Consider the following 144179-nt stretch of genomic DNA (forward strand, 5'->3'; position numbering starts at 1 on the left):
ATACACTTTTCTCTATCTATACATTTACCTATCTATGCATTTCTCTATCTGTCTGCCTATACACTTCTCCATCTCTACATTTCTCTAACTCTCTACCTTTACATTTTTCCATCTATACATATTCTATCTATTCCTTTTACTATCTATACATTTATCTAGACATTTCTCTAACTACACATTTCCCTATCTATGCATTTCTTTATCTCTCTGCCTATATATTTCTCTAGCTCTATATTTCTGTAACTCTCTACCTATACATGTTTCTATCTATTCAATTCCCTATCTGTTTATCTATCTAATTATCTTTGTATTCATTTTTCTACCTATACATTTATATATACATTTCTCTATCTATACATATTCCTTTATATGCATTTGTCTGTCTCTCCTCCATATACGTTTCTCTTTCTCTACATTTCTCTAACTCACTACCTATACATATATCTGTCTATACATTTCTCTATCTGTCTGCACATTACTCTATCTCTACATTTCTCTAACTCTATACATTTTTCTGGCTATACATTCTCTATCTATTTATTCATTTTCCTACCTACAGTATACATTGATCTAGACATGTCACTAACGATACATTTTACTAACTATGCAATCTCTATCTGTCTAGACATTACTCTAGATCTACATTTCTCTAACTCTTTACATATATATTTCCTGATCTAAGAACCCATCTTTCTATTTATACATTTTTCTACCTAAACATTTATCTATACATGTATCTATCTCTACATTTCTCTAACTCTCTAACTATACATTTTTCTATTTATGCATTTCTCTATCTCTCTGCCTATACATTACTTTAGCTCTACATTTCACTAACTCTAACTATACATTTTTCCATCTATACATTCTCTGTCTATTAATTTTCCTACCTATACAGTACATTTATCTAGACATTTCACTAACTATACATTTTCCTATCTATGCATTTCTCTATCTCTCTGCCTATACCTTATTCTATCTCTACATTTCTCTAACTCTCTACCTATACATTTTCCTATCTATCTATCTATCTATCTTCTTTCTGTCTATCTATTCATTTTTCCACCTATGCATTTATCTATACATTTCTCTAGCTATACATTTTCCTATCTATGTATTTCTCTATCTCAAAGCCTATACATTACTCTAGCTCTACATTTCTCTAACTCTCTACCTACACTTTTTTCTTTATTTCTGTACATTTCTATATAAAGCCATTTGTCTATCGATCTATCTGTACATTTTGCTATCTATACATTCCCCTATCTCTCTAACTATACATTTCTCTATCTCTCTGCCTATACAATACTCTATCTCTACATTTCTATTGCCTTACCTATACATTTTACTTTATATCTGTACATTTCTATCTAAACACATTTGTCTATCTTTCTATCTATACATTTCTCTATCTATTTTCCTATCTATGCATTTCTCTATCTCTCTGCCTATACATCACTTTAGCTCTATATTTCTGTAACTCTCTACCTATACAGTTTTCTATTTATACATTTCTGTATCTCTCTGCCTTTACATTACTCTATCTCTACATTTCTCTAACTTTAACTATACATTTTTCTATCTATACATTCTCTATTCATTTTCTAATGTATACATTTATCTAGACATTTATCTAACTATGCATTTCCCTTTCTATATATTTCTCTATCTCTTTGCCTGTACATTACTCTAGCTCTACATTTCTCTAACTCTCTACATACACTTTTCTCTATCTATACATTTACCTATCTATGCATTTCTCTATCTGTCTGCCTATACATTACTCCAGCTCTACATTTCTCCAACTCTCTACCTTTACATTTTTCTATCTATACATATTCTATCTATTCCTTTTACTATCTATACATTTATCTAGACATTTCTCTAATTATACATTTTCCTATCTATGCATTTCTTTATCTCTCTGCCTATACATTTCTCTAGCTCTAGATTTCTGTAACTCTCTACCTATACATGTTTCTATCTATACAATTCCCAATCTGTTTATCTATCTAATTATCTTTGTATTCATTTTTCTACCTATACATTTATATATACATTTCTCTATCTATACATATTTCTTTATATGCATTTCTCTGTCTCTCCTCCGTATACGTTTCTCTTCCTCTACATTTCTCTAACTCACTACCTATACATATATCTGTCTATACATTTCTCTATCTGCCTGCACATTACTCTATCTCTACATTTCTCTAACTCTATACATTTTACTGGCTATACATTCTCTATCTATTTATTAATTTTCCTACCTACAGTATACATTGATCTAGACATGTCACTAACTATACATTTTCCTAACTATGCAATCTCTATCTGTCTATACATTACTCTAGCTCTACATTTCTCTAACTCTTTACATATATATTTCCTGATCTAAGAACCCATCTTTCTATTTATACATTTTTCTTCCTAAACATTTATCTATACATGTATCTATCTCTACATTTCTCTAACTCTCTAACTATACATTTTTCTATTTATGCATTTCTCTATCTCTCTGCCTATACATTACTTTAGCTCTACATTTCACTAACTCTAACTATACATTTTTCCATCTATACATTCTCTGTCTATTAATTTTCCTACCTATACAGTACATTTATCTAGACATTTCACTAACTATACATTTTCCTATCTATGCATTTCTCTATCTCTCTGCCTATACCTTATTCTATCTCTACATTTCTCTAACTCTCTACCTATACATTTTGCTATCTATCTATCTATCTATCTATCTATCAATCTATCTATCTATCTATCTATCTATCTTCTTTCTGTCTATCTATTCATTTTTCCACCTATGCATTTATCTATACATTTCTCTAGCTATACATTTTCCTATCTATGTATTTCTCTATCTCAAAGCCTATACATTACTCTAGCTCTACATTTCTCTAACTCTCTACCTACACTTTTTTCTTTATTTCTGTACATTTCTATATAAAGCCATTTGTCTATCGATCTATCTGTACATTTTGCTATCTATACATTCCCCTATCTCTCTAACTATACATTTCTCTATCTCTCTGCCTATACATTACTCTATCTCTACATTTCTATTGCCTTACCTATACATTTTACTTTATATCTGTACATTTCTATCTAAACACATTTGTCTATCTTTCTATCTATACATTTCTCTATCTATTTTCCTATCTATGCATTTCTCTATCTCTCTGCCTATACATCACTTTAGCTCTATATTTCTGTAACTCTCTACCTATACAGTTTTCTATTTATACATTTCTGTATCTCTCTGCCTTTACATTACTCTATCTCTACATTTCTCTAACTTTAACTATACATTTTTCTATCTATACATTCTCTATTCATTTTCTAATGTATACATTTATCTAGACATTTATCTAACTATGCATTTCCCTTTCTATATATTTCTCTATCTCTTTGCCTGTACATTACTCTAGCTCTACATTTCTCTAACTCTCTACATACACTTTTCTCTATCTATACATTTACCTATCTATGCATTTCTCTATCTGTCTGCCTATACATTACTCCAGCTCTACATTTCTCCAACTCTCTACCTTTACATTTTTCTATCTATACATATTCTATCTATTCCTTTTACTATCTATACATTTATCTAGACATTTCTCTAATTATACATTTTCCTATCTATGCATTTCTTTATCTCTCTGCCTATACATTTCTCTAGCTCTAGATTTCTGTAACTCTCTACCTATACATGTTTCTATCTATACAATTCCCAATCTGTTTATCTATCTAATTATCTTTGTATTCATTTTTCTACCTATACATTTATATATACATTTCTCTATCTATACATATTCCTTTATATGCATTTCTCTGTCTCTCCTCCGTATACGTTTCTCTTCCTCTACATTTCTCTAACTCACTACCTATACATATATCTGTCTATACATTTCTCTATTTGCCTGCACATTACTCTATCTCTACATTTCTCTAACTCTATACATTTTACTGGCTATACATTCTCTATCTATTTATTAATTTTTCTACCTACAGTATACATTGATCTAGACATGTCACTAACTATACATTTTCCTAACTATGCAATCTCTATCTGTCTATACATTACTCTAGCTCTACATTTCTCTAACTCTTTACATATATATTTCCTGATCTAAGAACCCATCTTTCTATTTATACATTTTTCTACCTAAACATTTATCTATACATGTATCTATCTCTACATTTCTCTAACTCTCTAACTATACATTTTTCTATTTATGCATTTCTCTATCTCTCTGCCTATACATTACTTTAGCTCTACATTTTTCTAACTATACATGTTTCCATCTATACATTCTCTGTCTATTAATTCTCCTACCTATACAGTACATTTATCTAGACATTTCACTAACTATACATTTTCCTATCTATGCATTTCTCTATCTCTCTGCCTATACATTATTCTATCTCTACATTTCTTAACTCTCTACCTATACATTTCCCTATTCATCTATCTATCTATCTATCTATCTTCTTTCTGTCTATCTATTCATTTTTCCACCTATGCATTTATCTATACATTTCTCTAGCTATACATTTTCCTATCTATGCATTTCTCTATCTCTCTGTCTATACATTATTCTATTTCTACATTTCTCTAACTCTACCTATACATTTTTCTATCTATACATTTCCCTGTCTATCTATCTAGCTATCGTTTAATTTATTTATCTATCTATCTATTCATTTTTCTACCTATACATTTATATAAACATTTGTCTATCTATACATTTTCCTTTATATGCATTTCTCTATCTCTCTGCCTATACATTTCTCTAGCTCTACATTTCTCTAACTCTCTACCTATACATTTCTCTATCTCTCTGCCTATCCATTACTAAAGCTCTACATTTCTCTAACTCCTTTCCTACATCTTTTTCTATCTATACATACTCTATCTATTAATTTTCCTACCTATACATTTATCTAGACATTTAGCTAACTATACATTTTCCTATATATGCATTTCTTTATCACTCTGCCTATACATTTCTCTAGCTCTACATTTCTGAACTCTCCTATACATGTTTCTATCTATACATTTCCCTTTCTATCTGTTTATCTATCTAATTATCTATATATGTATTCATTTTTCTACCTATACATTTATATATACATTTCTCTATTTATACATATTCCTTTATATGCATTTCTCTGTCTCTCCTCCGTATTCGTTTCTCTTTCTCTACATTTCTCTAACCCACTACCTATACATATATCTGTCTATACATTTCTCTATTTGCCTGCACATTTCTCTATCTCTACATTTCTCTAACTCTGTACATTTTTCTGGCTATACATTCTCTATCTATTTATTCATTTTCCTACCTACAGTATACATTGATCTAGACATGTCACTAACTATACATTTTCCTAACTATGCAATCTCTATCTGTCTATACATTACTCTTGCTCTACATTTCTCTAACTCTTTACATATATATTTCCTGATCTAAGAACCCATCTTTCTATTTATACATTTTTCTACCTAAACATTTATCTATACATGTATCTATCTCTACATTTCTCTAACTATACATTTTTCTATTTATGCATTTCTCTAACTCTGTGCCTATACATTACTTTAGCTCTACATTTCTCTAACTCTAACTATACATTTTTCCATCTATACATTCTCTGTCTATTAATTGTCCTACCTATACAGTACATTTATCTAGACATTTCACTAACAATACATTTTCCTATCTATGCATTTCTCTATCTCTCTGCCTATACATTATTCTATCTCTACATTTCTCTAACTCTCTACCTATACATTTTACTATTCATCTATCTATCTATCTATCTATCTATCTATCTATCTATCTTCTTTCTGTCTATCTATTCATTTTTCCACCTATGCATTTATCTATACATTTCTCTAGCTATACATTTTCCTATCTATGCATTTCTCTATCTCTCTGCCTATACATTATTCTATCTCTACATTTCTCTAACTCTCTACCTATACATTTTCCTAACTATCTTTCTTCTTTCTGTCTATCTATTCATTTTTCCACCTATGCATTTATCTATACATTTCTCTAGCTATACATTTTCCTATCTATGTATTTCTCTATCTCAAAGCCTATACATTACTTTAGCTCTACATTTCTCTAACTCTCTACCTACACTTTTTTCTTTATTTCTGTACATTTCTATATGAAGCCATTTGTCTATCGATCTATCTGTACATTTCGCTATCTATACATTCCCCTATCTCTCTAACTATACATTTCTCTATCTCTCTGCCTATACATTACTCTATCTCTACATGTCTCTTGCCTTACCTATGCATTTTACTTAATATCTGTACATTTCTATCTAAACACATTTGTCTATCTTTCTATCTATACATTTCTCTATCTATTTTCCTATCTATGCATTTCTCTATCTCTCTGCCTATACATCACTTTAGCTCTAAATTTCTGTAACTCTCTACCTATACAGTTTTCTATCTATAAATTTCTGTATCTCTCTGCCTTTACATTACTCTATCTCTACATTTCTCTAACTTTAACTATACATTTTTCTATCTATACATTCTCTATTCATTTTCTAACGTATACATTTATCTAGACATTTCTCTTACTATGCATTTCCCTTTCTATATATTTCTCTATCTCTTTGCCTGTACATTACTCTAGCTCTACATTTCTCTAACTCTCTACATACACTTTTCTCTATCTATACATTTACCTATCTATGCATTTCTCTATCTGTCTGCCTATACACTTCTCCATCTCTACATTTCTCTAACTCTCTACCTTTACATTTTTCCATCTATACATATTCTATCTATTCCTTTTACTATCTATACATTTATCTAGACATTTCTCTAACTACACATTTCCCTATCTATGCATTTCTTTATCTCTCTGCCTATATATTTCTCTAGCTCTATATTTCTGTAACTCTCTACCTATACATGTTTCTATCTATTCAATTCCCTATCTGTTTATCTATCTAATTATCTTTGTATTCATTTTTCTACCTATACATTTATATATACATTTCTCTATCTATACATATTCCTTTATATGCATTTCTCTGTCTCTCCTCCGTATACGTTTCTCTTCCTCTACATTTCTCTAACTCACTACCTATACATATATCTGTCTATACATTTCTGTATCTGCCTGCACATTACTCTATCTCTACATTTCTCTAACTCTATACATTTTTCTGGCTATACATTCTCTATCTATTTATTAATTTTCCTACCTACAGTATACATTGATCTAGACATGTCACTAACTATACATTTTCCTAACTATGCAATCTCTATCTGTCTATACATTACTCTAGCGCTACAATTCTCTAACTCTTTACATATATATTTCCTGATCTAAGAACCCATCTTTCTATTTATACATTTTTCTACCTAAACATTTATCTATACATGTATCTATCTCTACATTTCTCTAACTCTCTAACTATACATTTTTCTATTTATGCATTTCTCTATCTCTCTGCCTATACATTACTTTAGCTCTACATTTCACTAACTCTAACTATACATTTTTCCATCTATACATTCTCTGTCTATTAATTTTCCTACCTATACAGTACATTTATCTAGACATTTCACTAACTATACATTTTCCTATCTATGCATTTCTCTATCTCTCTGCCTATACATTAATCTATCTCTACATTTCTCTTGCCTTACCTATACATTTTACTTTATATCTGTACATTTCTATCTAAACACATTTGTCTATCTTTCTATCTATACATTTCTCTATCTATTTTCCTATCTATGCATTTCTCTATCTCTCTGCCTATACATCACTTTAGCTCTATATTTCTGTAACTCTCTACCTATACAGTTTTCTATTTATACATTTCTGTATCTCTCTGCCTTTACATTACTCTATCTCTACATTTCTCTAACTTTAACTATACATTTTTCTATCTATACATTCTCTATTCATTTTCTAATGTATACATTTATCTAGACATTTCTCTAACTATGCATTTCCATTTCTATATATTTCTCTATCTCTTTGCCTGTACATTACTCTAGCTCTACATTTCTCTAACTCTCTACATACATTTTTCTCTATCTATACATAAACCTATCTATGCATTTCTCTATCTGTCTGCCTATACACTACTCCAGCTCTACATTTCTCTAACTCTCTACCTTTACATTTTTCTATCTATACATATTCTATCTATTCCTTTTACTATCTATACATTTATCTAGACATTTCTCTAATTATACATTTTCCTATCTATGCATTTCTTTATCTCTCTGCCTATACATTTCTCTAGCTCTATATTTCTGTAACTCTCTACCTATACATGTTTCTATCTATACAATTCCCTATCTGTTTATCTATCTAATTATCTTTGTATTCATTTTTCTACCTATACATTTATATATACATTTCTCTATCTATACATATTCCTTTATATGCATTTCTCTGTCTCTCCTCCGTATACGTTTCTCTTCCTCTACATTTCTCTAACTCACTACCTATACATATATCTGTCTATACATTTCTCTATCTGCCTGCACATTACTCTATCTCTACATTTCTCTAACTCTATACATTTTTCTGGCTATACATTCTCTATCTATTTATTAATTTTCCTACCTACAGTATACATTGATCTAGACATGTCACTAACTATACATTTTCCTAACTATGCAATCTCTATCTGTCTATACATTACTCTAGCTCTACATTTCTCTAACTCTTTACATATATATTTCCTGATCTAAGAACCCATCTTTCTATTTATACATTTTTCTACCTAAACATTTATCTATACATGTATCTATCTCTACATTTCTCTAACTCTCTAACTATACATTTTTCTATTTATGCATTTCTCTATCTCTCTGCCTATACATTACTTTAGCTCTACATTTCACTAACTCTAACTATACATTTTTCCATCTATACATTCTCTGTCTATTAATTTTCCTACCTATACAGTACATTTATCTAGACATTTCACTAACTATACATTTTCCTATCTATGCATTTCTCTATCTCTCTGCCTATACCTTATTCTATCTCTACATTTCTCTAACTCTCTACCTATACATTTTCCTATCTATCTATCTATCTTCTTTCTGTCTATCTATTCATTTTTCCACCTATGCATTTATCTATACATTTCTCTAGCTATACATTTTCCCCTCTATGCATTTCTCTATCTCTCTGCCTATACATTATTCTATCTCTACATTTATCTAACTCTCTACCTATAAATTTTCCTATCTATCTATCTATCTATCTATCTTTCTTCTTTCTATCTATCTATTCATTTTTCCACCTATGCATTTATCTATACATTTCTCTAGCTATACATTTTCCTATCTATGTATTTCTCTATCTCAAAGCCTATACATTACTTTAGCTCTACATTTCTCTAACTCTCTACCTACACTTTTTTCTTTATTTCTGTACATTTCTATATAAAGCCATTTGTCTATCGATCTATCTGTACATTTCGCTATCTATACATTCCCCTATCTCTCTAACTATACATTTCTCTATCTCTCTGCCTATACATTACTCTATCTCTACATTTATCTTGCCTTACCTATACATTTTTCTTTATATCTGTACATTTCTATCTAAACACATTTGTCTGTCTTTCTATCTATACATTTCTCTATCTATTTTCCTATCTATGCATTTCTCTATCTCTCTGCCTATACATTACTTTAGCTCTACATTTCACTAACTCTAACTACATTTTTCCATCTATACATTCTCTGTCTATTAATTTTCCTACCTATACAGTACATTTATCTAGACATTTCACTAACTATACATTTTCCTATCTATGCATTTCTCTATCTGTCTGCCTATACACTACTCCAGCTCTACATTTCTCTAACTCTCTACCTTTACATTTTTCTATCTATACATATTCTATCTATTCCTTTTACTATCTATACATTTATCTAGACATTTCTCTAATTATACATTTTCCTATCTATGCATTTCTTTATCTCTCTGCCTATACATTTCTCTAGCTCTATATTTCTGTAACTCTCTACCTATACATGTTTCTATCTATACAATTCCCTATCTGTTTATCTATCTAATTATCTTTGTATTCATTTTTCTACCTATACATTTATATATACATTTCTCTATCTATACATATTCCTTTATATGCATTTCTCTGTCTCTCCTCCGTATACGTTTCTCTTCCTCTACATTTCTCTAACTCACTACCTATACATATATCTGTCTATACATTTCTCTATCTGCCTGCACATTACTCTATCTCTACATTTCTCTAACTCTATACATTTTTCTGGCTATACATTCTCTATCTATTTATTCATTTTCCTACCTACAGTATACATTGATCTAGACATGTCACTAACTATACATTTTCCTAACTATGCAATCTCTATCTGTCTATACATTACTCTAGCTCTACATTTCTCTAACTCTTTACATATATATTTTCTGATCTAAGAACCCATCTTTCTATTTATACATTTTTCTACCTAAACATTTATCTATACATGTATCTATCTCTACATTTCTCTAACTCTCTAACTATACATTTTTCTATTTATGCATTTCTCTATCTCTCTGCCTATACATTACTTTAGCTCCACATTTCACTAACTCTAACTATACATTTTTCCATCTATACATTCTCTGTCTATTAATTCTCCTACCTATACAGTACATTTATCTAGACATTCCACTAACTATACATTTTCCTATCTATGCATTTCTCTATCTCTCTGCCTATACCTTATTCTGTCTCTACATTTCTCTAACTCTCTACCTATACATTTTCCTATCTATCTATCTATCTATCTTCTTTCTGTCTATCTATTCATTTTTCCACCTATGCATTTATCTATACATTTCTCTAGCTATACATTTTCCCCTCTATGCATTTCTCTATCTCTCCGCCTATACATTATTCTATCTCTACATTTCTCTAACTCTCTACCTATAAATTTTCCTATCTATCTATCTATCTATCTATCTATCTATCTATCTTTCTTCTTTCTGTCTATCTATTCATTTTTCCACCTATGCATTTATCTATACATTTTCCTATCTATGTATTTCTCTATCTCAAAGCCTATACATTACTTTAGCTCTACATTTCTCTAACTCTCTACCTACACTATTTTCTTTATTTCTGTACATTTCTATATAAAGCCATTTGTCTATCGATCTATCTGTACATTTCGCTATCTATACATTCCCCTATCTCTCTAACTATACATTTCTCTATCTCTCTGCCTATACATTACTCTATCTCTACATGTCTCTTGCCTTACCTATGCATTTTACTTAATATCTGTACATTTCTATCTAAACACATTTGTCTATCTTTCTATCTATACATTTCTCTATCTATTTTCCTATCTATGCATTTCTCTATCTCTTTGCCTATACATCACTTTAGCTCTAAATTTCTGTAACTCTCTACCTATACAGTTTTCTATCTATACATTTCTGTATCTCTCTGCCTTTACATTACTCTATCTCTACATTTCTCTAACTTTAACTATACATTTTCTATCTATACATTCTCTATTCATTTTCTAACGTATACATTTATCTAGACATTTCTCTAACTATGCATTTCCCTTTCTATATATTTCTCTATCTCTTTGCCTGTACATTACTCTAGCTCTACATTTCTCTAACTTTCTACATACACTTTTCTCTATCTATACATTTACCTATCTATGCATTTCTCTATCTGTCTGCCTATACACTACTCCAGCTCTACATTTCTCTAACTCTCTACCTTTACATTTTTCTATCTATACATATTCTATCTATTCCTTTTACTATCTATACATTTATCTAGACATTTCTCTAACTACACATTTTCCTATCTATGCATTTCTTTATCTCTCTGCCTATACATTTCTCTAGCTCTATATTTCTGTAACTCTCTACCTATACATTTTTCTATCTATACAATTCCCTATCTGTTTATCTATCTAATTATCTTTGTATTCATTTTTCTACCTATACATTTATATATACATTTCTCTATCTATACATATTCCTTTATATGCATTTGTCTGTCTCTCCTCCGTATACGTTTCTCTTTCTCTACATTTCTCTAACTCACTACCTATACATATATCTGTCTATACATTTCTCTATCTGTCTGCACATTACTCTATCTCTACATTTCTCTAACTCTATACATTTTTCTGGCTATACATTCTCTATCTATTTATTCATTTTCCTACCTACAGTATACATTGATCTAGACATTTCACTAACTATACATTTTCCTATCTATGCATTTCTCTATCTCTCTGCCTATACCTTATTCTATCTCTACATTTCTCTAACTCTCTACCTATACATTTTCCTATCTATCTATCTATCTATCTTCTTTCTGTCTATCTATTCATTTTTCCACCTATGCATTTATCTATACATTTCTCTAGCTATACATTTTCCCCTCTATGCATTTCTCTATCTCTCTGCCTATACCTTATTCTATCTCTACATTTCTCTAACTCTCTACCTATACATTTTCCTATCTATCTATCTATCTATCTATCTATCTTCTTTCTGTCTATCTATTCATTTTTCCACCTATGCATTTATCTATACATTTCTCTAGCTATACATTTTCCCCTCTATGCATTTCTCTATCTCTCTGCCTATACATTATTCTATCTCTACATTTATCTAACTCTCTACCTATAAATTTTCCTATCTATCTATCTATCTATCTATCTTTCTTCTTTCTATCTATCTATTCATTTTTCCACCTATGCATTTATCTATACATTTCTCTAGCTATACATTTTCCTATCTATGTATTTCTCTATCTCAAAGCCTATACATTACTTTAGCTCTACATTTCTCTAACTCTCTACCTACACTTTTTTCTTTATTTCTGTACATTTCTATATAAAGCCATTTGTCTATCGATCTATCTGTACATTTCGCTATCTATACATTCCCCTATCTCTCTAACTATACATTTCTCTATCTCTCTGCCTATACATTACTCTATCTCTACATTTATCTTGCCTTACCTATACATTTTTCTTTATATCTGTACATTTCTATCTAAACACATTTGTCTATCTTTCTATCTATACATTTCTCTATCTATTTTCCTATCTATGCATTTCTCTATCTCTCTGCCTATACATTACTTTAGCTCTACATTTCACTAACTCTAACTATACATTTTTCCATCTATACATTCTCTGTCTATTAATTTTCCTACCTATACAGTACATTTATCTAGACATTTCACTAACTATACATTTTCCTATCTATGCATTTCTCTATCTGTCTGCCTATACACTACTCCAGCTCTACATTTCTCTAACTCTCTACCTTTACATTTTTCTATCTATACATATTCTATCTATTCCTTTTACTATCTATACATTTATCTAGACATTTCTCTAATTATACATTTTCCTATCTATGCATTTATTTATCTCTCTGCCTATACATTTCTCTAGCTCTATATTTCTGTAACTCTCTACCTATACATGTTTCTATCTATACAATTCCCTATCTGTTTATCTATCTAATTATCTTTGTATTCATTTTTCTACCTATACATTTATATATACATTTCTCTATCTATACATATTCCTTTATATGCATTTCTCTGTCTCTCCTCCGTATACGTTTCTCTTCCTCTACATTTCTCTAACTCACTACCTATACATATATCTGTCTATACATTTCTCTATCTGCCTGCACATTACTCTATCTCTACATTTCTCTAACTCTATACATTTTTCTGGCTATACATTCTCTGTCTATTTATTCATTTTCCTACCTACAGTATACATTGATCTAGACATGTCACTAACTATACATTTTCCTAACTATGCAATCTCTATCTGTCTATACATTACTCTAGCTCTACATTTCTCTAACTCTTTACATATATATTTCCTGATCTAAGAACCCATCTTTCTATTTATACATTTTTCTACCTAAACATTTATCTATACATGTATCTATCTCTACATTTCTCTAACTCTCTAACTATACATTTTTCTATTTATGCATTTCTCTATCTCTCTGCCTATACATTACTTTAGCTCTACATTTCACTAACTCTAACTATACATTTTTCCATCTATACATTCTCTGTCTATTAATTTTCCTACCTATACAGTACATTTATCTAGACATTCCACTAACTATACATTTTCCTATCTATGCATTTCTCTATCTCTCTGCCTATACCTTATTCTATCTCTACATTTCTCTAACTCTCTACCTATACATTTTCCTATCTATCTATCTATCTATCTATCTATCTTCTTTCTGTCTATCTATTCATTTTTCCACCTATGCATTTATCTATACATTTCTCTAGCTATACATTTTCCCCTCTATGCATTTCTCTATCTCTCCGCCTATACATTATTCTATCTCTACATTTCTCTAACTCTCTACCTATAAATTTTCCTATCTATCTATCTATCTATCTATCTATCTATCTATCTATCTATCTTCTTTCTGTCTATCTATTCATTTTTCCACCTATGCATTTATCTATACATTTCTCTAGCTATACATTTTCCTATCTATGTATTTCTCTATCTCAAAGCCTATACATTACTTTAGCTCTACATTTCTCTAACTCTCTACCTACACTATTTTCTTTATTTCTGTACATTTCTATATAAAGCCATTTGTCTATAGATCTATCTGTACATTTCGCTATCTATACATTCCCCTATCTCTCTAACTATACATTTCTCTATCTCTCTGCCTATACATTACTCTATCTCTACATTTATCTTGCCTTACCTATACATTTTTCTTTATATCTGTACATTTCTATCTAAACACATTTGTCTATCTTTCTATCTATACATTTCTCTATCTATTTTCCTATCTATGCATTTCTCTATCTCTTTGCCTATACATCACTTTAGCTCTAAATTTCTGTAACTCTCTACCTATACAGTTTTCTATCTATACATTTCTGTATCTCTCTGCCTTTACATTACTCTATCTCTACATTTCTCTAACTTTAACTATACATTTTCTATCTATACATTCTCTATTCATTTTCTAACGTATACATTTATCTAGACATTTCTCTAACTATGCATTTCCCTTTCTATATATTTCTCTATCTCTTTGCCTGTACATTACTCTAGCTCTACATTTCTCTAACTTTCTACATACACTTTTCTCTATCTATACATTTACCTATCTATGCATTTCTCTATCTGTCTGCCTATACACTACTCCAGCTCTACATTTCTCTAACTCTCTACCTTTACATTTTTCTATCTATACATATTCTATCTATTCCTTTTACTATCTATACATTTATCTAGACATTTCTCTAACTACACATTTTCCTATCTATGCATTTCTTTATCTCTCTGCCTATACATTTCTCTAGCTCTATATTTCTGTAACTCTCTACCTATACATTTTTCTATCTATACAATTCCCTATCTGTTTATCTATCTAATTATCTTTGTATTCATTTTTCTACCTATACATTTATATATACATTTCTCTATCTATACATATTCCTTTATATGCATTTGTCTGTCTCTCCTCCGTATACGTTTCTCTTTCTCTACATTTCTCTAACTCACTACCTATACATATATCTGTCTATACATTTCTCTATCTGTCTGCACATTACTCTATCTCTACATTTCTCTAACTCTATACATTTTTCTGGCTATACATTCTCTATCTATTTATTCATTTTCCTACCTACAGTATACATTGATCTAGACATTTCACTAACTATACATTTTCCTATCTATGCATTTCTCTATCTCTCTGCCTATACCTTATTCTATCTCTACATTTCTCTAACTCTCTACCTATACATTTTCCTATCTATCTATCTATCTATCTATCTTCTTTCTGTCTATCTATTCATTTTTCCACCTATGCATTTATCTATACATTTCTCTAGCTATACATTTTCCCCTCTATGCATTTCTCTATCTCTCTGCCTATACCTTATTCTATCTCTACATTTCTCTAACTCTCTACCTATACATTTTCCTATCTATCTATCTATCTATCTATCTTCTTTCTGTCTATCTATTCATTTTTCCACCTATGCATTTATCTATACATTTCTCTAGCTATACATTTTCCCCTCTATGCATTTCTCTATCTCTCTGCCTATACATTATTCTATCTCTACATTTATCTAACTCTCTACCTATAAATTTTCCTATCTATCTATCTATCTATCTATCTATCTTTCTTCTTTCTATCTATCTATTCATTTTTCCACCTATGCATTTATCTATACATTTCTCTAGCTATACATTTTCCTATCTATGTATTTCTCTATCTCAAAGCCTATACATTACTTTAGCTCTACATTTCTCTAACTCTCTACCTACACTTTTTTCTTTATTTCTGTACATTTCTATATAAAGCCATTTGTCTATCGATCTATCTGTACATTTCGCTATCTATACATTCCCCTATCTCTCTAACTATACATTTCTCTATCTCTCTGCCTATACATTACTCTATCTCTACATTTATCTTGCCTTACCTATACATTTTTCTTTATATCTGTACATTTCTATCTAAACACATTTGTCTATCTTTCTATCTATACATTTCTCTATCTATTTTCCTATCTATGCATTTCTCTATCTCTCTGCCTATACATTACTTTAGCTCTACATTTCACTAACTCTAACTATACATTTTTCCATCTATACATTCTCTGTCTATTAATTTTCCTACCTATACAGTACATTTATCTAGACATTTCACTAACTATACATTTTCCTATCTATGCATTTCTCTATCTGTCTGCCTATACACTACTCCAGCTCTACATTTCTCTAACTCTCTACCTTTACATTTTTCTATCTATACATATTCTATCTATTCCTTTTACTATCTATACATTTATCTAGACATTTCTCTAATTATACATTTTCCTATCTATGCATTTATTTATCTCTCTGCCTATACATTTCTCTAGCTCTATATTTCTGTAACTCTCTACCTATACATGTTTCTATCTATACAATTCCCTATCTGTTTATCTATCTAATTATCTTTGTATTCATTTTTCTACCTATACATTTATATATACATTTCTCTATCTATACATATTCCTTTATATGCATTTCTCTGTCTCTCCTCCGTATACGTTTCTCTTCCTCTACATTTCTCTAACTCACTACCTATACATATATCTGTCTATACATTTCTCTATCTGCCTGCACATTACTCTATCTCTACATTTCTCTAACTCTATACATTTTTCTGGCTATACATTCTCTGTCTATTTATTCATTTTCCTACCTACAGTATACATTGATCTAGACATGTCACTAACTATACATTTTCCTAACTATGCAATCTCTATCTGTCTATACATTACTCTAGCTCTACATTTCTCTAACTCTTTACATATATATTTCCTGATCTAAGAACCCATCTTTCTATTTATACATTTTTCTACCTAAACATTTATCTATACATGTATCTATCTCTACATTTCTCTAACTCTCTAACTATACATTTTTCTATTTATGCATTTCTCTATCTCTCTGCCTATACATTACTTTAGCTCTACATTTCACTAACTCTAACTATACATTTTTCCATCTATACATTCTCTGTCTATTAATTTTCCTACCTATACAGTACATTTATCTAGACATTCCACTAACTATACATTTTCCTATCTATGCATTTCTCTATCTCTCTGCCTATACCTTATTCTATCTCTACATTTCTCTAACTCTCTACCTATACATTTTCCTATCTATCTATCTATCTATCTATCTATCTATCTATCTATCTATCTATCTATCTTCTTTCTGTCTATCTATTCATTTTTCCACCTATGCATTTATCTATACATTTCTCTAGCTATACATTTTCCCCTCTATGCATTTCTCTATCTCTCCGCCTATACATTATTCTATCTCTACATTTCTCTAACTCTCTACCTATAAATTTTCCTATCTATCTATCTATCTATCTATCTATCTATCTATCTATCTATCTTCTTTCTGTCTATCTATTCATTTTTCCACCTATGCATTTATCTATACATTTCTCTAGCTATACATTTTCCTATCTATGTATTTCTCTATCTCAAAGCCTATACATTACTTTAGCTCTACATTTCTCTAACTCTCTACCTACACTATTTTCTTTATTTCTGTACATTTCTATATAAAGCCATTTGTCTATAGATCTATCTGTACATTTCGCTATCTATACATTCCCCTATCTCTCTAACTATACATTTCTCTATCTCTCTGCCTATACATTACTCTATCTCTACATTTATCTTGCCTTACCTATACATTTTTCTTTATATCTGTACATTTCTATCTAAACACATTTGTCTATCTTTCTATCTATACATTTCTCTATCTATTTTCCTATCTATGCATTTCTCTATCTCTTTGCCTATACATCACTTTAGCTCTAAATTTCTGTAACTCTCTACCTATACAGTTTTCTATCTATACATTTCTGTATCTCTCTGCCTTTACATTACTCTATCTCTACATTTCTCTAACTTTAACTATACATTTTCTATCTATACATTCTCTATTCATTTTCTAACGTATACATTTATCTAGACATTTCTCTAACTATGCATTTCCCTTTCTATATATTTCTCTATCTCTTTGCCTGTACATTACTCTAGCTCTACATTTCTCTAACTTTCTACATACACTTTTCTCTATCTATACATTTACCTATCTATGCATTTCTCTATCTGTCTGCCTATACACTACTCCAGCTCTACATTTCTCTAACTCTCTACCTTTACATTTTTCTATCTATACATATTCTATCTATTCCTTTTACTATCTATACATTTATCTAGACATTTCTCTAACTACACATTTTCCTATCTATGCATTTCTTTATCTCTCTGCCTATACATTTCTCTAGCTCTATATTTCTGTAACTCTCTACCTATACATTTTTCTATCTATACAATTCCCTATCTGTTTATCTATCTAATTATCTTTGTATTCATTTTTCTACCTATACATTTATATATACATTTCTCTATCTATACATATTCCTTTATATGCATTTGTCTGTCTCTCCTCCGTATACGTTTCTCTTTCTCTACATTTCTCTAACTCACTACCTATACATATATCTGTCTATACATTTCTCTATCTGTCTGCACATTACTCTATCTCTACATTTCTCTAACTCTATACATTTTTCTGGCTATACATTCTCTATCTATTTATTCATTTTCCTACCTACAGTATACATTGATCTAGACATTTCACTAACTATACATTTTCCTATCTATGCATTTCTCTATCTCTCTGCCTATACCTTATTCTATCTCTACATTTCTCTAACTCTCTACCTATACATTTTCCTATCTATCTATCTATCTATCTATCTTCTTTCTGTCTATCTATTCATTTTTCCACCTATGCATTTATCTATACATTTCTCTAGCTATACATTTTCCCCTCTATGCATTTCTCTATCTCTCTGCCTATACCTTATTCTATCTCTACATTTCTCTAACTCTCTACCTATACATTTTCCTATCTATCTATCTATCTATCTATCTTCTTTCTGTCTATCTATTCATTTTTCCACCTATGCATTTATCTATACATTTCTCTAGCTATACATTTTCCCCTCTATGCATTTCTCTATCTCTCTGCCTATACATTATTCTATCTCTACATTTATCTAACTCTCTACCTATAAATTTTCCTATCTATCTATCTATCTATCTATCTATCTTTCTTCTTTCTATCTATCTATTCATTTTTCCACCTATGCATTTATCTATACATTTCTCTAGCTATACATTTTCCTATCTATGTATTTCTCTATCTCAAAGCCTATACATTACTTTAGCTCTACATTTCTCTAACTCTCTACCTACACTTTTTTCTTTATTTCTGTACATTTCTATATAAAGCCATTTGTCTATCGATCTATCTGTACATTTCGCTATCTATACATTCCCCTATCTCTCTAACTATACATTTCTCTATCTCTCTGCCTATACATTACTCTATCTCTACATTTATCTTGCCTTACCTATACATTTTTCTTTATATCTGTACATTTCTATCTAAACACATTTGTCTATCTTTCTATCTATACATTTCTCTATCTATTTTCCTATCTATGCATTTCTCTATCTCTCTGCCTATACATTACTTTAGCTCTACATTTCACTAACTCTAACTATACATTTTTCCATCTATACATTCTCTGTCTATTAATTTTCCTACCTATACAGTACATTTATCTAGACATTTCACTAACTATACATTTTCCTATCTATGCATTTCTCTATCTGTCTGCCTATACACTACTCCAGCTCTACATTTCTCTAACTCTCTACCTTTACATTTTTCTATCTATACATATTCTATCTATTCCTTTTACTATCTATACATTTATCTAGACATTTCTCTAATTATACATTTTCCTATCTATGCATTTATTTATCTCTCTGCCTATACATTTCTCTAGCTCTATATTTCTGTAACTCTCTACCTATACATGTTTCTATCTATACAATTCCCTATCTGTTTATCTATCTAATTATCTTTGTATTCATTTTTCTACCTATACATTTATATATACATTTCTCTATCTATACATATTCCTTTATATGCATTTCTCTGTCTCTCCTCCGTATACGTTTCTCTTCCTCTACATTTCTCTAACTCACTACCTATACATATATCTGTCTATACATTTCTCTATCTGCCTGCACATTACTCTATCTCTACATTTCTCTAACTCTATACATTTTTCTGGCTATACATTCTCTGTCTATTTATTCATTTTCCTACCTACAGTATACATTGATCTAGACATGTCACTAACTATACATTTTCCTAACTATGCAATCTCTATCTGTCTATACATTACTCTAGCTCTACATTTCTCTAACTCTTTACATATATATTTCCTGATCTAAGAACCCATCTTTCTATTTATACATTTTTCTACCTAAACATTTATCTATACATGTATCTATCTCTACATTTCTCTAACTCTCTAACTATACATTTTTCTATTTATGCATTTCTCTATCTCTCTGCCTATACATTACTTTAGCTCTACATTTCACTAACTCTAACTATACATTTTTCCATCTATACATTCTCTGTCTATTAATTTTCCTACCTATACAGTACATTTATCTAGACATTCCACTAACTATACATTTTCCTATCTATGCATTTCTCTATCTCTCTGCCTATACCTTATTCTATCTCTACATTTCTCTAACTCTCTACCTATACATTTTCCTATCTATCTATCTATCTATCTATCTATCTTCTTTCTGTCTATCTATTCATTTTTCCACCTATGCATTTATCTATACATTTCTCTAGCTATACATTTTCCCCTCTATGCATTTCTCTATCTCTCTGCCTATACATTATTCTATCTCTACATTTCTCTAACTCTCTACCTATAAATTTTCCTATCTATCTATCTATCTATCTATCTTTCTTCTTTCTGTCTATCTATTCATTTTTCCACCTATGCATTTATCTATACATTTCTCTAGCTATACATTTTCCTATCTATGTATTTCTCTATCTCAAAGCCTATACATTACTTTAGCTCTACATTTCTCTAACTCTCTACCTACACTTTTTTCTTTATTTCTGTACATTTCTATATAAAGCCATTTGTCTATCGATCTATCTGTACATTTCGCTATCTATACATTCCCCTATCTCTCTAACTATACATTTCTCTATCTCTCTGCCTATACATTACTCTATCTCTACATTTATCTTGCCTTACCTATACATTTTTCTTTATATCTGTACATTTCTATCTAAACACATTTGTCTATCTTTCTATCTATACATTTCTCTATCTATTTTCCTATCTATGCATTTCTCTATCTCTTTGCCTATACATCACTTTAGCTCTAAATTTCTGTAACTCTCTACCTATACAGTTTTCTATCTATACATTTCTGTATCTCTCTGCCTTTACATTACTCTATCTCTACATTTCTCTAACTTTAACTATACATTTTCTATCTATACATTCTCTATTCATTTTCTAACGTATACATTTATCTAGACATTTCTCTAACTATGCATTTCCCTTTCTATATATTTCTCTATCTCTTTGCCTGTACATTACTCTAGCTCTACATTTCTCTAACTTTCTACATACACTTTTCTCTATCTATACATTTACCTATCTATGCATTTCTCTATCTGTCTGCCTATACACTACTCCAGCTCTACATTTCTCTAACTCTCTACCTTTACATTTTTCTATCTATACATATTCTATCTATTCCTTTTACTATCTATACATTTATCTAGACATTTCTCTAACTACACATTTTCCTATCTATGCATTTCTTTATCTCTCTGCCTATACATTTCTCTAGCTCTATATTTCTGTAACTCTATACCTATACATTTTTCTATCTATACAATTCCCTATCTGTTTATCTATCTAATTATCTTTGTATTCATTTTTCTACCTATACATTTATATATACATTTCTCTATCTATACATATTCCTTTATATGCATTTGTCTGTCTCTCCTCCATATACGTTTCTCTTTCTCTACATTTCTCTAACTCACTACCTATACATATATCTGTCTATACATTTCTCTATCTGTCTGCACATTACTCTATCTCTACATTTCTCTAACTCTCTACCTACACTTTTTTCTTTATTTCTGTACATTTCTATATAAAGCCATTTGTCTATCGATCTATCTGTACATTTCGCTATCTATACATTCCCCTATCTCTCTAACTATACATTTCTCTATCTCTCTGCCTATACATTACTCTATCTCTACATTTATCTTGCCTTACCTATACATTTTTCTTTATATCTGTACATTTCTATCTAAACACATTTGTCTATCTTTCTATCTATACATTTCTCTATCTATTTTCCTATCTATGCATTTCTCTATCTCTCTGCCTATACATTACTTTAGCTCTACATTTCACTAACTCTAACTATACATTTTTCCATCTATACATTCTCTGTCTATTAATTTTCCTACCTATACAGTACATTTATCTAGACATTTCACTAACTATACATTTTCCTATCTATGCATTTCTCTATCTGTCTGCCTATACACTACTCCAGCTCTACATTTCTCTAACTCTCTACCTTTACATTTTTCTATCTATACATATTCTATCTATTCCTTTTACTATCTATACATTTATCTAGACATTTCTCTAATTATACATTTTCCTATCTATGCATTTCTTTATCTCTCTACCTATACATTTCTCTAGCTCTATATTTCTGTAACTCTCTACCTATACATGTTTCTATCTATACAATTCCCTATCTGTTTATCTATCTAATTATCTTTGTATTCATTTTTCTACCTATACATTTATATATACATTTCTCTATCTATACATATTCCTTTATATGCATTTCTCTGTCTCTCCTCCGTATACGTTTCTCTTCCTCTACATTTCTCTAACTCACTACCTATACATATATCTGTCTATACATTTCTCTATCTGCCTGCACATTACTCTATCTCTACATTTCTCTAACTCTATACATTTTTCTGGCTATACATTCTCTATCTATTTATTCATTTTCCTACCTACAGTATACATTGATCTAGACATGTCACTAACTATACATTTTCCTAACTATGCAATCTCTATCTGTCTATACATTACTCTAGCTCTACATTTCTCTAACTCTTTACATATATATTTTCTGATCTAAGAACCCATCTTTCTATTTATACATTTTTCTACCTAAACATTTATCTATACATGTATCTATCTCTACATTTCTCTAACTCTCTAACTATACATTTTTCTATTTATGCATTTCTCTATCTCTCTGCCTATACATTACTTTAGCTCTACATTTCACTAACTCTAACTATACATTTTTCCATCTATACATTCTCTGTCTATTAATTTTCCTACCTATACAGTACATTTATCTAGACATTCCACTAACTATACATTTTCCTATCTATGCATTTCTCTATCTCTCTGCCTATACCTTATTCTATCTCTACATTTCTCTAACTCTCTACCTATACATTTTCCTATCTATCTATCTATCTTCTTTCTGTCTATCTATTCATTTTTCCACCTATGCATTTATCTATACATTTGGTCTAGCTATACATTTTCCCCTCTATGCATTTCTCTATCTCTCTGCCTATACATTATTCTATCTCTACATTTCTCTAACTCTCTACCTATAAATTTTCCTATCTATCTATCTATCTATCTATCTATCTATCTATCTATCTATCTATCTATCTATCTATCTTTCTTCTTTCTGTCTATCTATTCATTTTTCCACCTATGCATTTATCTATACATTTCTCTAGCTATACATTTTCCTATCTATGTATTTCTCTATCTCAAAGCCTATACATTACTTTAGCTCTACATTTCTCTAACTCTCTACCTACACTTTTTTCTTTATTTCTGTACATTTCTATATAAAGCCATTTGTCTATCGATCTATCTGTACATTTCGCTATCTATACATTCCCCTATCTCTCTAACTATACATTTCTCTATCTCTCTGCCTATACATTACTCTATCTCTACATTTATCTTGCCTTACCTATACATTTTTCTTTATATCTGTACATTTCTATCTAAACACATTTGTCTATCTTTCTATCTATACATTTCTCTATCTATTTTCCTATCTATGCATTTCTCTATCTCTTTGCCTATACATCACTTTAGCTCTAAATTTCTGTAACTCTCTACCTATACAGTTTTCTATCTATACATTTCTGTATCTCTCTGCCTTTACATTACTCTATCTCTACATTTCTCTAACTTTAACTATACATTTTCTATCTATACATTCTCTATTCATTTTCTAACGTATACATTTATCTAGACATTTCTCTAACTATGCATTTCCCTTTCTATATATTTCTCTATCTCTTTGCCTGTACATTACTCTAGCTCTACATTTCTCTAACTTTCTACATACACTTTTCTCTATCTATACATTTACCTATCTATGCATTTCTCTATCTGTCTGCCTATACACTACTCCAGCTCTACATTTCTCTAACTCTCTACCTTTACATTTTTCTATCTATACATATTCTATCTATTCCTTTTACTATCTATACATTTATCTAGACATTTCTCTAACTACACATTTTCCTATCTATGCATTTCTTTATCTCTCTGCCTATACATTTCTCTAGCTCTATATTTCTGTAACTCTCTACCTATACATGTTTCTATCTATACAATTCCCTATCTGTTTATCTATCTAATTATCTTTGTATTCATTTTTCTACCTATACATTTATATATACATTTCTCTATCTATACATATTCCTTTATATGCATTTGTCTGTCTCTCCTCCGTATACGTTTCTCTTTCTCTACATTTCTCTAACTCACTACCTATACATATATCTGTCTATACATTTCTCTATCTGTCTGCACATTACTCTATCTCTACATTTCTCTAACTCTATACATTTTTCTGGCTATACATTCTCTATCTATTTATTCATTTTCCTACCTACAGTATACATTGATCTAGACATGTCACTAACTATACATTTTCCTAACTATGCAATCTCTATCTGTCTATACATTACTCTAGCTCTACATTTCTCTAACTCTTTACATATATATTTCCTGATCTAAGAACCCATCTTTCTATTTATACATTTTTCTACCTAAACATTTATCTATACATGTATCTATCTCTACATTTCTCTAACTCTCTAACTATACATTTTTCTATTTATGCATTTCTCTATCTCTCTGCCTATACATTACTTTAGCTCTACATTTCACTAACTCTAACTATACATTTTTCCATCTATACATTCTCTGTCTATTAATTTTCCTACCTATACAGTACATTTATCTAGACATTTCACTAACTATACATTTTCCTATCTATGCATTTCTCTATCTCTCTGCCTATACCTTATTCTATCTCTACATTTCTCTAACTCTCTACCTATACATTTTCCTATCTATCTATCTATCTATCTATCTATCTATCTATCTATCTTCTTTCTGTCTATCTATTCATTTTTCCACCTATGCATTTATCTATACATTTCTCTAGCTATACATTTTCCCCTCTATGCATTTCTCTATCTCTCTGCCTATACATTATTCTATCTCTACATTTATCTAACTCTCTACCTATAAATTTTCCTATCTATCTATCTATCTATCTATCTATCTTTCTTCTTTCTATCTATCTATTCATTTTTCCACCTATGCATTTATCTATACATTTCTCTAGCTATACATTTTCCTATCTATGTATTTCTCTATCTCAAAGCCTATACATTACTTTAGCTCTACATTTCTCTAACTCTCTGCCTACACTTTTTTCTTTATTTCTGTACATTTCTATATAAAGCCATTTGTCTATCGATCTATCTGTACATTTCGCTATCTATACATTCCCCTATCTCTCTAACTATACATTTCTCTATCTCTCTGCCTATACATTACTCTATCTCTACATTTATCTTGCCTTACCTATACATTTTTCTTTATATCTGTACATTTCTATCTAAACACATTTGTCTATCTTTCTATCTATACATTTCTCTATCTATTTTCCTATCTATGCATTTCTCTATCTCTCTGCCTATACATTACTTTAGCTCTACATTTCACTAACTCTAACTATACATTTTTCCATCTATACATTCTCTGTCTATTAATTTTCCTACCTATACAGTACATTTATCTAGACATTTCACTAACTATACATTTTCCTATCTATGCATTTCTCTATCTGTCTGCCTATACACTACTCCAGCTCTACATTTCTCTAACTCTCTACCTTTACATTTTTCTATCTATACATATTCTATCTATTCCTTTTACTATCTATACATTTATCTAGACATTTCTCTAATTATACATTTTCCTATCTATGCATTTCTTTATCTCTCTGCCTATACATTTCTCTAGCTCTATATTTCTGTAACTCTCTACCTATACATGTTTCTATCTATACAATTCCCTATCTGTTTATCTATCTAATTATCTTTGTATTCATTTTTCTACCTATACATTTATATATACATTTCTCTATCTATACATATTCCTTTATATGCATTTCTCTGTCTCTCCTCCGTATACGTTTCTCTTCCTCTACATTTCTCTAGCTCACTACCTATACATATATCTGTCTATACATTTCTCTATCTGCCTGCACATTACTCTATCTCTACATTTCTCTAACTCTATACATTTTTCTGGCTATACATTCTCTATCTATTTATTCATTTTCCTACCTACAGTATACATTGATCTAGACATGTCACTAACTATACATTTTCCTAACTATGCAATCTCTATCTGTCTATACATTACTCTAGCTCTACATTTCTCTAACTCTTTACATATATATTTTCTGATCTAAGAACCCATCTTTCTATTTATACATTTTTCTACCTAAACATTTATCTATACATGTATCTATCTCTACATTTCTCTAACTCTCTAACTATACATTTTCCTATCTATCTATCTATCTATCTATCTATCTTTCTTCTTTCTGTCTATCTATTCATTTTTCCACCTATGCATTTATCTATACATTTCTCTAGCTATACATTTTCCCCTCTATGCATTTCTCTATCTCTCTGCCTATACCTTATTCTATCTCTACATTTCTCTAACTCTCTACCTTTACATTTTTCTATCTATACATATTCTATCTATTCCTATTACTATCTATACATTTATCTAGACATTTCTCTAACTATACATTTTCCTATCTATACATTTCTTTATCTCTCTGCCTATACATTTCTCTAGCTCTATATTTCTGTAACTCTCTACCTATTATTATTATTATTATTATTATTACATTTTATTTATAAGGCGCCACATGTGTTTCGCAGCGCCGTACAAAGGACAGTACAGGGGACAAAACATTGCATTACAGTAAATAAATAACAGACATAGAGTACAGGTAACAGAGCACCACACATTCTCAAGACATAGTACAGCTAAGATGTAAGTATTGAGGGAGTGATCATCGTACTACTAGAGGCTGGTGGTCATAGATGAAGATGAGCCTATACTAGCAGGATAAAAATGGTCGTTGAGTAGGGGAGAGCTGTGATTGAAATGTGTTGAGACTAGGGCTTAGATAACAAGAGGAAAGAGGGCCCTGCTCTGAAGAGCTAACAATCTATTGGGGAGGGGCGACAGACAGATGACAAGAGGCTCAGGCAAGCGGGAGGTAGCCTGATGGCAGTATGCAAGCAAAGCTGAGATGTTCACGGCATGAGGCAGGGGGTGGAGGCGCGGCTTCAGCTCTGGGTTATGCATTAGAAGGGTATACATGTTTCTATCTATACAATTTCCTATCTGTTTATCTATCTAATTATCTTTGTATTCATTTTTCTACCTATACATTTATATATACATTTATATATCTATACATATTCCTTTATATGCATTTCTCTGTCTCTCCACCGTATACGTTTCTCTTTCTCTACATTTTTCTAACTCACTACCTATACATATATCTGTCTATACATTTCTCTATCTGCCTGCACATCACTCTATCTCTACATTTCTCTAACTCTATACATTTTTCTGGCTATACATTCTCTATCTATTTATTCATTTTCCTACCTACAGTATACATTGATCTAGACATGTCACTAACTATACATTTTCCTAACTATGCAATCTCTATCTGTCTATACATTACTCTAGCTCTACATTTCTCTAACTCTTTACATATATATTTCCTGATCTAAGAACCCATCTTTCTATTTATACATTTTTCTACCTAAACATTTATCTATACATGTATCTATCTCTACATTTCTCTAACTCTCTAACTATACATTTTTCTATTTATGCATTTCTCTATCTCTCTGCCTATACATTACTTTAGCTCTACATTTTTCTAACTATACATGTTTCCATCTATACATTCTCTGTCTATTAATTATCCTACCTATACAGTACATTTATCTAGACATTTCACTAACTATACATTTTCCTATCTATGCATTTCTCTATCTCTCTGCCTATACATTATTCTATCTCTACATTTCTCTAACTCTCTACCTATACATTTCCCTATTCATCTATCTATCTATCTATCTATCTATCTTCTTTCTGTCTATCTATTCATTTTTCCACCTATGCATTTATCTATACATTTCTCTAGCTATACATTTTCCTATCTATGCATTTCTCTATCTCTCTGTCTATACATTATTCTATTTCTACATTTCTCTAACTCTACCTATACATTTTTCTATCTATACATTTCCCTGTCTATCTATCTAGCTATCTTTTAATTTATTTATCTATCTATCTATTCATTTTTCTACCTATACATTTATATAAACATTTGTCTATCTATACATTTTCCTTTATATGCATTTCTCTATCTCTCTGCCTATACATTTCTCTAGCTCTACATTTCTCTAACTCTCTACCTATACATTTCTCTATCTCTCTGCCTATCCATTACTAAAGCTCTACATTTCTCTAACTCCTTTCCTACATCTTTTTCTATCTATACATACTCTATCTATTAATTTTCCTACCTATACATTTATCTAGACATTTCGCTAACTATACATTTTCCTATATATGCATTTCTTTATCACTCTGCCTATACATTTCTCTAGCTCTACATTTCTGAACTCTCCTATACATGTTTCTATCTATACATTTCCCTTTCTATCTGTTTATCTATCTAATTATCTATATATGTATTCATTTTTCTACCTATACATTTATATATACATTTCTCTATTTATACATATTCCTTTATATGCATTTCTCTGTCTCTCCTCCGTATTCGTTTCTCTTTCTCTACATTTCTCTAACCCACTACCTATACATATATCTGTCTATACATTTCTCTATCTGCCTGCACATTTCTCTATCTCTACATTTCTCTAACTCTGTACATTTTTCTGGCTATACATTCTCTATCTATTTATTCATTTTCCTACCTACAGTATACATTGATCTAGACATGTCACTAACTATACATTTTCCTAACTATGCAATCTCTATCTGTCTATACATTACTCTTGCTCTACATTTCTCTAACTCTTTACATATATATTTCCTGATCTAAGAACCCATCTTTCTATTTATACATTTTTCTACCTAAACATTTATCTATACATGTATCTATCTCTACATTTCTCGAACTATACATTTTCTATTTATGCATTTCTCTAACTCTGTGCCTATACATTACTTTAGCTCTACATTTCTCTAACTCTAACTATACATTTTTCCATCTATACATTCTCTGTCTATTAATTGTCCTACCTATACAGTACATTTATCTAGACATTTCACTAACAATACATTTTCCTATCTATGCATTTCTCTATCTCTCTGCCTATACATTATTCTATCTCTACATTTCTCTAACTCTCTACCTATACATTTTACTATTCATCTATCTATCTATCTATCTTCTTTCTGTCTATCTATTCATTTTTCCACCTATGCATTTATCTATACATTTCTCTAGCTATACATTTTCCTATCTATGCATTTCTCTATCTCTCTGCCTATACATTATTCTATCTCTACATTTCTCTAACTCTCTACCTATACATTTTCCTTAACTATCTTTCTTCTTTCTGTCTATCTATTCATTTTTCCACCTATGCATTTATCTATACATTTCTCTAGCTATACATTTTCCTATCTATGTATTTCTCTATCTCAAAGCCTATACATTACTTTAGCTCTACATTTCTCTAACTCTCTACCTACACTTTTTTCTTTATTTCTGTACATTTCTATATGAAGCCATTTGTCTATCGATCTATCTGTACATTTCACTATCTATACATTCCCCTATCTCTCTAACTATACATTTCTCTATCTCTCTGCCTATACATTACTCTATCTCTACATGTCTCTTGCCTTACCTATACATTTTACTTAATATCTGTACATTTCTATCTAAACACATTTGTCTATCTTTCTATCTATACATTTCTCTATCTATTTTCCTATCTATGCATTTCTCTATCTCTCTGCCTATACATCACTTTAGCTCTAAATTTCTGTAACTCTCTACCTATACAGTTTTCTATCTATAAATTTCTGTATCTCTCTGCCTTTACATTACTCTATCTCTACATTTCTCTAACTTTAACTATACATTTTTCTATCTATACATTCTCTATTCATTTTCTAACGTATACATTTATCTAGACATTTCTCTAACTATGCATTTCCCTTTCTATATATTTCTCTATCTCTTTGCCTGTACATTACTCTAGCTCTACATTTCTCTAACTCTCTACATACACTTTTCTCTATCTATACATTTACCTATCTATGCATTTCTCTATCTGTCTGCCTATACACTTCTCCATCTCTACATTGCTCTAACTCTCTACCTTTACATTTTTCCATCTATACATATTCTATCTATTCCTTTTACTATCTATACATTTATCTAGACATTTCTCTAACTACACATTTCCCTATCTATGCATTTCTTTATCTCTCTGCCTATATATTTCTCTAGCTCTATATTTCTGTAACTCTCTACCTATACATGTTTCTATCTATACAATTCCCTATCTGTTTATCTATCTAATTATCTTTGTATTCATTTTTCTACCTATACATTTATATATACATTTCTCTATCTATACATATTCCTTTATATGCATTTCTCTGTCTCTCCTCCATATACGTTTCTCTTCCTCTACATTTCTCTAACTCACTACCTATACATATATCTGTCTATACATTTCTCTATCTGCCTGCACATTACTCTATCTCTACATTTCTCTAACTCTATACATTTTTCTGGCTATACATTCTCTATCTATTTATTAATTTTCCTACCTACAGTATACATTGATCTAGACATGTCACTAACTATACATTTTCCTAACTATGCAATCTCTATCTGTCTATACATTACTCTAGCTCTACATTTCTCTAACTCTTTACATATATATTTCCTGATCTAAGAACCCATCTTTCTATTTATACATTTTTCTACCTAAACATTTATCTATACATGTATCTATCTCTACATCTCTCTGCCTATACCTTATTCTATCTCTACATTTCTCTAACTCTCTACCTATACATTTTCCTATCTATCTGTCTATCTATCTTCTTTCTGTCTATCTATTCATTTTTCCACCTATGCATTTATCTATACATTTCTCTAGCTATACATTTTCCCCTCTATGCATTTCTCTATCTCTCTGCCTATACATTATTCTATCTCTACATTTATCTAACTCTCTACCTATAAATTTTCCTATCTATCTATCTATCTATCTATCTATCTATCTATCTATCTTTCTTCTTTCTATCTATCTATTCATTTTTCCACCTATGCATTTATCTATACATTTCTCTAGCTATACATTTTCCTATCTATGTATTTCTCTATCTCAAAGCCTATACATTACTTTAGCTCTACATTTCTCTAACTCTCTACCTACACTTTTTTCTTTATTTCTGTACATTTCTATATAAACACATTTGTCTATCTTTCTATCTATACATTTCTCTATCTATTTTCCTATCTATGCATTTCTCTATCTCTCTGCCTATACATTACTTTAGCTCTACATTTCACTAACTCTAACTATACATTTTTCCATCTATACATTCTCTGTCTATTAATTTTCCTACCTATACAGTACATTTATCTAGACATTTCACTAACTATACATTTTCCTATCTATGCATTTCTCTATCTCTCTGCCTATACCTTATTCTATCTCTACATTTCTCTAACTCTCTACCTATACATTTTCCTATCTATCTATCTATCTATCTATCTATCTATCTATCTATCTATCTATCTTCTTTCTGTCTATCTATTCATTTTTCCACCTATGCATTTATCTATACATTTCTCTAGCTATACATTTTCCCCTCTATGCATTTCTCTATCTCTCTGCCTATACATTATTCTATCTCTACATTTATCTAACTCTCTACCTATAAATTTTCCTATCTATCTATCTATCTATCTATCTATCTTTCTTCTTTCTATCTATCTATTCATTTTTCCACCTATGCATTTATCTATACATTTCTCTAGCTATACATTTTCCTATCTATGTATTTCTCTATCTCAAAGCCTATACATTACTTTAGCTCTACATTTCTCTAGCTCTCTACCTACACTTTTTTCTTTATTTCTGTACATTTCTATATAAAGCCATTTGTCTATCGATCTATCTGTACATTTCGCTATCTATACATTCCCCTATCTCTCTAACTATACATTTCTCTATCTCTCTGCCTATACATTACTCTATCTCTACATTTATCTTGCCTTACCTATACATTTTTCTTTATATCTGTACATTTCTATCTAAACACATTTGTCTATCTTTCTATCTATACATTTCTCTATCTATTTTCCTATCTATGCATTTCTCTATCTCTCTGCCTATACATTACTTTAGCTCTACATTTCACTAACTCTAACTATACATTTTTCCATCTATACATTCTCTGTCTATTAATTTTCCTACCTATACAGTACATTTATCTAGACATTCCACTAACTATACATTTTCCTATCTATGCATTTCTCTATCTCTCTGCCTATACATTACTTTAGCTCTACATTTCACTAACTCTAACTATACATTTTTCCATCTATACATTCTCTGTCTATTAATTTTCCTACCTATACAGTACATTTATCTAGACATTTCACTAACTATACATTTTCCTATCTATGCATTTCTCTATCTCTCTGCCTATACCTTATTCTATCTCTACATTTCTCTAACTCTCTACCTATACATTTTCCTATCTATCTATCTATCTATCTATCTATCTATCTTCTTTCTGTCTATCTATTCATTTTTCCACCTATGCATTTATCTATACATTTCTCTAGCTATACATTTTCCCCTCTATGCATTTCTCTATCTCTCTGCCTATACATTATTCTATCTCTACATTTATCTAACTCTCTACCTATAAATTTTCCTATCTATCTATCTATCTATCTATCTATCTATCTATCTTTCTTCTTTCTATCTATCTATTCATTTTTCCACCTATGCATTTATCTATACATTTCTCTAGCTATACATTTTCCTATCTATGTATTTCTCTATCTCAAAGCCTATACATTACTTTAGCTCTACATTTCTCTAACTCTCTACCTACACTTTTTTCTTTATTTCTGTACATTTCTATATAAAGCCATTTGTCTATCGATCTATCTGTACATTTCGCTATCTATACATTCCCCTATCTCTCTAACTATACATTTCTCTATCTCTCTGCCTATACATTACTCTATCTCTACATTTATCTTGCCTTACCTATACATTTTTCTTTATATCTGTACATTTCTATCTAAACACATTTGTCTATCTTTCTATCTATACATTTCTCTATCTATTTTCCTATCTATGCATTTCTCTATCTCTCTGCCTATACATTACTTTAGCTCTACATTTCACTAACTCTAACTATACATTTTTCCATCTATACATTCTCTGTCTATTAATTTTCCTACCTATACAGTACATTTATCTAGACATTCCACTAACTATACATTTTCCTATCTATGCATTTCTCTATCTCTCTGCCTATACCTTATTCTATCTCTACATTTCTCTAACTCTCTACCTATACATTTTTCTATCTATCTATCTATCTATCTATCTTCTTTCTGTCTATCTATTCATTTTTCCACCTATGCATTTATCTATACATTTCTCTAGCTATACATTTTCCCCTCTATGCATTTCTCTATCTCTCTGCCTATACATTATTATATCTCTACATTTATCTAACTCTCTACCTATAAATTTTCCTATCTATCTATCTATCTATCTTTCTTCTTTCTGTCTATCTATTCATTTTTCCACCTATGCATTTATCTATACATTTCTCTAGCTATACATTTTCCTATCTATGTATTTCTCTATCTCAAAGCCTATACATTACTTTAGCTCTACATTTCTCTAACTCTCTACCTACACTTTTTTCTTTATTTCTGTACATTTCTATATAAAGCCATTTGTCTATCGATCTATCTGTACATTTCGCTATCTATACATTCCCCTATCTCTCTAACTATACATTTCTCTATCTCTCTGCCTATACATTACTCTATCTCTACATTTATCTTGCCTTACCTATACATTTTTCTTTATATCTGTACATTTCTATCTAAACACATTTGTCTATCTTTCTATCTATACATTTCTCTATCTATTTTCCTATCTATGCATTTCTCTATCTCTTTGCCTATACATCACTTTAGCTCTAAATTTCTGTAACTCTCTACCTATACAGTTTTCTATCTATACATTTCTGTATCTCTCTGCCTTTACATTACTCTATCTCTACATTTCTCTAACTTTAACTATACATTTTCTATCTATACATTCTCTATTCATTTTCTAACGTATACATTTATCTAGACATTTCTCTAACTATGCATTTCCCTTTCTATATATTTCTCTATCTCTTTGCCTGTACATTACTCTAGCTCTACATTTCTCTAACTTTCTACATACACTTTTCTCTATCTATACATTTACCTATCTATGCATTTCTCTATCTGTCTGCCTATACACTACTCCAGCTCTACATTTCTCTAACTCTTTACCTTTACATTTTTCTATCTATACATATTCTATCTATTCCTTTTACTATCTATACATTTATCTAGACATTTCTCTAACTACACATTTTCCTATCTATGCATTTCTTTATCTCTCTGCCTATACATTTCTCTAGCCAGAAAAATGTATAGAGTTAGAGAAATGTAGAGATAGAGTAATGTGCAGGCAGATAGAGAAATGTATAGACAGATATATGTATAGGTAGTGAGTTAGAGAAATGTAGAGAAAGAGAAACGTATACGGAGGAGAGACAGAGAAATGCATATACAGGAATATGCATAGATAGAGAAATGTATATATAAATGTATAGGTAGAAAAATGAATACAAAGATAATTAGATAGATAAACAGATAGGGAATAGAATAGATAGAAACATGTATAGGTAGAGAGTTACAGAAATATAGAATTTCTGTAACTCTCTACCTATACATGTTTCTATCTATTCTATTCCCTATCTGTTTATCTATCTAATTATCTTTGTATTCATTTTTCTACCTATACATTTATATATACATTTCTCTATCTATGCATATTCCTTTATATGCATTTCTCTGTCTCTCCTCCGTATACGTTTCTCTTTCTCTACATTTCTCTAACTCACTACCTATACATATATCTGTCTATACATTTCTCTATCTGCCTGCACATTACTCTATCTCTACATTTCTCTAACTCTATACATTTTTCTGGCTATACATTCTCTATCTATTTATTCATTTTCCTACCTACAGTATACATTGATCTAGACATGTCACTAACTATACATTTTCCTAACTATGCAATCTCTATCTGTCTATTCATTACTCTAGCTCTACATTTCTCTAACTCTTTACATATATATTTCCTGATCTAAGAACCCATCTTTCTATTTATACATTTTTCTACCTAAACATTTATCTATACATGTATCTATCTCTACATTTCTCTAACTCTCTACCTACACTTTTTCCTATCTATCTATCTATCTATCTATCTATCTTCTTTCTGTCTATCTATTCATTTTTCCACCTATGCATTTATCTATACATTTCTCTAGCTATACATTTTCCTATCTATGTATTTCTCTATCTCAAAGCCTATACATTACTCTAGCTCTACATTTCTCTAACTCTCTACCTACACTTTTTCCTATCTATCTATCTATCTATCTATCTTTCTTCTTTCTGTCTATCTATGCATTTTTCCACCTATGCATTTATCTATAAATTTCTCTAGCTATACATTTTCCTATCTATGCATTTCTCTATCTCTCTGCCTATACATTATTCTATCTCTACATTTCTCTAACTCTCTACCTATACATTTTCCTATCTATCTATCTATCTATCTATCTAACTTCTTTCTGTCTATCTATTCATTTTTCCACCTATGCATTTATCGAAACATTTTTCTAGCTATACATTTTCCTATCTATGTATTTCTCTATCTCAAAGCCTATACATTACTCTAGCTCTACATTTCTCTAACTCTCTACCTACACTTTTTTCTTTATTTCTGTACATTTCTATATAAAGCCATTTGTCTATCTATCTATCTATCTATCTGTACATTTCGCTATCTATACATTACCCTATCTCTCTAACTATACATTTCTCTATCTCTCTGCCTATACATTACTCTATCTCTACATTTCTCTTGCCTTACCTATACATTTTACTTTATATCTGTACATTTCTATCTAAACACATTTGTCTATCTTTCTATCTATACATTTCTCTATCTATTTTCCTATCTATGCATTTCTCTATCTCTCTGCCTATACATCACTTTAGCTCTATATTTCTGTAACTCTCTACCTATACAGTTTTCTATTTATACATTTCTGTATCTCTCTGCCTTTACATTACTCTATCTCTACATTTCTCTAACTTTAACTATACATTTTTCTATCTATACATTCTCTATTCATTTTCTAATGTATACATTTATCTAGACATTTCTCTAACTATGCATTTCCCTTTCTATATATTTCTCTATCTCTTTGCCTGTACATTACTCTAGCTCTACATTTCTCTAACTCTCTACATACATTTTTCTCTATCTATACATAAACCTATCTATGCATTTCTCTATCTGTCTGCCTATACACTACTCCAGCTCTACATTTCTCTAACTCTCTACCTTTACATTTTTCTATCTATACATATTCTATCTATTCCTTTTACTATCTATACATTTATCTAGACATTTCTCTAATTATACATTTTGCTATCTATGCATTTCTTTATCTCTCTGCCTATACATTTCTCTAGCTCTATATTTCTGTAACTCTCTACCTATACATTTTTCTATCTATACAATTCCCTATCTGTTTATCTATCTAATTATCTTTGTATTCATTTTTCTACCTATACATTTATATATACATTTCTCTATCTATACATATTCCTTTATATGCATTTCTCTGTCTCTCCTCCGTATACGTTTCTCTTCCTCTACATTTCTCTAACTCACTACCTATACATATATCTGTCTATACATTTCTCTATCTGCCTGCACATTACTCTTATCTCTACATTTCTCTAACTCTATACATTTTTCTGGCTATACATTCTCTATCTATTTATTAATTTTCCTACCTACAGTATACATTGATCTAGACATGTCACTAACTATACATTTTCCTAACTATGCAATCTCTATCTGTCTATACATTACTCTAGCTCTACATTTCTCTAACTCTTTACATATATATTTCCTGATCTAAGAACCCATCTTTCTATTTATACATTTTTCTACCTAAACATTTATCTATACATGTATCTATCTCTACATTTCTCTAACTCTCTAATTATACATTTTTCTATTTATGCATTTCTCTATCTCTCTGCCTATACATTACTTTAGCTCTACATTTCACTAACTCTAACTATACATTTTTCCATCTATACATTCTCTGTCTATTAATTTTCCTACCTATACAGTACATTTATCTAGACATTTCACTAACTATACATTTTCCTATCTATGCATTTCTCTATCTCTCTGCCTATACCTTATTCTATCTCTACATTTCTCTAACTCTCTACCTATACATTTTCCTATCTATCTATCTATCTATCTATCTATCTATCTATCTATCTTCTTTCTGTCTATCTATTCATTTTTCCACCTATGCATTTATCTATACATTTCTCTAGCTATACATTTTCCCCTCTATGCATTTCTCTATCTCTCTGCCTATACATTATTCTATCTCTACATTTCTCTAACTCTCTACCTATAAATTTTCCTATCTATCTATCTATCTTTCTTCTTTCTATCTATCTATTCATTTTTCCACCTATGCATTTATCTATACATTTCTCTAGCTATACATTTTCCTATCTATGTATTTCTCTATCTCAAAGCCTATACATTACTTTAGCTCTACATTTCTCTAACTCTCTACCTACACTTTTTTCTTTATTTCTGTACATTTCTATATAAAGCCATTTGTCTATCGATCTATCTGTACATTTCGCTATCTATACATTCCCCTATCTCTCTAACTATACATTTCTCTATCTCTCTGCCTATACATTACTCTATCTCTACATTTATCTTGCCTTACCTATACATTTTTCTTTATATCTGTACATTTCTATCTAAACACATTTGTCTATCTTTCTATCTATACATTTCTCTATCTATTTTCCTATCTATGCATTTCTCTATCTCTCTGCCTATACATTACTTTAGCTCTACATTTCACTAACTCTAACTATACATTTTTCCATCTATACATTCTCTGTCTATTAATTTTCCTACCTATACAGTACATTTATCTAGACATTTCACTAACTATACATTTTCCTATCTATGCATTTCTCTATCTGTCTGCCTATACACTACTCCAGCTCTACATTTCTCTAACTCTCTACCTTTACATTTTTCTATCTATACATATTCTATCTATTCCTTTTACTATCTATACATTTATCTAGACATTTCTCTAATTATACATTTTCCTATCTATGCATTTATTTATCTCTCTGCCTATACATTTCTCTAGCTCTATATTTCTGTAACTCTCTACCTATACATGTTTCTATCTATACAATTCCCTATCTGATTATCTATCTAATTATCTTTGTATTCATTTTTCTACCTATACATTTATATATACATTTCTCTATCTATACATATTCCTTTATATGCATTTCTCTGTCTCTCCTCCGTATACGTTTCTCTTCCTCTACATTTCTCTAACTCACTACCTATACATATATCTGTCTATACATTTCTCTATCTGCCTGCACATTACTCTATCTCTACATTTCTCTAACTCTATACATTTTTCTGGCTATACATTCTCTGTCTATTTATTCATTTTCCTACCTACAGTATACATTGATCTAGACATGTCACTAACTATACATTTTCCTAACTATGCAATCTCTATCTGTCTATACATTACTCTAGCTCTACATTTCTCTAACTCTTTACATATATATTTCCTGATCTAAGAACCCATCTTTCTATTTATACATTTTTCTACCTAAACATTTATCTATACATGTATCTATCTCTACATTTCTCTAACTCTAACTATACATTTTTCTATTTATGCATTTCTCTATCTCTCTGCCTATACATTACTTTAGCTCTACATTTCACTAACTCTAACTATACATTTTTCCATCTATACATTCTCTGTCTATTAATTTTCCTACCTATACAGTACATTTATCTAGACATTCCACTAACTATACATTTTCCTATCTATGCATTTCTCTATCTCTCTGCCTATACCTTATTCTATCTCTACATTTCTCTAACTCTCTACCTATACATTTTCCTATCTATCTATCTATCTATCTATCTTCTTTCTGTCTATCTATTCATTTTTCCACCTATGCATTTATCTATACATTTCTCTAGCTATACATTTTCCCCTCTATGCATTTCTCTATCTCTCTGCCTATACATTATTCTATCTCTACATTTCTCTAACTCTCTACCTATAAATTTTCCTATCTATCTATCTATCTATCTATCTATCTATCTATCTATCTATCTTTCTTCTTTCTGTCTATCTATTCATTTTTCCACCTATGCATTTATCTATACATTTCTCTAGCTATACATTTTCCTATCTATGTATTTCTCTATCTCAAAGCCTATACATTACTTTAGCTCTACATTTCTCTAACTCTCTACCTACACTTTTTTCTTTATTTCTGTACATTTCTATATAAAGCCATTTGTCTATCGATCTATCTGTACATTTCGCTATCTATACATTCCCCTATCTCTCTAACTATACATTTCTCTATCTCTCTGCCTATACATTACTCTATCTCTACATTTATCTTGCCTTACCTATACATTTTTCTTTATATCTGTACATTTCTATCTAAACACATTTGTCTATCTTTCTATCTATACATTTCTCTATCTATTTTCCTATCTATGCATTTCTCTATCTCTTTGCCTATACATCACTTTAGCTCTAAATTTCTGTAACTCTCTACCTATACAGTTTTCTATCTATACATTTCTGTATCTCTCTGCCTTTACATTACTCTATCTCTACATTTCTCTAACTTTAACTATACATTTTCTATCTATACATTCTCTATTCATTTTCTAACGTATACATTTATCTAGACATTTCTCTAACTATGCATTTCCCTTTCTATATATTTCTCTATCTCTTTGCCTGTACATTACTCTAGCTCTACATTTCTCTAACTTTCTACATACACTTTTCTCTATCTATACATTTACCTATCTATGCATTTCTCTATCTGTCTGCCTATACACTACTCCAGCTCTACATTTCTCTAACTCTCTACCTTTACATTTTTCTATCTATACATATTCTATCTATTCCTTTTACTATCTATACATTTATCTAGACATTTCTCTAACTACACATTTTCCTATCTATGCATTTCTTTATCTCTCTGCCTATACATTTCTCTAGCTCTATATTTCTGTAACTCTATACCTATACATTTTTCTATCTATACAATTCCCTATCTGTTTATCTATCTAATTATCTTTGTATTCATTTTTCTACCTATACATTTATATATACATTTCTCTATCTATACATATTCCTTTATATGCATTTGTCTGTCTCTCCTCCATATACGTTTCTCTTTCTCTACATTTCTCTAACTCACTACCTATACATATATCTGTCTATACATTTCTCTATCTGTCTGCACATTACTCTATCTCTACATTTCTCTAACTCTCTACCTACACTTTTTTCTTTATTTCTGTACATTTCTATATAAAGCCATTTGTCTATCGATCTATCTGTACATTTCGCTATCTATACATTCCCCTATCTCTCTAACTATACATTTCTCTATCTCTCTGCCTATACATTACTCTATCTCTACATTTATCTTGCCTTACCTATACATTTTTCTTTATATCTGTACATTTCTATCTAAACACATTTGTCTATCTTTCTATCTATACATTTCTCTATCTATTTTCCTATCTATGCATTTCTCTATCTCTCTGCCTATACATTACTTTAGCTCTACATTTCACTAACTCTAACTATACATTTTTCCATCTATACATTCTCTGTCTATTAATTTTCCTACCTATACAGTACATTTATCTAGACATTTCACTAACTATACATTTTCCTATCTATGCATTTCTCTATCTGTCTGCCTATACACTACTCCAGCTCTACATTTCTCTAACTCTCTACCTTTACATTTTTCTATCTATACATATTCTATCTATTCCTTTTACTATCTATACATTTATCTAGACATTTCTCTAATTATACATTTTCCTATCTATGCATTTCTTTATCTCTCTACCTATACATTTCTCTAGCTCTATATTTCTGTAACTCTCTACCTATACATGTTTCTATCTATACAATTCCCTATCTGTTTATCTATCTAATTATCTTTGTATTCATTTTTCTACCTATACATTTATATATACATTTCTCTATCTATACATATTCCTTTATATGCATTTCTCTGTCTCTCCTCCGTATACGTTTCTCTTCCTCTACATTTCTCTAACTCACTACCTATACATATATCTGTCTATACATTTCTCTATCTGCCTGCACATTACTCTATCTCTACATTTCTCTAACTCTATACATTTTTCTGGCTATACATTCTCTATCTATTTATTCATTTTCCTACCTACAGTATACATTGATCTAGACATGTCACTAACTATACATTTTCCTAACTATGCAATCTCTATCTGTCTATACATTACTCTAGCTCTACATTTCTCTAACTCTTTACATATATATTTTCTGATCTAAGAACCCATCTTTCTATTTATACATTTTTCTACCTAAACATTTATCTATACATGTATCTATCTCTACATTTCTCTAACTCTCTAACTATACATTTTCCTATCTATCTATCTATCTATCTATCTATCTTTCTTCTTTCTGTCTATCTATTCATTTTTCCACCTATGCATTTATCTATACATTTCTCTAGCTATACATTTTCCCCTCTATGCATTTCTCTATCTCTCTGCCTATACCTTATTCTATCTCTACATTTCTCTAACTCTCTACCTTTACATTTTTCTATCTATACATATTCTATCTATTCCTATTACTATCTATACATTTATCTAGACATTTCTCTAACTATACATTTTCCTATCTATACATTTCTTTATCTCTCTGCCTATACATTTCTCTAGCTCTATATTTCTGTAACTCTCTACCTATTATTATTATTATTATTATTACATTTTATTTATAAGGCGCCACATGTGTTTCGCAGCGCCGTACAAAGGACAGTACAGGGGACAAAACATTGCATTACAGTAAATAAATAACAGACATAGAGTACAGGTAACAGAGCACCACACATTCTCAAGACATAGTACAGCTAAGATGTAAGTATTGAGGGAGTGATCATCGTACTACTAGAGGCTGGTGGTCATAGATGAAGATGAGCCTATACTAGCAGGATAAAAATGGTCGTTGAGTAGGGGAGAGCTGTGATTGAAATGTGTTGAGACTAGGGCTTAGATAACAAGAGGAAAGAGGGCCCTGCTCTGAAGAGCTAACAATCTATTGGGGAGGGGCGACAGACAGATGACAAGAGGTTCAGGCAAGCGGGAGGTAGCCTGATGGCAGTATGCAAGCAAAGCTGAGATGTTCACGGCATGAGGCAGGGGGTGGAGGCGCGGCTTCAGCTCTGGGTTATGCATTAGAAGGGTATACATGTTTCTATCTATACAATTTCCTATCTGTTTATCTATCTAATTATCTTTGTATTCATTTTTCTACCTATACATTTATATATACATTTATATATCTATACATATTCCTTTATATGCATTTCTCTGTCTCTCCACCGTATACGTTTCTCTTTCTCTACATTTTTCTAACTCACTACCTATACATATATCTGTCTATACATTTCTCTATCTGCCTGCACATCACTCTATCTCTACATTTCTCTAACTCTATACATTTTTCTGGCTATACATTCTCTATCTATTTATTCATTTTCCTACCTACAGTATACATTGATCTAGACATGTCACTAACTATACATTTTCCTAACTATGCAATCTCTATCTGTCTATACATTACTCTAGCTCTACATTTCTCTAACTCTTTACATATATATTTCCTGATCTAAGAACCCATCTTTCTATTTATACATTTTTCTACCTAAACATTTATCTATACATGTATTTATCTCTACATTTCTCTAACTCTCTAACTATACATTTTTCTATTTATGCATTTCTCTATCTCTCTGCCTATACATTACTTTAGCTCTACATTTTTCTAACTATACATGTTTCCATCTATACATTCTCTGTCTATTAATTATCCTACCTATACAGTACATTTATCTAGACATTTCACTAACTATACATTTTCCTATCTATGCATTTCTCTATCTCTCTGCCTATACATTATTCTATCTCTACATTTCTCTAACTCTCTACCTATACATTTCCCTATTCATCTATCTATCTATCTATCTATCTTCTTTCTGTCTATCTATTAATTTTTCCACCTATGCATTTATCTATACATTTCTCTAGCTATACATTTTCCTATCTATGCATTTCTCTATCTCTCTGTCTATACATTATTCTATTTCTACATTTCTCTAACTCTACCTATACATTTTTCTATCTATACATTTCCCTGTCTATCTATCTAGCTATCTTTTAATTTATTTATCTATCTATCTATTCATTTTTCTACCTATACATTTATATAAACATTTGTCTATCCATACATTTTCCTTTATATGCATTTCTCTATCTCTCTGCCTATACATTTCTCTAGCTCTACATTTCTCTAACTCTCTACCTATACATTTCTCTATCTCTCTGCCTATCCATTACTAAAGCTCTACATTTCTCTAACTCCTTTCCTACATCTTTTTCTATCTATACATACTCTATCTATTAATTTTCCTACCTATACATTTATCTAGACATTTCGCTAACTATACATTTTCCTATATATGCATTTCTTTATCACTCTGCCTATACATTTCTCTAGCTCTACATTTCTGAACTCTCCTATACATGTTTCTATCTATACATTTCCCTTTCTATCTGTTTATCTATCTAATTATCTATATATGTATTCATTTTTCTACCTATACATTTATATATACATTTCTCTATTTATACATATTCCTTTATATGCATTTCTCTGTCTCTCCTCCGTATTCGTTTCTCTTTCTCTACATTTCTCTAACCCACTACCTATAAATATATCTGTCTATACATTTCTCTATCTGCCTGCACATTTCTCTATCTCTACATTTCTCTAACTCTGTACATTTTTCTGGCTATACATTCTCTATCTATTTATTCATTTTCCTACCTACAGTATACATTGATCTAGACATGTCACTAACTATACATTTTCCTAACTATGCAATCTCTATCTGTCTATACATTACTCTTGCTCTACATTTCTCTAACTCTTTACATATATATTTCCTGATCTAAGAACCCATCTTTCTATTTATACATTTTTCTACCTAAACATTTATCTATACATGTATCTATCTCTACATTTCTCGTACTATACATTTTCTATTTATGCATTTCTCTAACTCTGTGCCTATACATTACTTTAGCTCTACATTTCTCTAACTCTAACTATACATTTTTCCATCTATACATTCTCTGTCTATTAATTGTCCTACCTATACAGTACATTTATCTAGACATTTCACTAACAATACATTTTCCTATCTATACATTTCTCTATCTCTCTGCCTATACATTATTCTATCTCTACATTTCTCTAACTCTCTACCTATACATTTTACTATTCATCTATCTATCTATCTTCTTTCTGTCTATCTATTCATTTTTCCACCTATGCATTTATCTATACATTTCTCTAGCTATACATTTTCCTATCTATGCATTTCTCTATCTCTCTGCCTATACATTATTCTATCTCTACATTTCTCTAACTCTCTACCTATACATTTTCCTAACTATCTTTCTTCTTTCTGTCTATCTATTCATTTTTCCACCTATGCATTTATCTATACATTTCTCTAGCTATACATTTTCCTATCTATGTATTTCTCTATCTCAAAGCATATACATTACTTTAGCTCTACATTTCTCTAACTCTCTACCTACACTTTTTTCTTTATTTCTGTACATTTCTATATGAAGCCATTTGTCTATCGATCTATCTGTACATTTCACTATCTATACATTCCCCTATCTCTCTAACTATACATTTCTCTATCTCTCTGCCTATACATTACTCTATCTCTACATGTCTCTTGCCTTACCTATACATTTTACTTAATATCTGTACATTTCTATCTAAACACATTTGTCTATCTTTCTATCTATACATTTCTCTATCTATTTTCCTATCTATGCATTTCTCTATCTCTCTGCCTATACATCACTTTAGCTCTAAATTTCTGTAACTCTCTACCTATACAGTTTTCTATCTATAAATTTCTGTATCTCTCTGCCTTTACATTACTCTATCTCTACATTTCTCTAACTTTAACTATACATTTTTCTATCTATACATTCTCTATTCATTTTCTAACGTATACATTTATCTAGACATTTCTCTAACTATGCATTTCCCTTTCTATATATTTCTCTATCTCTTTGCCTGTACATTACTCTAGCTCTACATTTCTCTAACTCTCTACATACACTTTTCTCTATCTATACATTTACCTACCTATGCATTTCTCTATCTGTCTGCCTATACACTTCTCCATCTCTACATTTCTCTAACTCTCTACCTTTACATTTTTCCATCTATACATATTCTATCTATTCCTTTTACTATCTATACATTTATCTAGACATTTCTCTAACTACACATTTCCCTATCTATGCATTTCTTTATCTCTCTGCCTATATATTTCTCTAGCTCTATATTTCTGTAACTCTCTACCTATACATGTTTCTATCTATACAATTCCCTATCTGTTTATCTATCTAATTATCTTTGTATTCATTTTTCTACCTATACATTTATATATACATTTCTCTATCTATACATATTCCTTTATATGCATTTCTCTGTCTCTCCTCCGTATACGTTTCTCTTCCTCTACATTTCTCTAACTCACTACCTATACATATATCTGTCTATACATTTCTCTATCTGCCTGCACATTACTCTATCTCTACATTTCTCTAACTCTATACATTTTTCTGGCTATACATTCTCTATCTATTTATTAATTTTCCTACCTACAGTATACATTGATCTAGACATGTCACTAACTATACATTTTCCTAACTATGCAATCTCTATCTGTCTATACATTACTCTAGCTCTACATTTCTCTAACTCTTTACATATATATTTCCTGATCTAAGAACCCATCTTTCTATTTATACATTTTTCTACCTAAACATTTATCTATACATGTATCTATCTCTACATCTCTCTGCCTATACCTTATTCTATCTCTACATTTCTCTAACTCTCTACCTATACATTTTCCTATCTATCTGTCTATCTATCTTCTTTCTGTCTATCTATTCATTTTTCCACCTATGCATTTATCTATACATTTCTCTAGCTATACATTTTCCCCTCTATGCATTTCTCTATCTCTCTGCCTATACATTATTCTATCTCTACATTTATCTAACTCTCTACCTATAAATTTTCCTATCTATCTATCTATCTATCTATCTATCTATCTATCTATCTTTCTTCTTTCTATCTATCTATTCATTTTTCCACCTATGCATTTATCTATACATTTCTCTAGCTATACATTTTCCTATCTATGTATTTCTCTATCTCAAAGCCTATACATTACTTTAGCTCTACATTTCTCTAACTCTCTACCTACACTTTTTTCTTTATTTCTGTACATTTCTATATAAAGCCATTTGTCTATCGATTATCTGTACATTTCGCTATCTATACATTCCCCTATCTCTCTAACTATACATTTCTCTATCTCTCTGCCTATACATTACTCTATCTCTACATTTATCTTGCCTTACCTATACATTTTTCTTTATATCTGTACATTTCTATCTAAACACATTTGTCTATCTTTCTATCTATACATTTCTCTATCTATTTTCCTATCTATGCATTTCTCTATCTCTCTGCCTATACATTACTTTAGCTCTACATTTCACTAACTCTAACTATACATTTTTCCATCTATACATTCTCTGTCTATTAATTTTCCTACCTATACAGTACATTTATCTAGACATTTCACTAACTATACATTTTCCTATCTATGCATTTCTCTATCTCTCTGCCTATACCTTATTCTATCTCTACATTTCTCTAACTCTCTACCTATACATTTTCCTATCTATCTATCTATCTATCTATCTTCTTTCTGTCTATCTATTCATTTTTCCACCTATGCATTTATCTATACATTTCTCTAGCTATACATTTTCCCCTCTATGCATTTCTCTATCTCTCTGCCTATACATTATTCTATCTCTACATTTATCTAACTCTCTACCTATAAATTTTCCTATCTATCTATCTATCTATCTTTCTTCTTTCTATCTATCTATTCATTTTTCCACCTATGCATTTATCTATACATTTCTCTAGCTATACATTTTCCTATCTATGTATTTCTCTATCTCAAAGCCTATACATTACTTTAGCTCTACATTTCTCTAACTCTCTACCTACACTTTTTTCTTTATTTCTGTACATTTCTATATAAAGCCATTTGTCTATCGATCTATCTGTACATTTCGCTATCTATACATTCCCCTATCTCTCTAACTATACATTTCTCTATCTCTCTGCCTATACATTACTCTATCTCTACATTTATCTTGCCTTACCTATACATTTTTCTTTATATCTGTACATTTCTATCTAAACACATTTGTCTATCTTTCTATCTATACATTTCTCTATCTATTTTCCTATCTATGCATTTCTCTATCTCTCTGCCTATACATTACTTTAGCTCTACATTTCACTAACTCTAACTATACATTTTTCCATCTATACATTCTCTGTCTATTAATTTTCCTACCTATACAGTACATTTATCTAGACATTCCACTAACTATACATTTTCCTATCTATGCATTTCTCTATCTCTCTGCCTATACCTTATTCTATCTCTACATTTCTCTAACTCTCTACCTATACATTTTCCTATCTATCTATCTATCTATCTATCTTCTTTCTGTCTATCTATTCATTTTTCCACCTATGCATTTATCTATACATTTCTCTAGCTATACATTTTCCCCTCTATGCATTTCTCTATCTCTCTGCCTATACATTATTCTATCTCTACATTTCTCTAACTCTCTACCTATAAATTTTCCTATCTATCTATCTATCTATCTATCTTTCTTCTTTCTGTCTATCTATTCATTTTTCCACCTATGCATTTATCTATACATTTCTCTAGCTATACATTTTCCTATCTATGTATTTCTCTATCTCAAAGCCTATACATTACTTTAGCTCTACATTTCTCTAACTCTCTACCTACACTTTTTTCTTTATTTCTGTACATTTCTATATAAAGCCATTTGTCTATCGATCTATCTGTACATTTCGCTATCTATACATTCCCCTATCTCTCTAACTATACATTTCTCTATCTCTCTGCCTATACATTACTCTATCTCTACATTTATCTTGCCTTACCTATACATTTTTCTTTATATCTGTACATTTCTATCTAAACACATTTGTCTATCTTTCTATCTATACATTTCTCTATCTATTTTCCTATCTATGCATTTCTCTATCTCTTTGCCTATACATCACTTTAGCTCTAAATTTCTGTAACTCTCTACCTATACAGTTTTCTATCTATACATTTCTGTATCTCTCTGCCTTTACATTACTCTATCTCTACATTTCTCTAACTTTAACTATACATTTTCTATCTATACATTCTCTATTCATTTTCTAACGTATACATTTATCTAGACATTTCTCTAACTATGCATTTCCCTTTCTATATATTTCTCTATCTCTTTGCCTGTACATTACTCTAGCTCTACATTTCTCTAACTTTCTACATACACTTTTCTCTATCTATACATTTACCTATCTATGCATTTCTCTATCTGTCTGCCTATACACTACTCCAGCTCTACATTTCTCTAACTCTTTACCTTTACATTTTTCTATCTATACATATTCTATCTATTCCTTTTACTATCTATACATTTATCTAGACATTTCTCTAACTACACATTTTCCTATCTATGCATTTCTTTATCTCTCTGCCTATACATTTCTCTAGCTCTATATTTCTGTAACTCTCTACCTATACATGTTTCTATCTATTCTATTCCCTATCTGTTTATCTATCTAATTATCTTTGTATTCATTTTTCTACCTATACATTTATATATACATTTCTCTATCTATGCATATTCCTTTATATGCATTTCTCTGTCTCTCCTCCGTATACGTTTCTCTTTCTCTACATTTCTCTAACTCACTACCTATACATATATCTGTCTATACATTTCTCTATCTGCCTGCACATTACTCTATCTCTACATTTCTCTAACTCTATACATTTTTCTGGCTATACATTCTCTATCTATTTATTCATTTTCCTACCTACAGTATACATTGATCTAGACATGTCACTAACTATACATTTTCCTAACTATGCAATCTCTATCTGTCTATTCATTACTCTAGCTCTACATTTCTCTAACTCTTTACATATATATTTCCTGATCTAAGAGCCCATCTTTCTATTTATACATTTTTCTACCTAAACATTTATCTATACATGTATCTATCTCTACATTTCTCTAACTCTCTAACTATACATTTTTCTATTTATGCATTTCTCTATCTCTCTGCCTATACATTATTTTAGCTCTACATTTCACTAACTCTAACTATACATTTTTCCATCTATACATTCTCTGTCTATTAATTTTCCTACCTATAAAGTACATTTATCTAGACATTTCACTAACTATACATTTTCCTATCTATGCATTTCTCTATCTCTCTGCCTATACCTTATTCTATCTCTACATTTCTCTAACTCTCTACCTATACATTTTCCTATCTATCTATCTATCTATCTTCTTTCTGTCTATCTATTCATTTTTCCACCTATGCATTTATCTATACATTTCTCTAGCTATACATTTTCCTATCTATGTATTTCTCTATCTCAAAGCCTATACATTACTCTAGCTCTACATTTCTCTAACTCTCTACCTACACTTTTTCCTATCTATCTATCTATCTATCTTCTTTCTGTCTATCTATTCATTTTTCCACCTATGCATTTATCTATACATTTCTCTAGCTATACATTTTCCTATCTATGTATTTCTCTATCTCAAAGCCTATACATTACTCTAGCTCTACATTTCTCTAACTCTCTACCTACACTTTTTCCTATCTATCTATCTATCTATCTATCTATCTTTCTTCTTTCTGTCTATCTATGCATTTTTCCACCTATGCATTTATCTATAAATTTCTCTAGCTATACATTTTCCTATCTATGCATTTCTCTATCTCTCTGCCTATACATTATTCTATCTCTACATTTCTCTAACTCTCTACCTATACATTTTCCTATCTATCTATCTATCTATCTATCTATCTTCTTTCTGTCTATCTATTCATTTTTCCACCTATGCATTTATCGAAACATTTTTCTAGCTATACATTTTCCTATCTATGTATTTCTCTATCTCAAAGCCTATACATTACTCTAGCTCTACATTTCTCTAACTCTCTACCTACACTTTTTTCTTTATTTCTGTACATTTCTATATAAAGCCATTTGTCTATCTATCTATCTATCTATCTATATATCTGTACATTTCGCTATCTATACATTACCCTATCTCTCTAACTATACATTTCTCTATCTCTCTGCCTATACATTACTCTATCTCTACATTTCTCTTGCCTTACCTATACATTTTACTTTATATCTGTACATTTCTATCTAAACACATTTGTCTATCTTTCTATCTATACATTTCTCTATCTATTTTCCTATCTATGCATTTCTCTATCTCTCTGCCTATACATCACTTTAGCTCTATATTTCTGTAACTCTCTACCTATACAGTTTTCTATTTATACATTTCTGTATCTCTCTGCCTTTACATTACTCTATCTCTACATTTCTCTAACTTTAACTATACATTTTTCTATCTATACATTCTCTATTCATTTTCTAATGTATACATTTATCTAGACATTTCTCTAACTATGCATTTCCCTTTCTATATATTTCTCTATCTCTTTGCCTGTACATTACTCTAGCTCTACATTTCTCTAACTCTCTACATACATTTTTCTCTATCTATACATAAACCTATCTATGCATTTCTCTATCTGTCTGCCTATACACTACTCCAGCTCTACATTTCTCTAACTCTCTACCTTTACATTTTTCTATCTATACATATTCTATCTATTCCTTTTACTATCTATACATTTATCTAGACATTTCTCTAATTATACATTTTCCTATCTATGCATTTCTTTATCTCTCTGCCTATACATTTCTCTAGCTCTATATTTCTGTAACTCTCTACCTATACATTTTTCTATCTATACAATTCCCTATCTGTTTATCTATCTAATTATCTTTGTATTCATTTTTCTACCTATACATTTATATATACATTTCTCTATCTATACATATTCCTTTATATGCATTTCTCTGTCTCTCCTCCGTATACGTTTCTCTTCCTCTACATTTCTCTAACTCACTACCTATACATATATCTGTCTATACATTTCTCTATCTGCCTGCACATTACTCTATCTCTACATTTCTCTAACTCTATACATTTTTCTGGCTATACATTCTCTATCTATTTATTAATTTTCCTACCTACAGTATACATTGATCTAGACATGTCACTAACTATACATTTTCCTAACTATGCAATATCTATCTGTCTATACATTACTCTAGCTCTACATTTCTCTAACTCTTTACATATATATTTCCTGATCTAAGAACCCATCTTTCTATTTATACATTTTTCTACCTAAACATTTATCTATACATGTATCTATCTCTACATTTCTCTAACTCTCTAATTATACATTTTTCTATTTATGCATTTCTCTATCTCTCTGCCTATACATTACTTTAGCTCTACATTTCACTAACTCTAACTATACATTTTTCCATCTATACATTCTCTGTCTATTAATTTTCCTACCTATACAGTACATTTATCTAGACATTTCACTAACTATACATTTTCCTATCTATGCATTTCTCTATCTCTCTGCCTATACATTAATCTAGCTCTACATTTCTCTAACTATACATTTTTCCATCTATACATTCTCTATTCATTTTCTAATGTATACATTTATCTAGACATTTCTCTAACTATGCATTTCCCTTTCTATATATTTCTCTATCTCTTTGCCTGTACATTACTCTAGCTCTACATTTCTCTAACTCTCTACTTACATTTTTCTCTATCTATACATAAACCTATCTATGCATTTCTCTATCTGTCTGCCTATACACTACTCCAGCTCTACATTTCTCTAACTCTCTACCTTTACATTTTTCTATCTATACATATTCTATCTATTCCTTTTACTATCTATACATTTATCTAGACATTTCTCTAATTATACATTTTCCTATCTATGCATTTCTTTATCTCTCTGCCTATACATTTCTCTAGCTCTATATTTCTGTAACTCTCTACCTATACATTTTTCTATCTATACAATTCCCTATCTGTTTATCTATCTAATTATCTTTGTATTCATTTTTCTACCTATACATTTATATATACATTTCTCTATCTATACATATTCCTTTATATGCATTTCTCTGTCTCTCCTCCGTATACGTTTCTCTTCCTCTACATTTCTCTAACTCACTACCTATACATATATCTGTCTATACATTTCTCTATCTGCCTGCACATTACTCTATCTCTACATTTCTCTAACTCTATACATTTTTCTGGCTATACATTCTCTATCTATTTATTAATTTTCCTACCTACAGTATACATTGATCTAGACATGTCACTAACTATACATTTTCCTAACTATGCAATATCTATCTGTCTATACATTACTCTAGCTCTACATTTCTCTAACTCTTTACATATATATTTCCTGATCTAAGAACCCATCTTTCTATTTATACATTTTTCTACCTAAACATTTATCTATACATGTATCTATCTCTACATTTCTCTAACTCTCTAATTATACATTTTTCTATTTATGCATTTCTCTATCTCTCTGCCTATACATTACTTTAGCTCTACATTTCACTAACTCTAACTATACATTTTTCCATCTATACATTCTCTGTCTATTAATTTTCCTACCTATACAGTACATTTATCTAGACATTTCACTAACTATACATTTTCCTATCTATGCATTTCTCTATCTCTCTGCCTATACCTTATTCTATCTCTACATTTCTCTAACTCTCTACCTATACATTTTCCTATCTATCTATCTATCTATCTATCTTCTTTCTGTCTATCTATTCATTTTTCCACCTATGCATTTATCTATACATTTCTCTAGCTATACATTTTCCCCTCTATGCATTTCTCTATCTCTCTGCCTATACATTATTCTATCTCTACATTTCTCTAACTCTCTACCTATAAATTTTCCTATCTATCTATCTATCTATCTATCTTTCTTCTTTCTATCTATCTATTCATTTTTCCACCTATGCATTTATCTATACATTTTTCTAGCTATACATTTTCCTATCTATGTATTTCTCTATCTCAAAGCCTATACATTACTTTAGCTCTACATTTCTCTAACTCTCTACCTACACTTTTTTCTTTATTTCTGTACATTTCTATATAAAGCCATTTGTCTATCGATCTATCTGTACATTTCGCTATCTATACATTCCCCTATCTCTCTAACTATACATTTCTCTATCTCTCTGCCTATACATTACTCTATCTCTACATTTATCTTGCCTTACCTATACATTTTTCTTTATATCTGTACATTTCTATCTAAACACATTTGTCTATCTTTCTATCTATACATTTCTCTATCTATTTTCCTATCTATGCATTTCTCTATCTCTTTGCCTATACATCACTTTAGCTCTAAATTTCTGTAACTCTCTACCTATACAGTTTTCTATCTATACATTTCTGTATCTCTCTGCCTTTACATTACTCTATCTCTACATTTCTCTAACTTTAACTATACATTTTCTATCTATACATTCTCTATTCATTTTCTAACGTATACATTTATCTAGACATTTCTCTAACTATGCATTTCCCTTTCTATATATTTCTCTATCTCTTTGCCTGTACATTACTCTAGCTCTACATTTCTCTAACTTTCTACATACACTTTTCTCTATCTATACATTTACCTATCTATGCATTTCTCTATCTGTCTGCCTATACACTACTCCAGCTCTACATTTCTCTAACTCTCTACCTTTACATTTTTCTATCTATACATATTCTATCTATTCCTTTTACTATCTATACATTTATCTAGACATTTCTCTAACTACACATTTTCCTATCTATGCATTTCTTTATCTCTCTGCCTATACATTTCTCTAGCTCTATATTTCTGTAACTCTCTACCTATACATGTTTCTATCTATACAATTCCCTATCTGTTTATCTATCTAATTATCATTGTATTCATTTTTCTACCTATACATTTATATATACATTTCTCTATCTATACATATTCCTTTATATGCATTTGTCTGTCTCTCCTCCGTATACGTTTCTCTTTCTCTACATTTCTCTAACTCACTACCTATACATATATCTGTCTATACATTTCTCTATCTGTCTGCACATTACTCTATCTCTACATTTCTCTAACTCTATACATTTTTCTGGCTATACATTCTCTATCTATTTATTCATTTTCCTACCTACAGTATACATTGATCTAGACATTTCACTAACTATACATTTTCCTATCTATGCATTTCTCTATCTCTCTGCCTATACCTTATTCTATCTCTACATTTCTCTAACTCTCTACCTATACATTTTCCTATCTATCTATCTATCTATCTATCTTCTTTCTGTCTATCTATTCATTTTTCCACCTATGCATTTATCTATACATTTCTCTAGCTACAGATGTAGCCACCTTTATCTTGAGTGGCCGCGGCGGTTGGCCCGTTCGACCATACGCAGCGTACTGTGGCGTAGCGAGGCGCGCCTAGCCACAGAGAGGCTATCTAATCGCACGGAGACAGACATTTGATGTTTGGCGTTACCTTTACGTGTAATACCTGCGATCAGCCACCAGATGTCGCTTTTTACAATCACCACTGCGCATGCGTGTGGTCTCCCGTAAAATACAATACTGACATACATAATAAGGACTACTTTACTAAGGCGTCTCATTACGCTGCATACAGCAAATACTGTACTCATTACGCTGCATTATTTAATACAGTACTGTACAGTATATACAGTACGACACCGACGCAAATACAGTAGTACAGCATACAGTATATGATCCATCTACAATACTTTATGAATACTGTATGTGAGCGTCCGAGTCCCGCAGACAAAACACTACTGTAAAACCAGTAGTGTACACTGTCGCAAATGGATGTGTGTTACAAGTTCACTATTGCCTCTCAAGATTAGGAATTTTCTACAGTATGTTATCGTCTTAATCCCGTAGCCATTACAGCATAATCAAAACCAACGGATTTATACATTTGTCTGCGGCGAAGTGGTGAAGTGTTTCGCTTCCTATACTCAGAGTCCAGGGTTCGATTCCTTAAGTACTAATGCATGTTACTGTAGTTTTTTTCAGACACTTTATTATTTTTTTTATTCACCCCCACCTCGTGGCAGGCAGCAGTTGTGTATGGAATGAGAAATGGCATAAGCTGTGCAGGCTACGGGGCGATGCTGAAGGAGCGTCACAATCCCCTAGCCAAAATACACAGAGATACTGTAAGCGTATACTGTAAGATACTGTAAGCGTGAGATACTGTATTGAGCTAGGGGATTGTGACGCTCCTTCAGCATTGCCCCCTGAACTGTGAAATGTACAGTATGCCATATTGTATCTCACTCCATATCCGAGCGCTGCCACGTGCTGGGAGTTCACGGTCGGCGGCCATGTTGTCAGGTTGCTAAGCGATCCAGCTCGGTATACCGTAATGTGCATAGACCTCGCTTATCCCAATGTAATTGAGCTAGGGGATTGTGACGCTCCTTCAGCATCGCCCCGTAGCCTGCACAGCTTATGCCATTTCTCATTCCATACCCAACTGCTGCCTGCCACGAGGTGGGGGTTCAGGAGGTGGGGGTTCATGGGTAGTGGTCGTTTTGACAGTGTGCTATGCGATTGAGTCCGGTGTACCGTAATACTGTATGCAATCCTACAGTAGCTTATCCCTCCCCTGTGTATTTTGGCTAGGGGATTGTGACGCTCCTTCAGCATTGCCCCCTGAACTGTGAAATGTATGCCATATTGTATCTCACTACATATCCGAGCGCTGCCACGTGCTGGGAGTTCACGGTCGGCGGCCATTTTGTCAGGTTGCTAAGCGATCCAGCTCGGTATACCGTAATGTGCATAGACCTCGCTTATCCCAATGTAATTGAGCTAGGGGATTGTGACGCTCCTTCAGCATTGCCCCCTGAACTGTGAAATGTATGCCATACTGTATCTCACTACATATCCGAGCGCTGCCACGTGCTGGGGGTTCACGGTCGGTGGCCATTTTTAGTGTGCATAGAACTCGCTTATCCACATAGGCCCCTGTGTTTTTAACTACTATATTGAGATGCACATTTCTAGGCCTACAGTATTTAATATACAGTAAGCAGCATTGTTGTTAGGCAATAATTGAAGAATTTACATACAGTACTGACATGTACTGTATGTAATGCTTGTACATCATGTCAGTCGACCCTTATGCTGTACACTACTGTAAGTCTCACAGGGCCCATGCACTTCCAAGGAGGGTTATTTACTGTACTGTATCTGTTTCATACAGGAAACTAATTGCAGTCCATAACACTAATATTAAGCCCACTCCATTATCCACTCCTCCCCTGTGTATTAAACACCCCCTACCACCCTGGAAGTCATGTACCAGGGCCCCTTCATTCAGCACAATGCCCCCTTCTACAGTTTAGTGTTCTCCTTCCTGCCCCATCTGTGCAGTAAAGGAATAATTAGCAGAAATTATTTCTCCAGGTCCTACTGTACATACTGAGCGAAAGATAGAACCCCCCCTATCCCCCGCGGAGCATCAAAGCTGCCGCTGATAGCTCCCCCCACCCCTTCCGCTGGTGAGTGGGTAGGGGCCCCAGTGCATTGCTGTGTCCAGGGGCCCACACTGCTGTTAAGATGGCTCTAGTAATTGAGCTAGGGGATTGTGACGCTCCTTCAGCATTGCCCCTGGACTGTACCATACTGTATCTCACTCCATATCCAAGCGCTGCCACGTGCTGGGAGTTCACGGTCGGTGGCCATTTTGTCAGGTTGCTAAGCGATCCAGCTCGGTATAACGTAATGTACATAGACCTTGCTTATCCCGGTGTACTACAGGTATGTGCAGTAGTACTGAATGATTGCTATCACTTGTGGTGAAACACCTATCTTATCAAATACAGTAACTACTGTACAGTATAGTTGTTCGCACAGGTGATGGTAATCATACTGTATATTTAAACTGAAGTCCGTAACAGAGCATTCTGTCCCTCCTGCAGAGGTTCTTGTTGGGAGGCACAGGGAAAAAAGGCAAATACTGTACAGTACTGTATTTGCACTTTACTGTTGTGCACTTTATTTGAAAATGTACAGTTGTTTGCTATTTTTAGCATGCTGTGCTTTACATGTTTTCTTATTGTGGTTTTTATATTTTTAGACAAAAGACAAAGAATGCAGACTACCAGATTTTACGGGAGTGCCAAAACCCACCCATCAGTGGCACAGAAACTTGCTGCAGTAGTCCCACAAAAGAAGAAGAAAACTGCCAAGGCGGCTCAGAAAGAAAATGTGGTGAAACCACGAAAAAATGCCAAGGCAAAGAATAATACGTTGGAGATGATATGTGGTGTGGCAAATGATGTAATTGTTCCATCTCCTGCAGATCACAGTGTTCAGCCAATGAATCTGGAAATACCGGTGCTAGAGGACGTGACAAACACGCTGCATCAGGAAGCTTCTTTTTTGGACCATGTAGCCACCCCTGGACAAGAAGACATGACACATTCACCACGAAGAAGGTTGCATTTCACAGATGTGAACACCAAAGTGCAGGACTGCCAGTGTACCTGTCCTGTTTTACTAAAGGAGCTACTCAGTAAGGTGACCAATATGGAGTCAGAAGTTGGTGGACAGGTCAATCAGCTGCAGACCGATGTGGCTGGCCTTAAAGAAGGCATAAAGGAACAGATGGTAGAAGCCATGAAGAAAGTCATTGAACAAACGAGGGAAGAATGGCAAGTTGGAGTTTGCCGCACCATCATTGCAACACACCACCAAGCGGTTCAAGTCAGCGGCCTGGACGACCGAGGCCTGGAGGACCGCAGAGGAGGCCTGGACGACCGCAGAGGAGGCCTGGACGACGTCAGCGGCATGGAGGACCGCAGAGGAGGCCTGGAGGACCGCAGAGGAGGCCTGGAGGACCGCAGAGGAGGCCTGGAGGACCGCAGAGGAGGCCTGGAGGACCGCAGAGGCCTGGACCACAGCAGCGGACTGGACGAAGTCAGCGACTTGGACGACCGCAGAGGAGGCCTGGAGGACCGCAGAAGAGACCTGGAGGACCGCAGAAGAGACCAGGAGGACCGCAGAAGAGACCTGGAGGACCGCAGAGGAGGCCTGGAGGACCGCAGAGGAGGCCTGGAGGACCGCAGAGGGCTGGACGACCGCAGAGGAGGCCTGGAGGACCGCAGAAGAGACCTGGACGACCGCAGCGGACTGGACGAAGTCAGCGGCATGGAGGACCGCAGAGGAGGCCTGGACGACCGCAGCGGACTGGACGAAGTCAGCGGCATGGAGGACCGCAGAGGAGGCCTGGAGGACCGCAGAAGAGACCTGGAGGACCGCAGAGGAGACCTGGAGGACCGCAGAAGAGACCTGGAGGACCGCAGAGGAGGCCTGGAGGACCGCAGAGGAGGCCTGGAGGACCGCAGAGGAGGCCTGGAGGACCGCAGAGGCCTGGACCACAGCAGCGGACTGGACGAAGTCAGCGACTTGGACGACCGCAGAGGAGGCCTGGAGGACCGCAGAAGAGACCTGGAGGACCGCAGAGGAGGCCTGGAGGACCGCAGAGGGCTGGACGACCGCAGAGGCCTGGATTCAAGTGTGCTGTTGCCAGGAACACCAATGATGACCAGCACACCTGCTCACAGGCCACTTCGCAATACATTCGGAGGCTCTCTGAACAATATTGCCCTGGCTGTCATCTCAACTTCCCTGGACGACCATCTGTACAGAGCTTCAAATGGACATATTCAGAAATATGCATATTCTCTGTTCCAGCACCATGTACGGTACGACAAATACTTGACGTGGGCCAATCGTGTGAACTTTGATGGTTCCAAGGGCAAACTTCCGCTGCCCAAAAATCTGGTACATGACATCATGGCTAGGTGTGAACGCCGCGTGAGGATTGGTGATCCAGAAAAGAGGAAGATAAGGGATACCATAAACTCTGTGCTGAGAACGAAGAGGAAAATGACTTGGAAGCTCGACTATGATGAAACCAGATCATTACCTAACTCCTAGCTTCTGCACATCAGCTTCACACAGCTGAAGTTAAAAAATTGTGTCAATGTACCTGTATTACCTGTACATTTTCTGGGGCTGCATGCACTGTGCTGAATCCACTTGGAGCAGCTCGGTTACTCAAAGGGGAGTGCATGAACTTGGCTCACCACATTCCTGGTAATGTAAGGGCCTGTTACAAGTTGCCCCTTTTATTCCTGTTGATTTTTTCGGCGCTGCTGTATCTATCCAGTAGCAGCCGAGTCCATTGTGCTGTGTCCATCTGGGGCCTTGGGCTGCGTTTCCATCCAGGGGCTGCTGTTGTCAGTCCTCTATTCTGGTGTCCGTATGCGACAGTGTTAAAAAGCAAAAGACAAAAACGAAAAATAATTCCAAAAAGCAAAACCTAAAAATAAAGTACAAAAACCATTACCCCGCACCACCACCACAAAAAAATAAATTATAAAAATGTTAAAGTTGATATTGTTACTGTATTTGTGCTGTTACCTTTTGATTAAAGTACCGTACAGTATGTGTGATGTTGGCTTTATTACAATACAGTACAGTATGTGTGATGTTACATGTTCCAAATGACTTTGTCCGTAAATAAAGTGTTTCTTAAAATAAACATGACGTGGTTTCCAATGTTTGTATTCCCAACTTCCTGTACTGTATAAATTAGTACTACTGTATGATGGGAATTCAATTAAGAGTGGTATACTGTATGTAAAACAACTTGGTTAGGCATCTTGCATTTCATATTTTAATAAAAACCACAGGAAACTTCTATTTTTAAAAGTTTATTGAAGAAAAAAAAGGTGTTTTTTTTTTTAAATAAAGTTTGAAAGTTAATTAAAACAAAAAAGTAGTTTGTTCTTCGTTACATTCTAGTGGAGGGTGGGTCGGATGCACAATTTTGGGCACCATAATACAAAATGGATATCGTGGAACTACAAAAGGTTTAGAGGCGGGCGACCAAAGTGATGAAGTGGATTGAGAAGATGGAATACAAGGAAAGGCAGGCTAGGCATGTTTACATTGGAAAAGAGGAGATTAAGAGGGGACATGATTAACCTTTACAAATATACTGTATACAGTAAGGGGACAATACACAGGAACGGTTTTTGATAAGATGGACACAGAGGACACGTGCACAGTAACTCTTGTTGAAGTAGAGGCGATTTCGCACAGAGGCGAAAAGGGGTCTTCACAGTGAGGGAAATACTGTACAGTACATGTTTGGAATTCCCTGCCTGAAAAGTAATAAAAGTGGACTTGGTCAATACTTTTAAGAATGGGCTTGAGAAAATCCTACTGTACTTACTATAATCTGGCTCCTCTTCCCCCGAATCAATGGGAATGAGCTCCTCCTCTGTATCAATTACGAGGCGGTCTGTGTGTAAAAGATGACAAGTATTGTAAAATACAAAAATTACAGTAATACTGTAGGAAACTAGTGTGTCTGTAACAAAAAGTAATTATTACCACTTCCGGAGCTCTCGGATGCAGCAGCAGGTGGTGGTGGTGGTGGTGTTGGTACTGTGGGAAAAAAAATAACAGTACTGTAAGTGAAGCTGTCAATTTGAAACATGTACTGTACAGTATCCAGGACACATGTACAGTAGTGTAACAACGATGACAGTAGCACCAGAATTCTCGTTACACAATACCTGGCAGCGCAGCAGGTGGTGGTGGTGGTGGTGGTACTGTGGGAAAAAAAATAACAGTACTGTAAGTGAAGCTGTCAATTTGAAACATGTACTGTACAGTATCCAGGACACATGTACAGTAGTGTAACGATGACAGTCACACCAGAATTCTCGTTACACAATACCTGGCAGCGCAGCAGGTGGTGGTGGTGGTGGTGGTGGTGGTGGTGGTACAGTGGGAAAAAAAATAACAGTACTGTAAGTGAAGCTGTCAATTTGAAACATGTACTGCACAGTATCCAGGACACATGTACAGTAGTGTAACAACGATGACAGTAGCACCAGAATTCTCGTTACACAATACCTGGCAGCGCAGCAGGTGGTGGTGGTGGTGGTACTGTGGGAAAAAAAATAACAGTACTGTAAGTGAAGCTGTCAATTTGAAACATGTACTGCACAGTATCCAGGACCAAAAAGGGGTCCGGCCAATAAACAATCTGCATCAGAGAAGCAAGATACAGTATGCTTAAAGTATACAGTACTATATACTAGATCGCCAACAAACGTAAATTAACAAACAACTATCACTGGAATTTACCATCCTCATCCCGTAGCGAAGCACGGGTATTCAGCTATCTACAATGTTATTTATACTTTGTGTTTAATATTTACATTTAGTTTTGTAAACAGACATTCTTAACATTAACGGATTGCAGCGAGTTATCTGTGATGGTCAGGACAGGGGGTTGGGACTATAGAAATCACTATGTACTGTACACTACTGTATTTGACAATACTTACCAGCTTGGCGGCGCCTGTCCCGCCTCCTGTGACGTCGTGCTACCAGCCCTGTAAAAATATATATACAGTATAATGGCAGCATACTGTACAGCCAATGAAATTCAACATTGACAGCATCTTTATGACATCACAATAAATGGAATTGTTCATTCTAGTACCCTGCACCTAATCACTCAGGAGGGCATAGTGTACTGTACTGTCTTCAAAACTTAAGGGGCACATTTCTAAATGTGACATACAGTACACTTACAGTATCGCTACAGTACAGTAGGTCCAGGGTATTAGACAGAACACTACCTTTATAGACATTGTAACACACATAAGCATTGCCCTTATAAACATTATGACACACATCAGCATGCAGCCCTCCCACCCTTAACCATCTCAGTACTGTTCATTACTGTACATTACAAATTGATTTCATGACAGATGATGCAGTACTCACCTGAATTCATCTTATTCACGTCATGTCACAGTAGTGCAGTTTATTCACGTCACATTACTGTCCTTGATTCCCGTTGTGTCACACAGTAGAGCACCGTATTCACGTCACAGTACTGTCCTTGATTCACGTTGTGTCACACAGTAGAGCACCTTATTCACGTCACAGTACTGTCCTTGATTCACGTTGTGTCACACAGTAGAGCACCGTATTCACGTCACAGTACTGTCCTTGATTCACGTTGTGTCACACAGTAGAGCACCTTATTCACGTTACTGTACGTCACAGTAGTGCAGTAGTATATCCACATTACGTCACAAAGTAGAGATCTGCCAGTCATGAACCTTATGCAAGAGTAATGCACGTCAGAACACATTAGGCCACTGTAACATCCCTTAGAATAATTTCTGCCAAAGTAACATCCCTTAGAACACTGTACTATCTGAAACACAAATTTCGGCACACTGCAATTAAACCACACAATGCACTGCACGACTGCGTGATATGACAAACTGCACATTTCCCTGCAAAATATGATACAATGTACACTACACAAAAAACTGCAATTACCACATGTGTATACAGTACACTGCACGACAGTGCTGGCCCTAGCCAGGTACAGATACAGCCGCAGTCACGCAAAATATAGGCATGCCGCATATCATTTTAATCAGCAGAAGCTGCTGGTGCCCCTAAGCATAGCAAATGCCCTAGGCATTTGCCTACTGTAGTTTGCCTATGCCTAAGGCCGGCTCTGCTGCACGATGTGATTCACTATGTATTACAATCACTGCACAATACCATATTCTGAATGTACACTGCATGACACGCTGCAATTACGCAGCACGATACACTGTGATACATTGCATATACTGTACACTGCATGATACTGTACACTGCACAATCGTAGACCACCTGGATTGTAAAGAACTACTGTATATACACAAGTTTAAAAAAATAACAATTGTTTTTGTAAAACGCATGTCGATCTTTTTCCATGTCAACTTAACGACCATGTCAACCTACAGTAACTGGTGTCAACCAATTTCAAAAGCCGCACCATCTAGGTCGACGCAAAAAAACAAATTGACCTTTTGACCCGGGTTAATGTTTGGTCCTTGTTTAACCATTTGTTTACCACAAATACTGTACAGTGCTGTATAGACCGGATACCTGCTGCTACAGCAGCCCCTGCTATAATGTACTGTACCTGTAACTACAGTAACTTAAAGTACAGTTATCTACAGTAATGTACTGTACTTACAATCCCTTATGGCCTGCAGGCGTCGTGGGGTCCGCCTCACGAGGTCACTCCACCTCCTCTGGAGAGACCTCACCGTTCTCCTCCTGTTATACTTCCGGAGGATGTCCCTGCTGGCCCTCCGGTATGCCCTCACTTTCTCCTCGTTGCTGGCGAGAGTTCTGTCCCGCCAGCGAACGAGGAGACGCAGCTCACCAAGAGCATAGGGACGGTCCCGTGCAGCAGCCATAACCGTCCTTATGCTCAATGAGCGTCTCAGACGTCGTGCGCCTCAGACGTCGTGCGTCTCAGACGTCGTGCGGTCCAGGCATTCAACGTACAGTACTGTAGTTACTGTACTTTGTGACAGTTTCCCTTAGTTTTAAATATGCCCTTTCTTTGACCACAGTATTTTCCACTGTCTTGCCCTACGCCCTTCCCTCCTGGGAGCCTTCACAGGTCTTATGCAATACACAAATACCGAAGATGCACAGTCCGTCAGAATACACTCATTTCATTCCCGCTGTTTAGGTGCATTTAGCGTAAAGAATCGCTCCTGCAGATGTACTTTGATTTATGTGAAACCTGTGTGCATCCTTCCATTGACTGTCTTACAATGTAAATAAAATAATACAGTGCATTATTACAGAAAAAAAAAAAAAAAAGAAAGAAAGCACATCAGGTCTCGAACCCTGGACTCCCAGCGAGGGAGGTGGGAGCCTTCACCCCTAGCCCACGACGCCTCATGAGAGATTTCCAATTTCATGTGTGAAAGTACTGCAAACAGCGCCCGGCCCCCGCCCCATTGCTGTTGGTTTATGCCTTAGAGGACTCGGACGCTCGCATTTGTAAAGCACTGTGTTTTCCTCCGCCTCCTGCTAGCCTGTTGCCCTTCCCCCATGGGAGCCTGCACAGATCATGCAGTAGACAGGGAGGGAATGCAGGTCATGTGCAATACACAAACGCCCACTGTAGTACTATTTTGCTCACTTACAGTACCGTACTGTAGGTTGCATTTAGCGTAAAGAATCGCTCCTGCAGATGTACTTTGATTTATGTGAAACCTGTGTGCATCCTTCCATTGGATGTACTGTATTGGAGAGAATTTTTTTTTTTTAAAGTGAATGTCACGGGAACACATTAAAAATAAGGTTGGCACTTCCTTCCCATTGGTGTTGGTTTACAGTATGCCGTAGTGTACTCGGACGCTCATGTAATTGCATTTCAAAGGCACAGTATTTTCCATCGTCTCCCCCCTACCCCCATCGCCCTTCCCCCCTGGGGGCCTGCACAGGGAGGAAATTCAGGTCCTGTGCAATACACAAACGCTGAAGATCTACAGTACTGTTTTGCTCAGTTGGTAGCGTCAGAATACACTCATTTCATTCCCGCTGTTTAGGTGCATTTAGCGTAAAGAATCGCTCCTGCAGATGTACTTTGATTTATGTGAAACCTGTGTGCATCCTTCCATTGACTGTCTTACAATGTAAATAAAATAATACAGTGCATTATTACAGAAAAAAAAAAAAAAAAGAAAGAAAGCACATCAGGTCTCGAACCCTGGACTCCCAGCGAGGGAGGTGGGAGCCTTCACCCCTAGCCCACGACGCCTCATGAGAGATTTCCAATTTCATGTGTGAAAGTACTGCAAACAGCGCCCGGCCCCCGCCCCATTGCTGTTGGTTTATGCCTTAGAGGACTCGGACGCTCGCATTTGTAAAGCACGGTGTTTTCCTCCGCCTCCTGCTAGCCTGTTGCCCTTCCCCCATGGGAGCCTGCACAGATCATGCAGTAGACAGGGAGGGAATGCAGGTCATGTGCAATACACAAACGCCCACTGTAGTACTATTTTGCTCACTTACAGTACCGTACTGTAGGTTGCATTTAGCGTAAAGAATCGCTCCTGCAGATGTACTTTGATTTACAGTATGTGAAACCTGTGTGCATCCTTCCATTGGATGTACTGTATTGGAGAGAATTTTTTTTTTTTTAAAGTGAATGTCACGGGAACACATTAAAAATAAGGTTGGCACTTCCTTCCCATTGGTGTTGGTTTACAGTATGCCGTAGTGTACTCGGACGCTCATGTAATTGCATTTCAAAGGCACAGTATTTTCCATCGTCTCCCCCCTACCCCCATCGCCCTTCCCCCCTGGGGGCCTGCACAGGGAGGAAATTCAGGTCCTGTGCAATACACAAACGCTGAAGATCTACAGTACTGTTTTGCTCAGTTGGTAGCGTCAGAATACACTCATTTCATTCCCGCTGTTTAGGTGCATTTAGCGTAAAGAATCGCTCCTGCAGATGTACTTTGATTTACAGTATGTGAAACCTGTGTGCATCCTTCCATTGGATGTACTGTATTGGAGAGAATTTTTTTTTTTTTAAAGTGAATGTCACGGGAACACATTAAAAATAAGGTTGGCACTTCCTTCCCATTGGTGTTGGTTTACAGTATGCCGTAGTGTACTCGGACGCTCATGTAATTGCATTTCAAAGGCACAGTATTTTCCATCGTCTCCCCCCTACCCCCATCGCCCTTCCCCCCTGGGGGCCTGCACAGGGAGGAAATTCAGGTCCTGTGCAATACACAAACGCTGAAGATCTACAGTACTGTTTTGCTCAGTTGGTAGCGTCAGAATACACTCATTTCATTCCCGCTGTTTAGGTGCATTTAGCGTAAAGAATCGCTCCTGCAGATGTACTTTGATTTATGTGAAACCTGTGTGCATCCTTCCATTGACTGTCTTACAATGTAAATAAAATAATACAGTGCATTATTACAGAAAAAAAAAAAAAAAAGAAAGAAAGCACATCAGGTCTCGAACCCTGGACTCCCAGCGAGGGAGGTGGGAGCCTTCACCCCTAGCCCACGACGCCTCATGAGAGATTTCCAATTTCATGTGTGAAAGTACTGCAAACAGCGCCCGGCCCCCGCCCCATTGCTGTTGGTTTATGCCTTAGAGGACTCGGACGCTCGCATTTGCTAGTCCTCCATTCCCATTATGCATTAGCGAACTCAGACGCTCATATATTTTAAAAGCACGGTGTTTATACATTGTACTGTACATTCTTCCTTTTACACAATTACTGTAGTTGCGTCTCCATACACATACTGTACAGTACTCCATACTTTTTCCACCGCCTCCCGTTACGCCTACAGTATTGCCAGAGCTGTAGATCAATCCGCCGCTATACTGTACGATCGAAAGTACTGGATTAGTGGAGCATTAGCGACACAGTGGTGGAGATGTGTAATGCATGATGAGTATCTAGATCGTCTCAACGCGCCTGCCTGTGATGAAACTCAGCTATCGCCTTAGCGTGGCTAAACGCCCGTCTCGGCGGAGAAACAGTCAAGGTAAAGGTGGCTACATCTGTATACATTTTCCCCTCTATGCATTTCTCTATCTCTCTGCCTATACCTTATTCTATCTCTACATTTCTCTAACTCTCTACCTATACATTTTCCTATCTATCTATCTATCTATCTATCTATCTTCTTTCTGTCTATCTATTCATTTTTCCACCTATGCATTTATCTATACATTTCTCTAGCTATACATTTTCCCCTCTATGCATTTCTCTATCTCTCTGCCTATACATTATTCTATCTCTACATTTATCTAACTCTCTACCTATAAATTTTCCTATCTATCTATCTATCTTTCTTCTTTCTATCTATCTATTCATTTTTCCACCTATGCATTTATCTATACATTTCTCTAGCTATACATTTTCCTATCTATGTATTTCTCTATCTCAAAGCCTATACATTACTTTAGCTCTACATTTCTCTAACTCTCTACCTACACTTTTTTCTTTATTTCTGTACATTTCTATATAAAGCCATTTGTCTATCGATCTATCTGTACATTTCGCTATCTATACATTCCCCTATCTCTCTAACTATACATTTCTCTATCTCTCTGCCTATACATTACTCTATCTCTACATTTATCTTGCCTTACCTATACATTTTTCTTTATATCTGTACATTTCTATCTAAACACATTTGTCTATCTTTCTATCTATACATTTCTCTATCTATTTTCCTATCTATGCATTTCTCTATCTCTCTGCCTATACATTACTTTAGCTCTACATTTCACTAACTCTAACTATACATTTTTCCATCTATACATTCTCTGTCTATTAATTTTCCTACCTATACAGTACATTTATCTAGACATTTCACTAACTATACATTTTCCTATCTATGCATTTCTCTATCTGTCTGCCTATACACTACTCCAGCTCTACATTTCTCTAACTCTCTACCTTTACATTTTTCTATCTATACATATTCTATCTATTCCTTTTACTATCTATACATTTATCTAGACATTTCTCTAATTATACATTTTCCTATCTATGCATTTATTTATCTCTCTGCCTATACATTTCTCTAGCTCTATATTTCTGTAACTCTCTACCTATACATGTTTCTATCTATACAATTCCCTATCTGTTTATCTATCTAATTATCTTTGTATTCATTTTTCTACCTATACATTTATATATACATTTCTCTATCTATACATATTCCTTTATATGCAATTCTCTGTCTCTCCTCCGTATACGTTTCTCTTCCTCTACATTTCTCTAACTCACTACCTATACATATATCTGTCTATACATTTCTCTATCTGCCTGCACATTACTCTATCTCTACATTTCTCTAACTCTATACATTTTTCTGGCTATACATTCTCTGTCTATTTATTCATTTTCCTACCTACAGTATACATTGATCTAGACATGTCACTAACTATACATTTTCCTAACTATGCAATCTCTATCTGTCTATACATTACTCTAGCTCTACATTTCTCTAACTCTTTACATATATATTTCCTTATCTAAGAACCCATCTTTCTATTTATACATTTTTCTACCTAAACATTTATCTATACATGTATCTATCTCTACATTTCTCTAACTCTCTAACTATACATTTTTCTATTTATGCATTTCTCTATCTCTCTGCCTATACATTACTTTAGCTCTACATTTCACTAACTCTAACTATACATTTTTCCATCTATACATTCTCTGTCTATTAATTTTCCTACCTATACAGTACATTTATCTAGACATTCCACTAACTATACATTTTCCTATCTATGCATTTCTCTATCTCTCTGCCTATACCTTATTCTATCTCTACATTTCTCTAACTCTCTACCTATACATTTTCCTATCTATCTATCTATCTATCTATCTATCTATCTTCTTTCTGTCTATCTATTCATTTTTCCACCTATGCATTTATCTATACATTTCTCTAGCTATACATTTTCCCCTCTATGCATTTCTCTATCTCTCTGCCTATACATTATTCTATCTCTACATTTCTCTAACTCTCTACCTATAAATTTTCCTATCTATCTATCTATCTTTCTTCTTTCTGTCTATCTATTCATTTTTCCACCTATGCATTTATCTATACATTTCTCTAGCTATACATTTTCCTATCTATGTATTTCTCTATCTCAAAGCCTATACATTACTTTAGCTCTACATTTCTCTAACTCTCTACCTACACTTTTTTCTTTATTTCTGTACATTTCTATATAAAGCCATTTGTCTATCGATCTATCTGTACATTTCGCTATCTATACATTCCCCTATCTCTCTAACTATACATTTCTCTATCTCTCTGCCTATACATTACTCTATCTCTACATTTATCTTGCCTTACCTATACATTTTTCTTTATATCTGTACATTTCTATCTAAACACATTTGTCTATCTTTCTATCTATACATTTCTCTATCTATTTTCCTATCTATGCATTTCTCTATCTCTTTGCCTATACATCACTTTAGCTCTAAATTTCTGTAACTCTCTACCTATACTGTTTTCTATCTATACATTTCTGTATCTCTCTGCCTTTACATTACTCTATCTCTACATTTCTCTAACTTTAACTATACATTTTCTATCTATACATTCTCTATTCATTTTCTAACGTATACATTTATCTAGACATTTCTCTAACTATGCATTTCCCTTTCTATATATTTCTCTATCTCTTTGCCTGTACATTACTCTAGCTCTACATTTCTCTAACTTTCTACATACACTTTTCTCTATCTATACATTTACCTATCTATGCATTTCTCTATCTGTCTGCCTATACACTACTCCAGCTCTACATTTCTCTAACTCTCTACCTTTACATTTTTCTATCTATACATATTCTATCTATTCCTTTTACTATCTATACATTTATCTAGACATTTCTCTAACTACACATTTTCCTATCTATGCATTTCTTTATCTCTCTGCCTATACATTTCTCTAGCTCTATATTTCTGTAACTCTATACCTATACATTTTTCTATCTATACAATTCCCTATCTGTTTATCTATCTAATTATCTTTGTATTCATTTTTCTACCTATACATTTATATATACATTTCTCTATCTATACATATTCCTTTATATGCATTTGTCTGTCTCTCCTCCATATACGTTTCTCTTTCTCTACATTTCTCTAACTCACTACCTATACATATATCTGTCTATACATTTCTCTATCTGTCTGCACATTACTCTATCTCTACATTTCTCTAACTCTCTACCTACACTTTTTTCTTTATTTCTGTACATTTCTATATAAAGCCATTTGTCTATCGATCTATCTGTACATTTCGCTATCTATACATTCCCCTATCTCTCTAACTATACATTTCTCTATCTCTCTGCCTATACATTACTCTATCTCTACATTTATCTTGCCTTACCTATACATTTTTCTTTATATCTGTACATTTCTATCTAAACACATTTGTCTATCTTTCTATCTATACATTTCTCTATCTATTTTCCTATCTATGCATTTCTCTATCTCTCTGCCTATACATTACTTTAGCTCTACATTTCACTAACTCTAACTATACATTTTTCCATCTATACATTCTCTGTCTATTAATTTTCCTACCTATACAGTACATTTATCTAGACATTTCACTAACTATACATTTTCCTATCTATGCATTTCTCTATCTGTCTGCCTATACACTACTCCAGCTCTACATTTCTCTAACTCTCTACCTTTACATTTTTCTATCTATACATATTCTATCTATTCCTTTTACTATCTATACATTTATCTAGACATTTCTCTAATTATACATTTTCCTATCTATGCATTTCTTTATCTCTCTACCTATACATTTCTCTAGCTCTATATTTCTGTAACTCTCTACCTATACATGTTTCTATCTATACAATTCCCTATCTGTTTATCTATCTAATTATCTTTGTATTCATTTTTCTACCTATACATTTATATATACATTTCTCTATCTATACATATTCCTTTATATGCATTTCTCTGTCTCTCCTCCGTATACGTTTCTCTTCCTCTACATTTCTCTAACTCACTACCTATACATATATCTGTCTATACATTTCTCTATCTGCCTGCACATTACTCTATCTCTACATTTCTCTAACTCTATACATTTTTCTGGCTATACATTCTCTATCTATTTATTCATTTTCCTACCTACAGTATACATTGATCTAGACATGTCACTAACTATACATTTTCCTAACTATGCAATCTCTATCTGTCTATACATTACTCTAGCTCTACATTTCTCTAACTCTTTACATATATATTTTCTGATCTAAGAACCCATCTTTCTATTTATACATTTTTCTACCTAAACATTTATCTATACATGTATCTATCTCTACATTTCTCTAACTCTCTAACTATACATTTTTCTATTTATGCATTTCTCTATCTCTCTGCCTATACATTACTTTAGCTCTACATTTCACTAACTCTTACTATACATTTTTCCATCTATACATTCTCTGTCTATTAATTTTCCTACCTATACAGTACATTTATCTAGACATTCCACTAACTATACATTTTCCTATCTATGCATTTCTCTATCTCTCTGCCTATACCTTATTCTATCTCTACATTTCTCTAACTCTCTACCTATACATTTTCCTATCTATCTATCTATCTATCTATCTATCTTCTTTCTGTCTATCTATTCATTTTTCCACCTATGCATTTATCTATACATTTGGTCTAGCTATACATTTTCCCCTCTATGCATTTCTCTATCTCTCTGCCTATACATTATTCTATCTCTACATTTCTCTAACTCTCTACCTATAAATTTTCCTATCTATCTATCTATCTATCTATCTATCTTTCTTCTTTATGTCTATCTATTCATTTTTCCACCTATGCATTTATCTATACATTTCTCTAGCTATACATTTTCCTATCTATGTATTTCTCTATCTCAAAGCCTATACATTACTTTAGCTCTACATTTCTCTAACTCTCTACCTACACTTTTTTCTTTATTTCTGTACATTTCTATATAAAGCCATTTGTCTATCGATCTATCTGTACATTTCGCTATCTATACATTCCCCTATCTCTCTAACTATACATTTCTCTATCTCTCTGCCTATACATTACTCTATCTCTACATTTATCTTGCCTTACCTATACATTTTTCTTTATATCTGTACATTTCTATCTAAACACATTTGTCTATCTTTCTATCTATACATTTCTCTATCTATTTTCCTATCTATGCATTTCTCTATCTCTTTGCCTATACATCACTTTAGCTCTAAATTTCTGTAACTCTCTACCTATACAGTTTTCTATCTATACATTTCTGTATCTCTCTGCCTTTACATTACTCTATCTCTACATTTCTCTAACTTTAACTATACATTTTCTATCTATACATTCTCTATTCATTTTCTAACGTATACATTTATCTAGACATTTCTCTAACTATGCATTTCCCTTTCTATATATTTCTCTATCTCTTTGCCTGTACATTACTCTAGCTCTACATTTCTCTAACTTTCTACATACACTTTTCTCTATCTATACATTTACCTATCTATGCATTTCTCTATCTGTCTGCCTATACACTACTCCAGCTCTACATTTCTCTAACTCTCTACCTTTACATTTTTCTATCTATACATATTCTATCTATTCCTTTTACTATCTATACATTTATCTAGACATTTCTCTAACTACACATTTTCCTATCTATGCATTTCTTTATCTCTCTGCCTATACATTTCTCTAGCTCTATATTTCTGTAACTCTCTACCTATACATGTTTCTATCTATACAATTCCCTATCTGTTTATCTATCTAATTATCTTTGTATTCATTTTTCTACCTATACATTTATATATACATTTCTCTATCTATACATATTCCTTTATATGCATTTGTCTGTCTCTCCTCCGTATACGTTTCTCTTTCTCTACATTTCTCTAACTCACTACCTATACATATATCTGTCTATACATTTCTCTATCTGTCTGCACATTACTCTATCTCTACATTTCTCTAACTCTATACATTTTTCTGGCTATACATTCTCTATCTATTTATTCATTTTCCTACCTACAGTATACATTGATCTAGACATGTCACTAACTATACATTTTCCTAACTATGCAATCTCTATCTGTCTATACATTACTCTAGCTCTACATTTCTCTAACTCTTTACATATATATTTCCTGATCTAAGAACCCATCTTTCTATTTATACATTTTTCTACCTAAACATTTATCTATACATGTATCTATCTCTACATCTCTCTGCCTATACCTTATTCTATCTCTACATTTCTCTAACTCTCTACCTATACATTTTCCTATCTATCTGTCTATCTATCTTCTTTCTGTCTATCTATTCATTTTTCCACCTATGCATTTATCTATACATTTCTCTAGCTATACATTTTCCCCTCTATGCATTTCTCTATCTCTCTGCCTATACATTATTCTATCTCTACATTTCTCTAACTCTCTACCTATAAATTTTCCTATCTATCTATCTATCTATCTTTCTTCTTTCTATCTATCTATTCATTTTTCCACCTATGCATTTATCTATACATTTTTCTAGCTATACATTTTCCTATCTATGTATTTCTCTATCTCAAAGCCTATACATTACTTTAGCTCTACATTTCTCTAACTCTCTACCTACACTTTTTTCTTTATTTCTGTACATTTCTATATAAAGCCATTTGTCTATCGATCTATCTGTACATTTCGCTATCTATACATTCCCCTATCTCTCTAACTATACATTTCTCTATCTCTCTGCCTATACATTACTCTATCTCTACATTTATCTTGCCTTACCTATACATTTTTCTTTATATCTGTACATTTCTATCTAAACACATTTGTCTATCTTTCTATCTATACATTTCTCTATCTATTTTCCTATCTATGCATTTCTCTATCTCTCTGCCTATACATTACTTTAGCTCTACATTTCACTAACTCTAACTATACATTTTTCCATCTATACATTCTCTGTCTATTAATTTTCAAACCTATACAGTACATTTATCTAGACATTTCACTAACTATACATTTTCCTATCTATGCATTTCTCTATCTGTCTGCCTATACACTACTCCAGCTCTACATTTCTCTAACTCTCTACCTTTACATTTTTCTATCTATACATATTCTATCTATTCCTTTTACTATCTATACATTTATCTAGACATTTCTCTAATTATACATTTTCCTATCTATGCATTTCTTTATCTCTCTGCCTATACATTTCTCTAGCTCTATATTTCTGTAACTCTCTACCTATACATGTTTCTATCTATACAATTCCCTATCTGTTTATCTATCTAATTATCTTTGTATTCATTTTTCTACCTATACATTTATATATACATTTCTCTATCTATACATATTCCTTTATATGCATTTCTCTGTCTCTCCTCCGTATACGTTTCTCTTCCTCTACATTTCTCTAACTCACTACCTATACATATATCTGTCTATACATTTCTCTATCTGCCTGCACATTACTCTATCTCTACATTTCTCTAACTCTATACATTTTTCTGGCTATACATTCTCTATCTATTTATTCATTTTCCTACCTACAGTATACATTGATCTAGACATGTCACTAACTATACATTTTCCTAACTATGCAATCTCTATCTGTCTATACATTACTCTAGCTCTACATTTCTCTAACTCTTTACATATATATTTTCTGATCTAAGAACCCATCTTTCTATTTATACATTTTTCTACCTAAACATTTATCTATACATGTATCTATCTCTACATTTCTCTAACTCTCTAACTATACATTTTTCTATTTATGCATTTCTCTATCTCTCTGCCTATACATTACTTTAGCTCCACATTTCACTAACTCTAACTATACATTTTTCCATCTATACATTCTCTGTCTATTAATTCTCCTACCTATACAGTACATTTATCTAGACATTCCACTAACTATACATTTTCCTATCTATGCATTTCTCTATCTCTCTGCCTATACCTTATTCTATCTCTACATTTCTCTAACTCTCTACCTATACATTTTCCTATCTATCTATCTATCTATCTATCTATCTATCTTCTTTCTGTCTATCTATTCATTTTTCCACCTATGCATTTATCTATACATTTCTCTAGCTATACATTTTCCCCTCTATGCATTTCTCTATCTCTCTGCCTATACATTATTCTATCTCTACATTTCTCTAACTCTCTACCTATAAATTTTCCTGTCTATCTATCTATCTATCTATCTATCTATCTATCTATCTATCTATCTATCTTTCTTCTTTCTGTCTATCTATTCATTTTTCCACCTATGCATTTATCTATACATTTCTCTAGCTATACATTTTCCTACCTATGTATTTCTCTATCTCAAAGCCTATACATTACTTTAGCTCTACATTTCTCTAACTCTCTACCTACACTATTTTCTTTATTTCTGTACATTTCTATATAAAGCCATTTGTCTATCGATCTATCTGTACATTTCGCTATCTATACATTCCCCTATCTCTCTAACTATACATTTCTCTATCTCTCTGCCTATACATTACTCTATCTCTACATTTATCTTGCCTTACCTATACATTTTTCTTTATATCTGTACATTTCTATCTAAACACATTTGTCTATCTTTCTATCTATACATTTCTCTATCTATTTTCCTATCTATGCATTTCTCTATCTCTTTGCCTATACATCACTTTAGCTCTAAATTTCTGTAACTCTCTACCTATACAGTTTTCTATCTATACATTTCTGTATCTCTCTGCCTTTACATTACTCTATCTCTACATTTCTCTAACTTTAACTATACATTTTCTATCTATACATTCTCTATTCATTTTCTAACGTATACATTTATCTAGACATTTCTCTAACTATGCATTTCCCTTTCTATATATTTCTCTATCTTTTTGCCTGTACATTACTCTAGCTCTACATTTCTCTAACTTTCTACATACACTTTTCTCTATCTATACATTTACCTATCTATGCATTTCTCTATCTGTCTGCCTATACACTACTCCAGCTCTACATTTCTCTAACTTTAACTATACATTTTCTATCTATACATTCTCTATTCATTTTCTAACGTATACATTTATCTAGACATTTCTCTAACTATGCATTTCCCTTTCTATATATTTCTCTATCTCTTTGCCTGTACATTACTCTAGCTCTACATTTCTCTAACTTTCTACATACACTTTTCTCTATCTATACATTTACCTATCTATGCATTTCTCTATCTGTCTGCCTATACACTACTCCAGCTCTACATTTCTCTAACTCTCTACCTTTACATTTTTCTATCTATACATATTCTATCTATTCCTTTTACTATCTATACATTTATCTAGACATTTCTCTAACTACACATTTTCCTATCTATGCATTTCTTTATCTCTCTGCCTATACATTTCTCTAGCTCTATATTTCTGTAACTCTCTACCTATACATGTTTCTATCTATACAATTCCCTATCTGTTTATCTATCTAATTATCTTTGTATTCATTTTTCTACCTATACATTTATATATACATTTCTCTATCTATACATATTCCTTTATATGCATTTGTCTGTCTCTCCTCCGTATACGTTTCTCTTTCTCTACATTTCTCTAACTCACTACCTATACATATATCTGTCTATACATTTCTCTATCTGTCTGCACATTACTCTATCTCTACATTTCTCTAACTCTATACATTTTTCTGGCTATACATTCTCTATCTATTTATTCATTTTCCTACCTACAGTATACATTGATCTAGACATTTCACTAACTATACATTTTCCTATCTATGCATTTCTCTATCTCTCTGCCTATACCTTATTCTATCTCTACATTTCTCTAACTCTCTACCTATACATTTTCCTATCTATCTATCTATCTATCTATCTATCTATCTATCTTCTTTCTGTCTATCTATTCATTTTTCCACCTATGCATTTATCTATACATTTCTCTAGCTATACATTTTCCCCTCTATGCATTTCTCTATCTCTCTGCCTATACCTTATTCTATCTCTACATTTCTCTAACTCTCTACCTATACATTTTCCTATCTATCTATCTATCTATCTATCTTCTTTCTGTCTATCTATTCATTTTTCCACCTATGCATTTATCTATACATTTCTCTAGCTATACATTTTCCCCTCTATGCATTTCTCTATCTCTCTGCCTATACATTATTCTATCTCTACATTTATCTAACTCTCTACCTATAAATTTTCCTATCTATCTATCTATCTATCTATCTATCTATCTATCTATCTATCTTTCTTCTTTCTATCTATCTATTCATTTTTCCACCTATGCATTTATCTATACATTTCTCTAGCTATACATTTTCCTATCTATGTATTTCTCTATCTCAAAGCCTATACATTACTTTAGCTCTACATTTCTCTAACTCTCTACCTACACTTTTTTCTTTATTTCTGTACATTTCTATATAAAGCCATTTGTCTATCGATCTATCTGTACATTTCGCTATCTATACATTCCCCTATCTCTCTAACTATACATTTCTCTATCTCTCTGCCTATACATTACTCTATCTCTACATTTATCTTGCCTTACCTATACATTTTTCTTTATATCTGTACATTTCTATCTAAACACATTTGTCTATCTTTCTATCTATACATTTCTCTATCTATTTTCCTATCTATGCATTTCTCTATCTCTCTGCCTATACATTACTTTAGCTCTACATTTCACTAACTCTAACTATACATTTTTCCATCTATACATTCTCTGTCTATTAATTTTCCTACCTATACAGTACATTTATCTAGACATTTCACTAACTATACATTTTCCTATCTATGCATTTCTCTATCTGTCTGCCTATACACTACTCCAGCTCTACATTTCTCTAACTCTCTACCTTTACATTTTTCTATCTATACATATTCTATCTATTCCTTTTACTATCTATACATTTATCTAGACATTTCTCTAATTATACATTTTCCTATCTATGCATTTATTTATCTCTCTGCCTATACATTTCTCTAGCTCTATATTTCTGTAACTCTCTACCTATACATGTTTCTATCTATACAATTCCCTATCTGTTTATCTATCTAATTATCTTTGTATTCATTTTTCTACCTATACATTTATATATACATTTCTCTATCTATACATATTCCTTTATATGCAATTCTCTGTCTCTCCTCCGTATACGTTTCTCTTCCTCTACATTTCTCTAACTCACTACCTATACATATATCTGTCTATACATTTCTCTATCTGCCTGCACATTACTCTATCTCTACATTTCTCTAACTCTATACATTTTTCTGGCTATACATTCTCTGTCTATTTATTCATTTTCCTACCTACAGTATACATTGATCTAGACATGTCACTAACTATACATTTTCCTAACTATGCAATCTCTATCTGTCTATACATTACTCTAGCTCTACATTTCTCTAACTCTTTACATATATATTTCCTGATCTAAGAACCCATCTTTCTATTTATACATTTTTCTACCTAAACATTTATCTATACATGTATCTATCTCTACATTTCTCTAACTCTCTAACTATACATTTTTCTATTTATGCATTTCTCTATCTCTCTGCCTATACATTACTTTAGCTCTACATTTCACTAACTCTAACTATACATTTTTCCATCTATACATTCTCTGTCTATTAATTTTCCTACCTATACAGTACATTTATCTAGACATTCCACTAACTATACATTTTCCTATCTATGCATTTCTCTATCTCTCTGCCTATACCTTATTCTATCTCTACATTTCTCTAACTCTCTACCTATACATTTTCCTATCTATCTATCTATCTATCTATCTATCTATCTATCTTCTTTCTGTCTATCTATTCATTTTTCCACCTATGCATTTATCTATACATTTCTCTAGCTATACATTTTCCCCTCTATGCATTTCTCTATCTCTCTGCCTATACATTATTCTATCTCTACATTTCTCTAACTCTCTACCTATAAATTTTCCTATCTATCTATCTATCTTTCTTCTTTCTGTCTATCTATTCATTTTTCCACCTATGCATTTATCTATACATTTCTCTAGCTATACATTTTCCTATCTATGTATTTCTCTATCTCAAAGCCTATACATTACTTTAGCTCTACCTTTCTCTAACTCTCTACCTACACTTTTTTCTTTATTTCTGTACATTTCTATATAAAGCCATTTGTCTATCGATCTATCTGTACATTTCACTATCTATACATTCCCCTATCTCTCTAACTATACATTTCTCTATCTCTCTGCCTATACATTACTCTATCTCTACATTTATCTTGCCTTACCTATACATTTTTCTTTATATCTGTACATTTCTATCTAAACACATTTGTCTATCTTTTTATCTATACATTTCTCTATCTATTTTCCTATCTATGCATTTCTCTATCTCTTTGCCTATACATCACTTTAGCTCTAAATTTCTGTAACTCTCTACCTATACAGTTTTCTATCTATACATTTCTGTATCTCTCTGCCTTTACATTACTCTATCTCTACATTTCTCTAACTTTAACTATACATTTTCTATCTATACATTCTCTATTCATTTTCTAACGTATACATTTATCTAGACATTTCTCTAACTATGCATTTCCCTTTCTATATATTTCTCTATCTCTTTGCCTGTACATTACTCTAGCTCTACATTTCTCTAACTTTCTACATACACTTTTCTCTATCTATACATTTACCTATCTATGCATTTCTCTATCTGTCTGCCTATACACTACTCCAGCTCTACATTTCTCTAACTCTCTACCTTTACATTTTTCTATCTATACATATTCTATCTATTCCTTTTACTATCTATACATTTATCTAGACATTTCTCTAACTACACATTTTCCTATCTATGCATTTCTTTATCTCTCTGCCTATACATTTCTCTAGCTCTATATTTCTGTAACTCTATACCTATACATTTTTCTATCTATACAATTCCCTATCTGTTTATCTATCTAATTATCTTTGTATTCATTTTTCTACCTATACATTTATATATACATTTCTCTATCTATACATATTCCTTTATATGCATTTGTCTGTCTCTCCTCCATATACGTTTCTCTTTCTCTACATTTCTCTAACTCACTACCTATACATATATCTGTCTATACATTTCTCTATCTGTCTGCACATTACTCTATCTCTACATTTCTCTAACTCTATACATTTTTCTGGCTATACATTCTCTATCTATTTATTCATTTTCCTACCTACAGTATACATTGATCTAGACATGTCACTAACTATACATTTTCCTAACTATGCAATCTCTATCTGTCTATACATTACTCTAGCTCTACATTTCTCTAACTCTTTACATATATATTTCCTGATCTAAGAACCCATCTTTCTATTTATACATTTTTCTACCTAAACATTTATCTATACCTGTATCTATCTCTACATTTCTCTAACTCTCTAACTATACATTTTTCTATTTATGCATTTCTCTATCTCTCTGCCTATACATTACTTTAGCTCTACATTTCACTAACTCTAACTATACATTTTTCCATCTATACATTCTCTGTCTATTAATTTTCCTACCTATACAGTACATTTATCTAGACATTTCACTAACTATACATTTTCCTATCTATGCATTTCTCTATCTCTCTGCCTATACCTTATTCTATCTCTACATTTCTCTAACTCTCTACCTATACATTTTCCTATCTATCTATCTATCTATCTATCTATCTTCTTTCTGTCTATCTATTCATTTTTCCACCTATGCATTTATCTATACATTTCTCTAGCTATACATTTTCCCCTCTATGCATTTCTCTATCTCTCTGCCTATACATTATTCTATCTCTACATTTATCTAACTCTCTACCTATAAATTTTCATATCTATCTATCTATCTATCTATCTTTCTTCTTTCTATCTATCTATTCATTTTTCCACCTATGCATTTATCTATACATTTCTCTAGCTATACATTTTCCTATCTATGTATTTCTCTATCTCAAAGCCTATACATTACTTTAGCTCTACATTTCTCTAACTCTCTACCTACACTTTTTTCTTTATTTCTGTACATTTCTATATAAAGCCATTTGTCTATCGATCTATCTGTACATTTCGCTATCTATACATTCCCCTATCTCTCTAACTATACATTTCTCTATCTCTCTGCCTATACATTACTCTATCTCTACATTTATCTTGCCTTACCTATACATTTTTCTTTATATCTGTACATTTCTATCTAAACACATTTGTCTATCTTTCTATCTATACATTTCTCTATCTATTTTCCTATCTATGCATTTCTCTATCTCTCTGCCTATACATTACTTTAGCTCTACATTTCACTAACTCTAACTATACATTTTTCCATCTATACATTCTCTGTCTATTAATTTTCCTACCTATACAGTACATTTATCTAGACATTTCACTAACTATACATTTTCCTATCTATGCATTTCTCTATCTGTCTGCCTATACACTACTCCAGCTCTACATTTCTCTAACTCTCTACCTTTACATTTTTCTATCTATACATATTCTATCTATTCCTTTTACTATCTATACATTTATCTAGACATTTCTCTAATTATACATTTTCCTATCTATGCATTTCTTTATCTCTCTGCCTATACATTTCTCTAGCTCTATATTTCTGTAACTCTCTACCTATACATGTTTCTATCTATACAATTCCCTATCTGTTTATCTATCTAATTATCTTTGTATTCATTTTTCTACCTATACATTTATATATACATTTCTCTATCTATACATATTCCTTTATATGCATTTCTCTGTCTCTCCTCCGTATACGTTTCTCTTCCTCTACATTTCTCTAGCTCACTACCTATACATATATCTGTCTATACATTTCTCTATCTGCCTGCACATTACTCTATCTCTACATTTCTCTAACTCTATACATTTTTCTGGCTATACATTCTCTATCTATTTATTCATTTTCCTACCTACAGTATACATTGATCTAGACATGTCACTAACTATACATTTTCCTAACTATGCAATCTCTATCTGTCTATACATTACTCTAGCTCTACATTTCTCTAACTCTTTACATATATATTTTCTGATCTAAGAACCCATCTTTCTATTTATACATTTTTCTACCTAAACATTTATCTATACATGTATCTATCTCTACATTTCTCTAACTCTCTAACTATACATTTTCCTATCTATCTATCTATCTATCTTTCTTCTTTCTGTCTATCTATTCATTTTTCCACCTATGCATTTATCTATACATTTCTCTAGCTATACATTTTCCCCTCTATGCATTTCTCTATCTCTCTGCCTATACCTTATTCTATCTCTACATTTCTCTAACTCTCTACCTTTACATTTTTCTATCTATACATATTCTATCTATTCCTATTACTATCTATACATTTATCTAGACATTTCTCTAACTATACATTTTCCTATCTATACATTTCTTTATCTCTCTGCCTATACATTTCTCTAGCTCTATATTTCTGTAACTCTCTACCTATTATTATTATTATTATTATTACATTTTATTTATAAGGCGCCACATGTGTTTCGCAGCGCCGTACAAAGGACAGTACAGGGGACAAAACATTGCATTACAGTAAATAAATAACAGACATAGAGTACAGGTAACAGAGCACCACACATTCTCAAGACATAGTACAGCTAAGATGTAAGTATTGAGGGAGTGATCATCGTACTACTAGAGGCTGGTGGTCATAGATGAAGATGAGCCTATACTAGCAGGATAAAAATGGTCGTTGAGTAGGGGAGAGCTGTGATTGAAATGTGTTGAGACTAGGGCTTAGATAACAAGAGGAAAGAGGGCCCTGCTCTGAAGAGCTAACAATCTATTGGGGAGGGGCGACAGACAGATGACAAGAGGTTCAGGCAAGCGGGAGGTAGCCTGATGGCAGTATGCAAGCAAAGCTGAGATGTTCACGGCATGAGGCAGGGGGTGGAGGCGCGGCTTCAGCTCTGGGTTATGCATTAGAAGGGTATACATGTTTCTATCTATACAATTTCCTATCTGTTTATCTATCTAATTATCTTTGTATTCATTTTTCTACCTATACATTTATATATACATTTATATATCTATACATATTCCTTTATATGCATTTCTCTGTCTCTCCACCGTATACGTTTCTCTTTCTCTACATTTTTCTAACTCACTACCTATACATATATCTGTCTATACATTTCTCTATCTGCCTGCACATCACTCTATCTCTACATTTCTCTAACTCTATACATTTTTCTGGCTATACATTCTCTATCTATTTATTTATTTTCCTACCTACAGTATACATTGATCTAGACATGTCACTAACTATACATTTTCCTAACTATGCAATCTCTATCTGTCTATACATTACTCTAGCTCTACATTTCTCTAACTCTTTACATATATATTTCCTGATCTAAGAACCCATCTTTCTATTTATACATTTTTCTACCTAAACATTTATCTATACATGTATCTATCTCTACATTTCTCTAACTCTCTAACTATACATTTTTCTATTTATGCATTTCTCTATCTCTCTGCCTATACATTACTTTAGCTCTACATTTTTCTAACTATACATGTTTCCATCTATACATTCTCTGTCTATTAATTATCCTACCTATACAGTACATTTATCTAGACATTTCACTAACTATACATTTTCCTATCTATGCATTTCTCTATCTCTCTGCCTATACATTATTCTATCTCTACATTTCTCTAACTCTCTACCTATACATTTCCCTATTCATCTATCTATCTATCTATCTATCTATCTATCTATCTTCTTTCTGTCTATCTATTCATTTTTCCACCTATGCATTTATCTATACATTTCTCTAGCTATACATTTTCCTATCTATGCATTTCTCTATCTCTCTGTCTATACATTATTCTATTTCTACATTTCTCTAACTCTACCTATACATTTTTCTATCTATACATTTCCCTGTCTATCTATCTAGCTATCTTTTAATTTATTTATCTATCTATTCATTTTTCTACCTATACATTTATATAAACATTTGTCTATCTATACATTTTCCTTTATATGCATTTCTCTATCTCTCTGCCTATACATTTCTCTAGCTCTACATTTCTCTAACTCTCTACCTATACATTTCTCTATCTCTCTGCCTATCCATTACTAAAGCTCTACATTTCTCTAACTCCTTTCCTACATCTTTTTCTATCTATACATACTCTATCTATTAATTTTCCTACCTATACATTTATCTAGACATTTCGCTAACTATACATTTTCCTATATATGCATTTCTTTATCACTCTGCCTATACATTTCTCTAGCTCTACATTTCTGAACTCTCCTATACATGTTTCTATCTATACATTTCCCTTTCTATCTGTTTATCTATCTAATTATCTATATATGTATTCATTTTTCTACCTATACATTTATATATACATTTCTCTATTTATACATATTCCTTTATATGCATTTCTCTGTCTCTCCTCCGTATTCGTTTCTCTTTCTCTACATTTCTCTAACCCACTACCTATACATATATCTGTCTATACATTTCTCTATCTGCCTGCACATTTCTCTATCTCTACATTTCTCTAACTCTGTACATTTTTCTGGCTATACATTCTCTATCTATTTATTCATTTTCCTACCTACAGTATACATTGATCTAGACATGTCACTAACTATACATTTTCCTAACTATGCAATCTCTATCTGTCTATACATTACTCTTGCTCTACATTTCTCTAACTCTTTACATATATATTTCCTGATCTAAGAACCCATCTTTCTATTTATACATTTTTCTACCTAAACATTTATCTATACATGTATCTATCTCTACATTTCTCGAACTATACATTTTCTATTTATGCATTTCTCTAACTCTGTGCCTATACATTACTTTAGCTCTACATTTCTCTAACTCTAACTATACATTTTTCCATCTATACATTCTCTGTCTATTAATTGTCCTACCTATACAGTACATTTATCTAGACATTTCACTAACAATACATTTTCCTATCTATGCATTTCTCTATCTCTCTGCCTATACATTATTCTATCTCTACATTTCTCTAACTCTCTACCTATACATTTTACTATTCATCTATCTATCTATCTATCTATCTTCTTTCTGTCTATCTATTCATTTTTCCACCTATGCATTTATCTATACATTTCTCTAGCTATACATTTTCCTATCTATGCATTTCTCTATCTCTCTGCCTATACATTATTCTATCTCTACATTTCTCTAACTCTCTACCTATACATTTTCCTAACTATCTTTCTTCTTTCTGTCTATCTATTCATTTTTCCACCTATGCATTTATCTATACATTTCTCTAGCTATACATTTTCCTATCTATGTATTTCTCTATCTCAAAGCCTATACATTACTTTAGCTCTACATTTCTCTAACTCTCTACCTACACTTTTTTCTTTATTTCTGTACATTTCTATATGAAGCCATTTGTCTATCGATCTATCTGTACATTTCACTATCTATACATTCCCCTATCTCTCTAACTATACATTTCTCTATCTCTCTGCCTATACATTACTCTATCTCTACATGTCTCTTGCCTTACCTATACATTTTACTTAATATCTGTACATTTCTATCTAAACACATTTGTCTATCTTTCTATCTATACATTTCTCTATCTATTTTCCTATCTATGCATTTCTCTATCTCTCTGCCTATACATCACTTTAGCTCTAAATTTCTGTAACTCTCTACCTATACAGTTTTCTATCTATAAATTTCTGTATCTCTCTGCCTTTACATTACTCTATCTCTACATTTCTCTAACTTTAACTATACATTTTTCTATCTATACATTCTCTATTCATTTTCTAACGTATACATTTATCTAGACATTTCTCTAACTATGCATTTCCCTTTCTATATATTTCTCTATCTCTTTGCCTGTACATTACTCTAGCTCTACATTTCTCTAACTCTCTACATACACTTTTCTCTATCTATACATTTACCTATCTATGCATTTCTCTATCTGTCTGCCTATACACTTCTCCATCTCTACATTTCTCTAACTCTCTACCTTTACATTTTTCCATCTATACATATTCTATCTATTCCTTTTACTATCTATACATTTATCTAGACATTTCTCTAACTACACATTTCCCTATCTATGCATTTCTTTATCTCTCTGCCTATATATTTCTCTAGCTCTATATTTCTGTAACTCTCTACCTATACATGTTTCTATCTATACAATTCCCTATCTGTTTATCTATCTAATTATCTTTGTATTCATTTTTCTACCTATACATTTATATATACATTTCTCTATCTATACATATTCCTTTATATGCATTTCTCTGTCTCTCCTCCGTATACGTTTCTCTTCCTCTACATTTCTCTAACTCACTACCTATACATATATCTGTCTATACATTTCTCTATCTGCCTGCACATTACTCTATCTCTACATTTCTCTAACTCTATACATTTTTCTGGCTATACATTCTCTATCTATTTATTAATTTTCCTACCTACAGTATACATTGATCTAGACATGTCACTAACTATACATTTTCCTAACTATGCAATCTCTATCTGTCTATACATTACTCTAGCTCTACATTTCTCTAACTCTTTACATATATATTTCCTGATCTAAGAACCCATCTTTCTATTTATACATTTTTCTACCTAAACATTTATCTATACATGTATCTATCTCTACATCTCTCTGCCTATACCTTATTCTATCTCTACATTTCTCTAACTCTCTACCTATACATTTTCCTATCTATCTGTCTATCTATCTTCTTTCTGTCTATCTATTCATTTTTCCACCTATGCATTTATCTATACATTTCTCTAGCTATACATTTTCCCCTCTATGCATTTCTCTATCTCTCTGCCTATACATTATTCTATCTCTACATTTATCTAACTCTCTACCTATAAATTTTCCTATCTATCTATCTATCTATCTATCTATCTATCTATCTTTCTTCTTTCTATCTATCTATTCATTTTTCCACCTATGCATTTATCTATACATTTCTCTAGCTATACATTTTCCTATCTATGTATTTCTCTATCTCAAAGCCTATACATTACTTTAGCTCTACATTTCTCTAACTCTCTACCTACACTTTTTTCTTTATTTCTGTACATTTCTATATAAAGCCATTTGTCTATCGATTATCTGTACATTTCGCTATCTATACATTCCCCTATCTCTCTAACTATACATTTCTCTATCTCTCTGCCTATACATTACTCTATCTCTACATTTATCTTGCCTTACCTATACATTTTTCTTTATATCTGTACATTTCTATCTAAACACATTTGTCTATCTTTCTATCTATACATTTCTCTATCTATTTTCCTATCTATGCATTTCTCTATCTCTCTGCCTATACATTACTTTAGCTCTACATTTCACTAACTCTAACTATACATTTTTCCATCTATACATTCTCTGTCTATTAATTTTCCTACCTATACAGTACATTTATCTAGACATTTCACTAACTATACATTTTCCTATCTATGCATTTCTCTATCTCTCTGCCTATACCTTATTCTATCTCTACATTTCTCTAACTCTCTACCTATACATTTTCCTATCTATCTATCTATCTATCTTCTTTCTGTCTATCTATTCATTTTTCCACCTATGCATTTATCTATACATTTCTCTAGCTATACATTTTCCCCTCTATGCATTTCTCTATCTCTCTGCCTATACATTATTCTATCTCTACATTTATCTAACTCTCTACCTATAAATTTTCCTATCTATCTATCTATCTATCTATCTATCTTTCTTCTTTCTATCTATCTATTCATTTTTCCACCTATGCATTTATCTATACATTTCTCTAGCTATACATTTTCCTATCTATGTATTTCTCTATCTCAAAGCCTATACATTACTTTAGCTCTACATTTCTCTAACTCTCTACCTACACTTTTTTCTTTATTTCTGTACATTTCTATATAAAGCCATTTGTCTATCGATCTATCTGTACATTTCGCTATCTATACATTCCCCTATCTCTCTAACTATACATTTCTCTATCTCTCTGCCTATACATTACTCTATCTCTACATTTATCTTGCCTTACCTATACATTTTTCTTTATATCTGTACATTTCTATCTAAACACATTTGTCTATCTTTCTATCTATACATTTCTCTATCTATTTTCCTATCTATGCATTTCTCTATCTCTCTGCCTATACATTACTTTAGCTCTACATTTCACTAACTCTAACTATACATTTTTCCATCTATACATTCTCTGTCTATTAATTTTCCTACCTATACAGTACATTTATCTAGACATTCCACTAACTATACATTTTCCTATCTATGCATTTCTCTATCTCTCTGCCTATACCTTATTCTATCTCTACATTTCTCTAACTCTCTACCTATACATTTTCCTATCTATCTATCTATCTATCTATCTATCTATCTATCTATCTATCTATCTATCTTCTTTCTGTCTATCTATTCATTTTTCCACCTATGCATTTATCTATACATTTCTCTAGCTATACATTTTCCCCTCTATGCATTTCTCTATCTCTCTGCCTATACATTATTCTATCTCTACATTTCTCTAACTCTCTACCTATAAATTTTCCTATCTATCTATCTTTCTTCTTTCTGTCTATCTATTCATTTTTCCACCTATGCATTTATCTATACATTTCTCTAGCTATACATTTTCCTATCTATGTATTTCTCTATCTCAAAGCCTATACATTACTTTAGCTCTACATTTCTCTAACTCTCTACCTACACTTTTTTCTTTATTTCTGTACATTTCTATATAAAGCCATTTGTCTATCGATCTATCTGTACATTTCGCTATCTATACATTCCCCTATCTCTCTAACTATACATTTCTCTATCTCTCTGCCTATACATTACTCTATCTCTACATTTATCTTGCCTTACCTATACATTTTTCTTTATATCTGTACATTTCTATCTAAACACATTTGTCTATCTTTCTATCTATACATTTCTCTATCTATTTTCCTATCTATGCATTTCTCTATCTCTTTGCCTATACATCACTTTAGCTCTAAATTTCTGTAACTCTCTACCTATACAGTTTTCTATCTATACATTTCTGTATCTCTCTGCCTTTACATTACTCTATCTCTACATTTCTCTAACTTTAACTATACATTTTCTATCTATACATTCTCTATTCATTTTCTAACGTATACATTTATCTAGACATTTCTCTAACTATGCTTTTCCCTTTCTATATATTTCTCTATCTCTTTGCCTGTACATTACTCTAGCTCTACATTTCTCTAACTTTCTACATACACTTTTCTCTATCTATACATTTACCTATCTATGCATTTCTCTATCTGTCTGCCTATACACTACTCCAGCTCTACATTTCTCTAACTCTTTACCTTTACATTTTTCTATCTATACATATTCTATCTATTCCTTTTACTATCTATACATTTATCTAGACATTTCTCTAACTACACATTTTCCTATCTATGCATTTCTTTATCTCTCTGCCTATACATTTCTCTAGCTCTATATTTCTGTAACTCTCTACCTATACATGTTTCTATCTATTCTATTCCCTATCTGTTTATCTATCTAATTATCTTTGTATTCATTTTTCTACCTATACATTTATATATACATTTCTCTATCTATGCATATTCCTTTATATGCATTTCTCTGTCTCTCCTCCGTATACGTTTCTCTTTCTCTACATTTCTCTAACTCACTACCTATACATATATCTGTCTATACATTTCTCTATCTGCCTGCACATTACTCTATCTCTACATTTCTCTAACTCTATACATTTTTCTGGCTATACATTCTCTATCTATTTATTCATTTTCCTACCTACAGTATACATTGATCTAGACATGTCACTAACTATACATTTTCCTAACTATGCAATCTCTATCTGTCTATTCATTACTCTAGCTCTACATTTCTCTAACTCTTTACATATATATTTCCTGATCTAAGAACCCATCTTTCTATTTATACATTTTTCTACCTAAACATTTATCTATACATGTATCTATCTCTACATTTCTCTAACTCTCTAACTATACATTTTTCTATTTATGCATTTCTCTATCTCTCTGCCTATACATTATTTTAGCTCTACATTTCACTAACTCTAACTATACATTTTTCCATCTATACATTCTCTGTCTATTAATTTTCCTACCTATAAAGTACATTTATCTAGACATTTCACTAACTATACATTTTCCTATCTATGCATTTCTCTATCTCTCTGCCTATACCTTATTCTATCTCTACATTTCTCTAACTCTCTACCTATACATTTTCCTATCTATCTATCTATCTATCTATCTTCTTTCTGTCTATCTATTCATTTTTCCACCTAAGCATTTATCTATACATTTCTCTAGCTATACATTTTCCTATCTATGTATTTCTCTATCTCAAAGCCTATACATTACTCTAGCTCTACATTTCTCTAACTCTCTACCTACACTTTTTCCTATCTATCTATCTATCTATCTTCTTTCTGTCTATCTATTAATTTTTCCACCTATGCATTTATCTATACATTTCTCTAGCTATACATTTTCCTATCTATGTATTTCTCTATCTCAAAGCCTATACATTACTTTAGCTCTACATTTCTCTAACTCTCTACCTACACTTTTTTCTTTATTTCTGTACATTTCTATATAAAGCCATTTGTCTATCGATCTATCTGTACATTTCGCTATCTATACATTCCCCTATCTCTCTAACTATACATTTCTCTATCTCTCTGCCTATACATTACTCTATCTCTACATTTATCTTGCCTTACCTATACATTTTTCTTTATATCTGTACATTTCTATCTAAACACATTTGTCTATCTTTCTATCTATACATTTCTCTATCTATTTTCCTATCTATGCATTTCTCTATCTCTCTGCCTATACATTACTTTAGCTCTACATTTCACTAACTCTAACTATACATTTTTCCATCTATACATTCTCTGTCTATTAATTTTCCTACCTATACAGTACATTTATCTAGACATTTCACTAACTATACATTTTCCTATCTATGCATTTCTCTATCTGTCTGCCTACACACTACTCCAGCTCTACATTTCTCTAACTCTCTACCTTTACATTTTTCTATCTATACATATTCTATCTATTCCTTTTACTATCTATACATTTATCTAGACATTTCTCTAATTATACATTTTCCTATCTATGCATTTCTTTATCTCTCTGCCTATACATTTCTCTAGCTCTATATTTCTGTAACTCTCTACCTATACATGTTTCTATCTATACAATTCCCTATCTGTTTATCTATCTAATTATCTTTGTATTCATTTTTCTACCTATACATTTATATATACATTTCTCTATCTATACATATTCCTTTATATGCATTTCTCTGTCTCTCCTCCGTATATGTTTCTCTTCCTCTACATTTCTCTAACTCACTACCTATACATATATCTGTCTATACATTTCTCTATCTGCCTGCACATTACTCTATCTCTACATTTCTCTAACTCTATACATTTTTCTGGCTATACTTTCTCTATCTATTTATTAATTTTCCTACCTACAGTATACATTGATCTAGACATGTCACTAACTATACATTTTCCTAACTATGCAATCTCTATCTGTCTATACATTACTCTAGCTCTACATTTCTCTAACTCTTTACATATATATTTTCTGATCTAAGAACCCATCTTTCTATTTATACATTTTTCTACCTAAACATTTATCTATACATGTATCTATCTCTACATTTCTCTAACTCTCTAACTATACATTTTTCTATTTATGCATTTCTCTATCTCTCTGCCTATACATTACTTTAGCTCTACATTTCACTAACTCTAACTATACATTTTTCCATCTATACATTCTCTGTCTATTAATTTTCCTACCTATACAGTACATTTATCTAGACATTCCACTAACTATACATTTTCCTATCTATGCATTTCTCTATCTCTCTGCCTATACCTTATTCTATCTCTACATTTCTCTAACTCTCTACCTATACATTTTCCTATCTATCTATCTATCTTCTTTCTGTCTATCTATTCATTTTTCCACCTATGCATTTATCTATACATTTCTCTAGCTATACATTTTCCCCACTATGCATTTCTCTATCTCTCTGCCTATACATTATTCTATCTCTACATTTCTCTAACTCTCTACCTATAAATTTTCCTATCTATCTATCTATCTATCTATCTATCTATCTTTCTTCTTTCTGTCTATCTATTCATTTTTCCACCTATGCATTTATCTATACATTTCTCTATCTATTTTCCTATCTATGCATTTCCCTATCTCTTTGCCTATACATCACTTTAGCTCTAAATTTCTGTAACTCTCTACCTATACAGTTTTCTATCTATACATTTCTGTATCTTTCTGCCTTTACATTACTCTATCTCTACATCTCTAACTCTATACATTTTTTTGGCTATACATTCTCTATCTATTTATTCATTTTTCTACCTACAGTATACATTGATCTAGACATGTCACTAACTATACATTTTCCTAACTATGCAATCTCTATCTGTCTATACATTACTCTAGCTCTACATTTCTCTAACTCTTTACATATATATTTCCTGATCTAGGAACCCATCTTTCTATTTATACATTTTTCTACCTAAACATTTATCTATACATGTATCTATCTCTACATTTCTCTAACTCTACCTATACATTTTTCTATCTATACATTTCCCTGTCTATCTATCTAGCTATCTTTTAATTTATTTATCTATCTATCTATCTATTCATTTTTCTACCTATACATTTATATAAACATTTGTCTTTCTATACATTTTCCTTTATATGCATTTCTCTATCTCTCTGCCTATACATTTCTCTAGCTCTACATTTCTCTAACTCTCTACCTATACATTTCTCTATCTCTCTGCCTATCCATTACTTTAGCTCTACATTTCTCTAACTCTCTACCTACATCTTTTTCTATCTATACATACTCTATCTATTCATTTTCCTACCTATACATTTATCTAGACATTTAGCTAACTATACATTTTCCTATATATGCATTTCTTTATCACTCTGCCTATACATTTCTCTAGCTCTACATTTCTGAACTCTACCTATACATGTTTCTATCTATACATTTCCCTTTCTATCTGTTTATCTATCTAATTATCTATCTATGTATTCATTTTTCTACCTATACATTTATATATACATTTCTCTATTTATACATATTCCTTTATATGCATTTCTCTGTCTCTCCTCCGTATTTGTTTCTCTTTCTCTACATTTCTCTAACCCACTACCTATACATATATCTGTCTATACATTTCTCTATCTGCCTGCACATTACTCTATCTCTACATTTCTCTAACTCTGTACATTTTTCTGGCTATACATTCTTTATCTATTTATTCATTTTCCTACCTACAGTATACATTGATCTAGACATGTCACTAACTATACATTTTCCTAACTATGCAATCTCTATCTGTCTAAACATTACTCTTGCTCTACATTTCTCTAACTCTTTACATATATATTTCCTGATCTAAGAACCCATCTTTCTATTTATACATTTTTCTACCTAAACATTTATCTATACATGTATCTATCTCTACGTTTCTCTAACTCTCTAACTATACATTTTTCTATTTATGCATTTCTCTATCTCTCTGCCCATACATTACTTTAGCTCTACATTTCTCTAACTCTAACTATACATTTTTCTATCTATACATTCTCTGTCTATTAATTTTCCTACCTATACAGTACATTTATCTAGACATTTCACTAACTATACATTTTCCTATCTATGCATTTCTCTATCTCTCTGCCTATACATTATTCTATCTCTACATTTCTCTAACTCTCTACCTATACATTTTCCTATCCATCTATCTATCTATCTATCTATCTTGTTTCTGTCTTTCTATTCAATTTTCCACCTATGCATTTATCTGTACATTTCTCTAGCTATACATTTTTCTATCTATGTATTTCTCTATCTCAAAGCCTATACATTACTCTAGCTCTACATTTCTCTAATTCTCTACATACACATTTTTCTTTATTTCTGTACATTTCTACCTAAATCCATTTGTCTATCGATCTTTCTGTACATTTTGCTATCTATACATTCCCCTATCTCTCTAACTATACATTTCTCTTTCTCTCTGCCTTTACATTACTCTATCTCTACATTTCTCTAACTTTAACTATACATTTTTCTATCTATACAATCTCTATTCATTTTCCAACCTATACATTTATCTAGACATTTCTCTAACTATGCATTTCCCTTTCTATATATTTCTCTATATCTTTGCCTGTACATTTCTCTATCTCTCTACATACACTTTTCTCTATCTATACATTTACCTATCTATGCATTTCTCTATCTGTTTGCCTATACACTATTCCAGCTCTACATTTCTCTAACTCTCTACCTTTACATTTTTCTATCTATACATACTCTATCTATTCCTTTTCCTATTTATACATTTATCTAGACATTTCTCTAACTATACATTTTCCTATCTATGCATTTCTTTATCTCTCTGCCTATACATTTCTCTAGCTCTATATTTCTGTAACTCTACCTATACATTTTTATATCTATTTAATTCCCTATCTGTTTATCTATCTAATTATCTATGTAATAATTTTTCTACTTATACATTTATATATACATTTCTCTATCTATACATTTTCCTATCTCTCTAGCTATACATTTCTCTATCTCTCTGCCTATACATTACTCCTATCGCTACATTTCTCTTACTCTCTACCTATACATTTTCTTTCTATCTGTACATTATCTTTCTAAACACATTTGTCTATCTTTCTAGCAATACATTTCTCTATCTACATAGTTTCCTATCAATGCATTTCTTTATCTCTCTGCCTATTCAATAATTTAGCTCTACATTTCTCTAATTTTCTACCTATACATTTTTCTATCTATACATTCTCTATCTTTCTATTCCTTTTCCTACCTATACATTTATCTAGACATTTCTCTAACTAAACATTTTCCTATCTATGCACTTCTTTATCTCTCTTCCTGTACATTTCTCTAGCTCTACATTTCTCTAACTCTACCTATACATTTTTCTATCTATACATTTCCCTGTCTATCTATCTAGCTATCTATTAATGTATGTATCTATCTATCTATCTATCTATCTATCTGTGAGGATACTGGGTTCCAAATCACTCAGTCACGGTAGTAGATGAAAACCAACAGTGGTTTATTGAACAGAATGGGTTATAAACAGCTCAGCACACTTCTGTGATCCAATTCTACACGACAATCCCTCCTGGAGCTCCTGACAGAACATTACTTCTTAGTCAGTCTCCTGCCACTCTCTCTCTTCTCTCTCAGATCTCTCCCACCTCCCCTGTTTGCTATTATCAAGCCTTTGTCTTTCCTACAATAAGGCGACACCCCCAGACAGTTTCAGAGCAAACCTACTTTCACATGCCCAGGCATGTCCCCTAGGCCACAATAGATGTTAACTAAAGTAACCTTACTTAATCTGATTGTGTGGCCTGGAATCCATTGTGTGGGGAAGAATGAGGGGGGGTTGTATGGCCTGACATCTGAGACTGGCTGTATCTACACAACAGCAAACACACAGGTTATCTGCGCATATGGGGGGGAACATTATTTTACAAGCTATAACACAATAACCAATACATTCATATATATACATTGAAAACATAACTGTACCCTTGTAACAATAATATCATACAATATAATACAATATTGCCTAACATTGCCTGACATTAGCTCCAGAGGGACGATCACAGGCCCAGCCTGGATGGGTCCCGGAGCCGCGCCGCCGGCCCCCTTACAGAGCCAGAAGAGCGAAGAGGTCCGGAAAAATCGGCGGCAGAAGACGTTCCTGTCTTCAATAAGGTAGCGCACAGCACTGCAGCTGTGCGCCATTGCTCTCAGCACACTTCATACTCCGGTCACTGAGGGTGCAGGGCGCTGGGGGGGCGCCCTGAGACGCAATAAAACATGATAAAAATACCTTACATGGCAAAAAAATACATCACATATAGCTCCTAGGCTATATGGATGCATTTAACCCCTGCCAGAATATACAGAAAAACGGGAGATAAGGCCGCCGAAAAGGGGGCGGAGCCTATCTCCTCAGCACACTGGCGCCATTTTCCCTCACAGCTCAGTTGGAGGGAAGCTCCCTGGCTCTTCCCTGCAGTCACTACACTACAGAAAGGGTTAAAAAAAGAGAGAGGGGCACTAATTAGGCGCAGTATTAAAACATACAGCAGCTATAAGGGGAAAAACACTTATATAAGGTTATCCCTGTATATATATATATAGCGCTCTGGTGTGTGCTGGCATACTCTCCCTCTGTCTCCCCAAAGGGCTAGTGGGGTCCTGTCCTCTATCAGAGCATTCCCTGTGTGTGTGCTGTGTGTCGGTACGTTTGTGTCGACATGTATGAGGAGAAAAATGATGTGGAGACGGAGCAGAGTGTCTGTAACAGTGATGTCACCACCTAGGGGGTCGACACCTGAGTGGATGTACTGTTGAAAATTACGTGACAGTGTCAGCTCTGTATAAAAAAAACAGTGGTTGACATGAAACAGCCGGCTACTCAGCTTGTGCCTGTCCAGACGTCTCATAGGCCGTCAGGGGCTCTAAAGCGCCCGTTACCTCAGATGGCAGATACAGACGCTGACACGGATACTGACTCCTGTGTCGACGGTGAAGAGACAACCGTGATTTCCAGTAGGGCCACACGTTACATGATTGAGACAATGGAAAATGTTTTATACATTTCTGATAATACGAGTACCACCAAAAAGGGGTATTATGTTCGGTGAGGGAAAAACTACCTGTAGTTTTCCTGAATCTGAGAAAAAAAATGAGGTGTGTGATGATGCGTGGGTTTCCCCCCGATAACAATTGATAATTTCTTAAAAAGTATTGGCTGTATACCCTTTCCCGCCAGAGGTTAGGGTGCGTTGGGAAACACCCCCTAGGGGGGATAAGGCGCTCACACGCTTGTAAGAACAAGGGCTCTACCCTCTCATGAGATGGCCGCCCTTAAGGATCCTGCTGATAGAAAGCAGGAGGGTATCCAAAAATTTATTCACACACATACTGGTGTTATACTGCGACCAGCAATCGCCTCAGCCTGGAGGTGCAGTGCTGGGTTGGCATGGTCGGATTCCCTGACTGGAAATATTGATATCCTAGATAAGGATAGTATATTATTGCCTATAGAGCATTTAAAAGATGCATTTCTATATATGCATGATGCACAGCGGAATATTTGCCGACTGGCATCAAGTATAAGTGCGTTGTCCAATTCTACCAGTAAAATGGTCAGGTGATGTTGGATTCCAAACGGCATTTGGAAGTATTGCCTTTGAAAGGGGACATTTGGGGTCGGTCTTTTAGACCTGGTGGCCACGGCAACAACTGGGAAATCCACGTTTGTACCCCAGGTCGCCTCTCAAAATAAGACGCCGTATTATCAGGCGCAGTCCTTTGTTGGCAAGCGGACAAAAGGTTCCTCTTTTCTGCTCGTGACAGAGGGAGAGGAAAAAGGCTGAAGAGATTAGCCAGTTCCCAGGAACAGAAACCCTTTCCCGCCTCTGCCAAGCCCTCAGTATGACGCTAGGGCCTTACAAGCTCAGGCACGGTGGGGGCCCGTTCTCAATGAATTTCAGTGCGCAGTGGGCTCACTCGCAAGTAGACCCCTGGATCCTTTAGGTAATATCTCAAGGGTACATATTGGAATTCGAGACGTCTCCCCCTCGCCGTTTCCAAAAGTCGGCTTTACCGACGTCTCCCTCTGACAGGGAGGCAGTTTTGGAAGCCATTCACAAGCTGTATTCCCAGCAGGTGATAATCAAGGTACCCCTCCTGCAACAGGGAACGGGGTATTATTCCACACTATTGTGGTACCGAAGCCAGGCGGCTCGGTGAGACCGATCCTAAATCTAAAATCTAAAATCTTTGAACACTTACATACAGAGGTTCAAATTCAAGATTGAGTCACTCAGAGCAGTGATTGCGAACCTGGAAGAAGGGGACTACATGATGTCTCGGGACATCAAGGATGCTTACCTTCATGTCAAAATTTACCCTTCTCACCAAGGGTACCTCAGGTTATGGTACAGAACTGTCACTATCAGTTCAGACGCTGCCGTAGGGATGGTCCACGGCACCCCGGGTCTTTACCAAGGTAATGGCCGAAATGATATCCCTTCGAAGGAAGGAAATTTTAGTTATCCCTTACTTGGACGATTCCCTGATAAGGGTAAGATCCAGGGAACAGTTGGAAGTCGGTGTAGCACTATCTCAGGTAGTGTTGCGGCAGCACGATTGGATTCTCAATATTCCAAAATCGCAGCTGGTTCCGACGACTTGTCTTCTGTTTCCTAGGGATGTTCCTGGACACAGTCCAGAAAAAAGGTGTTTCTCCCGGAAGAGAAAGCCAGGGAGTTATCCGAGCTAGTCAGGAACCTCCTAAAACCGAACCAAGTCTCAGTGCATCAATGCACAAGGATTCTGGGTAAAAATGGTGGCTTCCTACGAAGCAATCCCATTCGTTAGATTCCACGCAAGAACTTTCCAGTGGAACCTACTGGACAAATGGTCCGGGTCGCATTTTCAGATGCATCAGCGGATAACCCTGTCACCAAGGACAAGGGTATCCATCCTGTGGTGGTTGCAGAGTGCTCATCTTCTAGAGGGCCGCAGATTCGGCATTCAGGACTGGGTCCTGGTGACCACGGATGCCAGCCTGCGAGGCTGGGGAGCAGTCACACAGGGAAGGAATATCCAGGGCTTAGGGTCAAGCCTGGATACATCACTTCACATAAATATCCTGAAGCTAAGGGCCATTTACAATGCTCTAAGCTTAGCAAGACCTCTGCTTCAAGGTCAGCCGGTGTTGATCCAGTCGGACAACATCATGGCAGTCACCCACGTAAACAGACAGGGTGGCACAAGAAGCAGGAGGGCAATGGCAGAAGCTGCAGGGATTCTTCGCTGGGCGGAAAATCATGTGATAGCACTGTCAACAGTATTCATTCCGGGAGTGGACAACTGGGAAGCAGACTTCCTCAGCACGACCTCCACCCGGGAGAGTGGGGACTTCACCCAGAAGTCGTTCACATGATTAAAAAACTCGACAGGTATTGCGCCAGGTCAAGAGACCCTCAGGCAATAGTTGTAGACGCTCTGGTAACACCGTGGGTGTACCAGTCAGTGTATGTGTTCCCTCCTCTGCCTCTCATACCCAAGGTACTGAGATTGATAAGATGGAGAGGAGTAAGCACTATATTCGTGGCTCCGGATTGGCCAAGAAGGACTTGGTAACCGGAACTTCAAGAGATGCTCACGGAGGATCCATGGCCTCTACCTCTAAGAAGGGACCTGCTCCAGCAAGGACCCTGTCTGTTCCAAGACTTACCGCGGCTGCGTTTGACGGCATGCCGGTTGAACACCGGATCCTGAAGGAAAAAAGGCATTCCGGATGAAGTCATCCATATCCTGATCTAAAGCCAGGAAGGATGTAACCGCAAAAACATTATCACCGCAATTGGCGAAAATATGTTGCGTAGTGCGAGGCCAGTAAGGCCCGACGGAGGAAATTCAACTGGGTCGATTCCTACATTTCCTGCAAACAGGAGTGTCTATGGGCCTGAAATTGGGGTCCATTAAGGTTCAGATTTCGGCCCTGTCAATTTTCTTCCAAAAAAGAACTAGCTTCAGTCCCTGAAGTTTAGACGTTTGTAAAAGGGGTACTGCATATACAGCCTCCTTTTGTGCCTCCAGTGGCAATTTGGGATCTCAATGTAGTTTGGGTTCCAAAAGTCACATTGGTTTGAACCACTTAAATCTGTGGAGTTAAAATATCTCACATGGAAAGTGGTCATGCTGTTGGCCCTGGCCTGGGCCAGGCGCGTGTCAGAATTGGCGGCTTTATCCTGTAAAAGCCCTTATCTGATTTTCCATTCGGACAGGGCGGAATTGAGGACTCGTCCTCAGTTTCTCCCTAAGGTGGTTCCAGCGTTTTCACCTGAACCAACCTATTGTGGTGCCTGCGGCTACTAGGGACTTGGAGGAATCCAAGTTGCTGGATGTTGTCAGGGCCCTGAAAATATGTTTCCAGGACGGCTGGAGTCAGGAAATCTGACTCGCTGTTTATCCTGTATGCACCCAACAAGCTGGGTGCTCCTGCTTCTAAGCAGACTATTGCTCATTGGATTTGTAGTACAATTCAGCTTGCACATTCTGTGGCAGGCCTGCCACAGCTAAAATCTGTAAAAGCCCGTTCCACAAGGAAAGTGGGCTCATCTTGGGCGGCTGCCCGAGGGGTCTCGGCTTTACAACTTTGCCGAGCAGCTACTTGGTCAGGGGCAAACACGTTTGCTAAATTCTACAAATTTGATACCCTGGCTGAGGAGGACCTGGAGTTCTCTCATTCGGTGCTGCAGAGTCATCCGCACTCTCCCGCCCGTTTGGGAGCTTTGGTATAATCCCCATGGTCCTTACGGAGTCCCCAGCATCCACTTAGGACGTTAGAGAAAATAAGAATTTACTTACCGATAATTCTATTTCTCATAGTCCGTAGTGGATGCTGGGCGCCCATCCCAAGTGCGGATTGTCTGCAATACTTGTACATAGTTATTGTTACAAAAATCGGGTTATTATTGTTGGGAGCCATCTTTTCAGAGGCTCCTCTGTTATCATACTGTTAACTGGGTTCAGATCACAAGTTATACGGTGTGATTGGTGTGGCTGGTATGAGTCTTACCCGGGATTCAAAATCCTTCCTTATTGTGTACGCTCGTCCGGGCACAGTAACCTAACTGAGGCTTGGAGGAGGGTCATAGGGGGAGGAGCCAGTGCACACCAGTTAGTCCTAAAGCTTTCTTTAGATGCGCCCAGTCTCCTGCGGAGCCGCTATTCCCCTTGGTCCTTACGGAGTCCCCAGCATCCACTACGGACTATGAGAAATAGAATTATCGGTAAGTAAATTCTTATTTTCTCTAACTCTATACATTTTTCTGGCTATACTTTCCCTATCTATTTATTCATTTTCCTACCTACAGTATACATTGATCTAGACTTGTCACTAAATATACATTTTCCTAACTATGCAATCTCTATCTGTCTATACATTAATCTAGCTGTACATTTCTCTAACTTTTTACATATATATTTCCTGATCTAAGAGCCCATCTTTCTATTTATACATTTTTCTACCTAAACATTTATCTATACATGTATCTATCTCTACATTTCTCTAACGCTCTAACTAAAAAAAAATTCTATTTATGCATTTCTCTATCTCTCTGCCTATACATTACTCTAGCTCTACATTTCTCTAACTATACATTTTTTCATCTATACATTCTCTAGCTATTCATTTTCCTACCTATACAGTACATTTATCTAGACATTTCATTAACTATACATTTTCCTATCTATGCATTTCTCTCTCTCTCTCTGCCTATACATTAATATAACTCTACATTTCTCTAACTCTCTACATATTCATTTTTCTATCTATACATTTACCGATGTATGAACCCACCTTTCTATCTATTGATTTTTCTACCTGTACATTTATCTCTACATTTCTCTATCTCTATATTTCTCTATCTCTCTGCCTATAAATTATTCTATCTCTACATTTCTCTAACTCTCTACCTATGCATTTTCCTATCCATCCATCTATCTATCTATCTATCTATCTATCTTCTTACTGTCTAACTATCTATTCATTTTTCCACCTATGCATTTATCTATACATTTCTCTAGCTCTACATTTCTCTAACTCTCTACCTACACATTTTTCTTTATTTCTGTACATTTCTATCTAAATTCATTTGTCTATCTGTACATTTCGCTATCTAAACATTCCCCTATCTCTCTATCTATACATTTCTCTATCTCTCTGCCTATACATTACTCTATGTCTACATTTCTCTTGCCCTACCTATACATTTTTCTTTATATATGTACATTTCTATCTAAACACATATGTCTATCTTTCTATCTATACATTTCTCTATCTATTTTCCTGTCTATGCATTTCTCTATCTCTCTGCCTATACATCACTTTAGCTCTATATTTCTTTAACTCTCTACCTATACAGTTTTCTATCTATACATTTCTGTATCTCTCTGCCTTTACTTTACTCTATCTCTAAATTTCTCTAACTTTAACTATATATTTTTCTATCTATACATTCTCTAACTCTAAACATTTTTCTGGCTATACATTCTCTATCTATGTATTCATTTTCCTACCTACAGTATACATTGATCTAGACATGTCACTAACTATACATTTTCCTAACTATGCAATCTCTATCTGTCTATACATTACTCTAGCTCTACATTTCTCTAACTCTAACTCTTTACATATATATTTCCTGATCTAAGAACCCATCTTTCTGTTTATACATTTTTCTACCTACACATTTATCTATACATGTATCTATCTCTACATTTCTCTAACTAACTATACATTTTTCTATTTATGCATTTCTCTATCTCTCTGCCTATACATAACTCTAACTCTACATATCTCTAACTCTCTTACTATACATTTTTCTATCTATACATTTCCCTATCTATTAACCTATCTATTCATCTTTCTACCTATACGTTTATCTGTCTATACATTTTCCTATCTATGCATTACTCTATCTCCCTGCCTATACATTTCTCTAGCTCTAGATTTCTCTAACACTCTACCTATATGTTTTTCTATCTCTACATTTCCCCAACTCTCTAACTATACATTTTTCTATCTATACATTTCCCTATTTATCTATCTATATGTTCATTTTCTACCATACATTTCTCTATCTATGCATTTCTCTATCTTTCTGCCTATACATATAAATCTCTCTCTGCTTATACATTACTCTAGCTCTACATGTTTATAACTCTTTACCTATACATTTTTGTATCTCTCCATTCCTCTAGCTATACATTTTTCTATCTTTACATTTATTTTTCCATCTATACATTAATATATTCTTTTCTTTTTCTATACATTTCTCTACCTCTCTAAATATTTCTTTATCTACTCATTTCTCTTGGTATACATTTCTGATAAAGTAGTACATTAAAATTTTGTTTACTTGTTGATCTTATTTGTTTCCTTTGTTCATTAGGAAATCAACTTTGTCATTTCTAAGAAAATAAGAACAGGAATAAAACAATGTTATTCTCCAACATGTTTAGGAAGGATTTTCTCTATAAAAATATCAATTTTCACGATGACAGGTACAGATGTGTCCTCTACATCTATCCTTTTTCTGCCATATGGAAAGGATGCATGAAAATATTTCTTTATTTATTACCATGTATTTATATGGCACATACATATCCCAAAGCACTTTACATAGAAATTGTTTGTTATTCACAGTAGTCTCTGTCCCAGAGGAGCTTACAGTCTATATTCTCTACCACATGCACACACTTACACACTAGGGTTAATTTTGTTGGAAGCCAATTAACCTTCTAGTATATTTTTGGATAGTAGGAAGAAACCGGAGTTCCAGGAGGAAACCAACGCAAGTACGCGGAGAATATACAAACTACACACAGTTAGGGTCATGGTGGGAATTTAACCCATAACCTCAGTGCTGTGAGACAATAATGCAAACCAATACACCATTCATACTTAGTACTACTTAATAGCGTCACCACAAGGAGTGATTCCTGTGTTTTAGTAAATTTTTCTGAATTTTGCTTAATAGTGTACTAAGGGATCTATTTACCAATCCTTGGAGAAAGATAAAATGGACGGAGACAAAAGTCCCGGCCAATCTGCTCCTACCTGACATGTTACAGGCTGCATGTGAAAAGTGACAGGAGCTGACTGGCTTCTACATTTTCTCCATCCACTTTATTTCTCTCAAAGGCAGTACATACACTCTTAAGTCGCTAAAAGTAAAACTCTATTTAGGTTTTGTTGTTTTTTTTGTTGCAAATGAAATGGTATAAAGTAGCAGATTAAGCATAATGATACAGAGCGCATCACACATAACTTACCTCTGTCTTTAGGACAAAAATCTGTTGACATACAGTATTAACATGGTGCTATCTGTTTTGTGCCCCTTTCTAGGGTCCTAACATTTCTTTATGCAATCCAAATACATGTACTGCTGGACACATATTACTCTCCGTTACATACAGAGAGAAACAAGACCATGCTTTCCCTGGGACTGCCTTTCTTCTCTCTGGAGCCATTGGCATTGGCACTCAGAGTAACTGTTCAAGATATAGGGGGCTCTTCAGAGATGCCTGCAGTTGACCAAAAATCGTTGTGGGGATATCGGGGGGCTAATACTGTATTTGTGGTGTTTCAATCTTTATAGCGTTTAATGTACTTTTTATTCCTTCTGTTTCCATGTCTCTCTGGCTTGTGTCCCTATTACCCCATGTGTGTGTTCATCCATTAGCCTATATATTCTGTACTATAATCTTACCCAGATAAATACAGGTGTGCTGTGACCTGGCACATAGTGCTGTCATGTTATGTTATTGTAGGAGGATGCCAGTCCGGTATGAGGTTATTACAGGTTATCATTGCTATGCCTATTGAGTCCATCCTGTGATCCTTATATGGTCACACCGGAAATACATTTGAGGACCAGGTAATGTTTCTTTGAAGCTTCTCCTCCACAGGGGACAATCAGGACTTAAACCAATTTCCCTGTCATTGTTCCTTCTGTTTACTTTCCTCTGTTCCATCCTGGTCCCTCACAGACAATGCGGAGCCTGACCGAGCATGTGGTCAGCAGGAGAAGGCCAGCAGTGGGAGGGAGTAGGGAAATACCTGAGGTGGGATACCACCAATCAGGAACCTGCGTCTCCTCCCCAGGTGAGCGCGGCATGATGGGCATTTGGAAGGTTTTAAAAGAGGTTGCGCAGGTCAGCTCTGGATGTTAGTCGCAGGACTCTGGCTAAGGGGTGATTCTCTGCCAGGGAACCTTGTGGAACGCATCACCATATGTACTTACTACCGCATGGACTAATCTGCTATCACTGCTGTGTGGACTCAGTGATAGTTCTGCTGTGTGGACCTGTTTATCTGGAACTTCTGCACGGAATTGCTGTGGACCTAAATCCTCTACTGGGACTTACTATCTGGACTGCTACCTGTATACTGTTTCTGGGCTATATTTACTTCTGCTTCCTGTGAATTATCTATTCCTGTGTGCTGTGAGAAATAAACCATCACTTTGGTTTCATCGGCTCTGTGTCTGAGTGATTAGAAGAACCCCGTATCTTCACATTTGGCGGCAGCGGTGGGATCATTCAGACACCAAACAACGACCGCAGGAAGCGTGAAGGCCCAGCAGAGAACAGAGGAACAGGCCACATGTAATGCAAGAGGATCTGCAGTGAGGTGGTAACAAGTGAGCAGGTGTCAGTCCTGTGCAAAATAAAATGTTTCCAAGGAAAGAAAATGAACGCCTCAAGTCGCCCAGGGCAGTGGAGCTCGTGGATGGAGGTGTGTCGGTGTATAGGCAGGCTGGTAAGCAGGATCGGTTTTTGAGTGCTATAAAGATGCAGTACATTTGGGAGTACTGGAATGAAGCTAGGCGGATGATCAGTGGCTGGAGAGTATCCAGCATACAGGACAAGTTGTGTTACCTGGGGGATGCATTCCTGCACAGTAAAAGTGAGGCAGCCTCATGGAATCTGCTGAGGGAGCCAGAGTTTGTAGAATTCACAGAGGAAGTGAGTGCTACAGTGACCCAAATGATGCAGAGAAGTCAATATTCTGAGGCTGAAGGGCAAGTCCAGAATCAATTATCTTCTGGGTTAGAGACAGAGGAAATATCCAAAATGGGGCCGCTGCAACCCGGGTAGATGACTGAGGGGTCCGCCTTGCAAGTGCCTGTTACCAAGGGAGCAAAGTCATTGTCAACGGGGCCCATAATCACATTGGAAGAAATGAGCATGGAGGAGCTGATAGCAGAATGCCAGCTGCGAGGCATCCCTTTCCAATTCTGCACTCGCAGGGAAATCCTCCAGCTTATTCTCCAGGATCAGGGGGATCCAGCAAAAGCGTTTACCGATTACCGGACGTGGATCCTTCATCTCGGCCCAGGGATGAGTGTGTGGGAACAGCTGGAGTGTCTGGAGGAGTGCTTCATTGTGGCAGAGGAAGAGGCAATGGATCAGGGGCTCCAGGAGACCCCAGCATGGCTAGACCAGTGTTGCAGGGTGGATGCAGAAAGGCACCGTCTGCAACAGCTTCTCCCACACCCAAGGGAAGCAGTTGCCCGGTGTACTATGCTGGGAGAGGCTAGCGCTGAAGTGAAGGCTATGCCCACAATACAGTCATCCCAGGAGGAGCTGTGCTACACCTTCCCTTTTGCTGAGGTGAAAGATGTAGACCTAATAACCAGCTGCCAGGGAATCTATGAAGACTGTGCCCAAGAGATCACCATGGATGGGGGAGTATTGTTCCACTCCCCGACTACAAACATACCAGTCACGGATGGCCTCTTGCTCCAGGATGCCCAGCTTATTCAGCTGGGGGAGGCTCATCGCGATGGATTGGCAATGGCAGCCCCATTCATTTCACTGAGGAAGGCTGATGAGAACATGCCCTGTGTATCTCCTGCTACCCTAACTCCACAAGAAGATTATGAAGGATTATTCCATTTTAACGATTTGGAGAATGAGGAGCTGCGATGTGAATGCTGGTACGTACCCTGTGATTCAAAAGTGACATTGGTAGCAGAGACTGTTAACATAATATCAGAGCAGGAACTAGAAAAGGATGTGTTGCACCACCGTAATACCTGTGAAAGTGTGGACTGTAACTATGTGCCGAGGGATGTGCCTTCCATAAGCCAGATCCAAGCAACTACAGATCAAGTGGAGGTTGGGAGATGCCGCTTGTTACCTTGTCTCCTTTACCTGGGTGAAGGCACAGTGCAACCCGCTCCCCTTCCATCTGCAGAGCAAGAGAAAGTTGTGGAGATAATTGTGGAAGCTTCAGTTGTTAAAACCCTGACTGGTACCCCATCAGCTACCAAGCGCACAGGACTGGCGGGGGTGGAGGTTATCCAGGAGGAGGAGTGCGCAGAAGGCGCTGCAGGTGAGATACTGGCTTTTGAGGGGGGAGCGCGGGCACAGGACCAGCCTGTGCTGGTGACTCCCCTGCAGCCACCAGCTGAATTGTTTCTGATGAAGGGTCCATCCTCAGCACTGGGTATTGAGACCATGTGCTGTACGGAGATTTGCCCGCCCCCTAGTTGGGGTTTGAGGAAGGAAGGACTGGACAGAGTTGCGGAAGTGCTGGGGGCAGAACACCAACATTGGTCTGCCTTTAGGCAGCTGTTCCTTGTGCAAGGGGGGGAGGTGGAAGGTACTCCCTGCCCCGTTGTGCCAGAGGCACAGGTATTAGTACACCCACTAGGTGTGCCGGGTGTAAAAGTTTTCAATGTTGCGGAGTGGGGATACCCAACACCTGAATTGCTAAATCCCCTGCTGGTGAAAATGAATGTGTCATATTGTAATATTGTCCTTGCTGGTTGTTTAACACTACTGCCTCTTACCACATGGGTCTGGTGTGACATCACCCTGTGGGACTCAGGTGGTACACACATGCATGATATTCTCTCCCCTGCACCCACCGCTCCTGGGTGGTAATGTTTCCTCAACACTTCAGAACAGGAATAAAAAAGTAGAGGAAGGAATGTGGGGATATCGGGGGGCTAATACTGTATTTGTGGTGTTTCAATCTTTATAGCGTTTAATGTACTTTTTATTCCTTCTGTTTCCATGTCTCTCTGGCTTGTGTCACTATTACCCCATGTGTGTGTTCATCCATTAGCCTATATATTCTGTACTATAATCTTACCCAGATAAATACAGGTGTGCTGTGACCTGGCACATTGTGCTGTCATGTTATGTGATTGTAGGAGGATGCCAGTCCGGTATGAGGTTATTACAGGTTATCATTGCTATGCCTATTGAGTCCATCCTGTGATCCTTATATGGTAACACAGGAAATACATTTGAGGACCAGGTAATGTCTCTTTGAAGCTTCTCCTCCACAGGGGACAATCAGGACTTAAACCAATTTCCCTGTCATTGTTCCTTCTGTTTACTTTCCTCTGTTCCATCCTGGTCCCTCACAGACAATGCGGAGCCTGACCGAGTATGTGGTCAGCAGGAGAAGGCCAGCAGTGGGAGGGAGTAGGGAAATACCTGAGGTGGGATACCACCAATCAGGAACCTGCGTCTCCTCCCCAGGTGAGCGCGGCATGATGGGCATTTGGAAGGTTTTAAAAGAGATTGCGCAGGTCAGCTCTGGATGTTAGTCGCAGGACTCTGGCTAAGGGGTGATTCTCTGCCAGGGAACCTTGTGGAACGCATCACCATATGAACTTACTACCGCATGGACTAATCTGCTATCACTGCTATGTGGACTCAGTGATAGTTCTGCTATCACTGCTGTGTGGACCTGTTTATCTGGAACTTCTGCACGGAATTGCTGTGGACCTAAATCCTCTACTGGGACTTACTATCTGGACTGCTACCTGTATATTGTTTCTGGGCTATATTTACTTCTGCTTCCTGTGAATTATCTATTCCTGTGTGCTGTGAGAAATAAACCATCACTTTGGTTTCATCGGCTCTGTGTCTGAGTGATTAGAAGAACCCCGTATCTTCACAATCGTAAACAGGGAATTTTCAGTCAACTGCCCATGCGCTGCGGCATGTAAAAGTGGTGTTAGCTTTGGAATGCTCTGAATAAACTAAGGAAATCCATCAATTAAGCAGCCCACATAGGTTTCTATGCGGCTGCTGTTGTTGTTGTTGGACATGGAGGGATTGTGGAAAATATTAAGAGATAGCTGCTGCAGCCTCTCCTTACATCTTTGGGAATCCTCAGGGTCAGATAAAGGGGCATATGAGCCTGGGGCTGAAAATGTTCACAGGTGTATACTGAGAAGGGGAGGAGATATGGCCAGTGCATTTTTGGTGTCCCCAGTGCCATGTAGGTGCATACACCGCCTAATCATTAAGTCCCAATGTTTACTTACGTACATAAAAATGAAAAAATTGCATCATTTTGTGAGAAAACTAGAAATCAAATTATAATACTAGTGATTTATGACTGTGTAGCCAGCTAGTCATTATCATGCTGCCATGATGATGGGCCTATTTTTTATATACAGGCCTTGTGTTGTATCACCATCTGCCTCAATGTTAATCTGGTTCTGTAATACTTGTGGGAATACCCTGAAAACACCCATTTTATCCTACAATTGTTTGGTAAACAAAACAATGCCACTAAATGAGCAGAACCCTGGCACATAATTTACATGTAACAATAGGGGCTAAATGCTGCAGGTTTTCAATATTGCAGAATTCTGAAGATATTGCAGTTTGTTCTTAATGTGGCAATTGTAGCAAAGGCAAAATCTGGCAGATGTTTCCTTTAATAACATTAATTGATTTTGGAAACTCACAACTCAATGCATTTAATTCTAGATCTATATTTGTATTTTGGTTGCTGGATAGTTAGTTACCAATGTATTTTGCTACACTTCAACAGTTAATTATTGCACTTTATATAATAATAAAAATAATGTACAGTGGTCATACTACATTGGCGAGTGTAGTGTCACAGCAGATGCTTGCACTGTATTTTGTACATTGATTTTAAACATTCACAACATTGGGGGTCATTCCGAGTAGTTCGCTCGCAAGTGGATTTTAGCAGATTTGCTCATGCTAAGCCGCCGCCTACTGGGAGTGAATCTTAGCATCTTAAAATTGCGAACGATGTATTCGCAATATTGCGATTACACACCTCGTAGCAGTTTCTGAGTAGCTCCAGACTTACTCGGCATCTGCGACATTTCACTGCTTGTCGTTCCTGGTTTGACGTCACAAACACACCCAGCGTTCGCCCAGACACTCCCCCGTTTCTCCGGCCACTCCTGCGTTTTTTCCGGAAACGGTAGCGTTTTTTCCCACACGCCCATAAAACGGCCTGTTTCCGCCCAGTAACACCCATTTCCTGTCAATCACACTACGATCGCCAGAACGATGAAAATGCCGTGAGTAAAATTCCTAAGTGCATAGCAAATTTACTTGGCGCAGTCGCAGTGCGGACATTGCGCATGCGCATTAAGTGGAAAATCGCTGCGATGCGAAGATTTTTACAGAGCGAACAACTCGGAATGACCCCCATTGTTTTCACATTTTTAGTAAATGACGCAGAGCAGCACGACCGGTGTATTGGTTAGCATTACTGCTTCACAATACTGAGGTCATGGGTTCAATTCCCACCATTGCCCTAACTGTGTGGAGTTTGTATATTCTACCCCGTTCGTATAGTTTCCCCACTCCGGGTAATCTGGTTTCCTCCCACAATCCAAAAATATACTGGTAGGTTAACTGGCGCCCAACAAAATTAACCCTAGTGTGCGTGTACATATGGTAGGGAATATAGACTGTAAGATCCACTGCGGCAGGAACTAATGTGAATGGTCAAATATTCTCTGTAAAGTTATAATAATAACAATATACACACTATGGGTTAGATGTAGTATAGGCGTACGGATGATTACCAAGGCGAAGCAGGAAGCCACATCAACAAGATGTATTAACATCTTGTCTGACGAACTGGGGGAGTAAAAACAGAGCTGTCCCTTCTGTGGAGTTAGGGCAACGACACCTGCCGCTGTAAATATTGATAGCTGCAGGTGTCAGAATGGTCAGCGCAACTGATTGTTCTTACATTGCCCTGCATATTGGAGTGCTATCTTGTACATAGCAACGTCGATATAGACACTGAACACACACCGCCGCAGTCTTACATGGGGGGACAAATAAAGTGCGCTGATAACACTTCTCCACCCTAATGACGATAAATACATCTATCCCTATATTTTATCGTAATGTAGATTATTTTGTGATGCCTTAATCCCACTGCACTAAAGGAGGTATTTATGATCTTATAGGAGAAGAAACTTGCTGTACATTATCTGTATCTCTGGGGCAGGCAGTGTTTGCTTGTAGTAACTGAGGCAGAGCAGAGAACACTGAATGGCTCTGTGATGTAATGCTGCACACTGTGACATCATAAGTAGGTCATGTGACCAGTTTAGCAGCTAACCAGCTCAACTGCAAATGTTATTAAATTATGTAACTGCCTTCATTTATTTGAGTCCCACTTACTACCACAAGTAATTCACAATGTAAGAAAAAATTAAATGTGGGGCAGGGTGAGAAACCATAAACATTTAAAACCAGACAAAAACAAAACAAAACATAATTTACAGGTGCTTTGTATTACATAAGGTACAATCAGGGGTGTATCTAGGGGTCCGAGTGCCCCCGGTAAAGTCACATCCGTCCCCCCTCCCTTCACACACACACACACACACACACACACACACACACACACACACACACACACATATACATATTTGAAATAAGGAAAGCGTGACAAAAAAGGAATGTGTCCACACAACAGTACTTCCAATTCAAATTACGCCACACAGTATCACAATACATCGCACAGTAGTGTCCATTACTCACATTACAACACACAGTAGTGTCTCTTAATCACATTACGCCACACAGTCGTACCCCTATAGAAAACACAGTCTATTCAGGGCATATGGGGAATGCAAATAGAAAATGGAAATGTGGACTTGTGCTAATAAATATATTTCTAATTTTATATGGGGAATGCAGTCAAACCACATGTGCCATTAGTATATCTGATCCTGCCCATAGGCACTCACATATACACTTACATACATAGTCACACACAAAACACATACATATGATATACAGTAGTCACACATGCAGTATATACAACAAATACAGTCACATACTTACATAGTTACATACTTATTTACATACATAGTTACACACTAATACACACATAAATACAGTAGATATTTATACACATACATACATAGTTACACACATACACAAATTCAGTCACAGACACACATACATACAGACAGACTATATAGTGCCCCCCCCCCCACCCCCACCCCTCACATTGCAGACAGGGTACACTGTATGTACTTTAGTAGCTCATAGTCCTCTCTCCCTGTCCTCCATGTTGCTGTGCTGCCTGGCAGTGAGTGCCATGTAGCCGCACCCCCGTGTTTTCATTCCGCCCACTGCCATAGCCCAATGCAGGGCAGTGTAGTCCAGTGCGTCAACCCAGGGACGTGCGGTGAGCTAAATGGCTCAGGAGGCACTGGCTAGCCCCAGAGACTGATTTACATGCAATATATGAGCCAAAGGGTACATCTGGGCATTATACACAGGTGCAGCAGTACAGAGCCGGATTAAGGCCCCGGGAGGCCTGGGGTACTAAAGTGCAGGGGGCCCCCATGGACTAAAAAACTAATAAATAAATAAAAAAGTATATATGTATATACATATATATACACACATATATATATATATATATATATATATATATACACATATATATATATATATGAATCCCTCCTCCTTCAGTTCAGCGTGCGGCACGCCAATGACTGAGCTGCAGGCTTGCTGAGCCGGACAGCAATTGGACAGCTGAGCCGTCGCTCAGCTGCCCTGACTACAGCTGTTGGAGCACTCTTCTTAGCAGTGGTGTAACTTCATACCAGGTGCCCGAAGGCAAAAGAGATGATGGTGCCCCCCCCCCCCCCCCAGTGGCTCCGCCCTAACACAATCTCCTTAACGAACCCTAACACATACAGTACTTGCCTACTCTCACGGAATGGCTGTAAGGCTCCTGAAAATCGGGTGCCACTCCTGGCAGCCCAGTAAAGTAGGCAGGTCTCCTGGAGCCGGTTTACACCCACCACCTTTCCCCGCAGTCTCCTGCACCATCCCCCTTGGCTGCCCACTCACCCCCGTAGCCAGCGCATACGGAGAAAAAGTAATGTGGGCATTGTAGAGCGAGGAATGTGCTGCAATGAAGTGATCGCATCTCCATTCCTCCGTACCGCCACCCCATGCCAGAACCATAAACCCTTTTGTGCCGACCTGGCTGCCCCCTCCCGGAAAGTGTTCATGTATGCCCTAATCCTATACAGCTCATTCGACCAATCACAATATTACATCAGTTTAAAACACGGTTTTAAGAACCAGGCAGTGGCTGGTAAAATGCATCGATACAATTTTAATTATGCTATTCCACAAATTATAGCTCTGAGAAGGTTCCATTTTTGAAAGAAAATATTTAAAAACTAATCAATACACATTTCAATAAACTTAGCGCAGCCGCTGACATTCAGACTGTTAATTAAAGAGATATACCAACAGTGTTTAAATATATCACAGCCACAATACAGGGGTATAGTGTTTAACATAATCATTTAGTACACACAATAGCTAATATATATAACATCAATTTATATAGCCCGAATACATTAAAAATAAGACAACGGTAAATAACATGGCAAATTATAAATACAAGTATACAGACTCTTATATTCACGACAGCAACATGAATATTCCTGTAGAGGTTGAGACCACACAGATGGTGGGTGATTACTAGATACTTTTAGTAGAAGCAACATTGTTGCCATTTCTGTTACAACCGATCCTCAGTGCAGGAAGCATTCTACACTATTATACGGCTGCAGTGTTTTACATATAGATGTTCACGTATTACCACATTCAGCTGTTACTGCTCTTCTGGCTCCCGTCTGCTCTTCTCTCTGCACACCCGCCCTGCATACCGCACTTTTACCGGCTCCTGGCTCCTCTGCCAGGCCCAATCAGGGTCGCAGACGCATGTTTGGTGACGAACATTGAGCCAAGGTCACTGGATTGGAGCACCACTTATGACGATTGATGCTCCTCTGTAAAAGCAGGACACAGCACGGGGAGGTCAGGTGCCCCTTTCAGGACTGGAACCCGGCGGCAAAAGAGTCCATCGTCTCCGGCAGTTCCGCCCCTGCTTCTTAGAGCTGTAGTCAGCGCAGCTGAGGGACGGCTCAGTTGTCCAATTGCTGGCCAGCTCAGAAAGCATGCGGCTCCGTCATTGGTGCGCCGCACGCTAAACTGAAGGAGGAGGAGGGACAGGGCAGCGGGGAGCCGGGGCTCGTGAGCACTGCACCACAGATCAGATTGAAGAAAGATTTGATCTGTGGTGTGGCAGGGGGCCCTTTTAGAAAGGGGGGCCCGGGGTACGTATCCCCGGGACCCCCCCATTAATCCGGCTCTGCAGCAGTATGAACTCCTGGAAATTTGTTGAGTTTTGATCAGAGATGTGCACTGTCTCACCTGCCATAGACTTTTTACTCCAGAGCTTTGGCTATAAAAATGATTAGAATAATACAAATAAGATATTTAAAACAAATTATTTGTATTTCTCATACATCCTAGAGGATGCTGGGGACTCCGTAAGGACCATGGGGTATAGACGGGATCCGCAGGAGACTTGGACACACTATAAGACTTTGAATGGGTGTGAACTGGCTCCTCCCTCTATGCCCCTCCTCCAGACTCCAGTTATATTCTGTGCCCAGGAGAGACTGGTCACACACTAGGGGAGCTCTACTGAGTTTCTCTGGAAAGACTTTATGCTAGGTTTTTTATTTTCAGAGAGACCTGCTGGCTACAGGCTCTCTGCTTCGTGGGACTGAGGGGAGAGAAGTCAGACCTACTTCTGTGAGTTAAAGGCTCTGCTTCTTAGGCTACTGGACACCATTAGCTCCAGAGGGTTTGATCACTTTGTGCGCCTAGCTGCTTGTTCCCGGAGCCGCGCCGTCAACCCCCTCACAGAAGCCAGAAGAAAGAAGCCGGGTGAGTATTGGAAGAAAAGAAGACTTCAGTGATGGCAGAAGACTTCAAGTCTCGGAGGTACCGCGCAGCGGTTGCGCTGCGCACCCTAGCTCCCACTCACAAGCGGCACTACAAGGGTGCAGGGCGCAGGGGGGCGCCCTGGGCAGCAATATACCTCTTCCTAACACTGGCAAAAGATGTATACAGTGCATAGGCATGAAAAATATTAGTGGGGCTGAAGCACGCCGAGAGGGGGCGGGGCTTATCCCTCACAACTCGTTACAGCGCCATTTTCTCCTCATGTCCCCGCCAAAAGCACTGTTAGGCAGCTAACACTGAAAAACGAGGGGGGGGGGGGGGCACAGTGATTTTAGTGTAAAATAGCAAAATATAGCATAGGCACTGTATACGGACCCCCGCCAGTATAAATCTGAAAAATATTAGCGGGGCTGAAGCTCGCCGAAAGGGGGCGGGGCTTATCCCTCACAGCTCATTACAGCGCCATTTTCTCCTCATGTCCCCGCCAAAAGCACTGTTAGGCAGCTAACATTGAAAAACCAGGGGGGGCACAGTGATTTTAGTGCAAAATATAGCACTATATACTATAATGGGCGTGTTAGTTAATGAGTTGTAATTGTGTTCTGTGCTTTCCCTGTCAGATGTACCCATTAATAGTACACGTGTCGACATGTGTGAGTGCTCTGCCACAAAATGGCTATGGGAATCCCTCTGTTCGCATTGCCGACTCCTGATGGTACTTGGGTCAGTAGATCAAGTGTCAGCAGGTCGGTAGTTGTATGCTTTTTCAAAAGTAAACACTGTATGGGTGACACAGTAGTATGTGGGTGACCTGTCGGCGCCAACTGTTATTTCTGGGTGTAAATTAACATGAAGCAAATCACCTATGCCTGTATAGGGTACGGTTCCATAGGCCTGTAGCTCTAGCACAGACGTGTTTTTATTTGTGGGGCAGTACGGATGGTGTAATGGTTAGCATTACTGCCTCACAGCACTGAGGTCATGGGTTCAATTCCCACCATGGCCCTAACTGTGTGGAGTTTGTATATTCTCCCCGTACTTGTGTGGGTTTCCTCCGGGTACTCCGGTTTCCTCCCACAATCCAAAAATATACTGGCAGGTTAATTGGCTCCCAACAAAAAAATTAACCCTAGGGTGAACGTGTGTGCGTGTACATGCGATAGGGAATATAGATTGTAAGCTCCACTGGGGCAGGGACTGATGTGAATGGCCAATTCTCTGTAAAGCGCTGCGGAATATGTGTGCGCTATATAAATAACTGGTAATAAATAAATAAATAAATATTAAATTTATGTGTATATACTTCCCTCGAACCCCTCGGGGTCGCAAGAATGCTATTTTTACCAAGTTGCTACTCCCTGTTGTCGACGAATACTATGTTTTATGTCGACCATAAGGTTTCCTGGTTAAATCCACAACTTGGGCATTCAGTACATGGTCATACACATTCAGCACACATTAATGTCACTATGGACCCTACGGCTCTGGACAAAATACTTATATGTATGATATACAGTATATATATATAGGATATGTGTATTAAAATATGTATATTAATATTACAAGTTCTAATGAATGCTGAAGTAAAGTTATTCCTTCTCACGTACTGGTCGCTCTGTTGATAAAGCTCTAGGTCAGCTGTGACGAGATGGTCTCAGATCCTCATGAGGAGTCCGAGTGTTTATTCTTGGCCCGCCGCGGACAGATTAAAATGAAGGTCAACCCCTGGTCTGCACGGGGCCCTGTCACAAGGGATCGTATACAGGAAGCTAAGTGATATTTTACTTACAGTATATGCTTTGATGATATTTGCATTGCATACGCATGGTGGAGTGCTTGTGTTCAGAAATGTTCGGTTACCTTGGCATCCGATAGAATTACCCTAGAGAGAGAGGGGACGTTTCTTAGGTTGGGTCTTCTCTATAACATTGCGGCAGGCTGCCGTGAGACTACAAGAGGGATGGGACTCTTGGGTGCACGAACTACTTCCATAGCTCTCTCGGCTGGGAGGGCGTTGTGGATTCACCAAGGGAATGCTGAAGTAGACTCAGAGGGATACTGGAGTGTCTTCCCTATGAAGGTGTAACCGGGCGTTGGGGATGCCTGGGATAGGTTACTCTCGGCAGATACCACTGGTACGTCTACCTTCTTGAGATAGGTTCCCTCACAACGTTTGATGACGCATTCTTTTGTGGGAAGCAGTCATTTTAACAGATTGGATACCGTTAGTTTTTTCCCTTTCTTTGCAGATAGTGGAAGGTGGAAAGGTAAGAGGTCTGCAGCCTTTTCAAGGTTGCAAAAGCAGTTATCATCTTCTGTTTCTACCACATCCTACTCATGTCGCTGGGTCTATCTTGCTGGAGCCCATTCCGGTGGGAACTCGTCTGGTGCTCTTCAGTCAGTCCTGGTATGGACTTGGACCAGTGAGTTACAAATAGAATCCAAAGGTGGGACATACTGGAGTTCCAGATGATACCCCGCTTGGTTTTTTCAGATAGATCTTACCGTTTCTCCTCTCGAGGGGGAGGTAGTATGCGACGCCATACCAGAGTTGTGTCGGGATCAGGACTTTGTCCTGCTGTCCCTGTCGTAAAAAAAAAAGGGGGCTTCTACTTAAGAGGCTTCTACAAAGTGGAATCTCTCAGGCCTGGGATTTCCAACACGTATAATTAGAATTTAAGGGCGGTTTCATCCTGTCACAGCGCCGCCGCGGCCTCCATACTTACCCCTCCGGGCGCGCTGGGTCTCCGTGCGGCCGTCCTCGCTGGCGGTTTCCGGCGTCCAGTGCTCCGTCCGGCCAGCGTGTGCGCTGGACGTGCAGGGGAGGTGCGGGTGACGTCATCGGTACCTCCACCAATCAGGCCCTGGCGGGAAGTTCAAATTCAGACGCCGGGCAATGCTCCGGCGCCTGAGTATCATCGTTGCTGCGACTGTGGTGGTGACCTCCAGAGCTCCCGTTTCTCCGTGCCTCGGCATCTCCGTGCTTCCCAGCACCTCGGTGCCTCAGCATCTCCGTGCTTCCCAGCATCTCCGTGCCTCAGCATCTCCGTGCCTCAGCACCTCCGTGCCCCAGCACTCAGCACCTTCGTGCCTCCAGTGTCTCCGTGCCTCAGCACCTCCGTGCCTCAGCACTCAGCATCTCCGTGCCTCAGCACTCAGCACCTCCGTGCCTCAGCACTCAGCACCTCCGTGCCTCAGCACTCAGCACCTCCGTGCCTCAGCACTCAGCACCTCCATGCCTCAGCACCTCCGTGCCTCAGCACTCAGCACCTCCGTGCCTCAGCACTCGGCACCTCTGTGCCTCCAGCACCTCTGTGCCTCCAGCACCACTGTGCCTCCAAGCATCTCAACGTCTCTAAGCGCCTCAGCGCCTTCAAACACCTCAGTAACTCTAGCATTTCGGTGCCTCCAGCACCTCAGTGCCTCCAACACCCCAACATCGCTCACAGTAAGCTTTTGGTACTCTCCACCAATTCATCAGCACCTTTACAAGTCTTGTCTTTCAGGAGACCTTCAAGCATTCACCCGTGCCTCCTGCCTACCGTCCTAATCCTGTATGAGGAAGACCTACATCCGGCCATCTCTACTGCGACCCAGTAGCGGTTCCTCTTCCCGGTCAGCGGAAGAAACCCCGAGTCCACAACACTTCCAAACCAGGTCAGTGATAGTATACTCAGGCCACATGGACCCGGGGAATCGGAACACAGAGTCAAGCGCCATCCAAAGTTTGGCTTCCCGAGTTCAGTTTCAAGAGGCGACACAGGGCCAGGTGATGCAATATCTCCAGGAATTGTCCTGCCGATTGGATCAAATCCGAGCATCCTTAGCCTCCGCAATTCCGGCTCCAGCTCCCGTAACTGCTCCGGTTGCTGTTTCCAGTAATGTCCAACCTCCGGCCGGTACCAGGTCACGTCTTCAGCTTCCTACTCCTTCCCGCTATAATGGGAACCCAAAGAATTGCCGTGGTTTTTTAAATCAGTGTGAGGTGCACTTCGAGCTGCTCTCTCATAACTTTCCTACAGATCACTCTAAGGTAGCGTATATCATTTCCCTGCTTGAAGGGTCAGCATTGGATTGGGTGTCTCCGTTGTGGGAACGATCTGATCCCGTGGTTTCCAACTACACCAACTTCATCACGTCCTTTCGAAGAATCTTCGACGAGCCCGGCAGGATGACCACTGCTTCTTCCGACTTGCTCCGTGTTCGTCAGGGCTCCCGTTCTGTGGGTCAGTACGTGGTTCATTTCCAGACCATTTCCTCTGAATTGCGCTGGAATAATGACGCTCTGAGAGCTGCCTTCTGGAACGGTCTCTCCGACCGGCTGAAAGAAGAGTTGGTCACAAGGGATCTGCCGGATCCATTAGAAGAGTTGATTTCCCTTTGCGTCAAGGTGGATCTTCGGATGTAGGAGCGTGGAAGAGAACGTAGCCATTCCAGGTTCCGGAATCCTACTCCTAGACCGGTGGCTATGCCTAGCTCGGACGAGCCCATGCAAATTAACCGATCCCGACTGTCTCCGGAAGAACGACAGCGTCGTCGTGAGGGTAAACTTTGCCTTTACTGTGGAGCCGCAGATCATTTCCTCAAGTTTTGTAAATCCCGTCCGGGAAACGGGCAGGCCTAGCTTGTTCCGGAGGAGTCAAGCTGGGGGTTACGACAAAATCTTCTCCAATTTTGGACTGTTTGCTTCCTGTAACTTTAGTCACCGATTCAGCCTCCAAGTCTTGTGAAGCCCTGTTGGATTCCGGAGCTGCGGGGAACTTTGTTTCTTCCTCCTGTGTCCAAAGCATGGATTTAAAGTTACGGCCTATCGAGCGGCCTATTTCGTTGACGGCTATCAACGGTACTAGAATTTCCAAGGGTCTCATAATGTGGCGCACAGAGCCAGTTAAGCTGCAGGTCGGGGCTCTACATCAAGAAAGTCTGGAACTCTTGGTGATTCCAGAAATGCATCACGATCTGGTCCTAGGAATGCCTTGGCTGAAAATTCATAATCCCCACATTGACTGGAAGTCTTCTCAAATTCTGTCTTGGTGTTCCTTTTGTCACGCTAACTGTCTCACTCCCGTTTGTCCGCTCCGTGTCTCTTCTAAGACGGATGAAGAGCATATTCCGGAGGCGTATCAAGGGTACAAGGATGTGTTTTCGGAACAAGCAGCTGATCTGTTACCACCTCATAGGCCTTGGGACTGCCCTATTGACCTTGTCCCAGGGAAGACGCCACCTCGTGGTCGCACATATCCCCTGTCTCCTCCCGAGACTCAAGCTATGTCGGAATATATTAAGTCCAATCTGCTCAAGGGATTTATTCGCCCCTCTTCCTCCCCTGCTGGAGCGGGCTTCTTTTTCGTGAAGAAGAAGGACGGGGGGTTGAGACCATGTATCGACTACCGCGGCTTAAACTATATCACTATCAAGAATAAATACCCCTTGCCACTAATCACAGAGTTATTTGATAGGGTTCGTGGCACCCGCGTTTTCTCCAAACTCGACTTGAGGGGAGCTTATAATCTTATACGCATCCGAGAAGGGGATGAATGGAAGACTGCCTTCAATACCCGGGATGGGCATTACGAATACCCATCGGTCTTAGTAATGCTCCTGCTGTTTTCCAGGGATTCGTCAACGAAATCTTCCGAGACATGTTATGTCAGAGTGTTGTGGTATATTTGGACGACATACTGATTTTTTCCAAAAATCTTGTTGAACACAGGACTCAAGTCAAAGAAGTGCTCCACCGTTTACGAGAGAATCATCTCTATGCTAAGCTTTCCAAATGTACCTTTGAAGTAACATCAATTCCGTTCCTCGGTTATATCATCTCGGGGACGGAGCTTCGCGTGGATCCGGAAAAGCTCTCTGCCATTCGTGACTGGACTCAGCCTCTCTCTTTAAAAGCAATACAAAGATTCCTGGGATTTGCGAATTACTACAGGAAATTCGTTAGAGGTTTCTCCACCATTGTTGCGCCCATTACTGCCTTGACGAGAAAGGGCTCTAATCCGAGTTTGTGGCCTCCTGAAGCCATTGAGGCCTTTTCTCACTTGAAGTTAGCTTTCATGTCTGCTCCTGTTCTCCAACAACCAAATTTCGATGAACCTTTCTTCCTAGAGGCTGACGCATCTTCAGTCGGGGTTGGGGCCGTTCTCTCTCAGTACTCCTCTGATAAGAAATTACATCCGTGTGACTTCCATTCTCGTAAATTCTCTCCGGCCGAACGAAATTACACTATTGGAGACCAGGAACTTTTGGCAATTAAATCCGCCTTGGAAGAGTGGAGATACCTCTTAGAAGGGGCTAAACATGTGTTTACCATTTACACGGATCACAAAAATTTGTTGTACATCAAATCCGCACAATGCTTGAATCCTCGCCAAGCGAGATGGGCACTTTTCTTTACTCGATTTTATTTTGTTATCAAGTACCGGGCCGGGACTCTCAATACTAAAGCAGATGCGCTGTCCCGTTCACAAGTTTCCACAGACGAGGATGAACCTTTTGAGCGGAGTTTAATTCTAAATCCAGTTTCTGTCTCCGCTGCTTTAACTACTCCAGCTCCTCCTCCTGGAAGAATGTCCGTACCTGCTAGATTCCCGGCCAAGAATATTACAGTGGGCCCATAACTCCAAGTTTTCCGGTCATCCCGGTGCCCAGAAGATGTACAAGTTTCTGCAAAGGTCTTACTGGTGGAACACCATGAGGAAGGATGTACAGGATTACGTTAATTCTTGTCCACAGTGTACACAACATAAATCTCCTCGCCTGCCTCCTGCTGGGTTGCTTCGTCCTTTGCCTATTCCTGTGAGACCCTGGACTCACATTTCCATGGACTTCATCACTGATTTGCCCTGTTCCAAAGGTTGCAACACCGTCTGGGTGATCGGCGACCGTTTTTCGAAGATGGCACACTTCGTTCCATTGACTGGTCTACCGACAGCTCCGAAACTAGCTCTACTATTCATCCAAGAACATTTTCGGTTGCATGGGTTGCCACAGGAAATAGTCTCTGATCGTGGGGTACAGTTCACCGCAAGGTTTTGGAAAGCCCTCTGCTCAACTTTACAGATTAAACTTAAGTTTTCCTCCGCTTATCATCCCCAAACGAATGGACAAACGGAACGAGTCAATCAAGATCTAGAGACTTTCCTTCGTCTTTATCTCTTCCCTTCACAGGACAGCTGGGTGGAGTTGTTACCTTGGGCGGAGTTTGCCCATAACCATTCGTTTCATTCTTCCACTGGTGAATCTCCATTCTTCGTCAACTACGGGTTCCATCCACGTGTTCCGGAATTACCAAGCCTTCCGATAGAAGAGGTTCCAGCTGTAACGTTCACTCTACAACATTTCGGACAAATTTGGAGTAAGATTCATGCTAATCTTAAGAAGGTTTCAGTCCGGTACAAGTTCTTCGCAGATAAGAAACGGCGAGCCGCTCCTCAATACAAGGTTGGTGACAGGGCATGGCTGTCCACACGTAATCTCCGGTTGAAGGTGTCCACCATGAAGTTTGCTCCAAGATTCATTGGTCCTTACCCTGTGCTACAAGTCCTAAATCCTGTGGTCTTTAAGCTGGGTTTACCTTCTCACCTACGTATACCAAATGCCTTCCATGTTTCTCTTCTTCGTCCTCTCGTCCTTAATCGTTTTCATTCAAAGACCTCTAGTCCCACCTCTGTGCAGACTGAAACAGGAACAGACTTCAAGATCAAAACTATTCTAGACTCTCGTTACCTTCACAAGAATCTGCAATATCTGGTGCAATGGAAAGGATATGGTCCTCAGGAGAGAAGTTGGATAAAGGCTTCTGAGGTCTCGGCTCCTCGACTAATCCGGATTTTCCATTCTAGACACCCTACGAAACCAGGGAAGTGTCCAGGGGCCACTCCTAGAGGAGGGGGTACTGTCACAGCGCCGCCGCGGCCTCCATACTTACCCCTCCGGGCGCGCTGGGTCTCCGTGCGGCCGTCCTCGCTGGCGGTTCCCGGCATCCAGCGCTCCGTCAGGCCAGCGTGTGCGCTGGACGTCCACGGGAGGTGCGGGTGACGTCATCGGTACCTCCACCAATCAGGCCCTGGCGGGAAGTTCAAATTCAGACGCCGAGCAATGCTCCGGCGCCTGAGTATCATCGTTGCTGCAACTGTGGTGGTGACCTCCAGAGCTCCCGTTTCTCCGTGCCTCTGCATTTCCGTGCTTCCCAGCACCTCGGTGCCTCAGCATCTCCGTGCTTCTCAGCATCTCCGTGCCTCAGCATCTCCGTGGCCCAGCACTCAGCACCTTCGTGCCTCCAGTGTCTCCGTGCCTCAGCACCTCCGTGCCTCAGCACTCAGCACCTCTGTGCTCCGTACATTATCTTTCCAAACACATTTGTCTATCTTTCTAGCAATAAATTTCTCTATCTACATAGTTTCCTATCAATGCATTTCTCTATCTCTCTACCTATTCAATAATTTAGCTCTACATTTCTCTAATTTTCTACCTATACATTTTTCTATCTATACATTCTCTATCTTTCTATTCCTTTTCCTACCGATACATTTATCTTGACATTTCTCTAACTAAACATTTTCCTATCTATGCACTTCTTTATCTCTCTGCCAGTACATTTCTCTAGCTCTACATTTCTCTAACTCTACCTATACATTTTTCTATCTATAAATATCCCTGTCTATCTATCTAGCTATCTGTTAATCTATCTATCTATCTATCTATCTATCTATCTATCTATCTATCTTTCTATCTATTCATTTTTCTACCTATACATTTATATAAACATTTGTCTATCTATACATTTTCCTTTTTATGCATTTCTCTATCTTTCTGCCTATACATTTCTCTAGCTCTACATTTCTCTAACTCTCTACATACACTTTTCTCTATCTATACATTTACCTATCTATGCATTTCTCTATCTGTCTGCCTATACATTTCTCTAGCTCTATATTTCTCTAACTCTCTACCTATACATTTCTCTATCTCTCTGTCTATCCATTACTTTAGCTCTACATTTCTTTAACGCTCTACCTACACATTTTTCTGTCTATACATACTCTATCTATTAATTTTCCTACCTATACATTTATCTAGACATTTCGCTAACTATACATTTCCCTATATATGCATTTCTTTTTCTCTCTGCCTATACATTTCTCTAGCTCTACATTTCTGAACTCTTTACCTATACATGTTTATATCTATACATTTCCCTTTCTATCTGTTTAGCTATCTAATTATCTATCTATATATTCATTTTTCTACCTATTCATTTATATATACATTTGTCTATCTATACATATTCCTTTATATGCATTTCTCTATCTCTCCTCCGTATACGTTTCTCTTTCTCTACATTTTTCTAACTCTCTACCTATACATTCTTCTATCTATACATTTCTCTATCTGCCTGTACATTACTCTATCTCTACATTTCTCTAACTCTATACATTTTTTCTGGCTATACATTCTCTATCTATTTATTCATTTTCCTACCTACAGTATACATTGCTCTAGACACGTCACTAACTATACATTTTCCTAACTATGCAATCTCTATCTGTCTATACATTACTCTAGCTCTACATTTCTCTAACTCTTTACATATATATTTCCTGATCTTAGAACTCATCTTTCTATTTATACATTTTTCTACCTAAACATTTATCTATACATGTATCTATCGCTACATTTCTCTAACTCTCTAACTATACATTTTTCTATTTATGCATTTCTCTATCTCTCTGTCTATACATTACTTTAGCTCTACATTTCTCTAACTCTAACTATACATTTTTCCATTTATACATTTTCTAGCTATTCATTTTCCTTCCTATACAGTACATTTATCTAGACATTTCACTAACTATACATTTTCATATCTATGCATTTCTCTATCTCTCTGCCTATACATTAATCTAGCTCTACATTTCTCTAACTCTCTACATATATATATTTTTCTATCAATACATTTCCCGATGTATGAACCCACCTTTCTATCTACTGATTTTTCTACCTGTACATTTATCTCTACATTTCTCTATCTCTATATTTCTCTATTTCTCTGCCTATAAATGATTCTGTCTCTACATTTCTCTAACTCTCTACCTATACATTTTCCTATCCATCTATCTATCTTCTTTCTGTCTATCTATTCATTTTTCCACCTATGCATTTATCTATACATTTCTCTAGCTATACATTTTTCTATCTATGTATTTCTCTATCTCAAAGCCTATACATTACTCTAGCTCTACATTTCTCTAACTCTATCTACACATTTTTCTTTATTTCTGTACATTTCTATCTAAATCCATTTGTCTATCGATCTATCCGTACATTTTGCTACCTATACGTTCCCCTGTCTCTTTATCTATACAATTCTCTATCTCTCTGCCTATATATTACTCTATCTCTACACTTCTCTTGCCCTACCTATACATTTTTCTTTATATCTGTACATTTCTTTCTAAACATATTTGTCTATCTTTCTATCTATACATTTCTCTATCTATTTTCCTACCTATGCATTTCTCTATATCTCTGCCTATACATCACTTTAGCTCTATATTTCTGTAACTCTCTACCTATACAGTTTTCTATCTATACATTTCTGTATCTCTCTGCCTTTACATTACTCTATCTCTACATTTCTCTGACTTTAACTATACATTTTTCTATCTATACATTCTCTATTCATTTTCCAACCTATACATTTATCTTGACATTTCTCTAACTATGCATTTCCCTTTCTATATATTTCTCTATCTCTTTGCCTGTACATTACTCTAGCTCTACATTTCTCTAGCTCTCTACATACACTTTTCTCTATCTATACATTTACCTATCTATGCATTTCTCTATCTGTCTGCCTATACACTACTCCAGCTCTACATTTCTCTAACTCTCTACCTTTAAATTTTTCTATCTATACATACTCTATCTATTCCTTTTCCTATCTATACATTTATCTAGACATTTCTCTAACTATACATTTTCCTATCTATGTATTTCTTTATCTCTCTGCTTATACATTTCTCTAGCTCTATATTTCTGTAACTCTCAACCTATACATGTTTCTGTCTATACAATTCCCTATCTGTTTATCTATCTTATTATCTGTGTATTATTTTTTTCTACCTATACATTTATATATACATTTCTCTATCTATACATGGTCCTATGTCTCTAGCTATACAGTTCTCTATCTCTCTGCCTATACATTACTCTATCTCTACATTTCTCTAACTTTAACTATACATTCTCTATTCATTTTCCAACCTATACATTTATCTAGACATTTCTCTAACTATGCATTTCCCTTTTCTGTATATTTCTCTATCTCTTTGCCTGTACATTACTCTAGCTCTACATTTCTCTAACTCTCTACATACACTTTTCTCTATCTATACATTTACCTATCTATACATTTCTCTGTCTGCATATACACTACTCCAGCTCTACATTTCTCTATCTCTCTACCTTTACATTTTTCTATCTATACATACTCTATCTATTCCTTTTCCTACCTATACATTTATCTAGACATTTCGCTAACTATACATTTCCCTATATATGCATTTCTTTTTCTCTCTGCCTATACATTTCTCTAGCTCTACATTTCTGAACTCTTTACCTATACATGTTTATATCTATACATTTCCCTTTCTATCTGTTTAGCTATCTAATTATCTATCTATATATTCATTTTTCTACCTATTCATTTATATATACATTTGTCTATCTATACATATTCCTTTATATGCATTTCTCTATCTCTCCTCCGTATACGTTTCTCTTTCTCTACATTTTTCTAACTCTCTACCTATACATTCTTCTCTCTATACATTTCTCTATCTGCCTGTACATTACTCTATCTCTACATTTCTCTAACTCTATACATTTTTTCTGGCTATACATTCTCTATCTATTTATTCATTTTCCTACCTACAGTATACATTGCTCTAGACACGTCACTAACTATACATTTTCCTAACTATGCAATCTCTATCTGTCTATACATTACTCTAGCTCTACATTTCTCTAACTCTTTACATATATATTTCCTGATCTTAGAACTCATCTTTCTATTTATACATTTTTCTACCTAAACATTTATCTATACATGTATCTATCGCTACATTTCTCTAACTCTCTAACTATACATTTTTCTATTTATGCATTTCTCTATCTCTCTGTCTATACATTACTTTAGCTCTACATTTCTCTAACTCTAACTGTACATTTTTCCATCTATACATTCTCTGTCTATTAATTTTCCTACCTATACAGTACATTTATCTAGACATTTCACTAACTATACATTTTCCTATCTATGCATTTCTCTATCTCTCTGCCTATACATTAATCTAGCTCTACATTTCTCTAACTATACATTTTTCCAGCTATACATTCTCTAGCTGTTCATTTTCCTGCCTATACTGTACATTTATCTAGACATTTCACTAACTATACATTTTCCTGTCTAAGCATTTCTCTATCTCTCTGCCTATACATTATTATAGCTCTACATTTCTCTAACTCTCTACATATACATTTTTCTATCTATACATTTCCCGATGTATGAACCAACCTTTCTAACTATTGATTTTTCTACCTGTACATTTATCTCTACATTTCTCTATCTCTATATTTCTCTATCTCTCTGACTATAAATTATTCTATCTCTACATTTCTCTTACTCTCTACCTATACATCTTTCTTTCTATCTGTACATTATCTTTCTAAACACATTTGTCCATCTTTCTAGCAATACATTTCTCTATCTATATAGTTTCCTATCAATGCATTTCTCTATCTCTCTGCCTATTCAATAATTTAGCTCTATATTTCTCTAATTTTCTACCTATACTTTTTTCTATCTATACATTCTCTATCTTTCTATTCCTTTTCCTACCGATACATTTATCTAGACATTTCTCTAACTAAACATTTTCCTATCTATGCGCTTCTTTATCTCTCTGCCTGTACATTTCTCTAGCTCTACATTTCTCTAACTCTACCTATACATTTTTCTATCTATAAATATCCCTGTCTATCTATCTAGCTATCTGTTAATTTATCTATCTATCTATCTATCTATCTATCTATCTATCTATCTATCTATCTATCTATCTATCTATCTTTCTATCTATTCATTTTTCTACCTATACATTTATATAAACATTTGTCTATCTATACATTTTCCTTTTTATGCATTTCTCTATCTTTCTGCCTATACATTTCTCTAGCTCTACATTTCTCTAACTCTCTACATACACTTTTCTCTATCTATACATTTACCTATCTATGCATTTCTCTATCTGTCTGCCTATACATTTCTCTAGCTCTATATTTCTCTAACTCTACCTATACATTTCTCTATCTCTCTGCCTATCCATTACTTTAGCTCTACATTTCTTTAACTCTCTACCTACACATTTTTCTATCTATACATACTCTATCTATTCATTTTCCTACCTATACATTTATCTATACATTTCGCTAACTATACATTTTTCTATATATGCATTTATTTATCACTCTGCCTATACATTTCTCTAGCTCTACATTTCTGAACTCTCTACATATACATGTTTCTATCTATACATTTCCCTTTCTATCTCTTTATCTATCTAATTATCTGTCTATGTATTCATTTTTCTACCTATACATTTATATATACATTTCTCTATCTATGCATATTCCTTTATATGCATTTCTCTACCTCTCCTCCGTATACGTTTCACTTTCTCTACATTTCTCTAACTCTCTACCTATACATATTTCTGTCTATACATTTCTCTATCTGCCTGTACATTACTCTATCTCTACATTTCTCTAACTCTATACATTTTCTGGCTATACATTCTCTATCTATTTATTCATTTTCCTACCTACAGTATACATTGATCTAGACATGTCACTAACTATACATTTTCCTAACTATGCAATCTCTATCTGTCTATACATTACTCTAGCTCTACATTTCTCTAACTCTTTACATATATATTTCCTGATCTAAGAACCCATCTTTCTATTTATACATTTTTCTACCTAAACATTTATCTATACATGTATCTATCTCTACATTTCTCTAACTCTCCAACTATACATTTTTCTATTTATGCATTTCTCTATCTCTCTGCCTATACATTACTTTAGCTTTACATTTCTCTAACTCTAACTGTACATTTTTCCATCTGTACATTTTCTGTCTATTAATTTTCCTACCTATAAAGTACATTTATCTAGACATTTCACTAACTATACATTTTCCTATCTATGCATTTCTCTATCTCTCTGCCTATACATTAATCTAGCTCTACATTTCTCTAACTATACATTTTTCCATCTATACATTCTCTAGCTATTCATTTTCCTGCCTATACTGTACATTTATCTAGACATTTCACTAACTATACATTTTCCTATCTATGCATTTCTCTATCTCTTTGCATATACATTATTATAGCTCTAAATTTATCTAACTCTCTACATATACATTTTTCTATCTATACATTTCCCGATGTATGAACCCACCTTTCTAACTATTGATTTTTCTACCTGTACATTTATCTCTACATTTCTCTATCTCTATATTTCTCTATCTCTCTACCTATACATTTTCCTATCCATCTATCTATCTATCTATCTTCTTTCTGTCTATATATTCATTTTTCCACCTATGCATTTATGTATACATTTCTCTAGCTATACATTTTCCTATCTATGTATTTCTATATCTCAAAGCCTATATATTACTCTAGCTCTACATTTCTCTAACTCTCTACCTACACATTGTTCTTTATTTCTGTACATTTCTATCTAAATCTATTTGTCTATCGATCTATCTGTACATTTCGCTATCTATACATTCCCCTTTCTCTCTATCTATGCATTTCTCTATCTCTCTGCCTATACATTACTCTATCTCTACATTTCTCTTGCCCTACCTATACATTTTTCTTTATATCTGTACATTTCTATCTAAACACATTTGTCTATCTATCTGTCTATACATTTCTCTATCTATTTTCCTATCTATGCATTTATCTATCTCTCTGCCTATACATCACTTTAGCTCTATATTTCTGTAACTCTCTACCTATACAGTATTCTATCTATACATTTCTGTATCTCTCTGCCTTTACATTACTCTATCTCTACATTTCTCTAACTTTAACTATACATTTTTCTATCTATACATTCTTTATTCATTTTCCAACCTATACATTTATCTAGACATTTCTCTAACTATGCATTTCCCTTTCTATATATTTCTCTATCTCTTTGCCTGTACACTACTCTAGCTCTACATTTCTCTAACTCTCTACATACACTTTTCTCTATACATTTACCTATCTATGCATTTCTCTATCTGTCTGCCTATACACTTCTCCAGCTCTACATTTCTCTAACTCTCTACCTTTACATTTTTCGATCTATACATACTCTATTCCTTTTCCTATCTATACAGTCATCTAGACATTTCTCTAACTATACATTTTTCTATCTATGCATTTCTTTATCTCTCTGCCTATACATTTCTCTAGCTCTATATTTCTGTAACTCTACCCATACATGTTTCTATCTATACAATTCCCTATCTGTTTATCTATCTAATTATCTATGTAATCATTTTTCTACCTATACATTTATATATACATTTCTCTATCTATACATTTTCCTATCTCTCTAGCGATACATTTCTCTATCTCTCTGCCTATACATTACTCCTATCGCTACATTTCTCTTACTCTCTACCTATACATTTTTCTTTCTATCTGTACATTATCTTTCTAAACACATTTGTCTATCTTTCTAGCAATAAATTTCTCTATCTACATAGTTTCCTATCAATGTATTTCTCTATCTCTCTGCCTATTCAATAATTTAGCTTTACATTTCTCTAATTTTCTACCTATACATTTTTCTATCTATACATTCTCTATCTTTCTATTCCTTTTCCTACCTATACATTTATCTAGACATTTCTCTAACTAAACATTTTCCTATCTATGCACTTCTTTATCTCTCTTCCTGTACATTTCTCTAGCTCTACATTTCTCTAACTCTACCTATACATTTTTCTATCTATACATTTCCCTGTCTATCTATTTAGCTATCTAATAATTTATTTATTTATCTATCTATCTTCTATTCATTTTTCTACCTATACATTTATATAAACATTTGTCTATCTATACATTTTCCTTTATATGCATTTCTCTATCTCTCTGCCTATACATTTCTCTAGCTCTACATTTCTCTAACTCTCTATCTATACATTTCTCTATCTCTCTGCCTATCCATTACTTTAGCTCTACATTTCTCTAACTCTCTACCTACACATTTCTCTATCTATACATACTCTATCTATTCATTTTCCTACCTATACATTTATCTATACATTTCGCTAACTATACATTTTTCTATATATGCATTTATTTATCACTCTGCCTATACATTTCTCTAGCTCTACATTTCTGAACTCTCTACCTATACATGTTTCTATCTATACATTTCCCTTTCTATCTGTTTATCTATCTAATTATCTGTCTATGTATTCATTTTTCTACCTATACATTTATATATACATTTCTCTATCTATACATATTCCGTTATATGCATTTCTCTATCTCTCCTCCGTATACGTTTCTCTTTCTCTACATTTCTCTAACTCTGTACCTATACATATTTCTGTCTATACATTTCTCTATCTGCCTGTACATTACTCTATCTCTACATTTCTCTAACTCTATACATTTTTCTGGCTATACATTCTCTATCTATTTATTCATTTTCCTACCTACAGTATACATTGATCTAGACATGTCACTAACTATACATTTTCCTAACTATGCAATCTCTATCTGTCATTACTCTAGCTCTACATTTCTCTAACTCTTTACATATATATTTCCTGATCTAAGAACCCATCTTTCTATTTATACATTTTTCTACCTAAACATTTATCTATACATGTATCTATCTCTACATTTCTCTAACTCTCCAACTATACATTTTTCTATTTATGCATTTCTCTATCTCTCTGCCTATACATTACTTTAGCTTTACATTTCTCTAACTCTAACTGTACATTTTTCCATCTACACATTTTCTGTCTATTCATTTTCCTACCTATAAAGTACATTTATCTAGACATTTCACTAACTATACATTTTCCTATCTATGCATTTCTCTATCTCTCTGCCTATACATTAATCTAGCTCTACATTTCTCTAACTATACATTTTTCCATCTATACATTCTCTAGCTATTCAATTTCCTGCCTATACTGTACATTTATCTAGACATTTCTCTAGCTATACATTTTCCTATCTATGTATTTCTATATCTCAAAGCCTATATATTACTCTAGCTCTACATTTCTCTAACTCTCTACCTACACATTGTTCTTTATTTCTGTACATTTCTATCTAAATCTATTTGTCTATCGATCTATCTGTACATTTCGCTATCTATACATTCCCCTTTCTCTCTATCTATGCATTTCTCTATCTCTCTGCCTATACATTACTCTATCTCTACATTTCTCTTGCCCTACATATACATTTTTCTTTATATCTGTACATTTCTATCTAAACACATTTGTCTATCTATCTGTCTATACATTTCTCTATCTATTTTCCTATCTATGCATTTATCTATCTCTCTGCCTATACATCACTTTAGCTCTATATTTCTGTAACTCTCTACCTATACAGTATTCTATCTATACATTTCTGTATCTCTCTGCTTTTACATTACTCTATCTCTACATTTCTCTAACTTTAACTATACATTTTTCTATCTATACATTCTTTATTCATTTTCTAACCTATACATTTATCTAGACATTTCTCTAACTATGCATTTCCCTTTCTATATATTTCTCTATCTCTTTGCCTGTACACTACTCTAGCTCTACATTTCTCTAACTCTCTACATACACTTTTCTCTATACATTTACCTATCTATGCATTTCTCTATCTGTCTGCCTATACACTTCTCCAGCTCTACATTTCTCTAACTCTCTACCTTTACATTTTTCAATCTATACATACTCTATTCCTTTTCCTATCTATACAGTCATCTAGACATTTCTCTAACTATACATTTTTCTATCTATGCATTTCTTTATCTCTCTGCCTATACATTTCTCTAGCTCTATATTTCTGTAACTCTACCTATACATGTTTCTATCTATACAATTCCCTATCTGTTTATCTATCTAATTATCTATGTAATCATTTTTCTACCTATACATTTATATATACATTTCTCTATCTATACATTTTTCTATCTCTCTAGCTATACATTTCTCTATCTCTCTGCCTATACATTACTCCTATCGCTACATTTCTCTTACTCTCTACCTATACATTTTTCTTTCTATCTGTACATTATCTTTCTAAACACATTTGTCTATCTTTCTAGCAATACATTTCTCTATCTACATAGTTTCCTATCAATGCATTTCTCTATCTCTCTGCCTATTCAATAATTTAGCTTTACATTTCTCTAATTTTCTACCTATACATTTTTCTATCTATATATTCTCTATCTTTCTATTCCTTTTTCTACCTATACATTTATCTAGACATTTCTCTAAACATTTTCCTATCTATGCACTTCTTTATCTCTCTTCCTGTACATTTCTCTAGCTCTACATTTCTCTAACTCTACCTATACATTTTTCTATCTATACATTTCCCTGTCTATCTATTTAGCTATCTAATAATTTATTTATCTATCTATCTTCTATTCATTTTTCTACCTATACATTTATATAAACATTTGTCTATCTATACATTTTCCTTTATATGCATTTCTCTATCTCTCTGCCTATACATTTCTCTAGCTCTACATTTCACTAACTCTCTATCTATACATTTCTCTATCTCTCTGCCTATCCATTACTTTAGCTCTACATTTCTCTAACTCTCTACCTACACATTTCTCTATCTATACATACTCTATCTATTCATTTTCCTACCTATACATTTATCTAGACATTTCGCTAACTATACATTTTTCTATATATGCATTTCTTTATCACTCTGCCTATACATTTCTCTAGCTCTACATTTCTGAACTCTCTACATATACATGTTTCTATCTATACATTTCCCTTTCTATCTGTTTATCTATCTAATTATCTGTCTATGTATTCATTTTTCTACCTATACATTTATATATACATTTCTCTATCTATACATATTCCTTTATATGCATTTCTCTACCTCTCCTCCGTATACGTTTCACTTTCTCTACATTTCTCTAACTGTCTACCTATACATATTTCTGTCTATACATTTCTCTATCTGCCTGTACATTACTCTATCTCTACATTTCTCTAACTCTATACATTTTCTGGCTATACATTCTCTATCTATTTATTCATTTTCCTACCTACAGTATACATTGATCTAGACATGTCACTAACTATACATTTTCCTAACTATGCAATCTCTATCTGTCTATACATTACTCTAGCTCTACATTTCTCTAACTCTTTACATATATATTTCCTGATCTAAGAACCCATCTTTCTATTTATACATTTTTCTACCTAAACATTTATCTATACATGTATCTATCTCTACATTTCTCTAACTCTCCAACTATACATTTTTCTATTTATGCATTTCTCTATCTCTCTGCCTATACATTACTTTAGCTTTACATTTCTCTAACTCTAACTGTACATTTTTCCATCTATACATTTTCTGTCTATTAATTTTCCTACCTATAAAGTACATTTATCTAGACATTTCACTAACTATACATTTTCCTATCTATGCATTTCTCTATCTCTCTGCCTATACATTAATCTAGCTCTACATTTCTCTAACTATACATTTTTCCATCTATACATTCTCTAGCTATTCATTTTCCTGCCTATACTGTACATTTATCTAGACATTTCACTAACTATACATTTTCCTATCTATGCATTTCTCTATCTCTTTGCATATACATTATTATAGCTCTAAATTTCTCTAACTCTCTACATATACATTTTTCTATCTATACATTTCCCGATGTATGAACCCACCTTTCTAACTATTGATTTTTCTACCTGTACATTTATCTCTACATTTCTCTATCTCTATATTTCTCTATCTCTCTACCTATACATTTCCTATCCATCTATCTATCTATCTATCTTCTTTCTGTCTATCTATTCATTTTTCCACCTATGCATTTATGTATACATTTCTCTAGCTATACATTTTCCTATCTATGTATTTCTATATCTCAAAGCCTATATATTACTCTAGCTCTACATTTCTCTAACTCTCTACCTACACATTGTTCTTTATTTCTGTACATTTCTATCTAAATCTATTTGTCTATCGATCTATCTGTACATTTCGCTATCTATACATTCCCCTTTCTCTCTATCTATGCATTTCTCTATCTCTCTGCCTATACATTACTCTATCTCTACATTTCTCTTGCCCTACCTATACATTTTTCTTTATATCTGTACATTTCTATCTAAACACATTTGTCTATCTATCTGTCTATACATTTCTCTATCTATTTTCCTATCTATGCATTTATCTATCTCTCTGCCTATACATCACTTTAGCTCTATATTTCTGTAACTCTCTACCTATACAGTATTCTATCTATACATTTCTGTATCTCTCTGCCTTTACATTACTCTATCTCTACATTTCTCTAACTTTAACTATACATTTTTCTATCTATACATTCTTTATTCATTTTCCAACCTATACATTTATCTAGACATTTCTCTAACTATGCATTTCCCTTTCTATATATTTCTCTATCTCTTTGCCTGTACACTACTCTAGCTCTACATTTCTCTAACTCTCTACATACACTTTTCTCTATACATTTACCTATCTATGCATTTCTCTATCTGTCTGCCTATACACTTCTCCAGCTCTACATTTCTCTAACTCTCTACCTTTACATTTTTCGATCTATACATACTCTATTCCTTTTCCTATCTATACAGTCATCTAGACATTTCTCTAACTATACATTTTTCTATCTATGCATTTCTTTATCTCTCTGCCTATACATTTCTCTAGCTCTATATTTCTGTAACTCTACCTATACATGTTTCTATCTATACAATTCCCTATCTGTTTATCTATCTAATTATCTATGTAATCATTTTTCTACCTATACATTTATATATACATTTCTCTATCTATACATTTTCCTATCTCTCTAGCGATACATTTCTCTATCTCTCTGCCTATACATTACTCCTATCGCTACATTTCTCTTACTCTCTACCTATACATTTTTCTTTCTATCTGTACATTATCTTTCTAAACACATTTGTCTATCTTTCTAGCAATAAATTTCTCTATCTACATAGTTTCCTATCAATGTATTTCTCTATCTCTCTGCCTATTCAATAATTTAGCTTTACATTTCTCTAATTTTCTACCTATACATTTTTCTATCTATACATTCTCTATCTTTCTATTCCTTTTCCTACCTATACATTTATCTAGACATTTCTCTAACTAAACATTTTCCTATCTATGCACTTCTTTATCTCTCTTCCTGTACATTTCTCTAGCTCTACATTTCTCTAACTCTACCTATACATTTTTCTATCTATACATTTCCCTGTCTATCTATTTAGCTATCTAATAATTTATTTATTTATCTATCTATCTTCTATTCATTTTTCTACCTATACATTTATATAAACATTTGTCTATCTATACATTTTCCTTTATATGCATTTCTCTATCTCTCTGCCTATACATTTCTCTAGCTCTACATTTCACTACCTCTCTATCTATACATTTCTCTATCTCTCTGCCTATCCATTACTTTAGCTCTACATTTCTCTAACTCTCTACCTACACATTTCTCTATCTATACATACTCTATCTATTCATTTTCCTACCTATACATTTATCTATACATTTCGCTAACTATACATTTTTCTATATATGCATTTATTTATCACTCTGCCTATACATTGCTCTAGCTCTACATTTCTGAACTCTCTACCTATACATGTTTCTATCTATACATTTCCCTTTCTATCTGTTTATCTATCTAATTATCTGTCTATGTATTCATTTTTCTACCTATACATTTATATATACATTTCTCTATCTATACATATTCCTTTATATGCATTTCTCTATCTCTCCTCCGTATACGTTTCTCTTTCTCTACATTTCTCTAACTCTGTACCTATACATATTTCTGTCTATACATTTCTCTATCTGCCTGTACATTACTCTATCTCTACATTTCTCTAACTCTATACATTTTTCTGGCTATACATTCTCTATCTATTTATTCATTTTCCTACCTACAGTATACATTGATCTAGACATGTCACTAACTATACATTTTCCTAACTATGCAATCTCTATCTGTCTATTCATTACTCTAGCTCTACATTTCTCTAACTCTTTACATATATATTTCCTGATCTAAGAACCCATCTTTCTATTTATACATTTTTCTACCTAAACATTTATCTATACATGTATCTATCTCTACATTTCTCTAACTCTCCAACTATACATTTTTCTATTTATGCATTTCTCTATCTCTCTGCCTATACATTACTTTAGCTTTACATTTCTCTAACTCTAACTGTACATTTTTCCATCTATACATTTTCTGTCTATTCATTTTCCTACCTATAAAGTACATTTATCTAGACATTTCACTAACTATACATTTTCCTATCTATGCATTTCTCTATCTCTCTGCCTATACATTAATCTAGCTCTACATTTCTCTAACTATACATTTTTCCATCTATACATTCTCTAGCTATTCAATTTCCTGCCTATACTGTACATTTATCTAGACATTTCTCTAGCTATACATTTTCCTATCTATGTATTTCTATATCTCAAAGCCTATATATTACTCTAGCTCTACATTTCTCTAACTCTCTACCTACACATTGTTCTTTATTTCTGTACATTTCTATCTAAATCTATTTGTCTATCGATCTATCTGTACATTTCGCTATCTATACATTCCCCTTTCTCTCTATCTATGCATTTCTCTATCTCTCTGCCTATACATTACTCTATCTCTACATTTCTCTTGCCCTACCTATACATTTTTCTTTATATCTGTACATTTCTATCTAAACACATTTGTCTATCTATCTGTCTTGTCAAAGTCAGAAAAATATCTCTATGCACACTACCATATTTGCACCGCACACAGGTCCGTGCTGCGCATGCGTACGCTCTCCCGTACGTGCGCATACTCACAGTCGCGGGCACCCGCAGGCGCATGGTATGCGTATTTACGGTAGAGTTTATGCGATCGTAGCGTGCGACTCAATCATTACATATTTTCACTAATAATGTATTTTGTAGGTCATGGTCCCTTTGATAGATTCTGAAAGTTTGGTTAATATAGAATGTTCATGAACAGAGGAATCCCTCTTTGTTTGATACGAAGGGTCAGATAGGAGTAATACAGTGGTGTTTAGTATCCATCGGAAGAATATTTAATTAGAAATATTCCGGTGTTGGTTTGAAGCAAATCAATCGCTCGTGCGAATAGTTATGGACATAAGAAGTTTATGAACATTTACTTTATTTGCACTTTATTACCCATGCGGCGGGAAACTCAGTTTCCCTCCCACCTGAGCGGTTGGAAATAGTCACAGCCCACCTGTATGAATCAACCTATGACCTTTTGTTATAATGCGAAGCCGAATTCCTGTGTCCAATGAACAATGAGATTGTAGGGACCATTGAATTGTATTGTGTGTGGAGCATAAATAGCAGGCCGACCATATCCAACTTCACTCTCTTCAACGGTTCTCATTGCTGATAATCGGGAGCTGGATATCGAGGCGCATGCGATCGTTCCCCTTGTGCGTAAGTTTTCTCCGTAATCATATTGTCTTACTGTGAGCCATTTCTCTCTCTCTCCCTCTCTTCTCTTTCTCTCGTATTTTTCCCTTGATTAGACTTGAATTGTATTGTATTGTATTTCCTGTGTAGTTATCTGGTTAGTTGGTTTATGTTATACTGTAGTGTATGCTTTGTACTGTGATTCTTTTTGCAAGTAATAGTCATAATACATATAATAGGTTTCGGACCCTAAGCCAGGTATCTGTGTATTCTTTATAGTGTTAAGTATTCTCTGAGCGTCGGTGACGCTCAAGCAGCTTTGTAGGTAATCAGTTTACACAAGGTTGCACCTACACTTTGTCTCTACACTAAGGTTTACTGTGTATTTCATTGTTAGAGGTATAGATATAAAGGTTTAACGTTGTGAGCGTCTGCATCGCTGGTGATCTCCTCGTGGTCCCGAGCGCCGCTACGCTATAGCGAATCATTACGATAGTCAACAGCCAATAACGTGTCTGCCTGTGATCTCTTGGCCGTGAGTGAACGTGACGCTTGAGCGTCTAGATCACGGCTAAGCGGTCGATACGCAACTAGCGTACCCTTACGGTACTTCTTACGTAGCTAGCGTACAGTGTTCTTAGACCTCATAAAGGGTTATATACACGATAAATATTTAGCTTTATAAATTGGCGGCTCGTCCTGTCCTTCACATATCTGCACTAGGTAGATCAGCAGACATTATCCCTCAGCAAAGGGCGGGAGGTTGTCTCGTAGTGCTGACGGGATAAGCGTCTGCTTCACTTAGATAAAAGAGTGCTGAAGGAATCCGGGAACCGGAGGTAAGAACAAAACGCTAGTGTCTTTTAAAACTGTATTTTTCTGTCTTGCGTACACACGCACGCACACATATATATCTGCATTTCTTTTTCTTTTCATTTTCGTATATCACTCTCCTGTCTGCCAGTTTTATAGTCGATAGAAGTGCTAAAAAAAGATTTGCCGTTATTTCATAGTTTAAGAGTAAAGGTAATATAGTTAAAAGATAGACAAACACACAGTTTTGCCTGGGAGATAAGGCGAAGTCAGTGTGTTGTGTGGTAGATGACCAGGGATCATCTACATTGATAAAAATATAAATTGTGTTACGGTGGATCTTTGCTTTGCGTACACGTGTCCCTAACAAAAGACTTGTGTATGCAATCCAAAGGCGGACGCACGCAGCGTACATTACGCAACGGAGCGTCCGGTTACGCCAACGTAGCTCAAGTCACGATAAGTTGATTTTTAACGCAACGCGATAAGTAACGCAAAGCGGTAAATAGCGCCACAGGCGATAAATAACGCAAGTCTATTTTTGGAAAATCCAAAATTTAAATTAACAGATCCTGCTCCTAATTGGTATAACACAGCTGGGCTAAAGAAAAATTTCTGCGCAGAAATAGAAATAGAAGCAAAAGTGTACATGTGATGAGTGAGTGTTTTTGTATTACATAAGTTTATATAACTTAAAGGTTGAACCACAAGAAAAGTCGAGTACTCGTGAGGTACACGCGTGTAAGTGACGTGCACGGTGGCTAGGGAGGCATCCTTGGTTAAACATAATATTTGAGCATTAGAGTATAGCGGACCAGTACAAAACAAGACCAGGAGGTCGTACAGAACAAGACCAGGAGGTCATAACAGACCAGGAGGTCCAGGTACAGTAAACAGGGAAGTCCGCTATACAGTTCAGAGGCACAACACCGAGAAGGGTTGGTGCAAGACCCATATAGGCCGTACAAGCTCTGGCTGAAGGAATTCGCAGTCGTAAGTTTCGATTCCATTGGTCTTTCCGTACACAAGCTTAGTTGTTTGTGTACTGAACGACTGGACCGCACGTAATTGTGTACAGTAGTTAGTAATCTGACCTAGTACCATTAGAGTAAAGGGGTCACAAACGCTATTTGTACATTCTGACGTGATTTGTGTAATTTTTTATTTTTCAAGAAGGGAAGTTCGCTGGTCACTCAGGAACTATCTGACAAACCTCACCTTTACTGGAAAGAGTAAGTGTTCTGCGGATAGCCCTCACATGTTCCAGTAAACAACGGTTTTTATAGGTGCCCTGGGTCGAGTACGCCAGCACCATATCGGTGTGATCAGGTCGTATTGGTCGGCGTGGGCGAGTGAGTGGGGTACTCGGTAAACCGCCACCGTCGGCCTATTGTGAACAATCTGGTTTTCTGTAAGGGTTCGCTGAAGACCTTGATATAGAGATCAGAGGTAGAGCAAGCAACGCCTGCAGAGTTATGGGGGCCAGTTGTTCAGGTAGGGGGCGATCAACCTCGGTTCGGGTTGATTCAGTGGTCCGACCAATTGGGTCGGCCAGGTATATCATGTGTGAGAAATATGGAAGTCACACAGAGGTTTTATGTGATGAATGGGAGAGAATGATGGTACAAGACCGGGAGAAATTCCCAAGAATAGGTAGCTTCAGCCCAGAGGTGTTACAAAATTTAAGGAGGAGGATATGTCTCATAAAATCAACAAAGAGACGAGTTCAGCATTATGATTATTTACAGTTGTGGCAACAGGAAGGTGAGATACAGAGAGGTTTGGCTCAGGCGGCGGGATCTGGCTCTAACAGAAAACTAATTGCCACGGCCCCGCCGCCACCATATATATCAGGAGAGAAGTTGATTACGGAGAAAGACGCACTAAGGTGTAACACAAAATCACTTAGTAACTGTGTAAATGTTAATGATAATGTTAACCCATTAACCCATGCAAGTATTAACCCGTGCAAGTTGTACCCTGTTTTGAACTTTCCTCAGGAGTGTGATCAAGAGGACGAAGCGACAACGATTTCAGCGCTCTCTCTAGCAGCCACCATAGCAGAGACCACAGTAGACACAGCAACACCCACGAGATTAGTAAAGGCCCCTAGCGGAGGGATAGGTGAGGTCGTATCAACTGGTAAGTACGGCACCATACATTATGCTGAGACTATTTCACCACAAGCTGTAGAATCTACACAGAATGAGGTTGTTAGAATTACTCCTGTTAGGGTAATAGCAGTTCCCAATGGGAAAACGGATGTATCAGGAGCCACTCCCATAAGGAACATTGCCATGTACAGCCCATTTTCCCGAATGGAATTAAGGACCATAGTGTCTGAATTCCCTGACCCTAGAAAAGATTTAGTTGCCAGCCAAAAATACATCACAGACTTAGGAAACACTTTAGAGCCCAATAATAAAGATTGGCAGATATTGCTAAAAGCTTGTTTACCCTCCAATGTCGACTCAGCTCAATTTTTAGCTGATTGTGGACTAGATCTGGATGTACCTCTTACAGATGTGTACAACAAAGATAACATAAGAAGGATAAACTTACAGTTAAAGGAGCAATTCCCAGCAGTTGTTAAATGGAACAAAATATTTTCCATTAAACAAAAAGAGTCAGAAACAGCTGCAGAATATTTTCACCGGGTACTATTAGAAATGGCAAAGTACACTGGTATAGAGGACATTAGGACAAATCCAAACCATCGAGAAATAGCAGTGTCTGTACTAATGGATGGTTTGAAGGAAACATTAAAGGCAAGGGTACAGACCACGCAACCATGTTGGCGAGGTCTGTCAGTGTCCACTTTGAGAGAGGCTGCTATTGATCACGACCGAAACATCACCAGACACAGGGAGTCGCAGAGTGATAAGCTAATGTCAGTAAGTATACAGGCTCTGACCACAAAGCAGCCTGCGTATGTACCATCCAACCCTGTGGGTAAGTCAACTATGATAACATGTTATTCTTGTCAAAGACAGGGGCACTATGCACGAGACTGTAGAGCGAAAAATTCGCAAAGATCATACCAACCCCCTAGACAACGACACGACACACGACATTGGGAGCAAGGTCCGCAGAAGCGGAGTTATGAGCCACATACAGGGGAAACAAAAAGATATCCCCCAAACAGGGACTGGCATGCCTCTGGTAGTTCCCAACTATCTCCCTCACAAATAGTTGCTGCCAGCGGGATTCAGGGAGGTCACCATACCCAATAGGGGTGTG

This window comes from Pseudophryne corroboree, chromosome 8 (genome assembly GCF_028390025.1).
Source record: "Pseudophryne corroboree isolate aPseCor3 chromosome 8, aPseCor3.hap2, whole genome shotgun sequence".
NCBI lineage: Eukaryota > Metazoa > Chordata > Amphibia > Anura > Myobatrachidae > Pseudophryne > Pseudophryne corroboree.